The sequence below is a fragment of the Labeo rohita genome, chromosome 6, assembly GCF_022985175.1.
Source record: "Labeo rohita strain BAU-BD-2019 chromosome 6, IGBB_LRoh.1.0, whole genome shotgun sequence".
NCBI lineage: Eukaryota > Metazoa > Chordata > Actinopteri > Cypriniformes > Cyprinidae > Labeo > Labeo rohita.
Window position 1 is genome coordinate 5,805,679 of NC_066874.1, and position 144,179 is coordinate 5,949,857.

Consider the following 144,179-nt stretch of genomic DNA (forward strand, 5'->3'; position numbering starts at 1 on the left):
TCTATCATTTTGAAAATGTTACAAGAATGTTACATTTGAATGCTCTCTCAACATTAAAAACACACATTTATTTATATTTAAAGAATGCTTTTTCATGGTTATGTGAATGTTAGAGGAACATTTCATTCTAATTTTGAAAGCACTATAAAAACGTTCTGTTGTTATTACTGAACAATGTTATTCAACATAGTTCTGAACAAGTTCTGAAAAAGCACAAATAACATCATAAGGACATTCCAAGAACACTGTTGTAAAAATGCTTCCTCTCAACTAGAGGTTGCGCTAGACTTTTTTTAGACATTTTGACGGACAGGGTTGTAAAAATTCTGTCATAATCTATTAATATTTAATTTTCGTATTTTAATTAGAATAAAACATTTAATTGCTTTTATTTTTGTTCATATTTTTAATTTTTAATCATGAACCTACAGGACGACAGCGCAGTGTTTGAAAACAACAAAATACACTAGGGCTGGGTACAAAAAAAAAAACGATTTCTCGAATTTAATAGATTCTCATTTTAATGAACCAAAATCGATTCTTAAATCACAATCGATCTTTTGGTCTATGCTGTTTTCAGTTATGTAAACAGTATATAGTGCGTCTTCCTTCCAAACAATAGCAATAGGCTAGGCTTTGTGTTACTTTTCATATAAAACAAAGTCTCAGATTTCAAATTCCATTTCATTAGGAAATTCAAGCAATAAATACCATTTTGGCACTCTTTAATGTGGCGTGATAGATTGCTGTAGCTTCTGTGTACTCGCCTGTGCATAATCAAACACAGAGGAAAACATTCGTAACAGTTCCGTTTTTGTTCTGTATCCTGTGCTCTGCTGCCAGACTGGAGCGTACTCGGCACCAACTGGACAGGGGTGGGAATTACAGCTACTATTTTACAACAGATCACCCTCAGTGTAACCCTCTGCCTTCAGATTTTTCCGTCACTGATAAAAAAAATTCTGTCAGTGACGGAGAATTTTCGATTAACGTGACCTCTGCTCTAAACATTACAAAAACCACTTGCATGTCTCGAGGTATTCTGGTGAACATGCGTCAAAAACTGACCCGGAAGAGAAGAAATGGTTGAATAAAGTATTCTTGTTGCTTCATAACATGGTTTAACCACTGATGTTACGTTGACTATTTTATCAATGTTCTTACTACCTTTCTACGCCTTGGACATATCAGTTGTGTTGCTGTCTATGCAGGGTCAGAAAGCTCTTGGATTTCATCAAAAATATCTTAATTTGTGATCTGAACATGAGGGTGAGTAATTAATGACAGAATTTTCATTTTTGGATGAACTGTCCCTTTAATGTTCTAAGAGCATTCCTTAACATTATTTTAGAAATGTTTTGTTCTGACGTTTACATAACCTTTAAAACAAATGATGCGAACATTCCCTGACAGCTAGGATGATGGTGCGTAAATAAATGACACGCCTTTCATTGTTGAGTGAGCTGTTCCTTTAAGAGGTACTAGAGATTTTGAGAGAATCCAAAAACGCAACAGATATTCCACTGTATGTGGGTCATTTTTTGAAACTCTGGGCTTCTCTCCCATTCTTTGACAGCTTGAGAAGGATCATACACGGTTGCTGAGGAGGAGTGATGGAGCGCTGCCGCCGGTTCTACTGTCTGTGTCTCATCACAGGCTGTTTGCCCGTTCTGGTAATGCGCCATGATGCTCTCCGCTCTGCTGTGATTTTTATGGTGCTGTCAGCCAAGTGCAATGAGGAATGGTTCACCAAAGATCACTGAGTCAGCGTCTCTCGCCATTGCAGATATACAGCACTGAGAGGGCGGATTGAGATTCTGCAAAAAAATTCAATGGATCTGAAGCGCTGTCTTCCAGGGCTTGGAGGTGGACTGCATGAATATCTGCTACATGCTTCTGAAAACAATCCTCCACAATCATTAAAATTCAAAGTATTTTCTATTTGAAAATGTCATTTATTTCCATGATGCAAAGCTGAATTTTCAACACCATTACTCCAGTCTTCAGTGCCATATGATTCTTCAGAAATCATATATGTTGATTAGCTACTTGATAAACATTTCTTATTATTATCAATGCTGAAAATATTTGTGCTGCTTAATATTTATTTGAAATAAAAACTTTCTATACCAACGTACAATCACTTTTAATCAATTTAATGTATAATTAATATGACTACAAACTTTTTAACGTCATTGTATTTCCCTACTAATTATATTCTTCTTATTGTAAGCTTTAAAGGGATAGTTCACCCAAAAATGAAAATTTGATGTTTATCCGCTTACCCCAAAGGCATCCAAGATGTAGGTGACTTTGTTTCTTCAGTCATATAATGGCAGTTCTGGTCAGTTCCCCGGATGCGCGGCCATTGCGGCAATACTCGTATGTAAACAGAAGCATTAATTGCACGGTTAGTGTACCACTGAAGACGTTGTTCTACTAATTTATGCCGTCTAAACTACGGAAAATGTGTGGAAGCTGCTAAATCATATCGAGAAGGACTTATTAAGCAGGAACGGTCATTTTATTTTGACAATACAGGGCTAAACGCTAAGCAGCGACAGTGTTTCCTTGGTTACTGCTGCTTTATAATGCGTTATACAGATGCTAGATGAAAAGAAAAAGCCATGTAAACTTTTCTGAAAACAGACAGTTCCCCTCAGAGACACATTCATAAAAACTCCTACCCCCAATTCATTATTATGGGTTTCTTCCAATATTTCGAGCAGTATTAGTACAGTATTTTCTCCTTTTTATGTCTGTCTTCAGCTGTTAAGGGCCTTTTACAGACTAAATATAATAATAACGTAATATGTCCACACAAATGACATTTGAATGCAGTGCAGTGAATGTACGATTTGCACGGGCCACGGGGCAGTCCATATTGTCCAGCCCTGTAATAGGTGGTAAACATCCGTACGATCTGCCCCAGTTGTCGCGGAATGATGACCCGATAGTTCTTCATTCTATTTCTCATGCTGACCTAATGAATTACTTTCGTTTCATCGTTTTTTCGCCAAGCCTGTACACGAGTTCCATTCGGTTCAATGGCATCGTTTACACTCAATGTCGCCGCAATGGCCGATTTCCATATTGATGATGTAACGTGAAAACACTTTGAGAGTACACAAACAAAACCAAATTAAACCCTGCGACTCGTGACGATACGCTGATGTCCTAAGACACGAAACGATCGGTTTGTGTGTTTTTTTACTCTCAAAGATTTGGTAGCCATTGACTGCCATTATATGACTGACAGACTGCAACAGTTTGAGTTAAAAATCTTTGTTTGTGTTCTGCTGAAGAAACAAAGTCACCTACATCTTGGATGTCCTGGGGGTAAGCAGATAAACATCAATTTTTTTTATTTTTGGGTGAACTGTCCCTTTAAAATAGTATACAGGCAGATTATAAAACTCCAATCAATATTTTATGTCTACACCATTTTAGAATGTCTCATTTAATGTCTCGACTTTTTAAAAACACTTCAAATATACTTACAAATATACAGTTGTTTCAGTGAACAAATAGCTGTAATAACCTTCTGCACCAAGATTTCTATAGAAAAGTAAAAACCGTCTCACAAGACGTCTATAGAAAACTTACCATGTTATTAAAATCCTTGGCATTGGAACTATGTTGTTTTGTTGAAATAAAATTTCTTTATCGTTTTTACTTTATTCGTATGCTTGGATGGACAATGGTGCATTTTAGGTCATGCTGAAGTGGTGAAAAAGATCAGAAATACAATAAATACACACTGAACATGGTTGATTGAAACTGGACCAAGGTCTCCTGCAGAAGCGTTTTGCTGTGACAGAGACAGCTCTAATATGATGACTGATAGCTGTGTGTGAGCTTGACAAAGAGCTCTGCTGACTTCAGGTTTGTGCTGCACAGCCAATAACCTAACTTGTGTTGGCTAGACTTTTAGGGCTAGACTTGTAAAATGGTTTTCAGTGAAAACATTTTAAGAAAATAACCACAGATCCAAAAATGTGTCCAAAAATGTCCATAACTGTGACTTTTTTATCACACAATTCTGACTGTATTTCTCACAATTCTGAGAAAAAAGTCAGAATTGTAAAATATAAACAGAATTGTGAGATTTAAAATTGAAATTCTGAGAAAAAAAGACTCTTTTCTTTTCTCAAAGTCCAGTTTACATCAGATTTTGTATCTCACAATTCCTACTTTTCCCTCAGAATTCCAAGTTTACATTTTGCAACTTTTTTTTTCTGCTACAGAATAAAAAAAATGTGACATTTTATCTTAAAATTTTAACTCGTTTCTCACAGTCTAGAGTTAGTATCTCACAATTTAGTTTTGACATAATTATGACTTAACATCTTGAAATTATGACTTCTTTTTTTCCTAAATATTTTGATTCAAAAATATTATAAAAATATAAATGCAGGTAATTGCAACATTTTATTCCACAATTTGGACTTCTGTCCTCACAGTTTCTTGAAATTCAGACTTTCAGACTTTTTTTTCACACCATTATAACTTAACATCATAGTAACAACATAACAACAACTTAACAAATTAACAACAATCGAGTTTATATCTTGCAATTTAGACTTTTATTCACATAATTATGACTTTACATCTTGAAATTCTGACTTTTTTCTAAAAATTGTGAGTTTAAAAAAAAAAGTCTTTAAAAATATAAACGAAAAGTAAAAATTGTAACTGTGACTTTTTATTTCGCAATTTGGACTTCTGTCCCCACAGTTTTGGATTCATATCTTACAATCCAGACTTTTTTCATATAATTATGACTTAACACCTTGAATTTTTTTCTCTATAAATTGTGATTTTAAAAAATAAAAAAGGTCTTGAAAAGGTAAAGAAAAATTAAAAAGGTATCTGCAAAGTTTTATTTCACAATTTGTACTTATGTTTTCATATTTATATCTTACAATTCAGACCTTTTTCATATAATTATGACTTAACATCTTAAAAATTGTGAGTTTAAAAAAGGTCTTAAAAAAGGTAAAGAAATGAAAAAAAAATTACAAAACAAAAAATTACAATTCAGACCTTTTTCACATAATTATGTGTAATCCTGAAATTATGACTTTTTTCTAAAAATTGTGAGTTTAAAAAATAAAAAAGGTCTTAAAAAGGTAAAGATTTTTTTTAATTACAAAACAAAACAAAAAAATCCTTTTTCATATAATTATGACTTAACGTCTTGAAATTCCGACTTTTAAAAAATAAAGTGAGTTTAAAAAATTAAAAAAACAAAAAAACAAAAAGATAAAGATAAAGAAAAATAAAAAAGGTACTTGCAACTTTTTGTTTCACAATTTGGACTCTTATCCTCACATTTATATCTTACAATTCCCAACTTTTTCACATAATTATGACTTAACATCTTGACAAATTCTGACTTTTTTCTAAAAATTGTGAGTTTAAAAAATAAAGTTAAAAAAAAAGATAAAGAAAAAATTTAAAAAGGTAATTGTGACTTTTTATTTCATAATTTGGACTTCTATCCTCAGTTTCAAATTTACATCTAACAATTTAGACTTGTTAGATATACTTGTTAGATACATAATTATGACTTAACATCTTCAAAATCTGACTTTTTTCTAAAAAATGTGAGTTTATAAAAAATAAAAGTGTTAAAAAAAAAGGTAAAGAAAAATAAAAAAGGTAATTGTGACTTTTTATTTTACAATTCAGACTTTTTCCACCTAATTACGACTGAATATCTTGAAATTCAGATTTTTTTTTTTTCATTTTGAGTTTCCACAATACAAAAGTGAAAAAAAAGGTAAAGAAAAATAAAAAGTTAACTGTGACTTTTTATTTCGCAGTTTAAACTTCTGTCCTCAATTGTTTGAGTTTTTAACTTACATTTCAGACTTTTTTCACATAATTATGACTTAACATCTTGAAAGTCTGACTTTTTTCTAAAAATTGTTTTAAAAGAGGTTTAAAATAAACAGGTAATTGTGACTTTTTATTTCACAGTTTGGACTTCTGTCTTCACAGTTTCAAGTGTTGTATCTTACAATTCAGACGTTTCCTCTCAGAATTGTGAGTTAATAAAAAATATATATTTTCTTTCTTTTTTTTTTTTATTTTATAAAACAAGAAAAAAATATTCAAATTGTGAAGCAAAACGTCAAGAAAGCAGTTGCCTTTTTTATTTTTATATTCCATGGTGCAAACAGGCTTCCATAAAAACAGAGCTCACATTCTAGATATATATACATCTGAACATTTGGCTGAATTAAATCCTAAGCGCTACAGGCTAATTCTGAGTAGGATCTTGGCATGAGGCCCCTGTCGCATGGGTTTGTCCCTGGCTTTGCTCTGTTCTCTCTCAACCTTCTGTGCCACCCTCCAGTCTCGTAGAACTTAGCTTTCCGCCACCGCTGGCCTGGTTGTGTGCCAGCTCCATCCCCTCTAGAGGGCTTGGCATGGCATTAAAGCTCCCTCGCCCAGCATGCAGAACTGTGGTGGCACTGAGCCGGATCTCCGTCGGGCAAGAGTTCTGCGTCCGCCCTACTGGACGGCCTGGCCTGAACATAATCAACAGTGGCGTTACTAGGATGCAATCCTAGTAGTGGGCATTTGGATAAAACAACATGACAACAAATGCATTTCAACTACATTTTAAATGTATGAAACACATTAAAGAAACCTGAAAAAGTATCACAGGTTCCAAAAAATATGAAGTTCCGAAAAATCTGCATATTAGAATGATTTCTTAAGGATCCTTTGACACTGAATACTGGTGTGACGATGCTGAAAATTCAGCTTTGATCACAAAAATAAATTCTATTTTCAAGTATATTAAAATAGAAGACTGTTATTTTAAATTGTAATAATATTTCACAATTTTACAGTTTTTTCTATATTTTTGATCAAAGAACTGCAGCCTTGATGAGCAAAAGAGACTTCTTTAAAAAACATTAAAAAGCTTACTCATCCCAAACTTCAATTCTACTGAATTTCACCAATCCAGCTAGTCTATCCATCATCATTATGGTCTTAAGCATGACATATATGTTTGTAAGGCATCTGCAGTTTTGCAACCACATCTTGCTTTAAGCTCGGCTGCACACTGCATCATTATCATGGCTTTGGACTGAACAGGAAGCCACACACCATGAGCGCCAAGCCAGAGAGGATCAAGTCTTTAACAAATGACATGCCTTACACATGCTTGCGCTGTATCTGATGCAGTAAGATTGCTGGAGTGCAGAGCATAAGTGTCGTAAGTGCACTCTCTATCCTCTTGAGTCTATCTTAATAACACTGATGGCATTTCTGCCCTCCCCTTTGGATCTAAGGCAGACGGGTTGTTATGGGATTGCCTGCGAAAGACTTTTATGCTTGTGGGAAGCTTATTGGCATGAGGAGTTTCTGAAAAAACAATAAATTATCACACAACATCATAACAATCTCATAGTGCTTGAGAGATTATGCGTGCCAAATGTACAAAAAAGTTTGTGAAAAATTAGGAATATTGTGTAATTTATAGTTGTAGTCATAATAATACACTGTGATTCATCCAGGTTATTACATTTGTTACCAGTCAAAAGTTTTTAAACAGGAAGATTTTTAATGTTTTTTAAAGACATCTCTTCTGCTCACCAAGCCTGCATTTATTTGATCCAAAGTACAGGAAAAACATACAATTCTGAAATAGTTTTACTATTTAAATTAACTGTTGTCTGTTTGAATATATTTTAAAATGTGATTTATTCTTGTGATTTCAAAGCTGAATTTGTAGCATCAGTCACATGATCCTTCAGAAATCAGTCTAATATTTTGATTTGCTAAAAAAAAAAAAAAAAAAAAAAAAAAAAAAAAAGTTGAATTTTTCAGGGTTTTTTTGATGAATAGAAAGTTCAGAAGAACAGCATTTATCTGAAATGCTATTTATTTATAATTTATATATATATAAAAAATTACACTGACTATTGGTATAGTGTATAATGTTGTGAGTTAAAAAAAAAAATAAAGGTAAAGAATAAAAAGTAATTGTGACCTTTTTATTTCACAATTTGGACACTTTTGAGTTTCTATTTTACAGTTCAGACATTTTTTCACATAGTTACAACCTAATATCTTGAAATTCTGCCTTTAAAAAAAAAGTGAGTTTACAAAATAAAAAAATTTTGGAAAAAAAGTAAAGAAAAATAAAAAAGGTAATTGCGACTTTATTACACAATCTGGACTTCTGTCCCCACAGTTTCAAATTTATATCTTACAATTCACACTTTTTTCACATAATTATGACTTAACATCTTGAAATTCAGATTTTTTTCTCAGTTAATAATAATAATAATTAAATAATAATTATTAAAAAAAAAAAAAATAATAATTACGAAAATTAAATAAAGTCAAAAAAGCAATTACCTGCATTAACATTTGCTAGCTTTTGAATGGTATACTGTATAATGTTACAAAAGCTTTTTATTTCAGATAAATCCTGATTTTTTGAATCTTTCTATTCATCAAAGAATCCTAAAAAAAAAAAAACTACTCAAGAGTTTTAAATATTTATAATAATAATAATAAAACACGTTTCTTGAGCAGCAAATCAGCATATTAGAATGATTTCTCAAGAATCACTGAAGACTGGAGTAATGATGATGAAAATGTAGCTTTGATCACAGGAATAAATTACATTTTAAAATATATTCAAATAGGAAACAGTTATTTTAAATAGTAAAAATAATTCAAATTTTTACTGTTTTTGTTGTACTTTGAATTAAATAAATGCAGGCTTGGCAAGCAGAACAGACTTCTTAAAAAAAAAAAAACATTACAAATCTCACTGTTCAAAAACTTTTGACTTGTAGTGTATACTCTGTGAGCTGTGTTCAGAAGGAGCTTTGGAATTAATTTCCTTGTCACATGAAATATATATTTCTGTCTACTGTCATATTTCCTCAGAGAATCGCTACAAATTCCTTCAGAAATTCACTTTAGGTCCACAAATGCAAATATTATCTCTCCTAAATATATTTGATGCCTTTCAGAGCAAATTTGCACCATCTGAATAATCCTGTCCTCCAGTAAGCATCTGTTACGTATAAAAAAATTCCGTCAGCCCATTTATGTCACAGAAAGTCCTTTGCGGCTTGCATCACCGCTAAAGTATCATTAAAAAAACCTCAGTCTAACAGCATGTCAAGGCTGTATCATCACGCCTAAATTTGTGCACCGCTAAATAAAAGTAGACTGTCAAAACTCTGCTATGAGTCATTATTTTGTCTCATGAATGTTTATACGGGGACTTTTGAGTTTACAGGAGTTTTAGGAGATTACAAAGGCCACAGCAGACAAGGTGAGCTGCCAGGAGGTTGAGGATGAATCCCTATAAATCATTATCAGTGAGAAACACATTGGGGTTTCCTTTCCTGAGGGAGTTCTTCAAAGGGAAACCTTTTCACTGAGCACAGGCACACATTCATGAGGCACAGCGTGCTGGAGTGTATCTTTGAGAATGAAAAAGCTTGTTATGTCAACCTCGCCTCACTAACTTCAGCAGACAACCGTACATCAAAGACTGCAAATGCTCAATTACTGCGGAAACACTGAGAGTTACAACTTACAAGCACTAAATGCTTAAATTTCCCAGAAGGTTCTTTATGTGAACCATAAATATCTCTACAGCACGTAGGTGTGTAGATATAAAATAATATGCAACCAGAGGGTAGTATTGTGTAATGCTCCATTTGAGTTTGTGGGATTGATTCAAGATTGATTAGCACAGTCTGATCTCTAGCAGTGAATCTTTGCTCTTCATTCCAAGTGGAAGTGAAATATTTATTATATCCTACTGTGTGACAGTTTCTTTGCTCTGGAAACTGCTCTGTCAATAAAATATTCCCTTTGCACATACTTCAGAGTGCCCACGTTCTTGTGTGTTTCATGTTTGAGACAGAAACAGTTGTTTGCATTCGCTCAAATCAAACCTAGCACTAGCATTACAGAGGTACTACATGCCAGTGGTTTCTTCCAGAATCTAATACAAATGTTAACAATTACTGCACAAAAAAGATGTCAATGCATCACTTCTTATTGGTTTTAAACCACATTCCACCTTCAGGGTAAACCGCTATACTTTTGTCGACTCAGTTCTGCTGTGAACCAGTTCTGGATCGCTGACATGGAAAAGGCAAAAGTTACTTCTGGTCACTGAATTTGACACGACTGTTGTCTCCAGAGTGCTGATAGACAGTCCAGCTGCACTGAAACTTGCAAACAGTCTGTAAATGGTGATTTACTTGTTCTATAGGTTCAGTACACCAATAGATGGCCACAAATTGTCTTTCTGAGTGACGGAAATCACCCTTTTTTTCTATTAAATAGGGCACTATTTAAAAGGACAGCCATTTTTTGTGGTGCCTTAAACAATATTGGGACATCATCAAGTGCACTCATTTAATCCCCCAATCATCCATCCATTTTCCAAACCACTTGTCCAATGTGGGTATAGCATAATATATTGCCTTGCGAAAGTAATCACACCCTTTAAATTTTTCATGTTTTGTTGTTGCAGCCTTATGTTGAACTGCGTTAAATGACTTTTTTCCCCACGTCAATCTACACTCCATACACCATAATAATAAAGCACAAAACAGGTTTGTAACAACTCTGTTTAAAAACTTAAATTAGTAACTTAAAAGATCCCATTACGTAAGTATTCATACCCGTTTCTGGGTCACTTGAAATGTAGCTCAGAAGCATTCATATTGTTTGTAGATGTTACTACAGCTTGAGTGGAGTTAAACTGTAGTAAATTCATTTGAATGAGTAAGATTGGGAACCTCTAAATAAACGGTCTAACAGCTGAAAATGCATATGAGAGCAAAAACCACGCGAGGTCAAAAGAATTGCCTGTAGACACGATTATGTCAAGGCACAAATTTGGGAAAGAGTTCAGAAAAAATTATACTGCAGTGAAGGTGCACAGAAGCATGTAGCCTCCATTATCCATAATGGAAGATGTTTTGAACAACTAGGACTCGTCCGCTGGCCTCCTGGCCAAACTGAGCAATTGATGGAGAAGGGGCTTGTTAATACTGGTGACAACAAAAGCAGATGGTCACTCTAGTTGAGCTCCATGATTATATATGCAGATTTGAGGAACTTACAGAAGGACAAACATCATTGCAACACTCCACCAATCTGGGCTTTATGGCAGTGTGGCCAAACTCAATCCTCTCCTCAGTGAAGACACATAAAAATCCACTTTGAATTTACAACAAAGCATCTAAAGAACTCCCAGATTGTGAGAAACAAGATTCTCCGGTCTCAATTCCAAGCATCATGTATAGAGGAAACCAGGCACTGCTCATCTCCTGCAGAATAGCATCCCAAAAGTAAAAGTATGCTGGTAGCTGGTAGACTGAGGGACTCGTCAGAGTAGAAGGAAAGCTCAAAACAGTTAAATATAGAGATAGCCTTAATGAAAACCTGGTCCAGAGCATTCAGAACCTCAAACTGGGCAGTAGGTTCACCTTCCAACAGGACTACGACCCTAAGCACACAGCAAAAGTGTCTTATAGACAACCCTGTGAATGTAGTTGAGTGCTCCAGCCAGAGCCTGGGCTTGAACCCAATCAAACGTTTTTGGAGAAACCTGAAAATGTGCATCTGCCCCCATCCAAGCTGACAGAGCCTGAGAGTTGAAGAGGTGAGCAGAAGAATAACTTTTAAGCACATAACTTTTCGCATCATACCCAAAAAGACCTGAGGCTGTATGTGCTTTAACTAAGTACTGAGTTAAGGGTATGAATACTTATGCAATTTACTTATTTCACTGTTTTCTTTTTGTTTTGTTTTTTTGTTTTTGTTATTTAAATTGGCATAGTTGTTTTTTGCTTTGTCATTATGGTGCATGGAGTGTAGACTGATGTGGATAAAAAGTAATTTAAAGCATATGGAATAAAGGTATGAATACTTTTGCAAGGCACTGTATCATGTAGTTTAATTCATTTATATACATGCTAGTTTTCATGACAGATAAATCTTTTCACTACTGGAGCTGTTTTCTAATGGTTATTAAACAGCAAGCACTAAAGCGGCAATCCTTCTGGCAAGCTCAGTTTCTGAATGTGCTCTCTTGTTTTCATTCTCTCTTTAACTGGGCTATATTAGTGGACTAATGTAGGGGATAGTGAATTAGGGTATAGGGAGCGATTTCAAACAGAGCTACTGACAAATTCAAGAACAGAAGAAGTGATCTTTATAAGTGAGTCATTTGAATCATTCACTCAACAGATTCATTCAAAACACTGACTATAAGGCTACCTTCACACTGCAAGCCTTAGTGCTCAATTCCTGCTCAATTTTTTTTTTTTTTTTTTTTTGTATAGCTCTTCACATTTTTGTTTTAAATGTGGCCACAATACAAACAGGTTTGCCAGGTTTTGACAACAGAATCTGCCCAATTGCTTCTCAAAACTAGTCCAAAACTAGCCCAGTCATGTTCTGGTGGGTGAATATTGCATTAGTGCAGTCTCTTCAACCCACAGAGTTGAAAAACAACTTTTATATGAAAAACAAGCAATTATATGTGTATTTATCACATGATCTGCTGCAGAAGCCAGCAAAATTATGAACAGGCAATATGAAAAAGATAGGAATATGACAAAAGAGTCATAAGTTTTGAAACTTTTATGATACGAGCCCTCATTTTGCTTGTATATAGAGTTGTCACTGTAATTCTTAAGAGTTTTGATACATCACTGTACTTCCACTGACTAACATTCACAACTGTCTTGATAACTCTGGGTATGGAAAATCTTTGAAGTGACTCCCATGAGCACAGAATCATGATGAATGATGATCTAGAGTGATTTAAATTCACATAAATTTCGATATGATTGTTCACACTGCAGTCGCATTACAAAACATCTGATCTGCACTGTAAAAAACACAATTTGTTGAGTCAACTTAAAATAATGTGATATCCTGCTGCCTTAAAATTTTAAGTTCAGTCAGCTCAAATAAGTTTAGTCGTTTTGAAATGCTAAGTTGTACAAAGTCACAACTTAGATATTTGAGTTGACTAAACTAAAAATTTGGTTTGTTAAACTTAAAAGCTGGGCTTGTTATCCAGCAGCCTTAAAATTTTAAGTTGAATCAACTCAAATATATAAATTGTCATTTCAAGTTCACTAAACTTTTTTGAGTTTACTGAACTTAAAATTTTAAAGGCGGCCAGGTAACAAATTGTTTTAAGTTGACTTAACAAATTGTTTTTTACAGTGTGCATCGGATTTAGTACAACACATGGAAGTGGCACAAATCAGAGTTGAAAAGATCAGATTCCATGCGATTTCTACTGTTCACATTTGACTGCAGTGTGAATTTTGCACTTGACCACTACTACTTTATTTATTAAGTGTCACGAATCTGGTCGGTGTCCCGTTGTCCACTCACCACCAGATGTCACTCTCGCTTCACCTACACACTCTGACTGTTACTTTGCATCTCTGACTGCATCTCCCATCCTCCACCGCTCTGATTGCGTCAGCCCCCGTGACCAATCAGGCGTTCTATAAAAACCCCGGTCCTCCCCAGTGCACTTCATGGATTGTTGAATTATTGTATTGTTGTGATTGTTAGCGTTTCCTAGTTTCCTCGTTCCTAGTTCCTGGTTTTGTTCTCCCGCCTGGTTTTCTCGTTCTCTACTGTCTAGCCGCCTGCTTTTGGATTTTCGCTCTCGTTTATTGGACTATTCCCTTCTACTGCCTGTGATATACCTGTCTGCTCCTGCCTCAACCCTGCCTGTACGACTATGTCTTTGTCCCGCCCATCTAATAAAAGCTCGCGCATGGATCCGCTCGCCTCTCGTCTCTCACTCCTGGTAACAGAACAATCCATCACTACAGGATCCAGCAGCTTCACCCACGGACAATCAGCCGATATGGACACAGACAGAACTCGGATCAAGCAAGGACCAAACACACTCGAACAATATACCCGTGAGTTTCTGGCCATAGCCAACTATTCCACCCTCCCGGACAGTTTAATAATAGAGATAGTTTGTGATGGCGTAAATCAGCCTTTGAGGGCGAGGCTGAGACGCGAGGGTCCGCGTCCATCGCTCGCGGCATTTTTGAACTTTGCTTTGTTGTGTGTGGGTTCGCCGTGCACCGTAGAGGTCGCGGAGAGGGAACGCGACAACGCGGCAATGGCGACCGTGCGCCCCGCTCGCAGATGGACGGTCATGCCGGAGCACGATCCCACAAACACGTTTGCCGCCTGGATCGCTCGTGAAATGGCGGCCGTGTCGGAGCGCGCTCGAGTAATGGCGGCGACAGCGGTGCCCGTTCACAAAATGGCGGCGACTGCGGAGCCCGTTCACAAGATGGCGGCAGCGCCGGCATGCGCTCACAAGATGGCGACGACGGCGGAGTCCGTTCACAAGATGGCGGTGGAAACAGAGCTCCGTCACGTCACAGCTGCCATACCAGAGCTATATGGAGTTACAGCAGCATTTCCTGAGTCCAGTCAAGTTTCCAAGTCAAGTCAAGCTGCAGTTGTGTTTCCTGAGTCAAGTCAAGTTTCCAAGTCAAGTCAATGTACCGCTGCATTTCCAGAGTCAAGTCAAGTTTCCAAGTCAAGTCAAGCTACGGTCCTTGTTCCTGTGTCAAGTCAGCTCAAAGCTGTGTTTCCTGTGTCAAGCCAAGTCAGAGCTATCGCTCCTATCTCAAGCCAAGTAACAGCCATCTTTCCTGAGCCAGAGCCACTGCACAAGATGGCTGCCACGCCAGAGCCACTGCACAAGATGGCTGCCACGCCAGAGCCACTGCACAAGATGGCCCACGTGCTGGACCCACCTCTAGTGACGGTATGGACAGCTAAAATGGCGCTCCTTCATGCCGCGGCGGCTACCCCAGAGACAAGTCAAGACACAGAGTCAAGTCAAAACACAGCTGTCGTTCTCCACGAGTCAAGTCACGTTACGGCTGTGGTTCATGAGCCAAGTCAAATTGCTGCTGTTATTCCAGAGCCAAGCCAAGCTTCAGCCACTGCTCCAGAGTCAATTCAGGCCAAAGCTGTAGCTTCCAAGTCCGGTCAAGCTTCCAAGTCCGGTCAAGCTTCCAAGTCCAGTCACATCAAGGCCGTGGTTCCTGAGTCAAGCGAAGTCACAGTCGTGATCCCTGAGTCAAGTCAAACCAAAGCTGCTGTTCTTCATGAGTCAAGCCAAGATACAGCTGTTGTTCTCCACGAGTCAAGCCAAGTCACAACTGTTCCTCACGAGTCAAGTCACGTTACAGCTGTTGTCCCTGAGTCAAGTGATGTTGTTCCTGAGTCAAGTCATGTTACAGCTGATTTCCATGAACCAGGCCAAGTTACAGCTGGTCGTCACAAACCGAGTCAAGTTACTGCTGATCTTCATGAGCCAAGTCAATTCACTACTGATCTTCACGAAGCAGGTCAAGTCACAGCTGGTCACCACGAACCAAGTCACATCCTGCCCGACGGCTCAGAGCCCCATCACGCCTCGTCTGACCGCCCAGAGTCAAGTCACGCCTCGTCTGACCGCCCAGAGTCAAGTCACGCCTCGTCTGACCGCCCAGAGTCAAGTCACGCCTCGTCTGACCGCTCAGAGTCAAGTCACGCCTCGTCTGACCCTCCAGAGCCCCGTCACATCTCGTCTATCTGTCTAGAGCCTCACCATGTCTCGTCGGACCGCCCAGAGTCAAGCCACGTCCCGCCTGACGGCCCAGAGCCTCTCCATGTTTCATCAGACCTCCCAGTGCCTCGTCATGTCTCGTCTATTTGTCCAGAGCCAAGTCACGTCTCGTCTGACCTTCCAGAGCCGTGCCATGCCTCGTCTGATATCCCACGATCACGGCCTATCATGATAGCCAGTGTACTGGACCCACCACAACCTCCCGCTGCTGCTCTTCCTTTAATGGCGGTTGCCATCTGGTGTGTGTGGGCTGCACACTGTGCCCCTGAGGTCACGTCTGTTCACAAGTCAGCTCCTGAGGTCACGTCTGTTCACAAATCAACCCCTGAGGCCACGTCTGTTCACCAGTCTGCTCCAGAGCTCCCTCTGCCTCCGGCTCCGCCCTGGAGGGCTCTGGCGTCGCCTGTCCCGCCTCCGGTTCCGCCCTGGAGGGCTCTTGCGTTGCCTGCTCCGCCTCTGGCTCCGCCCTGGAGGGCCCCTGCTCTGCCTCCGCCCTGGAGGGCTCCTGCGCCTCCTGCTCCACCTCCGGCTCCGCCCTGGAAGGCTCCTGCTCCGCCTCCGCCCTGGAGGGCTCTTGCTCCGCCTCCGGCCCCGCCCTGGAGGGTACCTGCTCTGTCGGTCCTGCCTCAATCTCTGGGCTTCCCACATGGACCTGGTCCTCCAGCCCTCGCCCTGTCTCGCTCCCACCCCACCGCTCCCCTGGACTGTTGTTTCCTTCAAGCGTCGGGAAGCCGCTCCTTGGGGGGGGGCTATGTCACGAATCTGGTCGGTGTCCCGTTGTCCACTCACCACCAGATGTCACTCTCGCTTCACCTACACACTCTGACTGTTACTTTGCATCTCGGACTGCATCTCCCATCCTCCACCGCTCTGATTGCATCAGCCCCCGTGACCAATCAGGCGTTCTATAAAAACCCCGGTCCTCCCCAGTGCACTTCATGGATTGTTGAATTATTGTATTGTTGTGATTGTTAGCGTTTCCTAGTTTCCTCGTTCCTAGTTCCTGGTTTTGTTCTCCCGCCTGGTTTTCTCGTTCTCTACTGTCTAGCCGCCTGCCTTTGGATTTTCGCTCTCATTAATTGGACTATTCCCTTCTACTGCCTGTGATATACCTGTCTGCTCCTGCCTCGACCCTGCCTGTACGACTATGTCTTTGTCCCGCCCATCTAATAAAAGCTCGCGCATGGATCCGCTCACCTCTCATCTCTCACTCCTTGTAACATTAAGGGCACTGAGCTTTGTTTTGTTTTTTCAGATTTGGTATAATCTTGTGCACTTACTTCCTTTCCTGTCACATGCACATGCTCTGAAGTGGCCAAGACTGCAAGTGCGCATGAGTAAGTCGTTGAATAATTCGCCCAACCGACTGGCACAAAAACACTGATTCGTTCAAAAACAAAGCACAGCTACAGTGTTTTTCAGAAATATGCATGCTTAGTTCTGTTATGTCTTCATCTGGAGCAATACTATTTTGTAATACTATGTCTAAAATGTAAGTTGTTTAATAGTAACTTCTTGTTTAATGAGCTGATACTGCCCATCATCTCAGAGCAGCCAGAGATCATGGCTCATACTCAAGTAGGTACCAGAATTGCTCTTATCTTGATTCACATAAGGAAAATCCTGCTGAACAGATAAGGCAGATGAACAGACAGTTGACTTGGCAAAACGAGGGAATAACAGACTTCATTTATTATGCAAATCAAACTCCATCTAAAGACACCACTCAGGACGACTAATGCACTTATTATGTTGGTTGTGGTATTAATTACCTATTTCAGACATCATGTTGATGGATTTAGAGTCAAATGCAATTCTCTTTATTTATATTTCATCTTTTGCTCTTCATATCAAACTGATGCATCATAATGCCTCCAGCAGAAAAAGACAAAAATAAGACTAATTCTTCAGAGATTTTGAAAACACAAGTCAAAACATTGTTTCTCTCTTAAGTGTACATCAGTGCAATAAAACTGTTTATATCCCCTCAGTTTGTACTGGCAAGACTGATGTCTTATTAAATGTTATTGTGCCATGTCTCTACTTGAAGGTAAGACTGGACATGGATTGAGAAGGACAGACAGACCATTTCTCATTTCTGACAGCAGTAGAAGCACACTTCTCAGTGAGTTCAGGTCACTCGCCACACACATACAGAGAAAAGCCTTTCTCAAAGTCACAGAAATCTCAAAGTCATCATTTGTGTCCTGTGTGTGAGGACGTGTAAGTGAGTGTCAGCAGCAACGATATGATCTTGACTGATCTGGATAATATTTCTCTCCTCAGTGCTGTGAGGCAGAGCAGGTCATTCAGTGTCCGTCTGCACATCTTGTTTTATTTCATATACGCCCATGCGTCATGGGACATTTCTGGACCGTTGCTTGTGTTCATCTTAATGAAATATCGACTGCTGTTGTCACATGGATATTAAAAACTCCATCCGAATCATGACTCACTCTGAGAAGGATGAAAGTTGTACAGTGACACGTTTGAGAAGAGTTTAAAGGGGTCATCGGATGCAAAGTTCACTTTTACATATTGTTTGGGCATAAATGTGTGTTGCCAGTGTGTGTACACAAACACCCTATAATGATAAAATCCACCCAGTGCTTTTCATTTAATCTGTAAAAATAATTTCCCCTTTTTCAAATCAAGCCATTCTCAGCATCTTGTCTGTGTGACAGAGGCCGCTCCCACGATAGTTGATTGACACGGCCGTCTTACCTTAGACCCGCCTTGAATGAGCTGAACAGTCCAATCATCGTTTCGATGCAGGAACAGGGACTTAGACAAGAATGGCTCCTAAGCATTTGAGGTGTTGTTGGATGTAATAATGAACATAGTAGTCATCATTTACTCCCGACATCTGAGCCACTGAAGATGGCGGATTACGTTTGTTTGTGAAGGGAATGCGCCTCCCGGTCTAAACAAATGCTTCTATGTTCGCGCGATCATTCGTGATCCAGCTTCACTTACAGCAGAAGTGAGTGTAAGGGTTTTTTTTATGACTCTTTGCAATCAACTTTCTTAATAACATGCTAGTTAGCAAGTTTCGTGGCTAAACGCGGCTAAATGTGGCTAAAGTAAACTGGCTCATCACTCCACAGAGAGAAGAGAGGGGCGGGGCGAGCAGAGCTCATTAACATTTAAAGGAACAATCCATCAGAACAGGATGATTTTTACAGAGCTGATTTTGGCAAGGTAAAAAAGGTATTTTTTACACTACCAATGAGAAATTTTAACCAAAGCATGTTATAGACTTTTAATTAAGCCCCTAAAGAATCATATCAACTTGTGGAAAATGGGCATCCAATGACCCCTTTAGGTGCTGAGGAAAATAACAAGGTTTCTGTTAAACTAAAGACTAGATTGTATTTCTTCTTTTCCTGCTTGACAAGACCCTTAATAAGACACATGTTGTGTGTGTAGCTGTCAGAGCACACAGGTGAACTGCGATGTGGTTACTGAAGCGTTTCTTTCCTCCAAATGAAGCTTCTTCACTGCACTGCTTTTTTGCAAAGAAACAGTTTGATGTATATGTGTGCAACTGTGTGTTTAAGGGTCTCAGAAGCCTCATAATGGTATGAGAATGAAGTTTGCCTTTATCCCTGAGATGACCCATGAAAGAATGAACACAGATCAGACTTTATCTGTGGCTAATTATGGTTTCTTCACTGACTCCACCATCCTGATTCCTTCATTAAGTTTGTTTCATCCTGCCATCACAATGAACATTATAGACAATGCTTCTTTTCTACAAAATCTGCTTCAGAAAGAAGGTTTTCCGAGCCTTTAAAGAGGAAATGGCTTTAAATGTGGCCGAGGAGCAGCATGTGCTGTGAGTAAATGGTGCGTAAATGTCAGTGTAACGGGGGTTGGAGTGCTGGGGAGGAATATGGGCAGCTTCACATTGAGATTGATCATTTTAAAGCTGTATTTTATTAAATAAGGGCCAGATAATTGAGTATTCCAGGAAGGGAAAACGGGAAGAGCCGTTTGAGAAATGATGGTTGGCCGCTGATGTCTGTTTGGTTTTAATGGGAACACTTTAGCTGGCTGGAGCAGGTCCAACAGCAGTGCTCCTGATATTCTGCCAGGGTGAAATGTAAAATGCAGGGCTTCCACAATAGGAGATTGAGAGCAAACCTCCTCCTCATACCTCATGCGCTGACTTTAGGACCTCACCTGGATCTGTAAGAGGAGGTCAACAGATCTGGAGGTCCTTGGATGCTTTAATGCGGTTTTGTTTCCTGTTTAATGAACTGATTATTAACTCACATTAACTGTCACAGCACTTACCTCATGTTTTGGGCAGTGTTTAATGTGATATCCAGGCATCCCACAGCGAAAGCTGATGTAGTTTAAAAGCAGTCCAGTAAGCTTTCTTGTGTAACTTATGACCAGAGATTCCTGGCAGGATTGATATGTGAGCCATTTAAAATTCTGCCAGTATCTTAATCGTCATTACTTACTTGACAGGGTAGTAGCAAAGGCTGGACTGATACATGACTGCTTTTAGTTTGACCTCCTCTGATGTGTGTGTTTTTTTATAACATGCAGTAATGTTTTCTCTATTAAAATGAATGCTGGTATAAACAGAGACACTGAAACATTCCTGCGAGGAGAAGCTTCTCTCCTTAGTCATATCAATAGTTACAAAGAAATGAATGAGGAACTGCTACAAAAGTAGATTAAAGTATACTTTTTCTATTGGTGATTAACAAAATTATTTGTTAGATAAGTCACATAAGTCACATCTCAGGACACACACTGACTTAATTTCAATGTGTAAATTAGACTACATTATAATTTTTAACAATTATAAAGGATTTAAATAATACAGGTGTGCACACAAGTGCGAGACAACGTACTCACACACCACAAGAATGAGCAAGGATATTAGCAACACTAACACTGAGACATTTGCCTGGTGAGAATCACTTTTATTATCAGAAGCAAAAAGCGCCACCTGGCGGAATATATACGCATGCGTTCTGTCAGATAATCGGTTTATTTTCAACTGTACGAAAATGCATAATCGCGTATTTACAGTTCAAATAAATGTCATTTGTTTGTGCATGAAAAACTTGGCTGGTCTGTGTTCAGTGTCTTTTGTGTCTTGAATTGTCATTTCCAACATAAACAATATGACGCAAGTCATAATTATGAGATAAAAAGTCAAAATTATTACTTAAAATGTAAATTTTTTGTTGTAAATTTTTTTTTTTAAATCAAAATTATTACTTTTATCTTGTATTTCCATAATTTCGCGTTTTTATCTCATAATTATGACGTAGTATGACATAATTTCGTCTTATGTTTAAATTATGATTTACCAAAGTATGTTTTTAATGTTGTTGAGATGGACTTTTATATAATTTTGACTTTCTATCTCTTATTTATTACTTAATATCTCACAATTGTGACTTTTTATGGCATAATTATGGTTTATCAAAGCATGATTTTTTTTTTTTTTGCATTAAGAGCTTCTAATGTAATACAAAATTTTGATCTTATAATTATGATTTAGTATCTCATATTTTTAACTGTTTGTGTCATAATTTATGTCATGACTTTTTATCTGATGACTTTGACTTTTTATGTCATAATTTCACTTTTTTACCTCATAATTATGACTTAATATTTTTTAATTACCAAAACATGATTTTTTCCCTCATGTGTTAGAAATGTGCTTCCTTAGGGTTACAAAATTTGTAATGTGCACCATATATATTTGTACCACCTAACCAGTGTTGCCAAATCTACGGTAGCCAGAATTGGGCTACTTTAACACTGTTGCCACAGGATGTTTTTAATGTCTGCGGGTTGAAGCGACCCCAAAAGATGAAATTTCGCCCCTGGAATGCAGATTTTATAAGGGGAACCCTGCCAAAAAAAAACTTTTTACAACCTCCCACAATTGGGCAGGTTTTGTTGTGAAAACGTGGCAAACCTGCACCTGACCTCACATCAAAAACTGCATAAATTTTGCGTGGAGAATGAATACGTAATATTTTCAACTTACCAAGGATGGGGAGCAGAGGAAAACATATAATGCACACAATATATGTTTGCCCTGCCTGACCAGTGTTACCATGGAATTGGGCTATTTCACATTGTTGCTGCAGGTTGTTTTCCATGTCCGCAGGTAGAAGCGACCCCAATAAAATGATATTTAACCCCTGGAATGCGAATTTTACCAGTGGAATCCTGGCAAAAAAACACATTTTACCTCCCAAATGCAATGTTACCGTCACAACCCCTCCCGCACCCAACTGGGCAGGTTTTGATGTAAAAACCTGGCAACCCTGCAGCTGACCTCACATCAAAAACTGCATACATTTTGTGTGGGGAACGTCAGCCATAAGACCACTTAAAGGCTACTCAAAAAGCAATTAAAAATAAATGTATCCCTTAAACAAGTTAAGAGAAAAAGATCTTAAGGAAGATGTCACGCTCACACTGATGATCATGATGTATTAAACCTGAACACTCAGGTTTTGCCTTGCTGCACTGTATTTTCAACTGTGCTGCAGATTATATGAAAACAGTGGATCAGAATATGCTTTTTCAGATGTTGTAGTTGCATTATTTGCCATATAGCTAACTAACTAGGCCATGCTAAACAGCCAAACCTCGACCCCTTGATTCTAAGAAGTTGCTGCAGAGTTGAAGTGTTTACACTCCACAGGTGTTGCTTATCTGAAGAAGATCTAGACCAGTGTTAAGTTGACTCATCTTTTGTTGTTTATTTGACTCTTTATTTATTTATCTTGATTTTTTTCACATTTTATGCTGGTAGAACTGAAATAGCCGAATGCTGTTTAGACATAAACAGTCCACACATTTCATGTCACATGAACCTTTGTATGTTAGATCAGTATCTTAATTACTATGGACTCCCAGTATTCCCAGGACACCTCATACCCAATAGCCAGCTGATGTTCTGTCAGAGATTATATTTCAAAAACAAGACAACCTGTACAAACAAGATAATGACAACACACACAAGTACAAAGAGTAGTATATGCTTCAACAGAAACTGGGTCAAGAGGTCGTTATTTAACAGGTAAAAAAGGCATCAATCAGTGTTCTTATTGGTCAAATATTAAAATAGTTTTCGTTGTTTGAAATAAAGCTGAAATAAAATATAGTGTCAATTTTAACAATTTAAACAAAAATACCTGAAAATAAAGTTATAAATATGTGACCCTGGACCACAAAACCAGTCTTAAGTCGCTGGGGTATATTTGTAGCAATAGCCAAAAATACATTGCATGGGTCAAAATTATTGATTTTTATTTTATGCCAAAAATCATTAGGAAATTAAGTAAAGATCATGTTTCATGAATATATTTAGTAAAATGCCTACTGCAAATATATCAAAACTTATTTTTTGATTAGTAATATGCATTAGTTAGAGCTTCATTTGGACAACTTTAAAGGTAATTTTCTCAATATTATTTTGATTTTTTTGCACCCTCAGATTCCATTTATTCAAATAGTTGTATCTCAGCCAAATATTGGCCTATCCTAACAAACCATACATCAATGGAAAACTTGTTTATTCAGCTTTCAGATGATATATAAAGCTCAATTTCGAAAAATTGACTGTTATGACTGGTTTTGTGGTCCAGGGTCACATATAATAATGAAATAATAATTAAAATGTAACAAATATAAAAAAACTATTAAAAATGGAAAAATTGACTGAATAAAATGATTAAACAAAACTAAATTTAAAATGAAAACTGAAAATACATCTTATAATATATTATTGTAATATATAATAAAATCTAAAATATTAATGAATAATTACAAATAATACTAAAATAACACTTGCATTGCATTTGAGTGTTTATACAACATCCATTCTACATACCTTCTTTTGGTCAATTTAAACAAATAAAGACATATGCATCTGAAATATGAAATGAATTCACACTGTTTTCCATTTCATTTTCATCTGTTTTTAATTTCAAATTATCATTCATTTTGACTGAGAAACAGGCTGCGTTTTTATTTTATATTGGCTTAAATTTGTTCTTTCATTTCGCTTTAATTCGTTCAAGATCATTAGACATGATGTTATATTGAACTGGAAGTTTTTCATAACCATTTTCCTAGAAACACTTAGAATCTGGTAAAGCATGGGAATATATTCTGCGAATGAAAAACTGCTGATGAGGTAAAGCCATGTGGTTTTACCAGTTTCAAGCTGTAAACTGCAGAAGGAAGGTTCCCAAAACAGGAGGAGACAAACATCACAGTTAAATTTCATTTCCTTATTGACTTGAAGCCTCTCAACAGTACATTCCCAGCTCTTACCGCAGTTTTTTTTTTCCGACACACACACACACTTACTTTCTCTGCTCAACAAGCTGGCAGTATGAGGCAGCGAACAGTGGTGATGTACGTGGAGATCGGTTGCTTTGTGTCCTGTCTGTGCGGCTGGGTTTTGAATTGTTCCACTCTGGCCACTGAGTACTGGATCGTCTCAGAAAGTGCGTCTGTGGTTCTCGCCGCCGGTGATTACTATTCCAACCTCTGGATGGACTGTGTCGCAGACACCGCAGGAGTATCTGACTGTAAATATTACCCCTCCATGCTGGACCTGCCTGGTGAGGACAAAATCTGGCATTATTTCATGATTTGATGTTATTGTAGGATCATTAATGTATCTTTCTCTCTGGTTTGTTAGTTTTTCTCCATGTATGCAGGGCCCTGGCTGTCGTCTCTGTGATCTTTGGGTTCTGGGGGGCTGTTCTTGCCCTCATTGGGATGAAATGTACCAAAATCGGAGGCTCTGAGCTCGTCAATGCCAGAATTACATTCGCAGCAGCGTTGACATACATGGCATCTGGTACAAAGCTTTCTTCATGAGTTTTTTTGCATAAAGCATAAATTGAGTAACAAACTAATGTGTTCCTGTCTGTTTTGCAGGGTTCAGCGGTATGATAGTGTACTCCTGGTGGGGAGATAAAACACGCTCAGAATTTGTGGATCCATATTTCTTAGAATTAAAGTACGTAATCATTTTTGATGTGTAATAACCTCACAATATATCAAAATGCTTATAAGGCTTCCTCTATCAGCATTTAAAAGCAAATGTCTTCTTATTAAAGGGGTCATCAGATGCAAAGTTCACTTTTTCATGTTGTTTGAACATTAATGTGTGTTGGCAATGTATGTACACATCTACCCTATAATGATAAAAATCCATGCAGTGGTTTTTACTTAATCTGTAAAAATAATATCCCCTTTTTCAAATTGATAGTTGATTGATTACCTCAGATCAGCTGTCACAGTCAGACCTCCATTGTTTTGATGCCGGTGCAGGGATGTAATTTAGACAAGAATATCTCCGATTGAGCGATTGAGGTGTTGTGTTGCTGGATGTAATAATGAACATAGTGGTCGTCATTTACTCCCGACATCTGAGCCGCTGAAGATGCAGTGGATTACGTTTGTTTGTGAATGGGATGCGCCTCCCGATCTACATAAAAGCATCTATGTTCGTGCAAATCATTCGTGATCCAGCTTCACCTAGAGCAGAAGTGAGTATAAGGGGTTTTTTATGAATCTCTGCAATCACCTTTCCTAATGATGTGCTAGTTAGTAAGTTTAGCGGCTAAATGCGGCTAAAGTAAACAGGCTTGTCACTCCACAGAGAGAAGAGAGGGGCGGGGCGAGCAGAGCTCCTTAACATTTAAAGCAGCCTTGACCAGAACAGGATGGTTTTTGCAGAGCTGATTTTGTCAGGGTAAAAAGGGTGTTGTTTTACACAACCATTGAGAATTTTTAACCAAAGTATTTTATAGACTTTCCATTAAGATCCTAAAGATTCATGTCAACTTGTGGAAAATGGGCATCCGATGACCCCTTTAAAAATAGACATTATTCAGTCCAGAGCAGTGAGTGATTTTATATTTTTAGACAGCAGAAGACAGTATAGAAACGCTGATGTTACTTAATACATAGATCTAATGTAAACATGTGATTTCTTTCCCAGCTGTTCACCTTCACAGACAAAACCGACTCATGTGTGTTTTTAACATAAACTTGCATGTATTTGACAGTTTAAGCGCAATAAGACATGAAAGAGAACTTAGTATAATACTCACATGTCGTGTGACCTCTGTTTTCTGTGAGTATGTTTTGGATGAAATCCATATTTCAAAGGTTTAAACTGATTTGGCCTTAAAACACATGATTTCAACAAGATAGACATGATAATCAAAACCCAACAGATGTTTTTAGGCAGAGTATCTAAGCTACCAGCTGTAAAGCAGGCCTCGAAATTAACTTTTTTACTTGGTAGCACTGGTGCTTCCAAATTCAAAAAGTTAGGAGCACCAAATAAAATTTAGGAGCACCCAAAGAATATTAAGGAGCACCACAACTGCCAATTGAGAGGAACGGCCAGCAACATCCAGATGATTAATAGCTTTGCCAGTCGAACCTGATCCTGAATTCTTTACCACACACTTTTTTTTAGCAATGCACTGATCTTGATTCTTCATGGCCGATTCTGATTGCCGATGCTTTACAAACAAATGGGCTATTTTAATAATTATTTATTGCCTTAAGAAAGGGAAAGAAAAATGAAAATATGAGTACAAGAATAAAGTGTTTATTTTCTCTATTACAGGTCAAACTCACTGTAGCCATTTAAATTAGAGGTAACCACTGCATTTTTAAACTTAATCCACACAAAGATGCTGCATGCATGAGCCGTTTCTGATTTAAATTATAATTATAATTTCAGTATCTGAAGCAAAAACAGAATGGTCAGACAGACTTGAGCTTTGTGAAATTATGCTACATAAAACACCTGGATCAAACCACACATGAAAGATAACTTACTCCAGTAATCAGGTGCAGTTTGACAGGCTTTTTATTTATTTATTTATTTTTAATTTTTTTATTATAGTGTGCATGCTTCAAATGTAAGCGCATGTCAGAACAGCACACGAACGAACCGCAACTGATAGAATGTGCGTTGCAGCATGATATGCTTACTTTATTTCTTCAATAATAGCAGATTGTAGGGATATTTTAATTGTCAAGAATGAAAAATATTTATATTGCATACCCCTAATTGCAATGCAGTGCAAATCCGGAACAGAGATTTACTGTTCCGACTGAGTGCAATGTGATTGAGTGATTGATGGCTAATATCTAAAATCTGCATTAAAGCTAAGAATATAAAGATGAAGTTTAATTGGTTATGTAAGCTAATGTTGGATAGAACGGCTCACTGTATCAGCTCACAGCAGTCATATACTGTGCAGTACTTAGCGAAAGTTTTGAAAAGAAATGAAAATAAATCGCACCACAACAATTACTAGCACTCGCACAAATGCTCCCAAATATATTTTGCGGATTAAATTCCAGGAGCATATGCAACCTAAACGGTTGCAATTCCGAGCACTGTAAAGGCACAGCTCTATTCTTGACAAGGGGGTGGGGAGCAGCAGCTCATTTGCATTCAAAGAGACATGCATGAAAACAGACTGTTTCTGCTTCCACTCCTTTTTTTTTTAATTATATAATAAATGATCTGTGGGGCATTTTGAGCTGAAACTTCACAGACACATTTTGGGAACACTTGAGACTTATATTACATTTTGTAAAAAGGAGCATAATAGGTGGCCTTTAACACAGCATTTCAACATTGTGGAGCATATTGCATGAGATGCAGAAAGACAGTAAGATATTAAGCAACAAACAAACACATAAATCTGCATACCTTTATAGACCAAAAAATAAAAACATGGAGTTGCTTTAAAATAATAACTTTTGTTTCTCAGGTTTGAGCTCGGGGCAGCTCTTTTCATCGGTTGGGGAGGTTCGTGTCTGCTTATATGTGGGAGTGCAGTCTTGGGCTATTTCTCTGGGAGAGAGTCATTCCCCAAAAGGTCTGGTCCATTGCACTGCAAAAACTATAATAGTAAAAAAATATTTAAAATGTAATGAATATGTGGTTTTATTGATAACTCTTTTGTCCTCCACTCAGGTTTAATAAGCAACCCAGAAGACCTCCAACCTACATGACAGCTCGTACCAGACGGACATACATGTTGCCAGGCTCATCCAGACACACAACAGTCATTATTCCTGCTTCACACCAATCATACATTGAAAGCAGAGCAAGCAGAGTAAGTGGAGTGAGGAGAGGAACACAAGAAAGCCAGTCTTCAAGGTCTGTCAGACCCATCCTGCCCCCTATTGACTCAGCTGTGTAACCCAACGTTTAAAGAAACGGTATCACAACATAATGCAACAGGGCTCAATTTAGTAGCCCTGGTAGAATTTTATTTTACAGCATGTATTAATGCAGGTTAATTTTTAAAATATACTTTTCATTGTTAAATCATGTTCTTTCCTAATGCATTAACTGATGTTAATTTATATATCTTAAATGCTGTCTATCTTGCATGTTAAAATGTCAAATAAGCAGTCTTGTAAAATGGAATCTTGTGCATTTAATAAATAAATATTTTACACATTACAAAAATCCCTTTAATTATATGTGTTTTATTTTATTTTATTTTATTTAAGCAAGACATTTACTGTTGTATAGTAACCAAAAAATGAGGCAATCATTGGTACAATGAGCAACCTTAAGAGATTTCCAAATCATCACAAACACACACACACACACACACAAATGAGAGAGATCATAAAATACATCATGACCAAATGCCATCTAGAAATAACCTATCTGAAAATGCATTATATTTCCATGCACAGTATCAAGTAATACTCTCATTATTTCATGATTCAGGTCTATTAAGACTAAAAGCCTTTGGAGCTATATTGAAAATGTAGATGCTATTTGCACCCTGCTGAAAATAGTAACAGACACTCTTTGCATTAGGCTATTTACTATTCTATTCTAATTGCATTCTAATCTCTGCATTCCACTGTCAATACTACAATTTTATATAACAGCCTTCATCAGGCTACTATAGGGAGCACCAGGACATTAAACGTCAAAGGAAGCTCAATGAAATGACTGAGAATATTTGAGTGCTTGGGAAATGTTCTTCAAACATAAGCGAAAAGCACCGTCTAATAAATACCACTGGATGGCGTCATTCGCTAAGAAACACTCACTTCATAATGATGACGTTGGTGGAATTAGTAACGTTTTAAGATGATCTTCTGACAGTGTGAACACAGATTTTAAACAGGTAGAAAGTAGGATAGTAATCTATACTTTCGTATTTTACATTATATTAAATGAAATATTAAACTTACACATTTTATATTCTATGATTTGGTCTTGAAGTATTAGTTGCTTTGTCTCACTTTAAACGTTCTATTCTGTTTGATAGAACAGTATCAAACGAGGAATAAAGTATAATATTAAAGTTTTAAATTATTTAGTGCCGTCAAAGCGATTAATTGCGATTAATCGCATCCAAAATAAAAATTTGTGTTTACAAAAATATGTGTGTGTGCTGTGTATATGTAATACACAAACATACATGTGTATATTTAGGAAATATTTACATGTATATGTATTAATATTTCTATTTGATTTATATTATATATCAATCTAATGACCTAAATTCATTTCTTAATTATATACATTTGTGTACATACACTTATATACATATACATGTGTGTGTGTACACTTGTTTTTGCTACATTGTGGGGACCAAATGTCCCCACCGGCCTGCGGTCCCCACAATGTTAAAAAATGATTAAAAATAGTAAATGATGTTTATCTGAAAGTGTAACGATGCAAAAATGTTTTCTGTGAGGGCTAGGTTTAGGGTTAGGGGATAGACAATATCATTTGGTCAGTATAAAATCTATAGAAGTCTATGGAAAGTCCCCACAATTCACAAAAACAAACGTGTGTGTGTGTGTGTGTGCACATGCACATATGTCATAAGTGTGTGTGTGTGTGCACATGCACATATGTCATAAGAATTTTAGGCACTCTTCTGTGTAAGCGAACTCACTGCAGATATTTAGCATTTTTATTTCTTTATTGCCACATTTGGATTGCATAGTCACATTCCAAAAATTTCAAGTTTTTGGAATTAAAACATGTAACTAGATTAAAATTACATTTTGAAGTAATGAGTAATGAGACTACAGTTACTTTTTATTGATAACATTATTACATATTATTCATATTAAGATACATACATATGTACATTTTAAAGGAAATCCTTGAATAATTCATTTTGAGTTTGTATATTCAAATAATTTTTTAGTAAGTCTTTAATTTTGATTGACGTTATTTCAAAATTATTTATTTAAATGTTACTTTTTTTATGATTTGATTAGTTTTTCATTGAACTCATGCAGTACTGCATTTCCTTTATGAACCCCAGTTTGGGCAACCTTAATGCACTTCATGTTGTTAATGACAAAGAATAGAATATATTTTCTTACTCTGTATTTTTATATCAATATGATACAGGATTATAGGGTGAAGTCAGCTCAGGTAAAATGGGCCAAATAAGGTTGTAGGTTGGAGTTTTTTAAGGCAGGCAGGGCAGTGTTACATGAAGCTTGTCATAGAAATTTTAAGGTAAATGAGCCTGATATTATTGTGAAAGTGAAAGTGACGACGTATTGTCAAATATGGTGACCCATAGTCAAAATTGGTCCTCTACATTTAACTCATCACGAGTGCACACACACAGCAGTGAGAAGTGAACACACACGCACACTGTGAACACACACCCAGAGCAGTGGGTAGCCATTGCTCCAGCACCCAGGGAGCAATTGGGGGTTCAGCGCCTTGCTCAAGGGCACTTCAGTCATGGTATTGAAGGTGGAAAGAGCACTGTTTATTCACAATCTCCACCTTCAATTCCTGCTGGTGCGGGAATCGAACCAGCGACCTTACAAGCCTGACTCTCTGACCATTAGGCCATGACTGCCCCCAGCCATTGCTCCAGCACCTGGGGAGCAACTGGGGGTTTGGTGCCTTGCTTAGTCATGGTATTGAAGGTGGAAGGTGGAAGGTGGATTATACTTTTATTCATCACTAATAAGGGTACTAAAGCTATTATATGTAAGCTTATCAACAGAGCAAAGGTTTATGAACAATGTTTCGACATGCTCTTTCAAATAAAAAAGTTTAATTTAAAAAAGAAACTTTGATTGTTTTGGAAAAAGGTCATTTTAGGTAGAAATGGCTGGTTAAGCTAAAATGGGCTGCATACACACACACACACTTTTACAAATTAGGGGTAAAAATATAGGCCTAGATATGTATCCCTGCAAAATCTTAACAGTCTTTAAAAATATAAGCATATACTCATACATGCACACAAAAGATACCAATGCACAGAAACACACACCTATACAACATAATCAGTTCTTTTTTAATTGCATTGTTTAATGAAATATTCATTCAGCTTTCTCATTTATAGTGTTGTTGCTATAGCACACTAAGGACAGTCAATTTATTGTTAAAAATAAAATGATATCAGCTGAAATTACCTGTGTTGTTCTCTTTTAATATTGGCCTATTTTAACTGAATGTTGTGCCATGGCTCAAGAAGGTACCTGCTGATACTCTCATGATTTTAAAACAATTATACTCTTTCACAATTAAGAACACATAGGCCTATATATTTAAGAGACCCATGCTAATTTATAAAAAAATATATTGTTAGATCTCATGCATAGTTTATTTGTTGGTATTACAAGTGATTTACCAAAATGTGGCCCATTTTAGCTGACTTCACCCTATTTTAATCAATGTAATAAATGAGTAAGTATGATCAAATAGTAGTCTGTTTAGATGACCAATGTGTAATGTAATGGATTATGCTACTAACTACTTCTTTTTTTCTCATGGAATCAGTAACAGACTACAATTTGAAAGCAATCTACCCAGCTCAGTTTATTGCTTTTAGGTTCCACCCTGTCATGGATTTTGGTTTATTTCTATTCCTTAAGGCATAATTTTAGTTTATTCATTATTGTGTAAACAAACAGGTACTACTAAAGCTGAAGTGCCTGGGGATATTTCTAAATATCTGGTTTTAAACAAAAGAAAAGTCCAGTTGTCAATAAAAGTTCAGATTTTGGACTGCTGTCCGGGCCTGTGGATGTTCCCAACGGGACTCCTTCGAATTTTCGCCCGCCCTTCCCCCCTCTCCGAGCCCCAGAGATGAGACGAGGCTCACGCCAGGAATGCGCTGTGACGTCACGGCGCTCTGGATCTCACACTTTTGGGGGAATCATTTTGTCGGGCTTGTTTCTGCCTGCGTTAAAGTTTACCACAACCGTGTAGCGTTTCTTTGACTCGCGGCGCAGGGGTGAAGCGGATTTTCGGATGTCCACGTTTTGACGTACTTCTGCATGGATTGTTTGCCAAAAACTTCTTCGTCGAGAGGTAAGAGCCATTGCATCTGTCCTTCCCGTTACTCAGCGGCCCATTGGTGAGTCGCCAAAACTCTTTGGTTTGCTGTAAAAATGCCTGGAAATGAACTTCATGTTACATGTATCCATAATTTCGTTGTATTTAACTAAAACTGAGACTTTTCTCTTCTGGTTTAACTATGCTTTCTCTTACACGAGTCCCCCTTTTGTTCGTATCTGAGCTTGTCCCAACTTGAGATGTTTTGAAGGGGCAGTAATCTGAGAAGACGACTGTTGAAATGCTCAAGACTAGAGAAAGACGTTCGAGTCGGTGTAGCAGAAAATGGTTAAATCTTATGAAAATTAATCCAGGTCGCATTTACCTTTAAGATCAAACGAGAAAGAAAGAAAGAAATGCATTTTGTATTTTGCATAAAGGCAATGAAACCTCTTTAAGATAATTAAATACTTTTTTTTTTTTTTTTGCCATTGCTGCATTATTTTTCATTTAAACCTCCCGGGAAAAAATTGTAATGCGATAAATATATTATATAAATAGTAAAGCGGTAGTGTATGGCTCGTCGTTGTTTGTTTCTATGTAAATAATGATGTAATGATGTAAATAAAATATATTATATAAATAGTAAAGTGGTAGTGTATGGCACATGGTGTTTGTTTCTATGTAAATGATGATATAAATAAAAAATTGAAAATGCAGAAATGCGTTTTTGAATAAAAATGACGAATTAAGGCAAACATAGGCTAAATATATTCACGTTTTAAACGGTATTCAAACGTAGTCACACTTAAATATGCAACTTATATGTGACGTCATTATTTTGGTATAATACAACAAACTATATTCTGATTATTGATTAGTAATATATCGTTTCGAATAAGAAAATTGTTCAAGTTTAAATAATAATAAACCAGTACATTTTATTAAATAATACGTGTTAAAAACGATCTGTCTTGATAACAGGTAAAACGGAAAAGACATGCTATTTGTTTACAATAAAGCGTTGTTTTAAAAAGCACCTTTAACGTGCACGTGCTCTTCTTCCTCTCTGTTCTCGTGCAAACTGGGACGCCCGCTCTTGTTTCCATAGAAACGCAGAGGACGCGTTGATACTGCTGTGCCGCGAACCGCTCAGATCATTCATCAAGACTTCACAAAAACCGCAAGATGGTAAGGAGACCAGCGACACCTCGAATCAACAAAATAAGGTGGAATTTATCATATATCGACGATTAATCGTTTTATTCTCCTGTTTAACCTGTTTATTGAACGCTTCTAGTCATGTGGACCTGTGTTGTTGCTGTTAGCTGTTAACGATTAGCTTTGTGATGGTGGAATCAATCAGGATTGTTTTGATGTGTGACCTTGAGAAATAAGCTGGTTTGTGGCTGTAATATGGTTCTTTTTTCTTTAAGAATTCACCTAGCTCTTTGTTTCCCCCTGCAGCCATTTTATGACAACGTTTACTACCCCTACCCGTCAGATCCCCCGGGAACCCATTCCTCAGCAGGGATCCCGTCTCTGTTGAGCTCTCCTCAGAGTCAGCCCTCATCCGGCAGCCTGAGCAGACCGGCCGCATCCACCATGTCCGGACCGCTTACGTCCTCCGGAGTCGCCACCAGCACCGGCATCCCCCCGCCCTTCAAGTTCCGAGCCCGGCGTGAGAATGTGGACTGGCGTCGGATCAACGCCGTCGACGTAGACCGGGTGGCATCTGAAATGGACTTCCACACTCTACAGGAGCATATCACAGAGGTGACGTTTTGCAACGTGGAGGGCGAGCGCTGCCAGCGCTGTCAGAGCCCCGTGGACCCGGCCCTGATTAAGCTTTTCCGGCTGGCCCAGCTAACCGTGGAGTACCTGCTGCACTCCCAGGACTGCCTCAGCATCAGCCTGCAGGCGGCCGAGGAGAGGCTTCAGGCGGAGGCGAGGGACAGGGAACAGCTCTGCGTCCAGCTGCAGAAAAAGAGCCAGGATGCCAAGACGTTAAAGGAGGAGCTGAAGCAGAGGAAGAAGATCATAGCCTCTCAGCAAGCCATGTTTAACGCAGGGATCGGTGCCAATTACCATAAGGTCTGTACAGCCACGTGGTGGAGTGTGAATGTGTTTATTAGCATTTTCATTGTCGCTGCCACCTCCCCCCTCAAGGCCAGACTCTGTACCACCATCGTCTCACAGTTCATTGACCCCGGTGAATGTAACGTGTTCTTTTCTCACATTTGATGGAGTGAAGGAGCAACGTTAAGGCTGAATCACAGTACGCGCACACTGCTCTGATCAGTGTTAGTTATTGTTAAAAATGTTTTTTTTTTTTTTTTGAAAATCATTTTAAGCTGAAAAAGCTGAAATATCAATATTAAATGAGAAACATGAACTTAAAAAAATGAAATAAAAATTAGAAATGCCCTGGCAACTAACTTAAGTAAAATAATTTAAAAATACTAAAAATGAAATTAAATCTAAATAAAAATATGTTTTAAAAACTAATAAAGATGACAAAAGCACATAACAGAATATTAAAACTAAAAAAAGCTGAAACTAAAATTAGAAATAGCCTGGCAACTAACTGAAATAATTTTAAGTACTAAAATGACTAAAAATTCAATGAAATCTAAATAAAAATATTTTTAATAACTAATAAAAATGACAAAAGCACATAAAATTACTAACATTTAAACAAGCTGAAACGAAAATTAGAAATGGCCTGGCAACTAATTAAATAAAATAATTTTAAGTTATTTCATTTTTCAGTACTAAAATTACTAAAAATTCAATGTTTATTAGTTTATATATATATAAACTAATAAATATTTACAAGTTATTTCGTTTTTCAGTACTAAAATGACTAAAAATTAAAATTTGTCTAAAAATATATTAAAAAAAAAACTAATAAACATTTATAAAAGCACATAACAAAATTACTAAAAATTAAAAAACTGAAACGAAAATTAGAAATGCCCTGGCAACTAACTGAAATACAATCATTTTAAGTTAAGTCATTTTTAAGTACTAAAATGACTAAAAATTAAATGAAATCTAAATAAAAATATTTTTAATAACTAATAAAAATGACAAAAGCACATAACAAAATTACTAACATTTAAAAAAGCTGAAATGAAAATTAGAAATGGCCTGGCAACTAATTAAATAAAATAATTTTAAGTTATTTCATTTTTCAGTACTAAAATTACTAAAAATTCAGTACTAAAATGACTAAAAATTAAAATTTGTCTAAAAATATATATAAAAAAAAAACTAATAAACATTTATAAAAGCACATAACAAAATTACTAAAACTTAAAAAACCGAAAACCGAAAATTAGAAATGCCCTGGCAACTAACTGAAATAAAATAATTTTAAGTTAAGTCATTTTTTTGATTTAATGAAATCTAAATAAAAAATATTTTTAAAAAACTAATAAAAATTCCAAAAGCACATAACAAAATTACTAAAAATTAAACTAAAATTTTAATAAAAGTTGAAAAAATAAAAAATAATAAATTCAATAATAGTATATAAATAAAACTAAAACACCACAACATATTATACATTTTTAATGTGTACATTTGTTAAAATATTAATTTTTGCATATAGATGGCATTAAAGCTAACTGACGTGGACTAAAGGCAAGAAACTTACCAATTTAGATTTTTATGGTGTCTTTAAAAGTATGCGCTTTTCTTATCTAGCAAGTGTATGTGATTTAGTATTCATTTAAAGTGATGTCAACACTTTTAAGTCCATAATCAGGCCTTCAGGCCAGGACAGGATTAGCTAATCACCAGACGCTGTGTTTTTTGGACACGGTATTCAGGATTTGGCGAACAGAGCAGATGGTGTCAGCTGGTGACGATGACTTGTACTCCACTTATAAAAGAGCCTTAAGTGGAGAAAACAAATCAAAGCGCCCATCCCCCATCATGTCCCATCATCCCCTCCCACTCATCTCATCAATGAAATAAAACCGCACACTGCATTGCTTTTAGAAACATTTCCGTCTTTGCACCGTGGCTATATCTGCTGTTTACTCATTTGCAATCGTGGAACTGACGCTCCTGATTGCGGCCAGCTGTTGCCAAGGCAACACCTGGTGTTTCATGTGGTTGCTAGGAAAAGCACAGGCACCTGACAGCAGAATCGAAATGAAAGTGCTGCTCATGGTTTACTGTTTAATTCAGGATCAAGTGTTTTTAACTGTGAGCAGTGAAGTAGTCACTTAAATGTAGCTGGATCTGTAGAATTTTCCCCTAAAATCTGAAGAAAAAAGTTATATTTTGCATAAATACGAGGCCTATTTTTCATAACAATAAAATTATTTTCCATTGTGATGTTATAGTGACATTTCCACATTAGTTTACTGATATATAATTATATAATATATAAAGTTAAATGTATATGTGTGTATATCTATCTATATTATATATATATATATATATATATATATATGTATATGTGTGTGTGTGTGTGTATGTATATATATATATATATATATATAATTTTGTATTACAATAAAGTTAGATATTGAGAAAATTGAAGAGGATGTAAAAATTGAAAAAATGTTACTTAAGCAAAATAATATTTAGTATATAATTTATTATTTAAAATAATATACATTTGCAACAAAACTATAGATATATATTACATGTCTAATGATTATTTTGTATTACAGTAAAGAGAGTGAGATATGTGTTGGATATGAATTGGGAGAATTGAGTGGAAATATTTCTTGAAAATAATGTCAATTTGAAAAAATGTCATTTAAGCAAAATAAAATTGTAATATATAATTTATCATGTAAAATAATATAATAATATAAATTTGCAACAAAACATATATATATATATATATATATGTGCGTGTGTGTGTTTAATATATATAAAATGTCTTATGATTTATATATATATATATATATATATATATAATGCATTGGGAGAAATAATGTCAAAATTGGAAAACTGTTATTTAAGCAGTATAACATTATATAATTTATCAACAATATATAATTTATCATTTAAAATGAAATAAATTTGCAACAAGACTAGTTATTATTATTGTAATGCAGGTTAAGATTCTCTTCAGGCAAAATAGTTTTTCTTAAAAAAAATTTTTTTATTCAAATAAAATCAGTGTAAATACAAACCAGTACAACGAATAGTACCATCAAATAAACAGTTATGACATTTTTTTTTTCACATAATAGTATGTGATTGCAGGAAGGTGTTTTAAATGTGTATAAAAAATCTTGATCTTAAAATAACCTTAATTTTATCTTTAAACAATATATTTTTTCCTTTGACTTTGAGGTTAAATTAGGCCGAGAGTTTTTCTAGAGATTCCTCCAGTCTTTGTTCACCTGCTGAGGCTGCAGATTGACACCAGTGGATCCTAAACACATAATTGCATTTCACAGTTGATTTGGGAAGTTATGTTAGAGCAGCAATGCAATTAGGTCACACGGTGGGAGTTTTACAAAGACCGTCTTCCCTGTCTTGTTGCAGAAAAAAGGCAAATGCAGAGCGTGTGTTTGTGATGGGTATCAGTGGCAGTGTGGTTAAATTTGCATGAGAGTACCAGATGGGTGTTTTGGCTGCTAAATGTGGTGTATGATGTGCAGCGTTGTGGATTCTCTGCATATCCGTGAATTGGAGCGAGAGGCAGAGCGGGGAAAAGATGTAACATCAACCCTGCACCACCCGGTGTTTCCATGGCAACGTGCCCACATTGTCTCTTGGTATTATTGGTGAGTGGAATTTGAGTGACAGCTGCGTTGAGCTGCACCGACACCTGCTCGTCACCTGAGCGGGGTTTGTGTTCACTCTGACCTTCAGCAACGATTCTCCCAGGCATATTTGCTTTTTTAGATCATCGAAAAAGAAAGATTCTATCATCATTTACTCATTCTTATCACCCTTTTTCCCACTGAAATACTTAAGAAGCAAGTCACTTAAGAACAAATCATCTGTACTTATCTTCTCAGATTTGATGTCATTTAATTAATCAAGCCCCTAATTTGTGTTTCAGTGCCAACATTGTGAGAAAGCCTTCATGAATGCCTCTTTCCTGCAAAGTCACATGCAGCGCAGACATCCGACGGAGTTTGACATCAGTGAGTTTAAACTGTGTGCTGAATCACTTCACAATGTGTGTCTGCTTGCCCTTCTGAAAAAGAAGTACATTACCAGTAAAAAGTTTTTGAACAGTAAGTCTCTTTTGTTCACCAAGCCTGCATTTATTTATTAGATCCAAAGTACAGCAAAACAGTTTAATTTAGAATTATTTTTAATATTTAAAATAACTGTTTTCTATTTGAATATATTTTAAAATGTAATTTATTCAAAAGCTAAATTTTCATCATTAGCACTTCAGTCTTCAGTGTCACATGATCCTTTAGAAATCATTCTAATATGCTGATTTGCTGCTCAAGAAACTATTATTATTATTATTAGCAATATTTAAAACAGTTGAGTACTTTTTTTAAAGGATTTTTTTAATGAATAAAAAGATCCAAAGATCAGCATTTATCTGAAATAAAAAGCTTTTGTAACATTATACGCTGTACTATTCAAAAGCCTGAAGTCTGTATTATTTATTTATTTATTTATTTTTATTTAGGGGGGATTATAGAAATTAATAATTTTATTTTCCAAGGATGCTTTAAATTGAGCAAAAGTGATGATAAAGATTTATAACGTTACAAAAGAATTCTATTTCAGATAAATGCTGTTCTTCTGGACTTTCTGTTTGTCAAAGAAACCTGAAAAAAAGTCTACTCAGCTGTTTTCAACATAATAATAATAAATGTTGTTTTGTTTTTTTTTGAGCAGCAAATCAGAATATTAAAACGATTTCTGAAGGATCATGTGACTGGAGTAATGATGCTAGAAATTCAGCTTTGAAATCACAAGAATAAATTACGTTTTAAAATATATTCAAATAAAATACAGTTATTTTATAAGTAAAAATGTTTCAAAATTGTACTGTCTTTGCTGTTCTTTGGATCAAATAAATGCAGGTTTGGTGAGCAGTAAACACTTCTTTAAAAACATTAAAAATCAAAAATGTTTGACTGATAGTGTACACTTTAGCATGCTTTTAAATTGTACTTATGAAAATATATACTTTAAAAAGCATGTTTAAAAAAGTATTTATCATTGAATTATTTGTTCAGGAGATTCCAATAGTGAAACAAGTCTTTATTAATTGAGACACTGACTTAATTTTTTTGTTATTTGAATATATTTTTTAACGACTTGTAAGGATAAAGTCATTTAGTACATTTAAAAAATATGAACTTTAAATTTCAATTAAAAATAGAATATCACATTACAGTTTCGAGTCTACTACTTTACATGTGCTTTAGTATGTCAGTCAACACATCAAAATAAGTACTTCTATAAAGCATGAAAAAATGTTACTAGATGATATAAAAATTATTTGCTGTCAAATGATTAATCACAATTAATCGCTTACAAAATAAACGTTTTTATTTACATAATATGTGTGTGTGCTGTGTATATATATTATGTATATATAGATACACAGACATACAATATATATATTTTGAAAATATTTAAATGTATTTACATGGATATGTTTTTATTCATATAATTAATATTATATATAAATATATTCAGTATATAAACAACATTTTTCTTAAATATACACTACCGTTCAAAAGTTTGGGGTCAATAAGACTTGTAATAGTCTTTAAAGCAGTCTCTTATGCTCATCAAGGCTGCATTTATTTGATTAAAAATATAGAAAAAAAAACAGTAATATTGCAAAATGTTTTTACAATATAAAATAATGTTTTTTATTTTAACATACTTTAAAATAGAATTTATTCCTGTGATGAAAAGCTGAATTTTTATCAGCTGTTACTCCGGTCTTAAGTGTCACATGATCCTTCAGAAATCATTCTAATATGCGGATTTATTATTAGAATGATCAGTGTTGGATAATATCAACAGTTGTGCTGCCAAATATTTTTTGGAACCTGTAATTTTTTTTTTCAGGATTCTTTCATGAATAACAAGTTTAAAAAGTACAGTCTTTATTCAAAATATAAATATTTTATAACAATGTCAATTATTTATTATTAATTTTTAATAAACTTTTAATTATTAACTTAATACATCCTTGGTGAATAAAAGTATTAATTTCTTAAAAAAAAAAAAAGAAACAATAAAAATGTACGGACCCCAAACTTTTGAACGGTAGTGTGTATACATATATATATATATATATATATATATATATATATATATATATATATCCATGTGTGTGTATTTATATATACATAGTAAATATATAAAGTACACACACATATATTATGTAAACAAAAACGTTTATTTTGGATTTGATTAATTGCGATCAATTGTTTGACAGCACTCTTTAAAATGCAATTTAAAGCAATTTTTTTATTTTATTTTTTGTGTCATTACAAAGTGCACTTTTATGAAGTGTACTTAAGTGTGTTACAAAAGCCATGAAAATGTACTCTCTTTAAGTACACTTAAGTGGCCTTTTATTTAATTCATATGGTATTATCTGCAAGTACAGAAAAACGTACTTGTAAGATTTGAATTACACTTAAAGTGCACATTCAGTACAGTTAACCACACTTCTTTGTTATTCAACCATCTCATATTTTCCAGAGCTGATGACTGATAATCAGAAAAAAATTCAGACCATGAAGCTACAAGAGGAGATCAACAAACTACAAGAGCAACTGACCCTGGTCACATCCCAGATGGAGACACAGCAGAAAGACTACACTGCTAAACAGGTTAAAGAAGACACAAGAGACATCATGTTTTTAACTAAATGATTTGGTATTTAAAAATAAGTATTACATTTTCTATTTTTTTCCAGGAGAAAGACCTCATTCAAAGGCAGGAAGAGTTTAAAAGACAACTGGAAATATGGAAAGAAGAAGAGAAAATGCGGATGAACAGCAAAATAGATGAAGTCAAGCAAGCCTGTCAGCGGGACATGGACTCAATGCATCAAAAGAACAGAAACCTAGAAAATGTACGTTTTTATTTCAGACAAAGCACGTTGGTCATCATATGTTGTTCCAAATTAGTAATATAATATTACATATAATATGTGACCCTGGACAACAAAACCAGTCTTAAGTAGCACAGGTATATTTGTAGCAATAGCTAAAAATACATTGTATTGGTCAGAATTATCAATTTTTCTTTTATGCCAAAAATCATTAGGATATTAAGTAAAGATGTTTCATGAAGATATGTTGTCAATTTTGCTACCGTAAATATGGCAAAACTTTATTATAGTAATATGCATTGTTGAGAACTTCATTTCGACAACTTTAAAGGCAATTTTTTTAATATTTAGATTTTTTTGCACCCTCAGATTCCAGATTTTCAAATAGTTGTATCTCAGCCAAATATTGACCTATCCTAACAAACCATACATTGATGGAAAGCTTATTTATTCAGCTTGAATAAGAGTTAGAATTTACCCTTATGACTGGTTCTGTGATCCAGGGTTACATATAATATAATATAATATAATATAATATAATATAATTTATAATATGCTGAATTGCCCAACATTGCTTGATTTAAGTTAACATGTTACCAGGAATAAAATACATTGATCAAATAAGGCAAAACTAATAAAAATATTGATGTATTATGGGATCATGCAGAAATTGCTTAAATTTGGTACTTTTCTCTTCTTAGGAGCTGCTAAAATTACAGCAGAAAAACATGCAGGAAAGTGTGCAGCAAGTACAGACACCGCCCAATACATCAGCCAGCAATGAACACTGGCAGAAAGTTGTTAAACTTCAACAAAAACTCCACAAACAAGTAAGAGATGCAACATTCAGATGATTTGGACCAGTCCGGTACACCACACCTCAGAATGGAAGTTTAAAGCTGTTGTTTTTCTGTCCTCAGGAGGTGAAGTGGGCAGGAAAAATGCAAAAGATAAAGGAGGAACATGACAGTGAAAAAAGTCTGGTAGGTCTCAAAGGCGTCAAATAGCCGTTTAAATACGGGAATAGCTCATATATCCACATATTCATTATATCTGTTCCATCAGCTTCAGGAGGAGCTGTTCAAACTGCGCTCTGCCGTGTCAGAAGGGAGAGAGGAATCACGACGACAGGTGCAGGAACTGAGCCACAGGCTGCAGGAGCAGCAGCAGATTATTGCCTCCCAAAACAAGCAGGTCAGTACTGTATCCCAGCACAGGAAGAGGCTCGATTGTTCAGGATTTCCTGTATTAGCGCAGTGGCCCACAGCATAATCTTTAGGTTCAGGCTGATGGAGTGTACGGTTGGGAACATATCCGGACGTTTGAGTAATTATCATCACACTGTGATTATATGTTGTCAGCACGTCATTATGCAGGTTGTTCTTTCAGTGAGACTTTTAAATTTAAAGTGACGGCTCAGATAACGTGTTGCTGACTGAGGGGTTTTGTTGTAGGAAATAACACACAGTTTTGTTTATATGACAGATGAAACAGATCTCGTCAAAGCCACCAACAATAACAGTACAGCGTGAAGGTTTGTAGACTTGGACTTAATATAACTTTTTCATATATGAGAGATGAACTGTCTTCAGAATTTAAATTTTTGTTTTATATTTTGTTTCAGTGGTTGCTGCCCCGGCTCAAGAGACTAAAGCTAAAGTGGTGCTCAGTGGTAAGTCTCTTCATAATATAATGTTATATTGTCAAGATAATATTATTCTCTAAAAACTGTGGCCTAACTAGGCAGGTTATGATGAAGCTTCAAGAAATAAATAACATTTCTTCCAAGAAACTAGCTTCAACTATCAAGGGTTTTCCATGTTGTAATGTCAAACTTGTGGAGCAGAGGGTCTGTGTGTTGATATTATTACCAAAAAGCAGATCAGGACAATTGCAAAATGTGAAAATTTAGGGGTTTTTTTCCTTCATTTTGTCATGCTAGGTGACAAACATGCTGGGATTGCACTGGTCCAAAATTATGCTATATTTATTTTATCAAATATTTTATGATTTTTGTTATTTCATTTAGCAATTTACTATTAATGAGGACAGAAATAGTACTTGACAAGCTTGATGTGTAACAACTAGTTAAGACAAGGTGTCAGACCTAATACTGTTTTACCGTTCAAAAGTTTGAGGTCTGCAAAGTTTTTAAAATGTTTATGCCAGAAGTCTCCTCACCTAGGCTGCATTTTCATTTTATTAATTAAATGACAGTATTACAGTAAAAACAGTAATATTGTGAAATATTTTTACAATTTAAAATAACTGTTCTATTCGAATATACACTACCAGTCAAAAGTTTTTGAACAGGAAGATTTTAATGTTTTGGTTTTTTTTTAAAGATGTTATGTCTCTGCTCACCAAGCCTGCATTTATTTGATACAGTACAGCAAAAACAGTAAAATTTTGAAATATTTTTACTATTAAAAAAAAACTGCTTTCTATTTGAATGGATTTTAAAATATAATTTATTCCTGTGATCAAAACTAAATTGTCAGTGTCAGTTGATCGTCCAGAAATCATTCTAATATGCTGGTTTGCTGTTCCAATATGTATTATTATTATTATTATTACTATTATTATTATCAATATTTAAAACTAAAGTAAATTTTTTGAGGATTCTTTGATGATTAGAAAGATCCAAAGATCAGCATTTATCTGAAATAAAAAAGCTTTTGTAACGTAACACTATACCACTGGAAACATTGGAGTCAGTATCATTTTTTTAGCAGGAAAATAAATTATAGAAATTAATATTTTTATTTAGCGAGGATGCTTTAAATTGAATAAAAGTGATCATAAAAACATTTATAATAGATAAATGCTGTTCTTTTGAAATTTCTATTTATCAAAGAAACCTCAAAAAATTCTACTCAGCTGTTTTCAACATAATACTAATAATAAATGTTTTTTTGAGCAGCAAATCAGAATATTAGAATGATTTCTGAAGGATCATGTGACTGGAGTAATGATGCTTAAAAATTCAGCTTTGAAATCACAGAAATAAATTACATTTTAAAATATATTCAAATAGAAAGCAGTTATATAAAAAAAATACAAATATTTCAAAATTTTACTGTTTTTGCTATACTTTGGATCAAATAAATGCAGACTTGGTGACTTCTTTAAAAACATTAAAGATCTTACTGTTCAGGAACTTTTGACTGGTAGTGTATTTTAAAATGTAATTTATTCCAGTGATGCAAAGCTGAATTTTCAGCATCATTACTCCAGTCTTCAGTGTCACATGATCCTTCAGAAATCATTCTAACCTGCTGATTTTCAATGTTAAAAACAGTTGTGCTGTGTAATATGTTTTGTGGAAATAGTGATGCTTTTCAGAATTCTTTGAGGAACAGAAAGCATTTACTAGTAACATTCTTTTTTATTTTTTAACTTTGTTACCCCAAACTTTTGAAATGCAGTGTATGTTAACTGTATGTTAACTGTGTCTTGTTGGTGTACATTAACAAATAGATGGCTTCAGATCTAATTGTACATGCACTAACAGCCACAAAATATGATTTAACATGTATTTAATCAGCATGTGATCAGTGTGGGTAATACCATTGCAAACTGAGAAGTTTAGGCTAAGGGTTAGATCTGAATGTCCATCCGTAACCCCTGCACTCTTCTGACCTCTTTGCACTGTCCTATTAGAGCAGTCCAACTCAGTCCATAAACTGGATCCTATAGTGGAGCTGTCTGAGGAGGATAAAGGTAAAGCAGAAGAGCGATTGAGTGTAGTCGTCTGTGGCATGCTCGCATCCTGTCTGCATGGATCTGTGCTAAAGTGATGTGCTGAGCATGCCAAACTAAAGGCATGAGCTGGAAGATCTGTCTCCTCAGTAAACACAGACGTACAGCATGCATGTAATCATTGGACAGCTCAGAACATGAGAAAGGAAATTCTAGATAAAGTAACTAAGTATGTATTTCAAGTGTTTGGCATTGTTTATTGGTTTGAAAAATATGTCATTGTACAATTGCAGTGGCATTTCCAGATAATTTCTTCCTTTTTTCCGTTATATTTTTCATTATATTTATAGTTTCTTCCTTCCCATTTTTGCAAGGTCAGAATAAATAATTGTAAAAAATATTAGTAAAAAATTCGAAAGCCTTTGTTTACACCTGATGTTAAGATCTGAAGTGGTCAGGTGACAATTGTTTATTATTTAAATCGTTTAATTATAATTTTTTATGAAGAAATGAATATTTTTATCCTGCAAGGTCACATTAAATTTATCAAAAGTAAAAATAAAAACATTTCTAAATATTTCTGTCAAATAAATGCTGTTCTTTTAATGTTTCTGACCAACAAAAATCCTTAAAAAATGTTTTAGTTTCCACAATCATATTAAGCAGCATAAGAAATGTTTCTTGAGTAGCAAATCAGCATATTAGAATGATTGCTGAAGGTTCATGTGACACTCAAGACTAGAGTAATGATGCTGAAAATTCAGTGTTGCACCACAAGAATTAATTATATTTTAAAATGTATTTTAAAGAATACAGATATTTTAAATATCAGTTTTTATTATATTTTTGATTAATAAATACAACCTTGGTAAGCTTTTTCCATTAAAAAAAAAAAGTATTTATGTATTAATGTATTTATTTCTCTAAGATCATTTGTGCTTTAGTTAGAATCTTCTTAATTTAATTTTATTATTATTATTATTTTTTTTTTTTTTTTTTGAGTGGCAGCATCTTCCACTGCGATTGTAGAATGACAGAAAATGTATTTCAAAGCATGTGTCGTCCAACTTGCCAATTGCCAGTTACGATGATCATTCATCTTATATTTTCAGATTCCTCTAGCATCTCTGAGAGTCACACAGAGAACCGGTCGTGGCAGCAGGAAGTGCAGGAGCTGTTGAAGAACCCGGGTTTGAGAAGAGACATGCGTCTGGCAGCTCAGCAGAACCTTGAAGATCGATTGCAGAGCTTAGGCGTCAAGGTAGTGAGTCTCAGCCTGCATTATAAAATAAATTATGATGTAAAAAATATATAGATTATACAGTTGGACTGTAGTTGAGAAGCCCTGGCACTGTAAAACCTCAATATCTATCATGTTGTTCAGGGAGTCAGTGGTCTCTCTAAAGGAGCATATAAGAGCTCCATGACCCAGATTATCACTGATCGTCGGAAGAGACAGGAAGAGGACCCAGTGTATCGGAGGGCACTGAAAGAGATCAGCCATAAACTGGAGCAGAGGGTGAAGGAAAGGAACACGGAGCAGCCAGCCAAACCCAAACAACATGAGCAAGGTCAGGATAACGCTTCAGAGTTTCAAGGCAGAGAACAAGGCTTTAAATGTATTTTTCCCATGTTTATTGTAAAATTAAAACCATTAAAACATTTTTTGTTACTTAAACAATTGCTAAAATAAAATGATATACTTGAATTTTTTATAGTTAGTTGCCAAGGCGTCACTTCTAATGGTCATTTAACTTAAAGTACTAAAATAACTAAAACTGAAATAGAAATTAATAAAAACTATATAGACATATTAAAAAAATATAAAAATGACAAAATAAGAAAACTTAAAATGAAAAAAAACTAATTTAAAATATTAATAAAAACAATAATAATATTTAAATTATTTTAAAATACTGCTGATTCCCAACCTAAAGTGGCATACTGGTTAATGTCTTAAAATGAATATCTAACATGACGTTATGTTATTTAAAAATGCAGCATCGCATGTTGCCGTGGCATGCATGAGTTTCATTCGAGTCAGGATGCTGCTTTGATAGGCTTGTGTAGACAGTAGAGCTCATTTTTGTTTTATTCTCTTGCAGTGGTTCAGTCCAGACCCAGATCCAGCAGTTTTCCATCTACAGTAACTCGTGTGATGTCAGGCCCTGCTCCCAAACAGCAGCACACCCCACAACCAACTCCACGCAGCAGAACCAGCACTCTGCCCAAGACCTCCACACCGCTGCAGCATCACAGGTACAGCAACATTTACATTTATGGTCTTTATGAAAGGATAAGGGTTTTATCTTTAGATAGATGATTGAAAAATCTAAATGAAATTACAATAACAATAAATGAAATAGACTCTATTTATAATTTGCATATTCATTATGTACATTATGTATAAATATATATATATTTATTGTTTTTATCTTTAAATTGTTTTCTGCTGACTTATCCGAGTGCGAAAATATTATTTAATCGTGTCCAATAAACAGTGTTAGAGTAGTATTATTTGTATACTGTTTTTTATATATATATATATATATATATATATATATTGTTTAATTAATTTTAAATTTTTCTTTTAATTCGCTTTTGTTCTTTAAATGTCAGTTATTAGCTTTTATTAATTTATATTTCTGTTGTAGTTTTTATCATTTAAAGACTTTTAGTACTTCAGCTTAAACTTAAAAATGTTGCCTGATGTTAGAAACTATAAGAAAGAAAAACATTTTTTATATTTTATTTCAATTAATGTTTATTTTAGTTAACAAATGTTAATTATTTTTAGTTGTAACTTTTTTTTTTTTTTTTTTTTTTTTTATGATTACAACACAAAAAATCAAGTTTCAATCAAACATGTCACATTACAGAAGTATGGCACTACTATTATTGTTTTTTTTTTTTCAAAATTCCATTTAATTTTTTTCAAAATTCAGTTTTTCAGTTTTAATTTTTCTGGTTTATGTTTTATTTTTCTGTTTTAATGATTATATTACAAAATATTAATCAAAAATCATGTCTGATTAAATGAAATCATAAAACTTACACAATTTAACAACAGTTTATTAAAAGTTTAACATTACATTTTAAGGCCCTATGAAATACGTTTTATTATTTTTTTTCTCAGATTACCAAATTCTGTATTTTCCATTAATTTCCTGGATTCCATTTAATTTTAATAATCAAAAGCATTTGTTATTATTTTATTTTATTATTTTATTCATTCATTCTTTCATTCATTCATTCATTCTAGAAATAATGTGTTGTGTATTTAAGTTTTGGCTTAAATGATCACTGATTTTATTATGCTATCGCTCTTTATCAGTTTTTGATGCCTTTTTTTGTTGTATGAACATTTACATTGCATCACACCTGCAGAACTCCTCCATTCAGCTCTGATGAGGAATCATCTGAGGAAGAGGAATCATCTGAAGAAGAAACCCCTCAAACACAGAAGAAATCTGCCCAGGTCAACAGCACCACAGTCAAGGCCCAGCCTGCTAAAACACAACAGCGCTCGACCCCTTACGCTCCCGCTGTGCGCTCGGCTGCTCCCGTGATCAGCGCGGACAGAACGGACGTGACGGCTCTGAGCGAGAGCGACAGCGAGTGGACCGACGGCAGCGAGATGGAGGAGATCAACCTCTCACAGCTGCACAAACACACTGACCAGAATGGAAACGTGGAGAAGATTACTCACAGTAAGACTCACTTCTAATATTTTAGGAGGGTATGGAGTTGTTGTATTGCATTTAAAAACCAACATTTGTTGTATATTTATATTGTGTGTGTGTGTGTGTGTGTGTGTGTGTGTGTGTTTTCTGTAGGTAATGTCAAAGCTCTTGGCAAAAGCCTTGAAAAACAGCTGGAATCACGAGGCCCAAAGAAACCAGTAGGGGGCGTTAATACATTGCTTGAAAAGCCAACAGCTGTCAAAAATATAAAGCAAGATGCAAAGAAAGAGCTAAAGGTGAGACCTGCTTCTTAAAATAGATACAGACATTTACAATATGCAAAGTTATATAAATTTGACATTGAAATCTACCACAGAGAACATTTAGAACACAGTTCCGGCTTTTTTCAGTATTCTTTCAAGAATTTTTAACCTTATAAATGTCTTTATTATATTATTGTCGCTTTTGAAATTTTGTGTATAATTTTATTTTAGCTTTTATTGAAGTATGTTGGCATTTAACTACATCCTTATTGATTATTGATTGATTTACTATTAATAAAAATGACAGTAAATAATTATACACTCACGTAATACAGCCCATCAGCATAACTGTAGTAAATATTATAGATATATATGCTACCAGTACCAGTAGGATTTTTAATGTTTTGAAAGGTCTCTTTTGCACACCAAGCCTGCATTTATTTGTACAAAAGTACAGCAAAAACAGTACAATTTTGAAATATTTGTACTATTTAAAATAACTGCTTTTTATTTTAATATATTTTAAAATGTAATTTATAGAGATGCACGATATTGGATTTTTGCCGATATCCGATATGCCGATATTTTTTCATCTCATTTTGGCCGATACCGATATATATCATTTTATTTGGAAAGTTAGTTTTTAACAATAACTTATTCGTTAGGATTAAATAAATAGTAATGAGTGGTTTACATTCAATCCCTTCTTTTTCATCAGTAGACTAGCATTATTTATGATCTGAATTTTGTAAATTAAGTTCACTTTTGCTATGTTATAAGCCGAACTTCGGATGCTTTCACTTTCGAATTCGCAATCTGAATACAACATTTCAAAACGAAAACAGAAAAGTAGAACTAAACTGGGTGACTGTGAGGGTGCTTTGCGGGACATGAACAGGACATAATTCATTGCTACAATTTCTTAATTCGTTCCTATGATTTATTAATTTATTAATTTGTAAAATGAGGGAACGAATTAATATGTAGTATTAATGAATTGTTAATTTATTCCCACGAAATATTTTATTTCCCACCCGCAATTTATCACAGTAAGAGATACGAAAACATGGATTAAAAGTGAATGACAAGAAAATAAACCTAAGAAATTAAAGGGTGAGACGGTGAGGATTTGGGAAAATAAAAATATTAAGTTATGTGGCAATTCGTGACCAACTGGCAAAACAGTACACTTTTTTTGCACAAGAATACCAACATGTTTACCTTCTCTGGTTTAACAAGCGGTCTTTTACCCTACTCGAAAACCAAATCCTCCGTCCGCCATCGTTTCCAGAATAGTCGCGTCCTTTTTGCCGTCACCACCTGGCTCGTGCTGACACTACAAATACAAACCAGGCTCTACACCCGAAGCGCTCACAACGAAAACTACTCTTTGCGTGATCAGTGAAATCCTGAATATGCCACGGCTTTGTAACTCTGTAACCCGCGCTGTATGGAGCAGTGCGACCACGTCAAATTTTAACTTGCACATTTAAAAAAAAAAAAAAAAAAAAAAAAAAGTGACAGTTTTGATCATTCTAGAGCCCTGCAATACAAAGGCATTCAACATGGAAAGAAAGTAATAGAAATGTAGTCACTAAGTCATGTTTAATTATAATTTCTAATTATTTTATACGGTGCACTGCGCTCTGACAGGGCTGCGGGACACGAACATAATTATTTCCTACAACTTGTTAATTCGTTCCTACGTTTTATTAATTTATTAATTTGTAAAATAAGGGAACGAATTAAAAAGTCGTATTAACGAATTCTTAATTTATTGCCACGAAATCTTTTATTTCCCACACGCAGTTTACCCGCATAAATGATCCGACAACATGGATTAAAAGTAAATGACAAGAAAACAAACCTGCGAAATTAAAGGGTGAGACGGTGATGATTTGTGAAAAGAAACTATAAATATTATTAAGTTTGTGGCAATTCGTGACCAACCGGGAAAACAGGACACACAGCCGCTTATGGCTTTAAATGTATTGGCTCGAACTGCATGAATCCAAAAGTATGGTCGCTACTAACATTTGCCTGCTAACCAATTATTTAACTTATAAAGAATGCTTTGTACCTCACTTGTGTCATATTCACGAAAAATGTTTCATATGAGCAACAGTGTGTTTTGCCGTTGCGCTGCCGAAGAAAGAGAATTCACTGACCGCGCGCCGTAATTACTTTTTATTTTAAATGCAGATCATGTCATGTGCAAACACAGCCATTGGGTTTCAAAATACAACAAAGAGCACCATAAAACCATTTAAAATGTGCATTTAGCGATCTAGTGACTGGATATGAAACAGGCAACAGTAAATTATCCCAAATGGAACAACGGCGCGCTTTCTCCTATAGCCGCTGCTGCCACTGCACGTGCTATTGCTATGCATCATTCTGTATGTGTATTCTCAGTTTAAATGCAGCGATACAAAACAGTGAATCTACTCCTCATTCAGTCAAAACTTTGCTTCAAGAATGAGCCACACTGCTGACGTGATCTAATCCCTAGCGCACCCTTAGCACATGTGAGTTAACATATTCATCTTATCGGCAAAACATATCGGCATAATTTTTCATATCGGGCCGATGCCGATATTTACATTTGAAGTCATTATCGGCCGATTCCGATATCAGTCCGATAATATCGTGCATCCCTAGTAATTTATTCATGCGATTCTTAAAGCTGAATTTTTAGCATCATAACTTCAGTCACATGATCCTTCAGAAATCATTCTAATATTCTGATTTGCTGCTTAAAAAAAAAATTTATTAATAATTTTTATTATTATATTGAAAACAGCTGAGGTAGAATTTTTTCAGGTTTCTTTGGCGAATAGAAAGTTCAGAAGAACGGCATTTATTTAAAATGGCAATCTTTTGTAACATTATAAATGTCTTTACCATACTTTTTGATCAATTTAAGGCATCCTTGCTAAATAAAAGTATTATTTCTATAATTTCTTTCTCCAAAAATTATACCAACTCCAAGCTTTTGAATGGCATAGTGTATAATGTTACAACAGAAAAAAACGTTACTCACATGTTTTAAATATTGATAATAATAATAATGTTTCTTAAACACTGAATCAGCATATTAGAATGATTTCTGAAGGATCATGTGACACTGAAGACTGGAGTAATGATGCTGAAAATTCAGCTTTGATCATAGAAATAAATTACTTTTTAAAATAAATTACAACACAAAGCAGTTATTTTAAATTGTAAAAAATATTTCATAGTATGACTTGCTTTTGCTGTATTTTGGATCAAATAAATGCAGACTTTGTGAGCAGAAGAGAATTCTTTAAAAAACATTAAAATACATCACTGGTAGTGTACACTACTGTTCAAAAGTTTTTTATTTAAAGAAATTAATATTTTCATTCAGCAAGGATGTATTAAATTGATCGAAAGTGACAGTAAAACATTTAAAAAACATTCACAATTTTTTTTTTTTTTTTTTTTATTTTTTTTTTTTTTCAGGAAAAAGTGTATCATGATTTCCACAGCAATATTAAGGTTTTAATTTAATAATAATAAATAATGATTATTGAGCAGTAAATCAGCATATTAGAATGATTTCTGAAGGATCATGTGACACGAGAGACTGGAGTAATAAGGGTTATTATAGTTATTAAAAACCATTAAAAAAGAAAATGTTACTGAAATAAAATAAACTAACTGAAACAGTATTATTGTTAAAAATATTATATGTCAAAGCAACATTTCTATTTAGTTGAACTTAATTTACTAACTAAAACTAAAGCTGGAATACAGATTAATAAAAACTGTATAGACATATTGGAAAGAAAAAACGAAATGACAAAATGACTAAAACTTTAATTAAATTTAAAATTAAAATGTAAAAAATAAAAACAAATTAACTACTATTATTATAACAGGATCTCACTGATATTAAAATAACACTAGATAAATGGTTGCTAAAAATTCAGCTTTTCAATCACAGGAATAAATCACATTTTAAAATATATTCAAATATAAAAAGTATTTTTTACATTTTAGTAATATTTCACAATATTCCTTAATAGGTGATTTTGGTGAGCAAAAAGACTTATTTCAAAAAAGGTGTCCTAACCCCAAACTAAACCTGTTTGTGATCACATGTGGCTCATCTAATCGGATTGTTGAGCTGGAACTAAACCTCTAGTACACCATCCTTTATGTAAAAACCATATAAATAGGTCAACAGACTGGACGAACACTTGAATTTAGCATTTCTTACTACTGAAATTAGTTTTATCTCTATACTAGATTTGTAATGGGTTGTTGTTGTGCCCTGTTGCTTTCAGTACACAGATGAAGATGATGACGATGATGACTGGGATATCTCCTCTCTGGAGGATGTGCCCGCTGTAACCAAACCCAGCCAATGTCCCGTACCCGTCAGGAAGAGCCTGGACAAGAGTCTGGACACCAGTACCAGTGTGTGGGGCTCGTCGACGGGCAAAGGACAGAAGCCAGGTACAAAGAATTCACTAACTCAAAATAGTTTATAATTGAGAAATCATATACAAATATGATTCACATCTTAGAAACTTGGATTTTCTTGGATTCTTTTTAGGTAAATTTAGATATTACTTGTTATATTTTAATATAAAGACTGCCTGTGATAGTAATTTCTTTCTTTGTGTTTGTCAGGCCTCACAGACGCAGGAACCGGCAGCACTCTCAAGAGCAGTTTAGTGACCGTCAGTGACTGGGATGATTCAGATGAGATCTAATAAAATGCAGCAGAGCAATACCAAAATGTCCTCAAGTTAATATACCTTATAATTGTAATGTCTAGTATCTGTTGTAGCTCAGGCTTAGTGATCATTCAGGGACAGAAGTGCAAAAACTCTTTAATATTAACAGTGTTAAAGGTACTTTATATGAAATATAAAGGTACAAGTACACCTAGTACTAGGGAACAGCCAAGGGATGTTGCACTTTAAAATGATTTCCTCAGAACTTTTTGATAGTTGATGCATTAAGTGTCTTGCTACAATTATAAAAAAAGGTTTTTGTAATGTGTAAAATATTGATTTATTAAATTCACTTTTTTAAGCACTTCAAAGATTCTTCTTTGTTTTGTCATACAAGCACTTCTGCTATATCACAATGTTTCTAAATTATGTTTTTAAATGTTGGGTTACACGGCTGAGTCAATGAGGGGCCTGACCGTTCTTGAAAACTTGCTTTCTTGTGTTCCTCTCCTCCCTCCACTTGCTATTTTTACTCTGCTCACTCTGTATGATTGGTGTGAAGGAGGGATGATGACTGTTGTGGTTCTGGCCGAGCCTGGCAGCATGTACGTCTGTCTGGTACGTGCTGTCATGTAGGTTGGGGGTCGTCTGGATTTCATGGTATACCTGATAAAATACAAAAAATGCTGAAAGCATACTACACTACTGTTCTGAAGTTTTTTGTTGTTGTTGTTTTAAAGAAATTCACACTTTAATTCAGCAAGGATGCACTACATCGATAACAGTAAAGACATTTATAATTTTCTTAAAGCATTTTCATTTCAAATAAAGAATAGTTAAAGAAGTTCACTTCCAGAACAAAAATTTACAGATAATTTCCTCGCCCCTTTGTCATCCAGGATGTTCATTGTCAGTGTTGCCAAGTCCGCGGTTTTCCGCCACCTTGGGCTACTTTAACACTGTTGCTGCGGGTTGTTTTTCATGTCACGACTGCAATAACGTGATATTTAGCCGCTGGAATGCAAATTTTACAAGGGAAACCCTGTAAAAAAAAAAATGTGTATTTTACCCCTAGAATGTGATTTTTACCAGGGGAGCCCCTCCAAAACATGACTGGGCTAGTTTTGAGTAGCAATTGAATGGATTTTGTTGCGAAAGCCTGGCTAGTTCATGTCTTTCTTTCCTCACCGACATTTTTTGAGTAAAACATCAGTTTCCCTTCATATAATGGACTTCTATGGTGCCCCGGAGTTTGAACTTCGAAAATGCAGTTTAAATACAGCTCCAAAGAGCTGTAAACTATCCCAGCCGAGGAAGAAGGGTCTTACCTAGCAAAACAATCGGTTGCTTTCTGAAAAAATGTAGAGTTTATATACTTTTTAACCGCAAATGCCCGTCTTTAGTTTAGCTCTGATGAACTGTGTGCATTCCTGTTTATGACAGTTAGGGTATGTGGAAAAACTCCCATCTCATTATCTCCGTCAACTTCAAAATCGTCCTACATCGCTGCAGAAATACCCGACCCAGTGTTTACAAAGTGAACATCCAAAGAAGGTCAAACGGCCTTTACAAAAAAAAAAAAAAAAAAAAAATGAATGAATAAGTAAAACAGCGGTGTTGGATGATTTTGAAGTTGAGGAAAAAAAGGAGGTGGAAGTTTTTCCTGTAGCATGTACAACGCAGAACTAGACAAGACAAGCATTTGAGGTTAAAAAATATATAAATTGTAATTTTTTTATTTTTATAAAATAACTGATAATTTCGCTAGATAAAACCCTTCAACCTCGGCTGGAATCGAGTCCTTTGAAGCTGCATTTAAACTGCATTTTGGAAGGTCAAACTCGGGGACAAGTCGTAGAAGTCCACTATATGGAGAAAATTCCTGAAATGCTTTCCTCAAAAAAACATTATTTCTTTACGACTGAAGAAAGAAGGACACAAATATCTTGGATGACAAGTGAGTGAGTAAATTATCTGTATATTTTTTGTTCTGGAAGTGAACTAATCCTTTAAAACTTTTCAAATGTTTTCAACCTTATATTCATCAAAGAATACTTGAAAATATAAACGAGTTTCCACAAAAGTAGTAAGCGGTTGTTCAGTATAATAATACAGTAGGTTGGGTCAGACCTTCGTGGGAATGACTTTCTGACAGAGAAATAGCACATGACTGCACTTCCACATATAAGCAGACACGACCCTCCCCAGCCGATGAAGAGAGCTGCACCGAGCTCAAACCTGAGAAAAATAAAAACATTAAAGGTGAGGTTTTTAAGATTCAGAGATGAATTATTCTTTATCTACTTTAAGTATGCCATTCAAGGTGAGAGGGTGCTAGCTGCAGAGCCAAATGGGAGGAGCTGGTGCTCTAGCTCCCCCTCACTGGAGGTAATGGGTGGAGATAGACACCTAACCACACCCTAACCCTACCCCTTACCCTATCCTAAACATAACTCCACCCATTAGTTCACACAGAGGTGGAGCTGGACATCCAGAGAGGGGGTGCTGGAGGCCATTTGGCTCTACAGTGAGCAGTACTTGTTCAAGGTCCTTTATCTTCCGCTAAATAGTTAAGTCTCCCACTTCACTGAAGTCTAAAACGTCGGTCTGCTGTGATACGTCAATCTCTTATAGCTCAACTAATAGCGACAGTTTGGGGCGTGACCACTACAGCTGTTTGACAGGGTTGCCAAGTCCAGAGGATACTTTTAAACTTTTCCAGCAGGTGAATGGGTTGATGTATTGCATAATTACATTTGACTGAAATATTTGTACTTAAATATTTTATATTCTACCAATGATAAAACCATGGTAGATGTTACGATGTGTGCAGGAAGGCCACTGGTAAGGAAGGAGCCTTTGAGCTGTGTTTATGATCACTAGTGGTTTTTGATTTGCATAATAGTGACTGTGAATATGTACTTCAAGGTATGAAATTTTAATATTTTGAGTTTTGATATTTGCGATATGGCCACTGGGCTTCTTTTGAGCTCTTTTGATTGGCCATTGGGCAGTTTTGTTACACAGACCTGGCAACCCAGCTGCTACATACATATATATATATATATATATATATAATCTTAGAATGCAGATAGAACCTTATAATTCTAAAGCGACGATATATATATGTGACCCTGGATCACAAAACCAGTCATAGGGGTCAATTTTTCAAAACTGAGATTTATACATCATCTGAAAGCTGAATAAATAAGCTTTTCATTGATGGACAATATTTGGTTGAGATACAACTACTTAAAAATCTGGAATCTGAGGGTGCAAAAAAATCTAAATATTGAGAAAATTGCCTTTAAAGCTGTCCAAATAATATTCTTAATGTATATTACTAATCAAAAATTAAGTTTTCATACATTTGGAGTAGGTATTTTACAAAATATCTACATGGAACATGATCTTTACTTAATTTTCTAATGATTTTTGCCATAAAAGAAAAAACTATAGTTTTGACCCATACAATGTATTTTTGGCTATTGCAACAAATATACCCCAGCGACTTAAGACCAGTTTTGTGGTCCTGGGTCACATATATTGTAATACCTCTGGTGACACAAGTAGCGCAGAAACTGAATACCTCACCATTAAGCACTTTATTATTATTACTGTAATAATTATAAATGTGTGACTAATTTAAAATACATCATGGTTACATACTTTTGTTCCAAGTAATATGGATCCACATAGTCTGAGCGCACTTTATTTCCCCACCAGGAGTACACTATCATACCACAGAAGCCTACAAAAAACAGACAGCAACACATTAGTCTATGTTACTCAATTTATGCTTTATCCAAAAATGCTCGTAAGGAAAGGTTTGTACCGGATGCCATGTATGTCAACGCTGCTGCGAATGTAATTCTGGCATTGGTGAGCTCAGAGCCTCCGATTTTGGTACATTTCATCCCAATGAGGGCAAGAACAGCCCCCCAGAAGCCAAAGATCACAGAGACGACAGCCAGGGCCCTGCATACGTGGAGGAAAACTAACAAACCAGAGAGAGAGAAAAACATGAAAAGCATCTCCTATGAAAGCCCATTTAACCCAAAGAAATAAAAAAAATATATATTTTTCTCAATCAGGATATTTTGGAAGTTTGTTTCCTGTGAAAGCCCATTTCCGCCACTGAATAACAATTTTTAAACGAGGTTATTGTGACTTACCCCATAATCTTACAATTATGACTTTTCTTCACAGAATTTTGATATAATTCACAGCTAGCTCTGTCTTTATTTCTCTCAATTGTGAGTTTATATGATACAATTCTGAGAAAAGAATTCTGAGAGTTTATATTACGCATTTCAGAATTGTCAGATAAAATTGAGCAATTTTCTCAGTTTTGACTTTTTTTCTCAGAATTGCGTGATATAAACTCATTTAGAAGAAATAAAGTCAGAATTGAACTTTTTTTTCCCCACAATTCAGATTTTTTTGTTTCTCAGAATTGTGAGATATATACTCGCAACTGCGAGTTATGAAGTCCAATTTTGAGGGGGGAAAAAAAGACTTGCAAGTTTATATCTCACAATTCTAACTTAACAATTCGCAATTGCGTGTAACTCACAGTTCGGAGAAAAAAGCATAATTGCGAGATACAAACTCGCAATTCTGAAAAAAAAAAAAATACAATTGCGAGTTTGTACCGTGCAATTCTGAGAATAAAATTACAATTGCAAGATATAAACTCGCAATTCTGAGAAAAAAGTCACAATTGTGAGATAAATTTGCAATTCTGAGAGAAAAGCACAATTACGAGATATAAACTCGCAATTCTGAAAAAAAAGAGTCGCAATTGTGAGTTTATTTCAAGCAATTCTGAAGAAAAAAAGCGCAATTGCTAGGTATAAACTCGCAATTTTGAGAAAAAAAGTCATAATTGCAATATCTAAACTCACAATTCAGAGAAAAAAGTGAGAATTGCAAAGTTTGTATCACAATTATATAAAAAAAAACAGAACTGTGAAATGTAAACTTGCAATTGTGAGAGGAAAAGGTCGCAATTACATTTATTTCTAAGATTTTGTGGGGGACGTTTTTGCCTTGATTAGGATAGGACAGATCAGAACTGACAGGAAGTGAAGTGTGAGAGAGAGTTTGGGACAGGATCGGGAAAGAACCTCAAGTCGGGATTTCAAGATATAAACCTCTGAGAGAAAAAGTCAAAGATTGTAAGGGGAAAAAAAGAATTTGCATTTTATATCTCACAATTATGCCTTTTTCTGCTCACAGTTCTAAGTTTACATCTTGCAATTCTAAAGAATTTTGAGAAAAAAGTCTGAATGCGAGATAAAAAGTCACAATTGACTTTTTATTTATTTATTTATTTTTCTTTTGTGGTGGAAACAATCTTCCTGATTGAGAAACTACATTATATCAGTTATAATATAAATAGTATATTGATCACCTAGGCTGCATGATATTGTGAAATATTATTACAACCTTGAAAACTGTTTCTATTTTAATACTGTTTAAAAAATAATTCCAATTCTAATTTTTTCATAAATATGAACTTTCTGGATTTTAAAACAGTTTTGCACCTTGATACTTTTTTCAGAATTCCTTGAACAAAGTTCAATAGAACAGCATTTATATGAAACAGAAATCTTTTGCAACAATATGAATGTATTTTCTGTCACTTTTGGTTAACTAAATGCAGATTTGCTGAATAAAACTATTTATTTATTTAAAAAAGAGCAAAAAAAAGTATATATATATACTTTTTTTTGCTCTTTTTTAAATGAGCCATGAGCCTTTAATTAATTTTTTTTTTTTTTTCACCAAATCATGACACAATGTCTTAGTTTCAGCAGTGATTCCTTACCAGACAGGTCCATCATGGAGGGGTAGTATTTGCAGTCAGATACTCCTGTAGTGTCTGAGACACAGTCCATCCAAAGGTTGGAATAAAAATTACCAGTGGTCAGAACCACAGAGCCGACCTCTGAAAAGGTCCAGTACTCAGTGACCAGAGTGGAACAGATCAAAATCCAGCCACTTAAACACACCAAAAAGCAACCGATCTCCACATACATCACCACTGTTCCCTGCCTCATCCTGCCAGCTTCATACAACAGATGAACAGAAGCGAAGTTGAAAGATCTATGGAAAGAGATTTCCTGAACTGTTGTGAGGTTTCAAGCCAACATGGAATAAAATTACATGGTGGCGTGTGTCCTTGGAGGACAGCTACCTCCTGTCTTGGTATCTGCATCCACAGTGCTTTCTTCGGCATATTGCAGCTTCAAACTGGTAAAACTACATGGTTTCACCTCATAAGCAGTTTCACATTCCATGAGATTTGTCCGATCTCTGATCTCTGAATCTGACAACCAGAGTCACCAGGTTAAGTCTTCGAAAGGACATGACATGACCTTTCCCAGGACATCAGTCACGATAAAGAAACCAGCTAAAGGTGCATTCAGCAAGCTATGGATCAAAATAAAACAGTACGTGGAAAAGATGGGAGGTAATCACCTGATTTATCGCCTCCAGGCAAAAATCTTATATCTGATAATCCAGAAAAGTAAAAGATTTAAGGTTTCATTAATGGCCAGAGAAAAACTGCTGGATACAGAACTACTGGTGCAGGACTTGTGTTGTCTTTGAAATAACTTTTCTATTATGTATATTGTATTAAGATTGGCTATTACGTGTAATACTGTCATATGGTCAGGTGTGTTTTTTTAAATCAGATGTATGCAGGCTCATATGTCATATAAGGTGTAAGTTATACGTGATGATTGCAGTAGAGCGGCACGAACTGAAACTCATATTGTTTATGTATAAACAATATTCAGCAATGTTAGACTTGCAGAAATAAAGACACAGCAAGCGAAACTGCACAATTCAACTGTTAATTTATAATTGTTTATGTACAATTATAGTTTTGATATTTTAAAAATGTTTTTTTTATTTTATTTATATATTTTTGGTCATAATTTTGTAATGAGTTATTATCATGTTATATTTTTTTGTTCTTCTTTTAATATTACTATTTATATTTTGTATTTCTTTTTATTTATTTCCACTTAATAATTATTACAGTTAGTTGCCAAGGCTATTTTCTATTTTCACCTGCTTTTTCATTTAATAAGTACACAAAAAAAAAAAAACTGGAATATCTTTTCTAAACTCAAATTGCGGGTTCAGCTTGTTGGGTCATTTCACTGGGTTATATTTATTTTTATTTTTTTTTACCCAGGTGCTGTGTAGTTTTTCTGTGCTCTAAAAAATGCTGGGTTATTTTTTTAACATAAATGCTGGTTTCAGCTTGTTGGGTCATTTCAGTGGGGTTTTTTTTAACACACGTGCTGTGTAGTTTTTCTGTGCTTTAAAAATGCTGGGTTATATATATATCTATTTTTTTAAACCCAAATGCTGGGTTTTTTTACACTCTAAAAAATGCTAAGTTATTTTTTTAAAATCAAATGCTGGGATCAGCTTTTTGGGTCATTTCACTGGGTCATTTTTTTTTTTAAATTTACCCATTTGCTGGGTAGTTTTTCTGCACTCTAAAAAATGTTGAGTTTTTTTTTCTTAACTCAAATGCTGGGTTTAGCCTGTTGGGTCATTTCACTGGGTTATTTGTATTATTTTCTTTTTTACCCAGATGCTGGGTAGTTTTTCTGCACTCTAAAAATGCTGGGTTATTTATTTTCAACTCAAATGCTGGGTTTAGCCTGTTGGGTCATTTTTAACCCACATGCTGTGTAGTTTTTCTGCGCTCTAAAAATGCGTTTTTTTTTTTTTTACCCAAATGCTGGGTTCAGCCTTTTGGGTAATGTTATTGGGTTGTTTTTAATATTTTTACCCAGGTGCTGGGTAGTTTTTCTGCGCTCTAAAAAATGCTGGGTTATTTTTTTAACACAAATGCTGGGTTCAGCTTGTTGGGTCATTTCACTGGGTTTATTTTTTTAACCCATGTGCTGTGTAGTTTTTCTGAGCTCTAAAAATGCTAGGTTATGTTTTTTTAAATCAAATGCTGGGTTCAGCTTTTTGGGTAATTTCACTGGGTCATTTTTAAAAAAAATTTTTTTACCCAGATGCTGGGTAGTTTTTCTGCGCTCTAAAAAATGCTGGGTTATTTATTTTTAACTCAAATGCTGGATTTAGCCTGTTGGGTCATTTCACTGTTTTTTTTTTTTAAACCCACATGCCGTGTAGTTTTTCTAAAAATGCTGGGTTATTTTTTTTTTAACCCAAATGCTAGGGTTTTTTACACTCTAAAAAATGCTGGGTTAATTTTTTTTTAAATCAAATGCTGGGATCAGCTTTTTGGGTCATTTCATTGGATCATTTTAAAAAAACAAATTTACCCATGTGCTGGCTAGTTCTTCTGCACTCTAAAAAATGTTGAGTTATTTTCTTAACTCGAATGCTGGGTTTAGCTTTTTGGGTCATTTCACTGGGTTATTTTAATATTTTTTACCCAGATGCAGGGAAGTTTTTCTACCCAACCACTGGGTTGAGCCTGCTGGGTCATATGCTGGATAGTTTTTGTGTTACCCAGCCATTGACTTAGTGGCTGGGTCGATCTTACTGACAGCTGAAATATACACCTACCCCCTCCCTCCAACAAACAAGTTACAGTCAGAACACGGGCTTTTTGCTTCTTCTACAGGAGACAACAATTCTCAGCGCCACTGATTTGATGCAGTTCTTCAGTGAAATAAAGGTTTGTATACATTTGATTTCATTTATAACATTTTTACTGTGCTGTAAATTATATTATTTACACAACGCAACATTCAAGGACAAGATGTCAGTCAGAATCGTCAGCAGCGTCAGTGTATTCACCCAAATTCAGTTTGTCTTATATTTTCTTCTATGAGTGTTCTTGCTTAATAAATGTTCTTCTTTTGATTATTACTGTTGCCTCTAGCTGTCTGTGATTTTTTCATTTCCAGCCAATTTTAAGCCAACAATATAATATTTTTAAACAATACTTGACTTAAATAAAGCAACCCAGCATGTTGAGTAAAAACAGCTTGGTCAAAATAACCCTGCATGTGTTCTTTCCAATATTTATCCAGCACTGGGTTGGGTTGTTTTTTAACCCAGCACTTTTTAGAGTGAGCTTATTTCAGTTAGTTACCAAGGCATTTCTGTTTTTTTTTTTTTTTTTTTTTTTATCTTTTTAGCATATCTATTTTTTATTATTTTTTAATAGTTCTAGTTTTAGTTAACAATAAAGGCCCCATTATTTGAATTAGAAAATGGACAGCAATTGCTAAAAATTGTCACTATGGCCCTAATGATAATGATAAGACCCTTAGACCTCCCTATACTTGCACTGCACAAATATTAATGTATTGAGTTAATGTAGTTAGACTTTTACAACATAATTGTTTTTAATCTTCCAGGTCAGTGATTCACAACTTACTGTTTTTGAAGTGTTTAATTTTGTTTTGTTAAACTTATATTTACTTAATTTATTTTAATTTGTAATTAAATATTCTTTTAGGTCTCAAAACAGTTAGAAAGTAGAGAAAATTATGTTATTATGTGAAATAATGTTTTCTTAGAAAGCTTGATGTTTTTACTTTTTTTTCATATATACAACAACATTTTCAAATAACATTTAAAGCAATAGTTTAGCCAAAAATGAAAATTACACCATGATGTACTCACCCTTAAGCCATCCTAGGTGTATATGACTTTCATTTTTCAGACAAATACAATTGGAGATATATTAAAAATGTATGTCCTGAATCTTCCAAGTTTTATAATGGCAGTGAATGGCTGTTGATTTTTTAAAGTCCAATAAAGTGCATTCATCCATCATGAAAGTACTCCACATGGCTCCGAGAGGTTAAAAAAGGCCTTTTGTATTCTGTGTGGAGTACTTTTTATGATAGATGGAAGCAGTTTATTGGACTTCAAAAAATCAACAGCCATTCACTGCCATTATGAAGCTTGGAAGAGCCAGGACATTTTTTAATATAACCCCGATTGTATTTGTCTGAAAGAAGAATGTCATCTAGGATGGCTTCTTGGGGTAATTTTCATTTTTAGGTTAACTATCCCTTTAAGTGTCCACAAAAGTTTATAGAACATTACAAAACTCATGTTATTATCAAGTTCATGACACAGAAATGTACTGTTATGTTTAAAATGTCTTTAGGATGTCTTAAACTATTTTATTGTCATCTTGCATTGTTTTACTACATAATTTCCACTGAACACAAAATTAAATTGTAAAGAAAAATAGATCTGACAAAGAACAAACACGTTTCATATGCTCTCTATATCTATTACGCAAATACATTTGTCAAATAATGTATCCATCAATAAATAATAATTTGCAGTTTATATTTTTGCACAAAATGATTCCAGGCAGCTCAATCTCATTTAACAATTTTCAGTTCATGTTACAAAAATCCATTTCTTGAGTTCTGTCGTAACACTGTGTTCAGTGGTCCACTATGCGTGTTTTGATATAAGCTAATGACAGAATGATTGTCTAGAGAACTACACTGAATATCACAGTTTTTGTTTAGAAGTCATTTCCAGATCCAATGTGTTTTTCCATAACCAGATTTAATAATCCAAGCTCAGTGTTTTAGAGGTAAGAGTTCTTGATGAAGTGGTCTGTAGTGCCTCCTGATGGAGAGGATGCTTTCTTGTTGTTAAAGTGTAATCTGCTGATCCTCGAGGACCGTGAGGAGCTCACTGATCGTGACACGTCTGATTCGATAGAGCTTCTTTGTTGATCAGCGCGTCTGGATCTTGAGGGACGTCCTGTTTTTGAGACACGTGTGCTCTTTGATGGTGCATTTGACAGAGCTGTTGTTTCAGACTTGGAGGAGAGCTCAGATATGGCTGAGACTTTGGATTTTGTGGAGAGTTCAGATATGATGGAAATGTTTGTGTTGGAGGAACGTAAGGCATTGCTCTCCACAACAGGAACGCTGAGAACTGGTGCCCTGCGAACAAACATTATATGAATTAAGGTCTTATGAAGGTCATTATTAATGGAAGGTCCTCTCAAAGTGACATAAATGATGCAGTGACGCACAATTTTTTTAATCATCTGAGCATGATCGTGACTATAATATGACAGCAAATTTCGTTTCATGTGTACTTGGAATATAACACAAAAGCTATATGGACTTTTATGATATGGTTAAGGTGTTGTTCTCTGCTTTTGAATCTTGGGCTTGTTGAGTTAGAGCTGTGTGCAGTTTCTTCAAAATTGGGTAATAATGCATAATATTTTTAGCAGTGTTAATGTAAAAAGGCAAATAATATTTTCCTAATTAAACTTTAAATTGTTGCACCAGAAGGTTTCCATTACTCTGACATTAAACACTGACCTGCTGTATGTCTGAGCTCGGATCTTGCAGACTGAAACTAGGAAGAAAATCCCTCCAGTGATCTGAAAAGCACTTCCAGCCCATCCAAGGAACAAAGGAGTTCCCAAGTCAAATCTGAAACATTTTAAAAAACATGTTAAGATTAAATATGAAATACAGTTGAGGTCAAAAATGAATCTGCAAAATGTTCATTATTTTACCAAAATAAGAGGGATCATACAAAATGCATGTTATTTGTTATTTAGTACTGAGTTTATATACACTTGATTATTAATACTATGTTGTTACCTGAATGATCCACAGCTGTGTTTTTAATGATAGTTGTTCATGAGTCCCTTGTTTGTCCTGAACAGTTAAACTGCCCACTGTTCTTCAGAAAAATCCTTCAGGTTCCACAAATTCTTTAGTTTTTCAGCATTTTTGTGTATTTGAACCCTTTCCAACAATGACTGTATGATTCTGAGATCCATCTTTTCACACTGAGGACATCTGAGGGACTCATATGCAACTATTACAGAAGGTTCAAACACTCACTGATGCTCCAGAAGAAAACACAATGCATTAGGAGCCAGGGGTGAAAACCTTTGAACAGAATGATGACAGTTTTTCTTATTATGCCTATATATATTATATGTTTGTAATTTAGTACTGCCCTTCAGAAGACACAGAAGATACTTACATGTTTCCCAGAAGACAAAAGAAGTTAAATTTACCCTGATCTTCAAATTCAAAATGTTTTCACCCCCTGGCTCCTAATGCATTGTGTTTCTTTCTGAAGCATCAGTGAGGGACTAAAAACTACCACTAAAAACATTCAAGTAACAACACAGATTAAGAATCAAGTGAATGTAAACTTTTGAACCAGGTCATTTTTATAAATTCAACTATATTTTTTTCTTATGGACTACATGTAAACATCTTTTATATGAAATATCTTATTCAGGTCAGTACTAAATAAAAAATAACATGCATTTTGAATTATCCCTCTTATTTTGGTAAAATAATTAACATGACCTCAGCTGTATATTACAGACACAGTATATGAAATAGTGAAAAAACTGTTTTATTTGCACAGTTAATTCTACAGTTTTTTTCTGTGATGTACACAGGATCTACATTGTACAATGAAACAATGGAAGCCAATTTCCACCATGGAAAAAAAAGTAAAATTGTGCTTTTTATCTCACAATTAGGATTTTTATTCTTGCATTTCTGAGGAAAAAAGATGGAACTGTAAGAAAAATCCTAGAATCTTAGAATTCTCAGTTTACATTTCACTATTCTGACTTTTTCCTCACAAGTTTATATCTTGCTATTCTGTCTTTTGTTTCTCTGCATTGCAAGTCACATGTTACCTTTTTAATTTTTTATTCCATTGCCAAAGCAACCTTCCATAAAACAATCCTTTATAGACTTACCGCAATCCATCAAATCTGGGGTTGAAAAACTCTGCAGAAACATGCTGAGCATAAATTGCATAACCAGAGGCTGCCAGCATACCTTAGAGAACAGACACAGTAAAACACACGTGCAAACATAATTTACAATGGTTCTGCTGGATATTGTGAAGAAATTTACCACTTGTGATATGACAGATGCCTCCTGTGAACAGGGATCGGTTCTTCTCTTTGTCTTTTCCTCCAATGTAAGTGCATTCCATTCCCACAAGACTAAGGATAAAGGCCAGCACTCCAACACCCATCCCAGACATGAGCAGAGCCCTCACGATCTGAAGATAACCTAAACATCCAAGATCCAATTAATGCATTATATCTGTGTGTCTCTCCACAGAAAAAAAAACAAAACATTTTGGTTCCCCAAAGAACATTTCAGTGAACAGTTCTTAAAAGGACAATTATTTTCTTACTATAAAAAATTCTAAACTTAAATTCTTACTAAAAATAGTCACAGTTATACTGATACTTTTTGTATCTCGAAAATGACTGTATTGGAAATAAATGAGAAGTAGTTTTCCATTATTCTATTGTTGTTGTTTTTTTATATCAGCCACAAATTGTAAAAACAATTAGTTTAGATTTAGTAAAACATGTTTTGGAAAATATATATTACATATTAAATATGTTCATGCTTTGTAAATATAATTTACAATTTTGTAGCTTCACTTGAACTTTTTCCCTTCAGAAATAATCTGCAAATCTTAAAAACTTATGTGTGTGCTTCAAAGCATTTAAGATTTACAACAGTTTAATTTTTATTTCAGGTCTATGCTCAAAAAAGATGTAATAAGTGGATCATAACTATTCATAACTATATATATAATTTGGTATCAAACTAATATATAGTACATTAATTTCCTTAAAAGAAAAAAAACAATTTAGGCAATTTTTGACTGCCACCCAAGCAACACCAGAGGTCAAATAAATAAATAAATAAATAGGGATTCTTTTTGGAACCATAGATACAAAATAAAGAACTTTTACATTTTTAATCTACTTCAGGGTTTTGGGGTTTAAATTGTTTAACAAATGTAATTTATTTGGTCTATTTCTTTATTTATAGCAGTTAAAAGTATTGTACATGTACATTCAAAGACTTTTTCAATTTCCGTACCTTCCACAGACCACAGCACAGGGAAGTCGTAGCAGTTGGACGTGGAAGAGGAGTCCGTAAAGCAGGCCCTCCACAGACTGGACCAGTACCAGCCCACCTTTATGACGGCGCTCCCACCTTGCCCTCCAATAGAGGTGATCTTCCAGCCCTCCATGGCCATGGAGCAGGCAACAAAGATCCAGCCCAGTAGCGCTAACAGGAAACCCCAGATCTGCATTACACGAATCTTCATCTTTGCTCTTGTTAACTTGTTAAACCTTACCTAAACCACCTCTTTGTTATTATTTTGTCTGCCTTTTCTTGTCAAAACTTTGTCATTTCCAGCATCTCTTCTGCAGTATCAACATGTCAGTTCATGATCCGTTAAAGTGTTTCTTCCTCAGCCTGCTCTTCCAGAGACTGGCCACTAAACTCACTTCCTTTTTGTGCTGATGTGAATGTATGACTCTCCATGTTCCCAGGGCCTTGTTTTTAAGTTTATGGAAGACAGAGAGAATGCTTACCTCGGTTCTCAGCTCGTATTTCATACATACAAACATCCCAGTGAGGACATGCTACATGCAGGCCGGACGTTTCGTTTTAAACTCCTTATTCATCATTGTCTGCATTTATTTTTAACATAGCACAGCACAGCACAGGGCTTTGTGGAAAAAGTACACTTTAGCACACTTTTAAAAAAAAGTGTAGTTATGGAAATAATTTACTTTAAGAATATACTTGAGTGTGAAATGAATCTAATGTTTTCAGATGCTTAACTGCATGTAAATTGCCATTAAATCAACATGTATGATAGTTTAAAAGGTAACACTTTACAATAAGGTGTCGTTTGTTACCATTAGGTAATGTATTAACTAACATTAACGAACAGTGAACAATACATTTATTGCACTATTTATCTTTGTTAATGGTAGTTAATAAAACTGCAGTAGTCCATTGTACATGTTAGTTCACAGTGCATTAACTTATGTTAAACACAACCTGTAATTTTAATAATGCATTAGTAAATGCTGAAATTAACATTAACTAAAATTAATAAACGGTGTAACGTTAAAAGTATTATTCATTCTTAGTTCATGTTAACTAATGTAGTTAATTAATGTTAATTAATAAACCATATTGTAAAGTGTTACTGTTTAAATTTATAGTAAATACCATTTAGTGTGCTTATTTCACCTACTACAACACTACTACTACTACAGTTTTTACAGTTAGGGTGCGTCTAAAAACTCCTGTTCCATTTTATCCTCCAACTTCAAAATCATCCTACATCGCTGTTTTACTTTACTTTTTTTTTTTTTTTTTTTTTTCTTTGCATGTTTACTTTGCAAACTCTGAGCTCGTGCTTCTGCAGTGATGTACAACGATTTTAAAGTTAGAGGAGGAAATGAGATGGGAGTTTTTAGACGTACCCTAACTGTCATGACCGGAAAAAACACAAAGCTAGACTAGACAAGCGTTTGAGGTTAAAAGTATATAAATTGTAATAATTTTTTTGGTAAAAAACGATCGTTTTGCTAGATAAGATCATATTTCCTTGGCTGGGGTCATTTAGAGCCCTTTGAAGCTGCATTTAAACTGCATTTTGGATGTTCAAATTTGCGGGCATCGTAGAAGTCCATTACATGGAAAGAAATCCTTAAATGTTTTCCTCAAAAAAAAAAAAAAAAAATTCTTTACGACTGAAGAAAGAAAGACATGAACATCTTGGATGACAAGAAGGTGAGTACATTATTTGTAAACTGGAAAATTGGAATTTCATAATTATTTTTGTTTTTACAGCCAAAAGTAGTGACAGCATTTATGATAAACTAAAATATACTTTGATGTAATTTCTATTGAAACCTCTGTGACTTGTATTTGAATGTTTGTAATGATGAAGCTGCAGTTTAGTCATTTTGCTTTAGTATAGTTAACATCAAAATAAGTGTACTTCTTTAAAATACAAGAAAAGATTATTAAAACATGATTTTAAAAGTGTATTTAGAAGTAGAAAAAATTGATATTTTTATAAAGTGCCTAGTTTTTAAAAGCGTATTTGTGTTACATTCTCTGTAAGTACACTTTTGTTTATAGGTACAATCTGTAAATATACTTTTGAAGGACACAGTAAGAGCAAATTCAGTGCAGTTAAGCACTTCTTTTTCACTGGAGCGTGCATAGGTTGGATAATGTATTTATAGGTACCAATCAAGGCTGTTTTCAAAAGGCCCTTTATTTTTCCATTAAAAAGCCTCAGGGTTCATAACTTTATTAATTTCATACAAGTGTGTGTGTTTGAGTATGTGCATGTGTGTTCGATGGACTTAATTAAGACTGATATCAGGTGTGTGTGTGTGTGTGTGTGTGAGATAATACACTATGTCCCAGACCTGGTGTTTGATGTTGCTGCCGTTTGATGTTGAACTTGGTCAGGTTTAGAAGGTCTTGCTTGTTCAATCTTAGTGTAAAGACCTGAGAATATAAAGATTAATGCTATCTTCATGGTTTTACCTAATAAAGCAAGGATGGGAATCTGAATTACGCATTTGAATTACATTATCTTCAGTGGCAGGGATATTCAGAGATGTCTAAAACAAAACCATGATGCCCTCTGCTGGTCAATGTTGTGTTCAATGAGTCCTGAAGGAGGTTACTGGTCTGTCTGTACTTGGTAAATTTGAAATTTGAACAAATCTGCAAGCTCAAATATTTAGATTTTGTGCGCAATTTTTTTTCCACTCTTTGTAATACAGACGTGAACCACACCTAAAATGTTATTTGGCCTGTTAAGTGCGGATTGATGAGTTTCAGTTTTACTTTTCTATAAAATCAAAAAGAAAAACAGGTGAAAAATCTCATAGACTTGACTATGAGAAGTGACACAGCCATGTCGAGAGATCAGAATATAAAAGAACTTAGCAAACAACCATTCAGTAACGCCCTAAAAACCACATAGTAAATTGCTAACAGCAGCGTGTCAATGCCCTGGTATTGCAACCATCCAGAACTGCATTGTGGTGAAAAGATTTTTGTTACAAAACATGTGAAGAACATGTCCAAGTCACATTTAACTCCCAAATCAAAAGAATAAAAACAAAATCATATTAATTATATGGAACATAAAGGAAGCCTATTCTCAGGACCATTACCATCTGGTTAGCAGAGTAAGTAGTAACTAGTTACAGCTAACAGCGTTATGCAATTTAATGACAAATGTGGGGAAAATGTGTAAAATACAGTTACTTAAAAATGTTACAGAGAGATTACATCTGAATACTTCTTGTATGAATATTTACTATGTGTTGTTATGATATTAAATCTGTATTTAACATCAGAATGATCTTAAAGTAAAAAGGCGCTAAAGTCTGATTTTGTGGTTTCTGTGCTTTAAAATGAAAGTATTATCTTCTTAATTTAAGTAATGAAGGATATACTACTGTAAGGTTAACCCTGCCTGGTTTCAATGTTTGAAAATGATTAAAAGTTAAAAACATTTGTTAGAAATTTAGGAAAGTAATCAAAAAACAATCAAATGTAATCAGTTACATTAAAAATATTTTTCTTTAGCTGATTTATTTGATCAAAAATACAGTAAATTAGAATTTAAATTATTAGAATTTAAAATATCTCTTTTCTATTTTAATATACTTTAAAAATGTAATTTATTCATATGATGCAAAGCTGAATTTTTAGCATCATAACTCCAGTCTTCTGCGTCACATGATTCTTCAGAAATCATTCTAATATGCTGATTTGTGCAACTTACTATACTTTTGTGGAAAGTTTTAGTAATCTTTGATAAATAGAAAGTTCCAAGAACAGCATATTTATTTAAATGAAAAACATTTGTAACTTTATAAATGTCTACACTGTTAATTTCATGCTTGCCTAATAAGAGTATTAATTGTTTGTTTTTTTAGTTTTTTACACAACAAACTTTTGTAATGTATATGATGTTCAAAACAATAATTCCAGTATTTATGACAGTGTTCATTAGTGGGAGATCTCCAGTTTCATCCAAAAATCTATAATTTTGACTCAGTTTGAGTTAAAATAACAATAATGCTCTTTATTATGTCATAAAATACTTTAAAACCTTCTTAAAAAAAGCGCAGAGACACTCAACACTTGTTTCAGGAAGAATCTGACAGAATAAGAAGCTTCTGCCAGCTTGCAGCGGCCCACGGAAGCTCTAAAAACCGGGGTCAGAGTCTAGAGTTTCCACTGATCAGGAGGTGAAGAGAGACTCCAAGACCGGAGCATAATGCGAGTTCCGACTCAATTTCCGAATCAAGACAGCATGTTCCTGTGGTCAGTGGAGCGTAGCTGTTCTCTCTGTCATCAGTTCACCTGACTTCACTTAAAAGTCCCAAGTGAAGAAATCTGGCAATTCTTTCACATCGTCAGACCTGGAATGCTTGCTTGAGGTTTCTTAGGCAATATGTGTTTTCCTGACTGCAATATCGTGTTTATAGATATATCTCAAAATAAACCTCTGAAAAGGAAAAATCTCTGAATATATAAGATTTACTTCTGTGTTGTCTTCTTAATGCCTCAGATGATGAAAGCAGCCTTATGCAACATGATCTCTCGTTCTCCATTCAAGGATTTGTTTGATAGTTGAATTTACACAGTGTATACTTGCTGGCCTTCACTTGTTATTATTTTCAGCTTTACTGAGGAAGCTGAAGTCAAACATACGCGTTCCTGCCAAACTGCCTGCCAGAGAAGCTCTGGTCTGGAGGGACTTTGTGAGGAGTCTCAGGGTTTCTGTCCATCTTTGTGATCCTGGTTCGTGTTGTTATGAAGGATGTTGCGCCATTGTAGGAGTACTCCCTGTCAGAAAGGAGAATGATTTCAACATTACAACCAGTGATGGTATTGTTAACTTAACATTATTGGTATTTGAAATAAGGCTAAAATAAAATAGAAATATTAGATGAAAAACAAAGGAGAACTCCACTTCCAGAACAACAATTTACAAATAATTTACTCACTCCCTTGTCATCCAAGATGTTCATGTCTGTCTTCAGTTGTAAAGAAATTGTGGTTTTTAAGGAAAGCATTTCGGGATTTTTCTCCATATAATGGCCTTGATTGGTGCCCCGATCTTGAACTTTCAAAATGTAGTTTAAATGCAGCTTCAAAAGGCTCTAAATGATCCCAGCGAGGAAGAAGGGTCTTATCTAGCGAAGCGATCCCTCATTTTTTTTGGAAAATAAAAATTTGTATACTTTTTAATCATAAAAGCTTGTGTAGCACAGGATCTGGGATGCACATTCACGTACTATTGAATCATGTCGAAAGGTCACGCCGAACGTAGGCGAAACTACAGACCCAGTGTTTACAAAGCAAATGCGCAAAGACTTACAAAGTGCAATAAGTCAAACGCTGTTTACAAACAAAAAGGTACAACGATGTCGGACGATTCTGAAGTTCTAGGAGAAAATAAGATGGAGTTTTTCCTCCATACTCTACCTTTTTTAGCCGGAGTACACGGATGATGAACTTAGACATGATTCGTAGTAGTGATGGGAAGTTCGGATCATTTTACCGACTCGGACTTTTGAGTCTCGTTCAGCAAAGTGAACAAATCTCTTTTCGAGTCATTTCGTTCATTTTAGCAAAATATAATTAAAATGTTACGTGTTACTTCCCTAACACATCTACTGCTCACACAAACGTTGATCACACCACAAACAAGACAAAACTATAATGCTATAAGAAACAGAAAAGATAAATTCATTGTTTACCTGGGTCTTTAGTCTATGATTAGCTCACCTCACCTCTTATCTGACAAGTTTTCGGGTTTGAGTCGTTCGTTCATCACATGACAGCCCCATAAGATGAACGAACGACTCGAAAAACCCGAAGACGTGAAACAGGTGAACTAATTCCAGTACAGAACCTAATAGGATGTTGCGCATGCGCGACTGAACGAATCACTCCCCGAGATGACTCTTCCTTCAAGAACGATCCATCACTAATTCGTAGCATCGTGAACGCGCATCTCAGAGCCTGTGCTACACGAGCTTTTGTGCTTAAAAAGAATACAATTTTTTCTTTTCCGAAAAAAATGACCGATCTTTTCACTAGATAAGACCCTTCTTCCTCAGCTGGAATCATTTAGAGCCCTTTGAAGCTGCATTTAAACTACATTTTGGAAGTTCAAAATCGGGGCACAAATCAAGTCCATTATATGGAGAAAAATCCTGAAATTCTTTCCTCAAAAATCATAATTTCTTTACGACTGAAGACAGAAAGACATGAACATCTTGGATGACAAGGGGGTGAGTGAATTATTTGTGAATTGTTGTTCTGGAAGTGGACTTCTCCTTTAAAATTCAAAATGTTGCCTGGGCAACTAACTAAAGAAATAAGTTGGAGTAGTACTAAAATTACTAAAACTAACAATAAAAGCAAATCAAAAGTTACATAGAAATATATTTTTGAAGACTAAAAAAGACAAACACTGAATAGAACATCTTTAAAAGGCCATACATGTTTAATATTTCGACAAATACAGACAAATAACTATTATAGTTCACCAAAAAATGAAATATATTTGATCGTTTTTTAAATATCTTCTTTGTATATAGATTAAACAAATTCCAACAGTCTTGCTGTTGTGCCTTTAAGAAAGCGTTTGACGTTTGTAAGTCTAGTTAGTTCTTCTGTAAGTTATTTACCTTACACTTTTACCCTTATTTACAGTTTCTTTTAATACCATAAACGGCTTCGGTTTATTTCCCTCACTCCCGCCAAAACGTCTGTTTTAAAGTATGCAAGTTCAGTGAGCGGGTACGACATTCGGCGAAAAAGGGCGGATCACTTTACGGCTTTAAATGCACATTGATATCAGCTGTACTTACGATAGTAAATGCAAGAGTCAAGGCATTGTTGACATGTAAACATGGGCATTCATTTGTTAATTTCTTAGGTTGCTGACAGGAAATGTTCAAATTAAATGACCTTAAAAAATTACTCCTTTAAAACAGGTGACACAGTATTCAAGTGGATAATCTAAGATTCTGACCTGATGCTGAATCCTTCTGACATGGAAAAGCAAAAGAGAAATCCTCCAAGAATGCTGAGAACAGATCCTGCCCAGCCAATGAACAGAGCCGCACCAAGTTCAAATCTAAAAGCAGACAGGCAAAAGGCTAGCGTGTGTAATAAACGGGATGCGTACTAGCACTTGCAGGGAAGTTACAACACTTACTTCTGTTTCACAAATAAGGGGTCAAAGAACTCTGATGTTATCCGGTGTGCATAGAGAGAGCAGGCGGTCATAGAGCAGATTCCTGCAGAGAGGACAGGTGTATAATTACAGGACACTGTCATTCACAGAAATAGGAAATGCAAATGCTTTAAAAAATAAGAAACCATGACCTAGGTCAGGACACATTTACCACTGAGGATGAAGTGTAGTCCACATAGACAGGTGATCCGGGCTTTGGTGGTCTCTGATCCCCCTATTTTAGTGCACTTCATGCCCACTAGTGCCAGAATAGCTCCAAAAAATCCCAAACACACAGCTGAGATCATCAGTCCTCGACACACCTGGATGTAAGCTGCAGAAACAGGAAAGCAGAAGAAGCGATATATCATAATATATATACATACATATTCTTTGATGAATAGAAAGATCCAAAGATCAGCATTTATCTGGAATAAAAAGCTTTAAATATAAATACCATTCAAAAGCTTGGAGACAGCATTTTTTAATTCATACTTTTATTTAGCGAGGATGCATTAAATTGATCAAAAGTAATAACAGACATTTAGACAAATGTTTTCAACATAATAATGGTAATAAATGTTTTTGAGCAGCAAATCAGAATATTAGAATGATTTCTGAAAGGTTTGTGTGACTGGAGTAATGATGCTATAAATTCAGCTTTGAAATCACAGGAATAAATGTATATATTTTTTTTTATAAATCATCAAATATTTAATAAAATGTAAAAAAATAAAATACAATAAAAAAGCTGGAAGTTATACAGTTACTATAATTACACAGTTAACACTCATAATAATGAAGTATAATTATATATTTTTATATATAATATTTATAAATAATATATTTTTAATCCTTTTTAAGGTACTTTGTCTTGTCAGATGTGACATATATATATAATATTTATATTTTTTATATTTATATTTTTATGAATCATCAAATATAAAAAAAAATACAACAGAAATCTGGAAGTTATACAGTTACTATAATTACATATTTAATAGTCATAATAATGAAGTATAATTATATATTTTTATGTATAATAAATTATGTATAAATTATATATACATTTTATATATATATATATATGTGTGTGTGTGTGTGTGTGTGTGTATTTCTATACATCATCAAATATTTAAAACTAAATAAATAAATAAAATACAATAAAAATCTGGAAGTTATACAATTACTATACAATTTCAGTAACGTCTTATATATTATATATATATATATTATAATGTTACTTTTAAGTGGCAAAAGATGCAATGCATTGTGCAAATAAATCCCATAGATTCACATTCACACACCTGAACCACAAAGAATAACAACATGCTAATCACCTTGATGCTGTTACTGGTGCATAAATCACAAACCTGTTTTCTTGCCTTGAGATACACAATCCTATAAGTTGTAACTGGGATAATATCTCAGGGAAACAGAGTTTGAGACAAGCTGAATCATTTTGCATCACTAAAATAAAGACTTACTTCTTTATTGCATTCTTAAACTGGTGTCAGCATGCATTAAGCGCAACCTTAGCACAATAAACTCCCTGTTTTAATGGTCAAGTGATCGGTTTGGCTTCGGTGTGTTTGTGTTGTGGAAGCTTCTGCCAAAATAGCATTAGGGCAATCCAACACCATGCTACTCTTTTCCGAACAATTAGACATCTGCAATCTCTGGAGGAAGGAAAAGGGGCCGACAAACGATCAGCAGTTCTCATGAACACACACAAACACACATTTAGAACATTTACTCAGACAAGAAATGTTTGAAGAAAGCAGTAAAATACCATCCAGTGCAAGCATAGAAGGAAAGTCCTTGCAGTTGGAGACTCCGGTTGAATCCGTGACGCACGTCTTCCAGAGATTGGACCAAAAGGTTGCTGTTGTGATGACCGTCCCATCTACTGATGACACTTTCCAGTAGTCAGTCGGGAGCGTGGAGGAGATTAGTATCCATCCGGATATGGTGAGAAGGAAGGCAACTATCTCTGTTGCCATATTACCCATTTTAGCACGTTCTGTTATTGTGAAACGCAACACAACGTCCCGTTTAAGGCAGAATGAGTAATTTGGTAAGGGGTGCTCAGTCTGGTCTGTTGATGGGTCTCCCCCCAAAGTTGCTTTATATTCAGTAGGGAGGGCTCTGGCTACTAACCTTTTCAACAGCTGACCAATAGCCTTTTGTTTTCACACCACACACACTCGCATACACACACACCCACCCAAACATCACTCCGCAAGAATCATTTTGAGTGAGTCGGCAGAGATGCTGGAGGTCAGGAGGTGAGCACATTATAGATGGCTGTTATTGGAAGGGCCTGAAAAGTCAACGCCTCCAGCGGATATTGGCGAAAGGTGTTCAGATAAGAGTCCGATGTGAGAGATGTCATTTTGCATATAGGATTCATTTGGACCAGTGATCATACTATTTTAGTTTTTATTTTATATTTAATGTATTAATTTAATTTTAAAGTTTTAGTCATTTTGTGTGTGTGTGTATTTCTAATCACTAAGTATTTACTTATTTATTTATTTTTTACATGTGGGATTCAGTTGTGCAAGTGTTTTATTATTATTATATAGTTATTATCTATTATCTATTATTATATAGTTTTTATCAATGTTTTTGGCGAGCGTTTCTCAACAGTTTTATTACTTTGAGGGTTTGTTTGGTTATGAATAATAATAATAATAATAAAGATAATATTTTTTACATGTAGGATTCATTTGGACCAGTGTTAGATTTTAGTATCCCTGATATATTGTTTTTTTTATCAATAATTTGAATTACTTTTCTTTTTTATATTTTACATTTTAATTTTAAGTTTAGTCAAAGTTTTAGCTTTGTGTGTGTGTGTGTGTATGAGACATACACTTTATCTTGGACATAAAATTAATATTGCAGGAGAATGGAAAGAGCAAGTTAACATCATCTTGTCAGAGTTCACATCCAGTCTGGACTTGACTGACTATGAAGCTGGAGGCTATTAGACAGGTGGCACTGTCTAAAGTACAAGATCTGTTCTCTAACGTTCATATCCAACAGAAAGTGCTCAGCGAAATGAACAATAAAACGGTGAGCTTAGTGCAAAAGTGGTGTGGACTTAATACACACAGCACTTGTGATATTATTTTTCACCCCCAAAGGGAAGGAGGGTTGGGGGTACCAAATATGACATGGATTTATACCAGCATGCAGATTTCTCACCTTCTGAACATGCTGAATAATGATGACAAAGATGTTAGAGAGCTGGCTCGATCCTCCATGTTTCTGGATCAAAGTAGACGCAAGGTGCCATTGGCCCGGGATGACCTCTGTGTTGAAACTGGAGTATCACTTGAGTGTGTACGGTCGGACTCTGAGAGTGTGAGAGATTCAGAGGACATTATCATTGACCCCCTGACTAAGGTCAGGGCAACGGCCACATATGGTGGTTACAGTTACCCGCTAACATCAGTAAGTGCTTGGCGAACTCTCTTAAAATTACACCAAAATCATAAAAAGCAACATTGGACTGGACTGAAACTTCAGGGAAAACTTGCATGTCTTTCTTCTGCTGATCATTCCATGTCACATTCATTCCTTAAGAACACTGCACTCAGTGAGAATATTGTTATTTTCACAGTAAAAACCAGATTACAATTTCTACCCATTAGATTAAATCTTTCTGGTTTCCCACAACTCAGGGTTCCTCATTGTTTGCATCACACTACAGAGCAGATTACTGAAACATTGCCACATATCTTCAATGGCTACCATGCTTACATGACAATGTACATAGCGTGGCACAATAGAATAGTGGAGCTTATAGTGAAAGACATATCAAAGCATCTACCACCTTTAGTAAGAATATACAAACATTCTTGTGCAAAGGCATCTATGTTTCAATGTGTTAACAGTAACTCTGAAACCTTTTCTGATTTGTCTGCTAATACACCAGATATTGTTGTGATTAATGAGGAGTGCAGAGAAGTGTTTATTCTGGAGGCTGCATGCACCTTTCACTCTAGTATAGAGGAAGCTTTTATGACCAAAGTCATTAATTATCAACCACTCCTAAATACAATTACGGAGATAGGTTATCGGGGTCGTTTGTTTTATTTTTTTATATTTGGCAGCTTAGGACACACACATAGGCTGGTTGTAAGAGTTAGCAAAGTATTGTGCTTTGTCTGCTATTATAGCCAGCCATTTTTATTATTTCTAGTTTTTTTGTGATTTAGCATATAGGATTTATTTATTGTTGTTTTAGTATCATTGGGATGCTATTATAGTTTTTATTAATATTTTGAATTAGTTTTTATGTTTTTATTTTAATTTTAGTAAAACATTTAGTAATTTGCATAATTAAGTAATTGATATTTTTATTAGTTGTAAGTTTTTTAAAACATGTCTAAATGTATTATATATTATATTTATATATTATAATTTTATTAATTTATATTTCAGTTTTAAATTTAGTTATTTCTACATATCAAGTTAAACTAAATAAAAAAAATCTGAAATTATAGCTTGACATAAAATATGTTGTAAAACGTCATATTTTACTTTATTGCATTTTATTCAGCATTTATTATTTAATTATTTTTTTGTTTTGGTTTGGTTTTAGTTAACAATAATAACCCTCAATTGGATGAGATCGAGGTTTTAAAGGTGTATGAGACATGTAATATGTCTCAGGTGTCCCCAGAATGTGACTGTGAAGTTTTTTGTGCTATGTCTTTTGTTGATTTTGATTGCTTTGATTGCTCTTTTGTAAGTCGCTTTGGATAAAACCGTAGGCTAAATGTCTAAATGTAATGTAAATGTAAATGATAAACAGTTGTCTGAGCGCACATATCCGAAGCACGCTCAAAGAAAAATACTAAACTACGTTCTCCTTCATGTCTTAATGCGCTTAAACTGTCAAATACACACAAGTCAGTTATGCCTGTGAAGGTAAACAGCTGGGAAAGAAACTGCATATTTATATCGCAGATGTTAATGATATGTCCATCTAGAGGTAAGAATTTACATAGACTGTGGCTCCTTTTCCATAAGATGATTCTTTAACCATCAAAAAAGTATGTAATAATATATAAGCATCAGGGTTTTGACTTACACTTACATTCATGCTAGTGCATTTGTCCTAACAAATTTATGTTTTATAATATCGTTTGCACATAGTGTAAGTGTAAGAGTGCCTCAAGAACTGGAGAGTGTGAGAGTGCATGTAAAATATCCACACTGTCTAGAATTTCAGACATGCTTCCTGTGTGCTCACTTCACCTTGAGCTTAAAATAACAGATCTCCACTTGAGTAAAATGTCACTGCTGTTTTACTGCTGCTTGATAAAAAAATACATATTTGTCAAGAATCTTTAAACATGTTTGTATGAATTCGAGTGCATGTTTGTGTAAGCAGGAGGCACCGGTTAGCAGAGGTCAGATGGGTCTTCCTGCCTGTTCTCAGTCTCAGATCCTGTTAATGGTTTCCCTCCGTCCCCCCAGAGGGAGTTACAAAACATAACCTGACCTGACCAAAACATGAGGCTTCTTCAGTCAACAGCTGCTCGCCTCAGCCAAGAACACATAAATTACAATTATGTAATGTTTCAGGTAGTATCAGTTACACTGATAATTTCATTTAATAACTTATTATAGGTCAATATAACAACAATGTCATATCAGGGCCATAATAAAAACTATACAGAATGAATAAGCTACAGAAATAACCAAACTAGATTTTTTACATGTTCTAAAGAAACTGTGAATGGTGCAAAAATCAGTAACATGGTGTTAGGGATTGTTGGAATATTTCTATGTAGATTAGATTTTTTTAAGTACATAAAATTACATTAAAGTAGGTAAAGTTTATTTTTATTTAATTTTTTTGAAAGGAGGTATATTATGCCCCTTTTTACAATATGTAATATAAGTCTCATGTATCCCCAGAATGTGTCTGTGAAGTTTCCGCTCAAAATACCCCACAGATCACTTATTATATCATTTTGAAAATGCCCATTTTGAGTGGAAGTCTCTTTAAATGCAAATGATCTGCTGCTCCCCACCCCTTTTTCCAGAATAGAGTTATGCCTTACAGCCCCTACCCCAGATACTCTGCCAAAAACATGTATTTTGTTTTGATTATCACACATTGAGCGCAAACATTCAAAGCACACGTATAGAAAGCGGCTGTCACATGGTATGTGAGTACTAAACCAACGGCATGTGAGTACTCTCTTTCATGTCTTATTGCGCTTAAACTGTCAAATAACCACACACATTTACATTAAAAACACAGAATTACAAAAACAGTCGGTTATGTCTGTGAAGGTAAACAGCTGATCTGTATGGCAGCAGCGTAAGATACAGTAAGTAAATCCACAAATAAATCCACTGCTCTCTTGTCTCCTCTGAGGCTGGGATGCTAAATAGTGTTCTGTGCTTATCTGTGCAGCCAACAACAGAACAGTTAGCATGCGTTGCTCGAACATTTGCCATGGCGTTAGAACTGGTACACCGTTGCCGCTTGCGAAAACTAAATGATGACGCAGTGGGTGGAAATGTGCAGATTAAGGGGCGGTAATATTATAATAAGATCTCATGTCTATTCCTGGCTTACCAAAACAAAGTTACTGGGTTGTCTTTTTTCATGTTGTCTGGGTTGGTAGATGCACTGGGGACCCGAATATAGCACTTAAACACGGAAACATAATATGCCATCTTTTAATAAATAGTTTTATATCAAAACGTATGATTTCAGTAAACAAGGCTTTATTACGGTCTGTGCAACCAAAAGCAAATTTAATTATTAGCATGAGTAAGCAGCAGTATGCAAGGTTTTTATTCAACCAAATAACGCGTGTTTGCGGCAATCGCATCACTCTGCATGAATAATTAAATTCACTTTTGGTGTGCAAAACCATATGTTTTACGAGCTGCGATTTTGAATCAGTTTGTACAATGTGACTAATACGGGAACATATTTTTTTTTGGTCCCTACCCTAAACCTAATCATCAGTGGGTCGTAAACAGATTGTACAAACTGTCCAAATGAGATTGCATTAAATAATTCAAAATTAACTGGCAAGTTACATATTGCCGTGAGAGTGTGTTGACCCTGCGAAACCATCAGATTCATCCACATAAAAATAGTGTCGAACTGAAGCACAAAGCACGTAAAACAACTTTTTTCTTATGGTTTGTTGCATTAATATATGGTTGCTATTAGTGCTGTCAAAATTAGGGCATCAACGCAGGTGATTGATTTTTCCAGTTTAATGACATTAAAAATATATAATGCAGTTAACGCAGCGGTGGAGCTAGGGTTGGCCACCCTACTCACAAATGCTGCTTCTGTCTTTTTTTGTTCCTGACATGAAGTGCGTTTATTTAGTCGCAGAACGTCTTTATGACCACATCAAATGGAAGACTTTTCGAACGCGCACTCCAACTTAACTTCAGCGACAGGTGCTAGTCAAACGAGTGCGGAAAAGCTTAAACTGAACAACGGTGCACTGTGGTCAGATGAGATGTTGTCAGGTTATATTTCAGTAAAAACGAATTTACCTGTCCTGTCGGCTGTTACACTGTGCTCATAGCATGTGCTCTTTATTTGCACACACAAATGAGACAGCGTGCGCTGTAGCCTCTATCATTTCGTATTAAAGCGTGAATGAAACTACAAGCAAGCGTGCCAGATCCACATCACATTCAGCAGTGGCAGCTCTTAAAGTAATAGCAGCCAAATAACCTAATAACTCAGCTGCTGTGGTCTATTAATCAAAGAACAGAAAAAAAAAAAGAAATTAATAACACTTGTAGCTGAATGAATCTATATTTAATTTAGTATTTAGTGTTAGATAACTTAATTCAGTTTCTGCATATTTACTACCTGCTGAACGGCACAGGTAAATAATGGGTTTACATGAAGATAGATTTAAGTTTGCTTAAATTAGAAGTTGTTTTTTTTTAAGTCTAATTAATGTTCAAATTGATAACTCTCAATTATACTGTAATTTGAATGTCTATAGTCTTTGATTAAATATTAGGAAAGAAAGAACAATTTCCTAGAGACATCAGTAGTTCTGGTATCGGTGATACTTGCTTTTAGTCATAAAAATATTTAACAAATATACTGTTTTATGTTGTTTCTACATTTGAATTTGAAGATTGAATGTAAATTATTGCAGTATAACAGTGTATTTAAATCTTTAATGTTAGGTTGGATTAATTGCGATTCATTTCAGAAACATGTGTAATTTTTTAATCGATTGATAGCACTGGTTGCTATTTGTGGCTATAATTATCAAAAACAAAAAATGCTTGTTATTGGGTTAAAAGACTTGGATCCCTTTTTAATGTAAATCGATGACACTGATCTATATATTATAGATCATTGGTCTGTAACAACGAAAAACAACTAAATAAAACACATTTCTGTTCCACTAAACATGTTATAGAGACATTCCCTCTTATACCTGTGGGTACGGACGACTCAAAACAGCCTGTAATTGTTTTGCAGGTGAGCTGTTGCTGAGTGATACAAGGTCAGCAAGAACATCAAACAAAATATCTGCCACCATAGCAACCTCATAGATTCCCTCGAGGAGATCCCTGTTCGGAGGCGAATTAAACACATGTATCACCTCCAGCGTGCAATTATGTTGTTGCATATTACATTTGTGAAATTAATCTTGCTGCATGACAGTGAGAAAGTGGCAGCTTTATGATTGCAGGATAATTCAGATAGGGCAGATTGAAGCATGCTGACTGAGGTATGCAGTTATTCATCCTCAGGAAGCGTAAAGGTCACAAAGCCTCACGTCACCATGACGTTAAGACTTTGACTTCTTAGATAAATATGAAAGACTTACATTAGTCACACAAAGCTAGTTCATATTTGCATACCTGATACCTCTGAGGTTAACTAAGGTTGAAAGATTTACCTGTTTATAACAGAATGCTTGATCAGAATAACTGGGAACTGGGAACATTCCTGGGAAATTTGACTAAAAAAATGAACGTGACTGTACATGTGCAACGCACCACACAAATTTGAGTTTAATAACTTGGGATGATCTGTCAAGGGGAATAGTTCACCCAAAAATGAAAATTAGCTGAAAATGTACTCACCCTTAGGCCATCCAAGATGTAAATGTAGAGTTTTTCTTTATCAGAACAGATTTGTTGAAATTTAGCATTATAGCAGTGAATGGGTGCCGTCAGAATGAGAGTCCAAACAGCTTAAAAAACATCACAACAATCCACAAGTAATCCACACCACTCCAGTGCATCAATTAACATCTTGTGAAATTAAAAGCTGAGTGTTAATAAACAAATCCATCAAATAATCTCCACACTTCCGCCCGTGAAAAAGTCCAAATCTGATTTGTCACCACACTGACTTTGATTTGAAGGGTAAAAATTTTAAAAAATAATTCTATTAAAAAAAGTCTTTTGGACTGTTTTCACTTTTGATCTGTATATATTTCTCTCCTGATTCAGAAAAGATGACTTTTCCGCTGGAGAAATGACTCATTATTAGAGAGAACTCACATTTTCGCAACAGTTTGAAGTTAAAACGTCTTAATTATGGATTTGTTTATTACAAACACGCAGCTTTTCGCTTCACAAATTGTTAACCGTTGGATTGGAGTGGTGTGGATTACTTGTGGATTACTGTGATGTTTTTATCAACTGTTTGGACTCTCATTCTGACGGCACCCATTCACTACAGAGGTGAACGAGTGATTTAAAGCTAAATTTCTCCAAATCTGTTCTACAAACTGCATTATGGATGGCCTGAGGTTGTCAGGAAATTTTCATTTTTGGGTGAACTGTGCCTTTAAAAGTTGGCTTCTTTCAGTGTCACACGAAATGGATAAAATGACAAAAATATGACTCTAAATTGACCTAGAATAGAACATTTGAGACCAGAAAGTAATTCATAAGCTTGCTGTGTTTTTAAACACTGGAATGAACATTTGGTTTCCAACCAGCCACAAATTCCCAGATAATCACCAGATTCTATTATAACCAAAATGCGGCTGATCCATGTTTTATTGCTTTTTTTTTTCTGAGTCAGTTTTCCAGCAGAAATATGTAATCCCTTACTGGAGCTTGGCCTCTAGTGTAAAGTTCACCTTTAAGACATTTAGTAACAATGACTTGGCAGTCATGCTTTTCTTTGCAATGGCACAGAAGTCAATTATTCCTGAAATACAGTTGTAACTCCTCCTTGCAGATGACGTTTGAATGGAGGCTACAGACAAGGGCCTCCCTTTTCACGTGTGTGTATGTGTGTGTGGGTCTGTGTCTGTCAGCATTACCTTTATCAGTGTAAAGGCCACCTGCTCTGTCTCATTGTGGGTCTCTCATCTTCTGTTCTTTCAGTGCTTTATCTGTATCAGAAATCCAAGAGAGACAGATAGAGGAAGGAAGAGAGTCGATGAACCTACAGTGCATATTGCAGTATGTTTCTCTCAGAGGAATGAGATTATAATGTGATTGGGTTAAAACGTAATTCTGTCAGGACATTTAAAATGTAGTCGAAAATCAAATTATTATAGTGAATAAATCATTCTTTTTAAGTCTTTAATGAGTTTCTTGATAGTTTTATGATGCCCACACTCTCCATTTATTGCACTTGTATGACATCAGCCAACATTATTCATAATGTATCCTTTTTTTATTTAGCAGAGCATATATAGAACATATAAAAATAAGGAATTCAATTTTTTCAACATTATCTGCATCTAAAACGAAAGATTTGTTTTCTGTTACTTTTTGTTTTTCTCTTTTTAGACACTCTAATTAAAGATGATTGCTTCCAGCACACTGCATGAGTGGGTTGTGTATGTAGAGCTAATAAAGAACAGATGGTAGACAAGAAGCCTCCTCACCCAGAAGTACCTGCGATGCACAATTACACAATCAAAGCTACAAATGTACATCTCTTTCTCTCATGTGACAGAATAGTCGCATGAATTGTATTTACTTCAAAGAAAGATAAACATAAAGTTTCATCCTTCACCTCTACAGCAATTCCACCTTCCAGCAAATCTGCTGTTTCATCCTTAGTTTGTTTACTGTAGCTCACAAGCATATCCTACTACGGTGAAGGTTTGTGACGTTCGCCCAATAGCGGGCTGTCAATCTATGAACTCCTGAATATTAATTAGCCCACTTGACTCTACACTCAAAGAGAGTTACCAAGCAACGTAAACATGTTCAAATGAATATTCATAAGATAGTGCGTCACCATAGTAGGATTCGTAATCTTGTTGGCTTGCTCTTATGTGTGTATAAATGATGTAAACGTCTTGCTGATTAGCCCCCGCAGAGCCAATCACGTGTAAGTTAAGGATTGTCCAGCCAATGGGTGGTCGGTTAGGGGCGGGGCTTACTCTCTTGCTTTCACAGTAGGAAATGAAGGATTTACCTCAGGCTGTAGTTACCGACATGTGCTAAAGTTATGCAACAGTTTATAAGGTAAATGTCTCGCATTGATCGCAGGTTATGCGTGGGGTACCAGTGTTTAGCTGAACTGCAGGGAGGATAGCGATCGATATGGAGCCAATACAGAAAGATGCGAAGAGCAACCCGTCCGCCACGGCTAATTTCTTCTCACAGATATTTTTTTGGTAAGTTTTTGTGCCTCCGTACAGGAGAAAAGTGAGAAGGGGGACAGCTACATGGTCATCTTCTGGGCTATTTGGTGTGTTTTCCCTTTTATCAAAAATGTAAGCTTTGTTTCCTTATGTGTACATTGACAAGTACATTATTAGTTTATGTATTGAGAGGTTTTTAGGTGTCTATCCATCATTTGTGTATCTGATCCTGTGCTTTGTTACACCGGACATTTCTTTTCCCTCAGAAGAGTTTCTACAGAAAATACCACCCTGGAGTTTTACAGTAATTTTTCCCGATTTTCACTCTACTAGCTTTCATGTACCGGCATTGACATGTGGGTTGATGACGAAAGAGGCTCTGACATGATTAAAACGTTCTTTTCTTTGTGTTCATGTAGATTTGTATGTATAATAATATTTAATAATAATAATTTCATTTAATAAATATTTCATTCAGATACGATTGCATAAAGAGCCATTCTCTTGTGTATATATATATATATATATATATATATATATATATATATATATATAATTACGTTAAAAACAACTGAGTAAAATTTTCAGGTTTCTTTGATGAATAGAAATTTCAAGGCTATTTATTTATTTATTTATTTACTTACTTACTTATTTATGTATGAATGTTTTTTTAGGGGATTAATCTTTGACCTAAACAAACCATGGATTTTCATAAAGTACAAAAATTCTATATTTTTTGAAAATTTAATGTCATTATTTTCTTGTCACAGAACCAAAATGAGCTCTTGCTTTTTGGTTACACCACATTGACTTTGATTTGAAGGGTAAAAATTTTAGAAAATAATTATATATTTAAAAAAAAAAAAAAAAAAAAAACTATTTTTGCAAAAAGAGAATGGCTCTTTATGCAATCATATTTTAGTTAAATATTAATTTAATATTTTTTTTTTTAAAGAATTAAGTTTAATCTTTATTTTTCAAGGCTATGTGTTTATTTATTTACTTACTTATTTATATATAATGGAAGGGGATTAATCTTTTAAACAAACCATGGGTTTTCATTACAAATATCCAATATTTAAAAAAAAAATTGATGTCATTATTTTCTTGTCACAGAACCAAAATGACCTCTTGCTTTTTGGTTACACTACACTTACTTTGATTTGAAGGGTAAAAAATTTAGAAAATAATTATATTTAAAAAAAAACTATTTTTGCAAAAAGAGAATGGCTCTTTATGCAATCATATTTTAATTAAATATTTATTTATTTATTTATTTTTAAAGAATTAAGTTTAATCTTTATTTTTCAAGGCTATGTGTTTATTTAATTATTTACTTACTTATTTATATATAATGGATTTTTTAGGGGATTAATCTTTGACCTAAACAAACCATGGGTTTTCATAAAGTACAAATATCCAATATTTTAAAAAAAAAAAATTGACGTCATTATTTTCTTGTCACAGAACCAAAATGACCTCTTGCTTTTTGGTTACACTACACTTACTTTGATTTGAAGGGTAAAAACTTTAGAAAATAATTGTATTTAAAAAAATATATTTTTTTCTATGCCAAACAAGCTTTTTTCCAAGAAAATAGAACATTAGGATTAGGATTAGGATAATATTAGGAATAGAATATTAGAATGTTTTTCTTACGATCTCTGAACAGCACCTACAGTAGGCATATTTGACATCAATCACAAAATTTAGGAAACATGTTTGACACAGAATTAATTTTATTATTTGTTATTTCTTATTATTTTATATTATTAGTACATATTATAGACCTATATGCAAATCCAGCCATTTGGCTTTAATGTCAGAGGAGTTTTTAGGATTTGTTTTCTAACCCTTGAGTCTCAGAAACACTCTGTGCAACGTTGATAGAGAACATCTGTTACTGTCATTGTAAAGAGATTGCCTACCTGTCTGTCTGTATGTATGGTTGTTTGTTTGTTTTAATTACTGTTTTAACTGTCATGAAACCTGTGGTTCGTACACTTAAAATGGCTGTCATTACTCATCAATAATTCAGCATCCTTTGGCATCCACATTTAAAGAGTTCTATTGACTAAATCCTGTTTTCTCTTCTCGTTTGACATCAGCTGGCTGAATCCACTTTTCCGTATCGGATCCAAGAGAAGACTTGAAGAAGATGACATGTATAATGTGCTTCCGGAGGATGGGTCTAAGAGACTTGGAGAGGAACTGCAGAGGTGAGTGAACCATTGGGAATAAATCAGCTAAACAACAACTTCTCAAACAAACCCTCAGGGTGTTTATAGTGAAATAAGAGAATGCGGACCAGTATGGTTCCCAGTAGGTGATGGGAAGGTGACAACTCACACCAGTTTGTGCATTAATTGCATTATGCAGTGTTTTTGTGAACATCTCTGTAATCATTCATACGTTAACATTATATGCAAACTGAAATGGTGGCATGAGGCTGGTTTACTATTTCTAGAAGGAGCACATGGGACCCGAGACCGTTGATCCTGCTGGTGTGGATTAAAATCAGGCCTGGTAACCCAGGAAACTGTATGTTTAAAATCCACAAGGGCTGTCTTATGAACTACCACAACTCTGCCTTAAACAGATTTCCCCAGAAGGATTGTCCTTGTAGGAACAATATTCTGTAAATTGGTTCGGATAATCAAAAAGTCAGATCACTTAAAAAAGCAATAAAACTTTTCCTCACACACATGATTTGATAACCATTCTTGTTTGTAGCACAAAAGGTGTGAGACAAGTTAAACATCAGAATTTAATATTTAGGTTGTTTTTTTTTTTGCATTGATAATGTATTGAGCCAGAACAGAAGGGCGGATAATTTGGAAGTATGTACTGTTGCTATTACAGGAGCAGAAGTTTTGGCAGAGGGTACAGAGAGCAGGGCGTGAGGGAGTTCGAGGTTAACGGTCCGTCTGGTTTTCCTGCTCACTTTCATTTTGTAGTGCACAGGAAGCTACACTAAAGTGACGGACTAATCATTATGTAAAGAAAACAAGCTCTATTGAAGTTAAACTACTCTTTTGAAAAAGTAGTTACAAGCAGCTAATTAAAAGTAATACTGTGTGTGTGTGTGTGTGTGTGTGTGTGTGTGTGTGTATTAATATTAATGAACTGTATTAATATTGTTACTACTTTAAAAAGTATATTCTATTGTGAAATATTGATATACTCTACCAGTCAAAAGTTTTTGAACAGTAAGAATTTTAATGTTTTTTTTTTTTTAAAGAAGTTTCTTCTGCTCACCAAGCCTGCGTTTGTTTGATCCAAAGTACAGCAAAAACAGTCAAATTTGGAAATATTTTTACTATTTGAAATAACTGTTTTATATTTGCATATATTTTTAAAATGTAATTTATTCCTGTGATCAAAGCTAAAATTTCAGCATCATTACTCCAGTCTTCAGTGTCACATTATCCTTCAGAAATCATTCTAATATGCTGATTTGCTGCTCAAAAAAAACATTATTATTATTATTATTATTATCAATATTTAAAACAGCTGAGACATTTTTTCAGGATTCTATGCTTAATAGAAAGGTTCAAAGATCAGCATTTATCTGAAATAAAAAGATTATGTAACATTATACACTATGCCATTCAAAAGCTTGGATTCAGTATCGTTTTTTGGGGGGGGAATGATACTTTTATTTAGTATCATTCTAAATACTTTTATTTAGTTGATAATGTTGATAAAGACATTTATAATGTTGCAAAAGATTTCTGTTTCAGATAAATGCTGTTCTTCTGAACTTTCCATTCATCAAAGAAACCTGAAAAATTTTACTCAGTTGTTTTTAACATAATTATAATCTGAATATTAGAATGATTTCTGAAGGATCATGTGACTGGAGTAATGATGCAAAAATAGAATAGTTATTTTAAATAGTAAAAATACTTCACAGTTTTACTGTTTTTACTGTATATACATATTTTAAAATGACATTAAGTGTATTTTTAAGTATTTATCTGGCACAAGAACAAAGAAATGCAAAACTATGAATATATCAAATGTAAAAATAATAATGTAAAACAGTGTTTGACTAAATATTATATTATTTTGTAAAATAATTTATATATTTTTTTTATACATTTAATTTTAATTTAGATATTACTGCAAAAAAGTGAAAATCAAACTAATACTAAAATCTAATACTGACTTAATGCCCCTAAATAATTTAATGAGTTAACTGTTCATTTTTTCAGCTATGTTTGTTTGTAGCTGAACCTTGAAATCAATATGAAATCAAATTAAGTTTATATTAACTTTATTGCAGCCATCCTTGTCTTATCGCAAGCAGTTTATTCAGTATTTGACACATCTTTCCTTTTTGGCTTCTAGGCAGTGCAGCCTTTTGGATAGTTTTGGTGTTTGGATAAACACCAAACACGGTTTAAGCATTGTTTAGGTTACTTTGTTTAGGCTAAATGGTTTCTTAAGTATTTCTCTTCATTTATTTATTGTTAATAAATTATTGTTTATCTGCCCACTAATTATGATGTAATAAAGCATTAAATAAAGAAAGAAAAGCCTCCTCAAACGGGAATTTCCTCACGTCTAATAACATTGCATTTATGCATTTTTATAAAGCAACTTGCATGGTGTAATCAATATGTCATCTTTGAGAAATATAATGGGTTGCGTAAAATGGGTTGCTTCAGTGTTCATGAATATTTCTTACTGTGCAATCCAAGATTTCATGGTTGTTATTTGTTTTTATAGTCTTAGCCTTATAGATAGTCTTAGTCTTAGTCTTAGTCTTATAGATTAGCTTATCATGTTCACAGCTTTTTTTTTTCTTCACCTTGAAGTTTTATTACATAGGAACAGATAAGCAGATAAATATTCGCTGACCCCTTGTGCACCGGAGAAAACCACTGATAATCAGTAGCCTCCTGCAAAGTTTTTATCTCCAGTCGTGAAAGCATGGAAATGAGTGACAGTGAGCACAATCTTGTTATTCATTAAAAAGCACCTCCACACACAGCGTTTCTTCAGCCTGTAATCATGCACTTTAAAATGGATCAGTGCTGGTTCATTTAGCACAGAGCTCTGGGATATGACACTAATTAGTGAAGCTTTTATTGCGATCAGCAGCATGGAGCGCAGTGGGGCCGAGGCGTAAACACAAATGTTCTGCCTTGAAGTAAACTGTTATTTGCAGATGTAGAATTTACTGCCGGACGTTACTGCTGGAAAGCATGGACTGTTTTGAAAGAGCGCCTTAGTAGTTTTCCTTTGGCTAAAATGCTTTTGCTTCTGCTTAGGATTGTGCTTTGAATGCTTTTCATGTGGCCTACATACAAATGTTCTTGTTACCCATTCACCGGTTGGCCCTTGTCATCCAGGGCTGGACCTAATTTGATCTGCATTTTTTCATCCTATTAAACTGTGTGATAAATAATTAAGATCTATTCAGCACAAAATGTCTTCATAGAGAAATCTTTTGCAGACTAAGACCTTGAGGTCATCATACTATGTTTTTATGCGAGATGACGCAATGTGGGTAATAAAGCAGAATTATAATTGTTTTATGATATCCTGTTTCTCTCTGTGTCAGCATTTCTAATTTATTAAGCCTTAATCATCATTTTGTTTTTCCCACACTTATAGCTACTGGAACCAAGAAGTGGAAAAAGCAACCAAAGAACTCAGGACACCCAAACTTACCAAAGCCATTATCAGGTGCTATTGGAGATCGTATGCAGTACTGGGGGTATTCACTCTTATAGAGGTACGTTCTGTACGTTTTGTATGTGGTACACAAAGAGAAGGCACTGAATCTCCCCTCTAGTTAACTATAAGTCCGATGTGATTTCACACTGTTATTTTAATCTTTAACTGAAACCACTTGCAGCTGAATGACAAAGCACTTTTTGTAAGTTTTGTTAATGATTCACTATCTTAATGTGAATCACCTGAAGTGTTGTTTAAACAAAAGTATCACACCACACTCAATTTTAATTGTGCTTATAGAAGATTTTATTAGGATTTAGTTAAAACACATCTAACAAGATCCAAGAGAAAGGGTGGTCAGGTGGTTTAGAAACCTATTGGAAATTTGTGTGAAGGCTAATAGTTCACCCAAATATGGAAAAAATGTCTTTTGCTGTTGTTCTTCTAAACTAATGCCGGCTGCTGTCTTTTATTAGATTGTCTGATGGAAGTGGGCTGCCAGGACATTCTGCTAAATATCGCCTTTTGTTTTTTTACAGAATTACATGAGGGAGACAATTTTCTCTTCTTCTTTTTTTGTTGAACTTTTTCTGTTATTAGGCAATGCACACGAAAATGTGTTATGCACTATGCACTATGCGCAATGCACTGTTCACCTGACTTAAATGCAAAATTTTAGTCGCACTTTATTTTACAGTACCAAACATAAGTTTGGTTCAGCTTGAAGAAGTTATTACAGAATTACACTGCCAGTCAAACTTTTTTAAACAGGAAGATTTTTAATGTTTTTAACAAAGTCTCTTCTGCTCACCAAGTCTGTATTTATTTGATCCAAAATACGGCAAAAGCAGTAATGTTGTGAAATATTTTTATGATTTAAAATAACTGCTTTCTATCTGAATATATTTTAAAATCGAATTTATTCCTGTGGTCAAAACTACATTTTTAGCATCATTACTTCAGTCTTCAGTGTCACATGATCCTTCAGAAATCATTCTAAATGATGATAAAGACATTTATAATGTTACAAAAGATTTATATTTCAGAGAAATGCTGTTCCTCTGAGCTTTGTATTCATCAAAGTAACCTGAAAAAATTCTACTCGGCTGTTTCTAATTTAATAATAATAATAATAAATGTTTTTGAGCAGCAAATGAGAATATTAGAATGATTTCTGAAGGATCTAAAATGCAGCTTTGAAATTACAGGAATAAATTACTTTTTAAAATATATTCAAATAGAAAACAGCTATTTTAAATAGTAAAAATAAATTTGCTGTACTATGGATCAAATAAATGCAGGCTTGGAGAGCAGAAGAGACTTCTTTAAAAAACATCAAAGTCAAGAACATGTCAAAAACATTTGACTGATAGTGTATATCACAGTAGAATTTACTTTTTAAAGTAATATTAATAGTAATACAGTTCATTAAAACATTATTTAATATGGAATTTCAAATTCAAAGAATTAAAGGAATTATCCACACTTCAAATATTCAAATCGCATTTTAGAGTTTAAATAAGGATTTAATTTAGATGTTATGCATTCATTTAATAACCATAATTTTTAATAAATATAAATTTGTATTAAAAAGACAGTTTACCCCAAAATTTAAATTGTCATCATTTACTCACCCTCCACTTCCAAAGAAGTGTGAGGTTTTTTTCTGTAGAACACAAAAGAAGATATTTTGAAGAATGTTTTGAAGAACAGCTGGCGATAGCCATTGGCTTCTATAGTACTTTTTTCCATACAATGGAATTCAGTAGCTACCATCAACATAATTTATTAAACTGTTAATAAATTACAAAATGTTTAACGTTTTATACATTCAGTTAAGTAGACATCCTTGTTTGATGATCTATTGATTTATTTAAACCATTAAAAACTGATTCCAGAAAAATTAAAACATGGATATGAGGGGGGGAGAGGGGGTGGGGGTGGGGGGTGTAAAACTGAATTTGTGGTTCTGGTTGCATACATGAAGAACAGTATTGTTAAAAACATTATTGCAATTCCCTCATGTAATAAAGACAAGGGTGTGGAGGTCTTTAGGAATGTGAACATCTAATCTATTCAGCCACATATTGTCCTTAAAGGCACAAATGTTGTAAATGTGTTGTTTTCTAATATTTCTTTTTCTCCCCATTATAGGAAGTGATTAAGGTGATTCAACCGGTGTTTTTGGGAAAACTCATTCAGTATTTCGAGGGAAATGAGCCCGAAAACCCAACAGCGTTGTACAAAGCGTATGGATATGCAGCAGGCGTCTCTCTCTCCACCTTGGGTCTGGCGTTACTCCACCACCTCTACTTTTACCACGTCCAAAGATCTGGAATGAAAATCCGCATTGCAATGTGTCACATGATCTACAGGAAGGTTAGAGCTACTTAAAAAAACAAACCTCCTTTTTTTCAGGAAAAAAACACCCATCTGAATTACAGTAATAGGGGCAGATTGTAGTACCAGGATTTTGAATAACCAAGTTGCCCTATTTGTATAACATGATGTTTACATGACAATTTGAGGTTTTTCAAAGAATAGTCCAAAAATAGTTCACCCTCTGTACCATATCTTTCCTGCTTCTGTAGATATAAGCAATAGGAATTTTTTTAAATTCATTTTTTGGGGGCTGGGCTGAGGGTAGTTCCTTATCACCTTATCTGCCACAAACCTTTTGATTTGTTTCTTCTTTTAGGCGCTGTGCCTTAGTGCCTCAGCTATGGGCCAGACAACCACCGGGCAGATTGTTAACCTTTTGTCGAATGACGTCAACAAGTTCGATGAGGTAGGAAATTTCCATAACTTCTTTGTCTTCCTCTTAAGTGTTGTAGTTGTCCATTTCCTGTTTTTGAAGCAGTTCACTCACACATTTTTTAAAAAATGGAATTAAACATGGCACTTGTTTGGTCAGGGAATTGTTTTATATAATTCATGTTCCAGTTCAAACAGCCAAAGGCAGCACGAGTGATTTGCCGTAAAGGGCTTGTGTTACTGTGTAACACATTGGCCAGCGTTCAGAGTGCCAGGAGAGGTCGCAAATAGATCATCTTAACCTTTTGTGCATTGCAGTCTGGCTTCGGATTATTGGGAAATCGAAATGATTAGTTAAACATTTTAAACGGTTTTTATGTGATGTGGTGTTGTGGCTAACATGCATTATATCTCAGCCATTAATCAGCCCAGTGGAGTCACCAGCAGCGGAGTTATGGGTAGTTATGTAAAGTGTTGGCTGTGTGCCTTGTAACATTACTTTACAATTTAATGTAGCTCAGTAAACATATGACATAATTTTAAAGCATGTTGAGCAGGCTAAGAAGTTATTCTGTGTATTAGGAATGTCATTGTTCTAGATCTGTCATTTGAGGCGTTTCTCCTGCATTTACCAGCATACATCAAGGGGTTCTGTAAAGAATTACAGGAAGTTCAGTTTTTGTTCAGACCAAGTTACCCGAAATTAGAACTTTGAAGTTTAAGCTCCCTTCTTGTATATTCTAAAAATAATATCCTGAGCAGTTTGTAATGTGATATTACAAAAGCAGGACACTGTGTCCCGAGTTCTACGCTAAATTATTGTCTAATACTACAACATGCTGCGTCATGGTTTTGTGCCACTATTAAGAGCTTATTAAACGAAAGCTGATGATGGATTTCAAAACTGATACTATATTCACTATCATTAAAAGATTTTTATTGTTTCTTAAAGAAGTCTCTTCTGCTCACCAAACCTGCATTTATTTGATCCAAAGTACAGCAAAAACAGTAAAATTTTAAAATATTTTTACTATTTAAAATAACTGTTTTTTATTTGAATATATTTTTAAAATGTTATTTATTCCTGTGATATAAAAGCTGAATTTTTAGCATAATTAGTCCAGTCACATGATCCTTCAGTAATCATTCTAATATTCTGATTTGCTGCTCAAAAACATTTATTATTATTATTATTATTATTATTATTATTATGTTGAAAACAGCTGAATATTTTAGTATTTTTTCAGGTTTCTTTGATGAACAGAAAGTTCAGAAGAACAGTGTTTATCTGAAATAGAAATCTTTTGTCACAATATAAATGTCTTTATCATCACTTTTGATAATTTGAAGCATCCTTGCTAAATAAAAGTATTGATATCTATAATTTATTTCCAAAAAAAAATATATATATATACTGACTCCAAACTTTTGAATGGTATAGTGTATAATGTTACAAAAGCTTTTTATTTCAGATAAATGCTGATCTTTGGATCTTTCTATTCATCAAACAATCCTGAAAAAAATGTACTCCACTGTTTTAAATATTGATGATAATAATAATAAATGTTTTTTTAAACAGCAAATCAGTTTATCCAAATGATTTCTGAAGGATCACGTGACACTGAAGACTGGAGTAATGATGCTAAAAATTTAGTTTGATCACAAGAATAGATTACATTTTAAAATATATTCAAATAGAAAGCAGGTATTTTAAATAGCAAAAATATTTCACAATATTACTGCCTTTGCTCTATTTTGGATCAAATAAATGCAGGCTTGGTGAGCAGAAGAGACTTTTAAAAAAATAAAAAAACATGAAAAGTTTTTACTGTTCAAAAACTTTTGACTGATAGTTTAAATGTAGCATTGGTGAGCAGTAAAGACGTTAAAAAACTTTCAAAAAATTGTTGACCCCAAACCTTCGAATGAGTGTGTTGTACATAAAAGGTTTCACTATAATGCCACATTCAATTACCATGGTAATTACATGGTTTTTGTCTCATTTTTTTGGTTAGTGAAGTAGTATGATGTAACTATTTTGTTCACATCTCTTTTTCTAGGTGACAATTTTTCTGCACTTCCTGTGGGTGGGGCCTCTGCAAGCCGCTGCTGTGATTGGTCTGCTTTGGCAAGAGATCGGACCATCGTGCCTCGCGGGCATGGCCGTTTTAATCTTTCTAATGCCACTTCAGACCATGTTTGGAAAACTGTTTTCAAAGTACAGGTACAATCTCAGGATAACTCTGACAGGGAATTTTTCCAATTGGATCAGGGAAAAGGAATCATGAGAAGCTAAAAAGCTTAATCACAATCACAAGATGCTCTTCAGGTCATGGCGAATAGTGTCAAGTAGACTTAAGTAGTACACTTTTAGTAATTCCAGAGAGCTTTGTATTTCAAATGACAGTTTTGGTTAAATTGCACATGCACAGATTTACGTAATGTAGAAATTATTAATAGCTCAAGAGAACAGTTCAAGAGATTGATGGTGTATTTTTCAGTCATGTGACCTAGGACCACAAAACCAGTCATAAGGGTTGTTACAACCCCTGGCTCAGAGGGAAGCAACAAAAGAGACACACACACGACTATGACTGAGCTCAAAAGGAAAAGACTTTATTAATCAACAATTAATTTCAAAAATAGGAGAATAATAAAACAAAACAATGTTTTGGTAAGCGTCAGCTTACCGAAGCATCGAGCAACCAGTCACCACACTCCCAAAATGAGCGTGCAGGGATCGTCGCAGGGTCAAATTTTTGAAAAGTATTAATAATAAATAAGCTTTCTATTGATGTATGGTTTGTTAAGATACAACTATTTGAAAGTCTTGAATCTGAGGGTGCAAAAACTCAAAATATTGAGAAAATCGCCTTTAAAGTTGTCCAAAATAAGTTCTTAGCAATGCATATTACTTATCAAAAATTAAGTTTTGATATATTTATGGTAAGAGATTTATAAAATATCTTCATGGAATATGATCTTTACTTAATATTCTAAGGATTTTTGGCATAAAAGAAAAATTGATCATTTTGACCCACATAATATATTTTTGGCTGTTGCTACAAATATAGTCGTGCAACTTACGACTGGTTTTGTGGTCCAGGGTCACTTATAGTATGCTGTCCATAATGAGATGTTAATCATCTCCAAACAATTAGTTTATAAGAGTTTATTGTGGCGATCAGTCACAGTGCTCAAACACATTCAATCATAATCACGTTTAACCATATGCTCTTTCCTTCTGGGTTTCTGCACTCTTACTGTGCAGAGTCTGAGATGAGGTTTCAGATGAGGTTCAGGGCCAGCCTAATTATGATTCATCAATTATACACTTTTGTCACGTAATTTTGTCAAATGAAAAAAATGCATACAAAAAATCAGGCTACTTTAAAGGAAAAATAATATATGCATAATTATTTTAAATTTAAATCCTCTGAAGGTGAAATATATATGAAAATATTATTTGTGTTTGAAGATCAAAAATGTAGTTTTAGGTGTCATTGCCTAATGATTTAATTTAGTATATATAATAATAATAATAATAATTTACAAGTTAAGTGGCTACTAGATAAATTGTGTAAGCAAGTCTAAAGCTTATCTAACTTCATGCATGTATGTATTTATTTATTTATTTTAAGGAAGAAAATGTTATAACCAACATATTATATTATTATATATTATTATGTACATATTGTATACATATTTTTGCAGTATGACTTTAAAGAAGAACTCCACTTCCAGAAAAACAATTTACAAATAATTTACTCACCCCCTTGTCATCCAACATGTTCATGTTATTCTTCAGTCATAAAGAAATTGTGTTTTTTGAGGAAAACATTGCAGCATTTTTCTCCATTTAATAGACTGATATGGTGCCCCGATTTTGAACTTCCAAAATGCAGTTTAAATGCGGCTTCAAACGATCCCAAATGTGGTTTTAAACGATCCCAGCCGAGAAAGAAGGGTCTTATCTAGCGAAACGTTCGGTTAATTTAACAAAAATAATACAGTTTTTTTCTGGTTCATGACAGTTAGAGTCGAAAAACTCCCATCTCATGTTCTCCCTCATCTTCAGAATCGCCCTATATCGCTGTTTTACCTTTTTTGTTAAGGGTGTTTGATCTTCTTTGCATGTTCACTTTGCAAAGACTGGGTCGGTGCTTCTGCAGAGATGTAGGATGATTTTGAAATGATTTTTGAAGTTGAGGGAGAAAATACGGTTGTTTTTCAACATACCCTAACTGTCTTGAGCCAGAATACACAGAGTTCAGAGAGAGAAAGGCAAGACGAGCGTTTGAGGTTTTGCTAGATAAGACCCTTCTTTCTCAGCTGGGATTGTGTACAACTGCATTTGGGATCATTTGAAGCTGCTTTTAAACTGCATTTTGGAGGTTCAAAATCAAGGCACCATATCAGTCCATTATATGGAGAAAAATGCAGAAATGTTTTCTTTAAAAAACATAATTTCTTTACGACTGAAGAAGGACATGAACATCTTGGATGACAAGGGGCTTGAGTACATTATAAGTGAATCTTTGTTTTGGAAGTGGTCTTGTCCTTTAATGTTTTAAAATACAGCTCAGAAAATGTTCTCTCTCTGTGTTTCTCTTACAGGAGTAAGACGGCAGCCTTTACTGACAGTAGGATACGCACAATGAATGAGGTGGTGTCTGGTATACGTATAATCAAGATGTATGCCTGGGAAAAGCCATTCGCAGCGTTGGTTAATGATGTACGAAGGTAAATAAATGATATAGACTAGATTTAGTCTGTTTACACTGCTGTAGTTCAGATATAGGTCAGCAGAATCTTCAGCAGAAGATTTTATGGCCGTTACCTATTTTGACCTCATTGCCTGAATTGACTTCATTTTAAAGATCTGTAAAATCTTAAGTCAATCAAGGACGTGATAGAAAATGCATGTGCCATTAAACTGTATGTGTTGTTATTCAGGTAGCTATTTATAAACCATTTCAGCAGTTTAACTGACTTGCTCAGTGAGAGTTTTCCAAAACTGTTGCTCTGTCATGAGTAGTTGACTTAAGAGTAAACACTGACTGTAGGAGACGAATAAAGCATCACTTGAGGCAATGCTGAAAATGCACTGCATGCCATAAACTTGCATGACTAGAACCAGTTATGTTCACCTACTTTTTTTTTTTTACTGTGGTTCAGGACTAAAACATAATGTTTTTAGTGTTCATCACAATTTGAAACCATGAAATTGCAGTTTTATCCTTGCAATGCCACAAACAATGCTGCTTTTAATCTTATCTGTCATTCGTTGCTCAAGGCAACCTTGTAAAGTACTATGCAAGGCCATTTATCTCGAAGACATAATAATCTTTATGTTTCTTGGGCATAAATAGCTAATATCTATTTTTTTGTGTGTTTCTTATAGAAAGGAGATCTCAAAAATCATGAGCAGTTCTTACCTCCGTGGGCTGAACATGGCTGCATTCTTTACGGCGAATAAAATCATCCTGTTTGTGACGTTCACTATGTACGTTCTGGTGGGCAACAAAATGTCTGCCAGCCGTGTGTTTGTGACCGTGTCGCTGTACAGCGCCGTCCGCCTCACCGTTACTCTGTTTTTCCCTGCTGCTATTGAGAAAGTGTCCGAGGCTGCCGTCAGCATCCGGAGGATCAAGGTACGACCGTCATCATTAGGCTGAAATTACACTATAACTGACTATATCAGATGACCATCAGATCGATGACCAGCTAAACTTGCATTTACAATATACTCTTGGCAAAATAACCTAAAGTAGATGACCCAGTACAAACTAGTACTGACCCCTGGAAAGGAAGTAAAAAAGGTGCAGTTTGCAATGGATGTTGATAAAATGATAATACAAGCATTTGCCTGCTCAGAGTCATAAAAGACATTAAACTTCAGCATGACTCCACTGGATGAGCCATCATAATGTTTTTTAAAGAACTCTTTTCTGCTCATCAAGACTGCATTTATTTGATTAAAAATACAGAAAGAAACAGTAATACTGTGAAATATTTTTGAAATTTAAAATAGTGATTTTCTATTTTTATATACTTTAAAACATAATTTATTCCTGTGATGCAATACTGAATCTTCAACATCATTACCCCTGTCTTCAGTGTCACGTGATCCCTCAGAAATTATTCTGATATGCTGATTTATTATTATCAGTGTTGGAAACAGTTGTGCTGCTTAAAATTTTATTTTATTTTTATTTATTTATTTTTTGGAACCTGTGATACTTTTTTCAGTATTTTTGATGACTAAAACATTAAAAAGAACATCATGTATTTAAAATATATATTTTTTTAACAATATACACTACCGTTCAAAGTTTGGGGCATTAATTTTTTTTTCTTTTTTCTTTCTTTGAAAGAAATTAATACTTTTATTCAGCAAGGATGTGTTCAATTGATAAAAAGTGATAGTAAAGACTTACATATTTTTAAAAGATTTCTATTTTAAATAAATGCTGTTCTTTTTAACTTTTTATTGATCAAAGAATCCTGAAAGCATCACGGGTTTAAAAAAAAAAATTATTACGTTTGCAACATTGCAACATTGGTTTCCAACATAATAACTCAGCATATTAGATATTTTTTGAAGGATCATGTGACACTGAAGACTGGAGTAATGATGTTGATGAAAATTCAGCTCTGCATCACTGAAATAAATTTTAGTTTGAAGTATATTAAAATGTACTTGTAAGACAGTGTAAGACTGTTATTTTAAATTGCAATAATATTTCATATTACCTTTTTCTGTATTTTTGATCAAATAAATGGAACTTTGAACATAAGAAACGTCTGTAAAAAAACCTTACTGATCCCAAACTTTTGAACAGCAGTGTATGATTCTTATTGACAGGGAAAAATCCGATCTGTCTACTTAAATGGCAGATGCAAATGCACATATGCAATTTATTTTAGATTTGATTCCACATAGGAATGACGTTTAAATCGATCTGAGAATCCATGCACTTTTTTTTCTGTTTACACGTTTGTGGGTCCATATCCAATCTGTGCCATGTGGGAGGAATTGGGTCACTCAAACTGTAATATAAATGCTGCCTTAAAAACTGGCTTGAAACCAAGAGAAAACAAACTAGTGCATATTGCATGGAATACTATATCCCACAATGTGTTTAACATTTATTTTTGACTTCTTATTATTTGATCAGACTGCTAAAAACATAAGCAATTTTTACATAAAATTGAATTAAAATTCAAAATGATCATTTTAATTTTCAAGTTGATAACTGGATGCCACTAACATGCAACATGAAGGGGACCAGCCCTCTTCCAGTTTTCTTTTCATAATGTGTGTTTGCTATGAATATTTTTTTTTATCATTCCAAAATGTATCAGTACGCAAAAAAATGAGGCAAAAGAAGAGCAAGTTGATGCTCTCAACTCCAAAAACAAATACACAACTTTCAATACATATAAGTGAAATGAAAGATGTTTTGCCAGGACTAATAACTTGATTAAATCTCTGGCTTCTCTGGTTGTGTTGAAGTGCTGCAGGTGTCATTTTCAGGGTTAATTTTAGATCTACTTCAAAGTTCCCACTGACACAGCTAATGTTACGCAAGTCATGAACCTGCAGATTTTGTAATCATGGAGTGTCTGTCTAGAGAAGGGAGCCTTTATATAAAAGCAGATGATTCATTTTCCGATTTGACCTCACATTGAACCCACTTCTTCTGCTTAAATCCTAATTTGTGTTAACCAAAGAAACTCCAGAGTAGTGTGGCTACACTGTCAGAGTGTTATTACAGCAGTTTTTTTGAGCATGATGGTCTTGTGTTCATGCATCATAAGTGTCTATGGTCTTTTTCCCTCGTGCAGAAGTTCCTCTTACTAGATGAGCTTGTGAAATCCCACGTTCCTCTTACTCAGGAGGATAAGAAAGAGGCGTCCGTGGAGATACAGGATCTCATATGCTACTGGGACAAGGTGAGTTCAGTGTAAAAAAGGCCCTTGCAAGTACACACACCTTTCCCCAAAGTTATACTTTTGGAAATGCAGAACTACAAGCTTCTATAGGGCCCATCAAGCAAGCGGAAGTTTTCTCGTAATTTCCTTAGTAAAAAAAGGAAGTGTAGTCTGGATGACTGGTTATTATCCCAAAAACATGTTAGCTCAGGTATAGTGTGTATTTTTTTTTTTTTTTTTTTTTTTTTTTTTATTATTATTATTATTATTTTTATTTTTTTTTTTTAATCTACTTTTTTTGTGTGTTTACCTCAGTATTGTAATACATTATAAAACAGCATGCAATAATGTTTTTTTTTTCGTGAATTTTGCAATCCAAATTTTATTTCGTGTCTGATTTTGTGGTTGGAATTTTAAATTTTTTTGAATAATTATGATAGCACATTTCCCAGATTGTATTATGTTAGATTCACAATAGTTTTACATGACATAAGGAACAAACAAAATGTATGACATTTGTTTATTTTGCTTTAAAAACAAATAACAAATGACAACAGGACAAGCAAGTACAATATAAGGTAGATAAAAACTGTTATTTTTGCTGCTCCTGCTACTGTTGTTTAATGAATTTTAAGAAACCACAGTAAGCTGACAGTAATGCGCGGTTCCAGTGGTGGCATAGCCAGAATTGTATTTTTGGGCGGGCCTGGGCAAAAGTGAGCGGGCGTTAGGCTAACTATATAGAAGTATAAATCAGCTTTAACGGGCCGAGTCCAGTGGTGTAGTGCAAATGCGCGGCCCACAACCACGAACTCAAGTGGCGCTGGCTGGTTACGTCGCAATATTGTAAATATTTGTTTTAAACCAGGAAGGCGAGCCAATGGATATCACGCAACATGCAAACTTTGCGCGAGAGGTATGCCGGTAAACCTCTTAATCTCAGTCGATTCAAAAAGTGAAAGTAAATACTAACAGTGCTTTCGGCATCTGAGGCTGCATTAATTGAATTGCAAAAACTGCAGGGTCTGATTTTTATTAAAATTATTCCTTGTTGCACCTACCCTAACCCTAACCGATAAACACCCATGAGGCACTTTATTTTCCACTTGTTGATTATTTTCAGAATTTCATTGAAAATCAATGCCTTTCCGATCTAAAATGTGATGCAAAAAGGGAAAAGTACGAGTTTGACAAAAGGCGGATTCTAACTCGGGTCAATCCCGTAAAAAAGCCACTGCTACGCGCTTTACCACTTAAGCCACTGGAGCTATTGTTTATTGCAGGTGTCTTTTTTAATGTTGTCTAGTCCAACCACTCATTGGTGGGCGGAGTTCATATAAATAGCCACTGCCAACAAGCCAGGCTATTTGCACTTAGTATAAATAGACACTCCAAAAAATAAATATATTAAATAAATATATAAATAAATAAATTCTCTCCTCTCTACTTCACAGACTCTGGATGCACCAACATTACAAAATGTGTCTTTTACTTTGAAGCCTGGTCAACTTCTGGCTGTTATTGGTCCTGTGGGAGCTGGAAAGGTCAGTCACAATATTTCCATTCTCTGATTTCAGTATATCCAGGTTTGCTATTTAAAATAGAAGCGATCATGGCAGCTATGATTGTTATTTACTAATCTTCTCCTCTGTCCTGCAGTCTTCTCTCCTCAGCACTGTTCTAGGGGAGCTTCCAGCAGAAAAGGGTGTGGTAAAGGTCAAAGGTGAGCTGACGTATGCCTCCCAGCAGCCTTGGGTTTTTCCAGGGACCATTCGGAGCAACATACTGTTTGGAAAGGAGCTGCAGCCCCAGCGATACGAGCGTGTCCTAAGAGCCTGTGCACTCAAAAGGGTGAGACAAATATTAGTTTAAGGTTACCCAAAAAATAAAATTCTGTCATTAATTACTCGCACTCATCCTTCCAAACCAGTAAGACCTTTGTTCATCTTCAGAATGCAAATTAAGGTCTTTCTGACCCTGCACAGCAACGCAACTGATACATTCAAGGCCCAGAAAGGTAGTAAGGACATCGTTAAGATAGTCCATGTGACATCAGTGGTTCAACGGTAATGTTACAAAGCTGCGAGAATACTTAAAGTGTCCAAAAGTCAACAATTTCTTCTTTTCTGTGTCAGTCACAACCCATAAATGTGATGCTGCTGACGCGGGGAGAAGTCGTTCTGATGTAGAATCCTGATGCACTGTGCACATGTCTGAAGATTTCAACAGAGAGGATGACTCAGCTGTACTTATTTGAACCAGAATATACAGATGATGAAAAGACGCTCCTGTGAGCAGCACCACATGCATGTGTCATGGTGTCATTCTTGTGAAAGTGCATCTAAGGTTGACACGTAAGAGAAGATATTGTTCAATAAAGTCGTTATTGTTGTTTTTGGACTGATTTAACAATGTCCTTACTACCTTCCTGGGCCTTGAATGTGTTAGTTGTGTTGCTGTCTTGGCAACACATTTAAAATTTTGTAATATATTTTATAATGTAATTTATTTCTGTGATGACAAAGCTGAATTTTCAGCATCATTACTCCAGTCTTCAGTGTCACATGATCTTTCAGAAATCATTCTCATATAGCTGATTTGCTGCTTAAAGGAGAACTTCACTTCCAGAACAAAAAATTACAAATAATTTACTCACCCCCTTGTCATGATGTTCATTTCTTTCTTTCTTCAGTCGTAAAAAAATTGTGTTTTGAGGAAAACATTTTACGATTTCTCTCCATATAGTGGACTTATATGGTGCCCTGCGAGTTTGAACTTCCAAAATGCAGTTTAAATGCAACGTTAAAGGGCTCTAAATGATCCCAGCTGAGGAACAAGGGTCTTACCTAGCAAAATGATCAGTTATTTTCTAAAAAAAAAAAAAAAATAAAGATTATATTTATATATATATATATATATATATATATATATAATATATTTCTTTTAGAAAATAACCGATCGTTTCACTAGATAAGACCCTTTTTACTCTGCTTTGAAGCTGCATTTAACTGCATGTTTGAAGTTCAAACCTTTGGGCACCATAGAAGTCCACTATATGGTGAGAAATCCTGAAATATTTTCCTCAAAAGACTGATGAAAGAAAGAAATGAACATCTTGGATGACAAGGGGGTAAATTATCTGATTTTTGTTCTGGAGCTGAACTTCTCCTTTAAGAAACATTTTTTGCTTCCAAATCTCTTTTTATCAGTTGTGCTGCTTTGTATTTTTGTCAAAACCGTGATATGTTTTTTAGGATTCTTTGAATATAAAGTTAAATAAATTGCATTTTTTAAAAAAAGAAATATTTTGTAACATATATGCATTTACTGTCACTTTTGATCAGTTTAATGCAGCCTTGCTAGTTTTAGTATTTGGTTTTTGCAAAGCTCAGGTTATTGTAAGCTATAGTATACAAATATTGTCATTTTTCTGTGTTGTATAGGACATGGAGCTGCTTCCTGATGGGGATTTGACTGTGATTGGAGACAGAGGAGCAACACTCAGTGGAGGACAGAAAGCTAGAGTCAACCTGGCCAGGTATCCCAACCTGTTAACCTTTGAAAAATCAGGGGGTTTTCACCTTTATTATGCAGATTTGGTAATGTAATAAAACCATTTCCTTTCCTTAATTGATATATTATTCTGAACAAAAAAAGAGGTTAAAAATTATATAATGCATATAAAGCATAATGTATATAAAGCTTTCAGAAGACTGCATCATGGACATGCAGAGGATTTATTTATTATAAGCAGTGACATTTTCTAATGTGTTATATATAAAATGTAAAAGATAAATAATTCCTAAATAAGCAAACTAGCATATATTTGCTGTTAGGAAGGAATATTTAAGAGCTTTTCAATTGGTTTTTCCTACATACCTGTTACTGTCTGTGGGTTTTAGGGCTGTGTATCAGGATGCTGATATTTACCTGTTGGATGATCCATTGAGTGCAGTGGATGCAGAAGTGGGCAGGCACCTGTTTGAACAGTAAGTCCACAGTCTTAATTGATCGTGTTATGTTTTACTGTTGCTTTTCACAATGTTCTTTTCCATTCATTGAATGCTTTTATTGTTTAGAAACAGTCAAGCTCCAAAACTGGCAAATGACACATTAAGTTAATCAAAAGTAACAGTTAATTGTCAAGAGATGACTTTTTCAAATAAATGCACACCTGTTGTTAACATTGATGATAATCAGAATTGTTTTTTAAACATCAAATCAGCATATTATAATGATTTCTGAAGGATCATGTGACGCTGAAGACTGGAGTAATGATGCTGAAAATTCAGCTTTGCATCACAGGAATAAATTCCATTTCAAATATAGAAATGAATATAGAAAACAGTTATTTTTAAATTGTAATAAGATTTCATATTATTACTGTTTTTTCTGTATTTATTATCAAATAAATGATCCTTCAGAAACCTTTTTTTTTTAAAGAAATGAATACTTTAATTCAGCAAGGATGTGTTGATAAAAAGTGATAGTAAAGACTTATATTGTTAGAAAAAATTTCTATTTTGAATAAATGCTGTTCTTTTTAACTTTTTATTCATCATTCAAACATTAATAATAAATCAGCATAGTAGAATGATTTCTGAAGGATCATGTGACACTGAAGACTTGATTAATGATGCTTAAAGTCCAGCTTCGCATCATAGGAATAAATTATATTTAAAGTATATTAATATAGAAAAACATTATTTTAAATTGTAATAATATTTCACAATATTGCTGGGGGTTTTTTTCAGAATTTTTGACCAAATAAATGCAGCTTTGATGAACCTAAGGGACTTGTTTCAAAATTTCAAAAATCTTTTAAAAAGATTTTTAAAATCTTCCCAAACCCAGACTTTTGCAGTTTCTTTGCAGTAAGGGCGGCCGTACACGGTGCGAATTCGGACAGTCGGAAGACCGTATGGCCACGCACACGTCACGAGTGACTTTGTTTACGGACGCAGTGGTACACTGCACGATTTTAAAACCTGCCGATTTCCGAGACAATCACATTCACGAAGTTCCGCGCCAAAAACATGGACTCAGAGGAAGAGATCCTTTTCTTTGTGGCAGCAATGGCTTGCGAAAAAACAAAAAAGAAAAGAAAACGAAGGTCATGGCAAAGAGTTTGGCTGAAGGGCAGAGAACAACATCTCGGACGACCCTGTCATGATAAATGCTGCTCGATATATCATACAGCGCTCGCTGTTCTTGCCAGAGTTCAGCGTGTTTGTCCTCTTTCTCGACAGTCCAAATTCTCAGTGGCGCTGCCGTGTTTATCTTTTTTCTTCTGTGGTTTTCTTTTCTTAGCTTCTGATTGGTCATTTCCAGTTTGCTCAACAAATCGGCTCGTTCAACAGCACACACGTCACGCTTTCAATCCGACAGCTCCCGAGGTTTTTTGACATGTTTAAAAATGATCGTGAGGTCGGAAAGTGCTCGTAAGGCACTCTGCTCGTCTCGTAATTTCTCACACACCATACGAGCCCCGACCATACGAGAAGAGACGATTTCCTCCGATAACCAAAAAAATCGCATGCGAGCTCGTACGACCTCAAAAACCGCACCGTGTACGCCCGCCTTAAGTATTAAGAGAACTAATTGTCCTTCCAGGTGTATTTGTGGTATTCTCAAGGACAAGCCCAGGATCTTGGTTACTCACCAGCACCAGTACCTGAAGGCTGCAAATCAGATCCTGGTCTTGAAGGAGGTAACCGCACACACCGGTCAATCTGCATTCCACCTGTGAATAATAAAGCCAAAATTAACTCATATTGACTCTCTCAGGGGCACATGGTGGCACGTGGCACATACTCGGAGCTGCTGCGATCGGGAGTGGATTTCACCTCTTTGCTGAAGAAGGATGAGGAAGAGGAGGGTGAAAAAGGAGAGGCTCCTCGCTCCCCCCGCAGCCGCACACTCTCCCAAAACTCTGTCCGTTCGCACTCTTCATCTATTCTGTCTGTTAAAGATGACTCCGATCAGCTGCCGGTAGGTGTGAGGCTGAATTCCCTACCACACGGTGGTATTGTAAGGAATAGTATAAAATGACTTGCCCTCTTGTGAACTCCAGTCATGTTTACAGTACAGATAGGTCAGTAGCTCCATCTAGTGGAAGGATGGGATGTTACTTACTGTCTGATCATAAAGAGACATTAGTGAAAGAATCAAATAGTTTTTTTCTCATGGGCAGGCGGAGCCTGTGCAGACCGTGGCCGAAGAGACGCGTTTAGAGGGGACCATCGGCCTTCGCATGTATTGGAAATACTTTAAAGCTGGAGCCAACATCATTATGCTGATTTTACTTGTTCTCCTCAACTTGCTGGCACAGGTATACAACACAGGAGTGTTATACACTAAAAGACCTCTTTCTAGTAGTCAGAGATTCATGCTAATGCTGTTTTCTGCTCTGTAGATTTTTTATATTCTTCAGGACTGGTGGCTTTCATACTGGTGAGTGATCTCTAATATTAATATCTGTGCAGCTAAGCTTTTATTTTTAAGTACATGGAATGACTGTAAATGTATTTTCTTCTTTTTTTTTAACTTATATTTATGGGATTTGTATACCTTTATTGTGAGAGGATAGTGGAGAGCTGACAGGAAAGTACTGAGAGGAGATAGGGTAGTAGGATCGGCAAAGGTCCTCGAGGCGGGATTCGAACTCGGGTCGCCGTGATATATTTTCTCAATATATGTAATACAGATTGGGATCAGGGCGAATTTTTTTTTTTTTTTTTTTTTTTTTTAATAAATTAATACAAGGATGTATTAAATAGATCAAAAGCAACAGTGAAGTCAGCACCGATAGCCTTGTGGACAGTGCCCAAGATCGCATCCTTCCTCGTGGACCTTTCCCGATCTCTCCCCCTCTCTCTCTCCCAATTACTTCTTGTCGTAAGTCCACTGCTTTTTTTTAATAAATCCAAAGATTTCTGTTTTAAATTTTATTTATTTATTTTTTTATTTTTTTACTTTCTATTCATCAGATCATCCAGGAAAAAGTATCACAGTTTCTTGAGCAGCAAATCAGCATATTAGAATGATTTCTGAAGGATCACGTGACACTGAAAACTGGAGTAATGATGCTCAAAATTCAGCTTTTCGTCACAGGAATAAATTACATTTTAAAATATATTCAAATTGAAAAAAAAAAAAATTTTTAAATTGGAATAATATTTCAGAATATACTGTATTTTGGATTAAATAAATGCAACCTTAGTGAGCATACACTGACGTTCAAAAGTCTGGGATCAGTAAGATTTTTAATGTTTTTTTAAAATAGTTTCTTATGCTCATTACAGCTGCATTTATTTGATCAAAATTACAGAAAATAATAAGTAATATTGTAAAATAAATGTTTTCTATTTTTTAATATACATTAAAATATAATTTATTCCTGTGATCAAAGCTGCTTTTTCAGCATTAATACTCCAGTCTTCAGTGTCACATGATCCTTCAGAAATCATTCTAATATGCTGATTTATTATCCGTGTTGGGAACATTTTTTTTGGAACCTGTGATACATTTTTTAGGATTCTTCGATGAATGAAAAGTTAGAAAGAACAGTGTTTATTTAAAATAAAAATCTTGAGTAAGAATATAAACTACCGTTTAAAAATCTGGGGTCAGTAAATTTATTTATTTATTTTTATTTATTTATTTTTTAAACAAATTAATACTTTAATTCAACAAGTGTTTAATTGATAAAAAACGTGATCGCAAAGACTTACACTGTTAGAAAAGATTTCTATTTTGAATGAATGCTGTTTATCTTTTTATTCATCATTCAAACATTGATAATAATAAATCAGCATATTAGAATGATTTATGAAGGATCATGTGACATCGTTGCATCACAGGAATAAATTATATTTTAAAGTATTTTAATATAGAAAACCATAATTTTAATTTGTAATAATATTTTACAATATAATGCCTTTTTTTTTAGCATTATTTACCAAATAAATGCAGCTTTGATGAGCCTAAGAGACTTGTTTAAATGTATAATTTATGAATTAAGTTATATATATTTTCTTTTTTTCATTGTTTCAATTTAAAGTCTTGTTTTATGTCTTGTTCTTTTTAAAATGCTTAAATATATCTATAAACTTAAATGGAACAATTAAAATGAATGAAGCAAAAATTGAAAATTACAGTGAGTACTATAAAACACAAAGTACAGTAAGTGCGTCTCATTTGATCAACCTAAATAGTGCTTAAATGGGCAGTACAGGATGTATATGGTGTTCTGGTGTTTACCAGCTACCGCAATGTCATTATGTCATGATCAACAGGGCCACAGAGCAGGAGAAGCTGGACTTTCCTTCCTTTAACTTCAATTCAACCAACGACACAAATGGCAATAACAGCATTAACGCGACTCAAGAGCTCAACCTGCACTTCTATCTTGGCATCTATGCAGGTATGCTCGTTCTCGAAAGTCAGTAAAAGTTAAAATGCTGACATGTTGCATGTGTCTGCCAGTGGTAATGGAGATTTGTGTATCTGTGTTCATCAGGCTTAACAGGCGCCACCATCATCTTCGGCTTCATGCGTTGTCTGATGATGTTTAATGCTCTGGTGAGCTCAGCGGAGACGTTACACAACCGCATGTTCAACAGCATCCTGAGAACCCCGGTCCGCTTCTTTGACATCAACCCCATTGGTGAGTACAAAAATAGAAATGACTGCTCCTGTATTTGTTTATCCAGCTAGTTTGGAAGGCAGTGTTGGAACTGACCAACAGAGGGCAGCATATTCTGTGAAATATTTTGATGGCGATTTTTCTATCCTGTAAAACCTCAGCTGATGTGCACTTACTACCAGAGGAGAGGAAGGTCCTTGCTGTATTTGTCAATAAACAGAATCCCTCATACACAAACTCTTTAAAGTATGTCTGTCAATATTGGGCTCTTGCAAATGCTGTAATAAACTGACAGGAGGGCCATGGTGCTTTGAAGTTTGGAGTCGTATCTGTATTTTCAGTCTTTGTAAACTAAATTTGTACACAACATAGTATTTACTATGTTGCTGAAAGCACCATGGTACATGTCCAAACAAAGCATGTTATTTCCATGGTACGTTTTGCTTCCTATTTGTCAGTGTCTTGTGTTTTCCCTTCATAAGGATTGCTGTTATTAAACGTCATTGACCTTTTATATACACTGTCCAAATATTTCCTTAATTTAGTTAATAACTGTTGTTACTGGATAACGTCAACTTTGACTGTTTTAAAGTGATTTCCAGACGTCCTCAGTGGAGGAGCTCATAGTAAAGGAAAGTGGACTGGTGTGTTTCAATGATGTTTACCCTAGATTTCAGTGTTTACTCTGGAGTGTTGAGTAAACGGCAGCGTTTGAGGCCTTCGCTCATGCAGGGATGTATATTGGCTGTGTTGTGAGCGTGAAGTGTTTGGATTGAAGTGCAGGTGTGTGTAAAAGTCCAAGCTGTTTTGTCTTCCGTGTTCCGCTTGTGTTTATCTCTGGAAAATGATGCTCTAGATTGATAAGTCATGAAGCATTATTAGGACAATCTGAGCTGTAGCTTTATATAATGTTGTTGTTGTTGTTATTTATTTTATTTTTTATTTTTATATTTATATTTTTGTTTATTTATGTTTATTTATTTTATATATATTTTTTTGTTGTTATGTGACCTATATAGATTCTATCAAAACTTTGGACACATAGTTTGTTTGTTTGTTTTACAGCGGAACAAGTCTAAACTTTTGATGGTATCTTCAGAGTATATCTCTAAAAAAATAATAATATTCATTCATTCATTCATTCATTCATTCATTCATTTATTTATGTAAATATATGTAAAATAGAAAATAAAAACAATAATTATTCCATATTGCATTGTATAATTTAAAAAAGTTATTATTTGGAGATGCCATCAAAACTTTGTTTAAATTTAGTTATTTTTAAATTAAATGTTTAATTAATTTTTTCTTTTATTTTATTTCCCCAGTGGAGAAAGCCCAGAGTTTTTGTAGTATTATCAAATAATATCTCCAAACAATAACAACAATAATAATAATAATAATAATTTAATAAATATTTTATATCTGTTTATATAAATATAAATATATATAAATTTTCCAAAGATTTATTATACAGTATAATAAATGAAAAGGTTATTAGTTGGAGATGCTATCAAATTTTATTTATTTTATTTTATTTTCCCCCTGTGGAGAAAGTCCAGAATTTTGGTGGTATCTTCAAACAATCTCTCCAAATAATAATAATTATAATTTAATAATTTTATTTATATAAATAAATATAAAATAAAAATATACATTTTCCAGAGTTTTATTATATAATATAATTAATGAAAATGTTATTATTTGGAGATACCATCAAATTTAATTTAATTTAATTTAATTAAGTTTTATTTTATTTTACTTTACTTTTTTTATTTTCCTCCTGTGGAGAAAGTCCAGAGTTTTGCTAGTATCTTCAAATAATCTCTCCAAATAGTAATAATTATAATTTAATAATTATATTTATATAAATAGATATAAAAAAAAAAAAAAAATTATATATATATATATATATATACATATATATAAATTTTCCAAAATTTTATGACGTAATTATTGAAAAGGTTATTTGGAAATACCATTAAAACTTTTTTTTTTCCTGAAGAAAGTCCAGATTTTAGTGGTATCTTCAATAATAATAATAAATTATTATTATTATTATTATTATTATTATTATTATTATTATTATTATTATTATTAAAATTATTATTATATTTATATAAATAGATATTAAAAAATAAAAATATAATTTTTTCAAAGTTTTGTATAATTAATGACAAGGTTATTATTAGCAGATACCATCAAATGTTTATTTTATTTTGCCCCTGGAGAAAGTCTAGATTTTGGTGGTATCTTCAAACAGTGTCTCCAAATAATAATAATAATAATAAATAAAATATTTTATTTATTTTGTTTTATTATATAATTAATTAAAAGGTTATTAGGAGATATCATCAAAATATTATATTATATCATATTATATTATATTATATTATATTATATTATATTATATTATAGGCCTGATAATGGTGGTCATTATTTGAACGTGCAGGACAAAGTCAGCTGATATGACCAGTATAATAGTTTCTTCTCACCTCCTAAAGTGCAAACATTGAGCTGGATTCTGTGTCACAGAGGGCTGCTTATCGGGGTGTTACTATTGATAAGATGAGCAAAAGAGCATTTACAAGTCTCAAAAGTCTAATAGATAGTTTTATGGCTGCTGAAGAGTCAGTTGGAGCTCTTTTTCACGATACTGTTATCAGCAGCGCACACACTAGAAACAATTACAGCAGGAGGCACTCAGAGAAATCACATACTTTGTGGAAACTTTTATGGCTGGAATAAGCTTGTGATGTGGATTAGTTGACACGACTACTGTATCCTGTGTCTCTGCGCTCTAGCCTTTTTCATTGGTAATCTGTGGTCTCCAGTAATAAAGCATAGTTAACAGTAGTGGGTATTTATAATGTCTGCCAGTCCTTTGGGACTTGTAATCTTGATTAGCCATAAACATTTCTGACAAATGACAAGCAGATATCCAGCATGGTGCTGTTGTTGATTGAGTTCTCCTTTGTTTGCATTATTTGTGTTTAATCTGCCATTTATTATCCTCCTAGTCACTCAAATAATGGGTTAAAGGCCTTTATGGCCAGAATTTATCATAACCAGTTAGATAAGAAGTAAATGGTAATAAAGGGTTGTTATTGATAAAATAATGCAACAGAAAATTTTGCAAATCATGTCACTGTCAGCATATCAAGCTTGTTGTTTTATTAGCGATGCTTTCCTCATTACTACTAAATAAGAGTGTCCAATATAAATAAAAGGAGAGATATTACAACAAATTTGGTGTCTAGTTAAAATGTACACTTTCTGCATGTTGTGTTTTTTTGTTGTTGTTGTTGTTGTTGTTTGTTTGTTTGTTTTTTGTTTTGTTTTGTTTTTTGTTTTTTTGTGATATTTAATTTTAATTTTATTTTATTTATTTCCCAGTAGAACAAGTTCACATTTTTGGTGGTATCTTCAAATAATATCTCCTAGAAATAATAATTTATAATAATAATTTAATATATTTATATAAGTATATATAAAATTACAAATAAATATTTGAATTATGCAAAGCAGTATTACATAATTAATGAAAGCTGAGCTTTTTAATAAATATTGTGTTTAAAAAGATCAGTTTATTTTTCAGAGACTTGTTGGCTTTAATTTATTTATTTGTTTATTATATGTATTATTTATTTATATTTATGTATTATTTATTTATTTTAATTCATTAATTTGCATTAGTGTAATAACTATTTTAAAAAATTGTTAAATTTTCACAAATGTGATATTTTTTTATTATTTTATTTTATTTTATTTTATTTTTTTTTATTTTACCCACCCCAAAGTGGAGCAAGTCCAGAGATTTGGTGGTGTCTTCCAATATTTGCCTCAAAATAATTATAATAATAATTTCATAATTATATTTATATAAATATATCTAAAATAAAAAATGTAAATATAAATTATCCAAAGTTTTATTTTATAATTAATGACAAGCTCATAATTTTATTAAACATCATGATTGAAAAGGTCAGTTTATTTTTTAGAGACGTGTTGACTTTTATTAATTAATTAATTAATTAATTAGCTTTTTTATTTACTTACTTATATATTTAAGTATTTTTATTATATATATATACATATAGATAGATAGATAGATAGATAATTTATTATATTTTATTTTATTTTTTCGCATGTTGGTTGCACCACATGCTTTGATTTTTCAAAGGCTTTTTAAATATTAACTTATTATTATTAACTTACTAATTATCAGTAAAGCGTTTTTTTGTCATTTTCTTCGCACTGTCCTGTCTAGTTAAATTTAGTTCAATTGTTTAAGAAGCATTCTCTATATTTTGTTCTCTGAATGGCTTCTCCCTTGTCATTTCAGGAAGAATCCTCAACCGGTTCTCCAAAGACATCGGGCAGCTTGATTCCTTACTTCCGTGGACGTTTGTGGATTTTATCCAGGTACGCTTTGTGGCACAGTGTCTGTTAAACACCACATAATGTGCACATGCTGACGTGACTGTATTAAAACACCCATCACTTGTGGCCACATGCATTATTCGCTCTGGTAAACCAAGTGTTGCAGACCAACAACATATTGTGGCTTTTTCCCTGGCAAATGACAATGTGGTCAATACGTGGGTGACAGGCGTCACTTTATGTGCTCAGAGCGCTATTGTCTGAAACTTGACAGACTGAGTTGAAGTACAATAGTCTTTCATTTAAGGAGCTTTTCATTGTGTGGGGCAGCAGAATCCTCCTTCTTCTCTCTTAGGATGAGAAAACACTGCAGTCACTTTGCGTTTCCCACAGTCCTCTCTCACTATTGGTTCCCTTTAGTGTGGCAGCAAAATCAGCATGCATTGTTGAATACTTCCTAAACAATAGCATACTACTATTCTGCTTGTACTGTTTCTCCAGTATTACTGCCTTCAAGTCAAAACAATTGTACTTACGAGATGTAACGCCAGTATGTAATTTAAGGAATCGTGGAGGAAGTTAATATCATTTGCGCTTCATTTTCTCACACTAGTGCCACTTGTGTTTGTGTGTTTAGTGAAAGTTGAGATGCAGGAAACATTGCCCAATGTGTTCATTTTTATTTTGAGGAAAATCACTTAAACACGTCACGTCACATTGTGATTACAGCTTCTGAACCTGCAAATAGGCAGTATTGCAGAAAAGATATGTTGTGTGCAGGATTATGACTTGCTACCTGTACATTTGCCAAGTGTGCAGTTTACGCCAGTAGCTTCTTGACTTGATGTACAGTAGAAGTCAAAAGTTTACATCCCCCTTTCAGAATCTTTAAAAATGTGCATTATTTTACCAGAGTGATCATACAAAATAATAAGATATTTCACATAAAAGACGTTTACACAAGAGAAAATAATAGTTGAATTTATAAAAGTAACCCTGTTCAAAAGTTTACATACACTTGATTTTTAATACTGTGTTGTTACCTGAATGATCCACAGCTGTTTTTGTTTGTTTAGTGATAGTTGTTCATGAGTCCCTTGTTTGTCCTGAACAGTTAAACTGCCTGCTGTTCTCCAAAAATATCCTTCAGGTCCCATAAATTCTTTGGTTTTCAAGCATTTGTGTGTATATAAACCCTGTCCAACGGTGACTGTATGATTTTTAGATGCATCTTTTCACACTGTAGACAACTGAGGGACTCATATGCAACTATTACAGAAGGTTCAAAGATTTTTCTTATTTTTCCTATATATTTTATATAATTTTTTTTCACTTAGTACTGCTCTTCAGAGTCTACATAAGATAGTTACATGTTTCCCAGAAGACAAAATAAGTTACATTTACCCTGATCTTCAAATTCAAAAAGTTTTCACCCCCCAGCTCTTAATGCATTGTGTTTCCAGAATCAGAATCTGAATCAGCAAGAGTTTTATTGCCAATGCTTGCGCATACAAAGAATTTGTTTTAGTGTCATTAGCTTCCAGTACACAGAGAACGCAACAACGTACAGACAATAAAAATAAGATGAGAATAAAATACACATATGTAAATACAAATAGACAAAAATTAGAAAAATAAATTGGGATATAAATAAATAAGTGGTATGTACAGTTGTGCTATAGATGATAGAATAGAATAGAATAGATTAGAAAGAGGTAGAGATGCAGGGGTGTGCTAGGATGGGGGTGGTAACTAATAAATAAAATGTTGTTGCACATTTTTATTGCACAATGGGGGGAACATTTAACTGTTCATAAGGTGGATTGCCTGGGGGAAAAAACTGTTCTTGTGCCTGGTTATCCTGGTGTTTGGGGCTCTGTAGCGCCGGCCAAATGGTAAAAGTTCAAAGAGATGATGACTTGGCTACGAGGGATCCAGAGTGATTTTCTGAACTCTTTCTGAAGCATCAGTAGGGTTGGGTATAGAAAATCGATTCCGATTCCAGAATCGGATACTTAAGGTCAGGAATCAGATACTTCTTGTGAAATTAAAATTTCGATTCCGCCTATCGATTCCTATATGCGGTTTGTTTTTGTTTTTTTTGTTTTTTTTCATCTGTGAGGACCCAACCTAGCAATCTGCCAAGACCTTGTTTGCTAATGCGAACTAACTTGCGATCAGAAGTCGAAAAAGCAAAGTAGGCTATAATATTTGTGATAAGCTATGTTGCAATAGATGTGTCACCACCAATATGACAAAGCATTTTAATTGAACAGATCGTTAAAGATCAAAAACACGATTCAAATACCAGCAGGGTCATTTTTATAAATTCAACTATTATTTTCTATTGTGGACTATATGTGGACTATAACATCTTTTATGTGAAATATCTTATTCAGGTCGGTACTAAATAAACAATAACATGCATTTTGCATGATCCCTCTTATTTTGTATAATTATTATTTTGCAGATTCTGAAAGTGGGACATAAACTTTTGACCTCAACTGTAGTGTGTATATATAGGTCTATAGTTTTATTTCCAAAATGATGACTGGATGCTGCTATAAATTAAAAATGCAGCATATGTATCCATTCTGCCATGCTGATGAAGTGACCAAAGCAGTTTCTTGAAAAGAAGTTTTCAGGAAAGAGATCCCACTCTGATGTTACTGAGGTTCTTCTACATATCGAGTCCCAAAATCACAAGCATAGTAACGCTATTGTCAGTTTCTGTTTGCCATAGTCTGTGGTCATTCCAACACTAAACTTAAGTTGTTAACACAGCTAAGGATAAGAGTAGAGGATTATGGGTAATTTGAATGAGATCTTGCTCTGAAAGTGTCAAGTCATGCTGTCACTGCAGACTGACTGTTTTTCTTCCGTTTTCTTTGATAAATGTTTGTGGTTAAAAAATGAGCAACCAAAACCACAAAGTGCTTTAATGACCCTGTAGTCAACCGCTTTGACGCAGTGTTTCTACATCTCACTTCTCACCTAAAATGCAGTTAGAGCTGCAAAACGATTAGTCGTGATTATTGATTCGAAATAAATTTATGCTTACATACTATATGTGTGTACTGTTTATTTATTATGTGTATATATAAATACACACACGTACGTGTATATATTAAAGACAAATATGTTAGTTTTATATGTAAAATATTTGTATTTATATATAATATAAATTATATACAAGTGTTTACATACAAATATTTTTTAAATATATACGTATGTGTGTGTATTTATATATACATAATAAATTTACACAGTACACACACATATTACCGTATGTAAGCATAAACTTTTATTTTAAATCAGTTAATCACGACTAATTGTTTTGCAGCTTTAAAGGAGAAGTCCACTTCCAGAACAACAACTTACAAACAATTTACTCACCCCCTTGTCATCCAAGATGTTCATGTCTTTCTATTTTCAGTCGTAAAGAAATTATGGTTTTTGAGGAAAACATTTCAGGATTTTTCTCCATATAATGGACTCATTGGTGCCCTGATTTTGAACTTCAGCTTCAAAGGGCTCTAAATGATCCCAGCCGAGGAAGAAGAGTCTTATCTAGCGAAATGATCGGCCATTTTTTTTTTTTTTTGAAAAATTAAAATTTGTATACCTTTTAAGCACAAAAGCTTGTGTAGCACAGGCTCTGGGATGCACGTCCACGATGCTACGAATCACGTGTAAGTTCATCGTCTGTGTACTCTGGCTCAAAAAGGTAGAGTATGGCGAAAAACTCCATCTCATTTTCTCCTACAACTTCAGAATTGTCCAACATCGTTGTACCTTTTTGTTTGTAAACAGCGTTTGACTTACTTGCACTTCCTTAGTCTTTGCGCATTTGCTTTGTAAACACTGGGTCTGTGGTTCTGCCTACGTTCGGCGTGACCTTTCAATAGTACGTAGTGTCGTGGACACACATCCCAGAGCCTGTGCTACAAGAGCTTTTGTGCTTAAAGTATACAAATTTTTATTTTCCCAAAAAAATGACCAATCGTTTCACTAGATAAGACCCTTCTTTCTCGGCTGGTATCGTTTAGAGCCTTTTGAAGCTGCATTTAAACTACATTTTGAAAGTTCAAAATCGGGGCTCAAATCAAGTCCATTATATGAAAAAAAATCCTGAAATGTTTTCCTCAAAAACTATCATTTCTTTATGACTGAAGACAGAAAGACATGAACATCTTGGAAGACAAGGGAGTAAATTATTTGTAAATTGTTGTTCTGGAAGTGGACTTCTCCTTTAAATGAATTACATGGATGAATTACATGCTTTCGTTCACTTACAGGTGTTTCTACAAATTATTGGAGTCATTGGTGTGGCGGCCTCCGTCATCCCTTGGATTCTGATTCCTGTGCTTCCTCTGTTGATCGCCTTCCTGTTTCTACGCCGCTACTTCCTGCGGACATCACGAGACGTCAAGCGCATTGAATCCACTAGTCAGTGTCTCCGATTTTCTCCTGTCAAATCTGAGAATAATATCGTCTGTAGTAATGTTTCTTCAGAGCTTTATTGTTGTGTTGTGTGTTTGCGTTCTTACAGCTCGAAGTCCTGTATTCTCCCATCTGTCTTCTTCACTCCAAGGCCTCTGGACCATTCGTGCCTTTAAAGCTGAGGAAAGGTTTCAGCAAGCATTTGATGCACATCAGGATCTGCATTCAGGTCAGTAATGGACTCGGTCATTTACAGGATTCAGATTAGCTGTTAATTTTAATAATGTGTTGTTTAAAATATTATGTTTGCTCCTACAGAGGCCTGGTTCCTGTTCTTGACCACTTCACGTTGGTTTGCAGTGCGCTTGGATGGAATGTGTTCGGTGTTTGTGACCATCACAGCCTTCGGATGTCTTCTTCTTAAAGACAGTGAGATATCCATAGTGTACACTACTAACCAAAACACAATGCTTAAGGACCGTTTATAGTGACTGTGCTGAATCCTGAGTACTGGGACAACGCAGGCTGAACAGCGAGAGAAATGTTATAAATATTATACATTCCAAACAAGCTTATTCATTACAAATAAGCTGTTAAATCATATATGTTTTTAAAAATTATTCTAAATAATTCAAAAACACATGTGTACCGAAGTTTGCGATCAGAATATTTTTAAAGAAGTCTCTTATGCTCATCAAGCCTGCATTTATTTGATCAAAAATACAGAAAAAAAACAGTAATATTGTGAAATGTTATGATAATATAAAATAGTGTTTTTTATTTTAATATACTCACTTTACACCTGTGATGCAAAGCTGAATTTTCATCAGCCATTATTCCAGTCTTAAGTGTCACATGATCCTTCAGAAATCATTCTGTGCTGATTTTTTTAAATTAGAACTATATATATATATATATATAATTTATTTTTATTTTTTTTGAAACCTGTAATTCTTTTTTTTTTTTGATGAATAAAAAATAAAAAAGAACAGCATTTATTCAAAATAGAAATTATATTATAATATAAATAATATAAATATAATAATATAAATATAAATATAATAATAATAATTCTAAAAATATAAATATATTTTCTAACAATATAAGTCTTTGCTATGACTTTTTGTTAATTTAACACATCCTTGCTGAATAAAAGTATTAATTTACTAATTAGTAATAAAAAAATTACTGACCCTCAAATTTTTAAACAGTAGTGTATATTGTAGATTTAAAAAACTAGGTATGTAATTTTTGTATTTTTGTTCATACTTTTATTCAACACACATACATTAAATTGATCAGAAAAGTAATGAAAAAACATGCTGAAATGTTACAAAAGACTTATATTTTAAATAAATACCATTATTATTTTGTTTTATTTTCATCTCAAAATCCTAACTTTTAAACTGTAGTGTATGCATAGGTTCATACATTGTTTTATTTTTGTTAAGTGGAGTGTAATTGCTTCTACATGAAGCATGAACTGATAATGTCATACTTTTGAAACAATTTAAAAAGAAAATAAAATGACATGATACATTTGGGTTTTGTAAATATATCTGACTGTATGAAAGTGAAAATTTTGATGGTGTAATGTGGGACGTTCCATGTCTCAACAAATAATTGTCTTTGATTGCCACTTAGTCAACTTCGAAAACTGAAAATCCCTGTTTCAAATCCACTAGGATCAGTGGGACCATCCTTACAGGAGCTTTAGATCATCTTTGTTTCAAATCCATATATTCATGCCAGTTAAGTCTCTCTTTTTTTTTGAGAACATTGATTATGTCTGGTTCTCACAGGTATGAATGCGGGAGATGTGGGATTGGCCTTGTCTTATGCAGTCACTCTAATGGGAATGTTCCAGTGGGGCGTTAGACAGAGTGCTGAGGTGGAGAACATGGTAAGAACCTAATATTCAAAAAATATTATGCAATTTGAAATAACTGCCAAAAGTTTACACCCCCTTTCAGAATCTGCAAAATGTTAATTATTTAAACAAAATGAAAGGGATCATACAAAATGCATGTTATTGTTTATTTAGTACTGATCTGAAAAAGAAACTTCACATAAAAGATGTTTACATATAGTCCACAAGAGAAAATAATAGCTGAATTTATGAAAATGACACCGTTCAAAAGTTTACATACACTAGATTCTTAATACAGTGTTGTTACCTGAATGATCCACAGCTGTGTTTTATTGTTTACTGATGTGACTGAACAGTTAAACTGCCTGTTGTTCTTCAGAAAAGTCCTTCAGGTCCCACAAATTCTTTGGTTTTTCAGCATTTTTGTGTATTTAAACCCCTTTCCAACAATAACTGCATGATTTTGAGATCCACCTTTTCACACTGAGGACAACTGAGGGACTCATATGCAACTATTACAGAAGGTTCAAACACTCACTGATGCTCCAGAAGCAAAATCCTTGCATTAAGAGCTGAGGAATTTGAAGATCAGGGTAAATTTAGCTTGTTTTGTCTTCTGGGAAACATGTAAGCATCATCTGTAGCCTCTGAAGGGCAGTACTAAATGAAAAAATATGATATTTAGGCAAAATAAGAAAAGCGTATATATCTCCATTTTGTTCAAAAGTTTTTACGCCCGGTTCGTAATGCATTGTTTTTCCTTCTGAAGCATCAGTGAGCATTTGAACCTTCTGTAATAGTTGGATATGAGTCCCTCAGTTGTCCTCGGTGTGAAAAGGTAGATCTTAAAATCATACGGTCACATACAGTCATTGTTGGAAAGGGTTCAGAAAGAACAGTGGGCAGTTTAACTGTTCAGGACAAACAAGGGACTCATAAACAACTATCACTAAACAAAAAAACACAGCTGTGGATTCAGGTAACAACATGTTATTAAGAATCAAGTGTATGTAAACTTTTAAACCGGGTCATTTTTATAAATTCAACTATTATTTTCTCTTGTGGACTATATGTCTTTTGTGTGAAATATCTGGTCATTATATATCAACATTCAGGTCAGTACTAAATAAACAATAACATGCATTTTGTATGATCCCTCTTATTTTGGTAAAATAATGAACATTTTGCAGATTCTGAAAGGGGGATGTAAACTTTTGACCTCAACTGTAGATTCTTAAATTTTTTAATTGATTTGCTTCTAGATGACATCAGTGGAGAGAGTTGTCGAATACACAGAGCTCGAAAGCGAAGCGCCTTGGGAAACCGAGAAACGCCCCCCTCCCGACTGGCCAAATCGGGGCCTGATAACCTTCGACAGAGTCAACTTCTCCTACAGTTCTGATGGACCCGTCATCCTCAAGAACATCTCGCCCATGTTCAGACCCCGAGAGAAGGTGAGTCCAGCGTCACAGCTCCAGAGCATCATGTGTGTCTGTCAGGACATGTGCAATGATGTTTTCTGCTTTGCATTGATCAGGTTGGGATCGTTGGGCGGACCGGTGCAGGGAAAAGCTCCCTGATTTCAGCTCTGTTCCGCCTGACGGAGCCAGAGGGTAAAATCTTAGTGGACGGAGTGTTGACCTCAGAGATCGGCCTGCACGATCTCCGGCAGAAGATGTCCATCATCCCGCAGGATCCAGTGCTTTTTACAGGAACCATGAGGAAGAATCTGGACCCCTTCAGCCAGCATTCAGAGCATGACTTATGGAACGCTCTGGAAGAGGTGAACACACACTCACACACTGTAATAGAGGGCCAAAACCCAGAAATGAGCATTTTACTACTGTCAGTTCCATCATCCTGAAGTCAATAGGTGTTGGTTAAATGTCTGAAATGAGGTCTGTGGTTAACACATGCTCAATGCATTTCATGTTTTATTCTACGTTATAAAATACATTAGTAAATTTAAGCTTTTACATGTCTTGATTGTTGCTAAATGGGTCTACAGAAGTTGTCTGGGATTTTAAACATCATCACAAGTATTGTGACTTTCAGATCTTGTTTAAACATGTTCATGAATCTATTTTCTGATGTGAACTTTCCCCCAGTGGATTGATGTTATGATTATAGACGTAATACATTAAGCGATCTCAAAGTCCAGCTCTTTGAGTGAATCTGTGCTTTGTTTGCACAAAGGTCCAGCTGAAGGCTGCTGTGGAGGAGTTGCCTGGTAAACTCGAGACTGAACTGGCTGAGTCTGGATCAAACTTCAGTGTGGGTCAGAGGCAACTTGTCTGTCTAGCTCGGGCCATTCTGAGGAAGAACCGGATTCTCATCATTGATGAGGCCACCGCCAATGTGGACCCTCGGTGAGTGCTTTATCTGTTTACCCTTGACCTGAGAATATTGAAGGGCCTACATACATGAATATAGCCACTCAACAGAAATGATTGTGTTCCACAGGACGGACGAGCTGATCCAGAAAACCATCCGTGAAAAGTTTAAGGAATGCACTGTCCTCACCATCGCACACAGACTCAACACCATCATAGACAGTGACCGTATCCTGGTGAGTGCAGAGATGGAGAGCTCTTTATCATCATGCATTCAGGTCCACTTTGACCTGGAAGAGATGTGCACTTTAGTACAGAAACCAATCTTTGCAAATTAGCTAAGGCTATCAAAATACACATCTTTTAAATTTTTTTTTAGATTTTTTTCATCTTTTGTGTTTGGGTCCATTTTAACCTGAGCCTCAATGAAAGCCCTATCCAGTCAGCACTAGTTTTCTAAAGTATGTTTGAGTTTCGATTCTTATCACCCGACGTGTGCAATTTTCATGTACCAATTTGGACAGGACTAACATCTCTGTGTTTGTGGGAGGGTCTGTTTTGTACAACTTGCATTGTAAATATTGTCAGCAATCACAGACCTTCGCATTCGGACGGGATTAGTTTACTCTGAGGATTACTGAGTTTGCCAAAAAACAGTATGTAATTTGCTCTGGAATTATCACAGAGATTGTGTGAGGGAAAAACACAGACACGGACGGAATTAAAATCGCAAAGTACGCCTGTGAAACACAAATTTCTCTAATGACCCCATGTAAAACTAGTCCTGTCCAAATAGGGTTTTAGATTTTTTTTTTTTTTTTTTTTTTCATATAATTTAAATTGGTCTCAAAATTATATGGAAGCCCATTTCCGCCACTGAAAAAAAAAAAAAAAAAAAAAAAAAAAGGTTATTGCGAATTTTTATCTCACAGTTCTGACCTTTTATTCTCAGAATTGCATGATATAAATATGCATTTGTGAGAAAAAAAAGTCAGAATTTGGAATTTATCTTGTGCAATTCAGATCATTTTATTTTGAGTTATTTTATTCATTCAGACACATTTGCGAGAAAAAAGTCAATTGCGAGTTTATATCATGTAATTCAGATTATTTTAATTCAGACTTTTTCTTTCTCTGAGCTGTTAGATATAAAGTCAAAATTGCAAGTTACAATTTTGAGGGTGAAAAAGAGTCCATATCTCAATTCTGACTTGATAATTCACAATTGCATGTTATAAAATCAGAATTGCGAGATATAAACTCGGTTCTGAGAAAAAAAAGAATGAAGAAAAGAAAAGAAAAATAAAATAATAAAAGAAAGAGTTTATATCTCGCAATTCTTCATTTCTCAAGTCACAAACTTGCAGTTGCAATTGCAAGTTTGTATTGCACAATTCTGAGGTGAAAAAAAGGCAGATTTGTGAGTTTATATCTCGCAGTTCAGATTTCCGCAACTGCAAATTTATATCCCGAAATTCTGACATAATTTTTTAGAATTCCAAGTTTATATCTCAGTTCTGAGAAAAACAAATTCAGATTTGTGAGATAAAAAGTCGCAATTACCTTTTTTTAAAAAAAAAAATTCATTCAGTGGTGGAAACGGTCTTTCATAAAATTACTTTTATAAGCATGTTTAGATTTTTTCCATTTTTTTACTCACCTTTGGAACTGAATTTGAAGCAACAAGGTTTTTTTTTTTTTTTTTTTTTTTTTTGAGCAGTCTTGAGCTAAAAGTTAAAAGAAATTAAATGAAATCCATTGATTTCAATAGTGTTAATACTGGTAATTCTGATATAATATGTTTTTATACATTTCAGATGATGTTTTCAAATAACGTTTCTCTTGAATATTGGGGTTTTTCTGTAATTCGTGTAAAGTTTTAATTTTCAAAGAATTTCTACATTTTTTCATTTAAAATGAAAAAGGGTTAAATGTACCAATAACATGGTTCATGTAATACCAGCATTCAAAACTGAACTCGTGCATTCATTCATTAATCAGATATTAATCAGCTATTAATCAGATACAGTATGTTTTTAATAATCACATGCATATTTTGAATGCACTATGAGGATTTAAGAAATTAAGTAATTAACGTTTTTTTTTTCTCAATCTCATCTCATTCCAAAATGGTTTTTCAATGAATTTTAAAAGATACTGTTTTGAAATTTGAGTTCCTGCATCATTCTGTGTTTTACCATACAACAAAACTATATATTAGGACCTAGCAGGAGCCATCAAGCTATTACTTTTATGGTACTTTTTTACATATATTTTACACAAGATTTAAATCTCACAAATTTAAATGCACATATCACTGTAGCAGTTTGTTCATTTTGAATTGACCATGTTGAAAGTAATCAGCAGTTTGGTGAGTAAGTCACAACAAGTACGACTGATTCATTCATTCATTCAGTGAGTGAGTTATTAGACTATCAGAATGCTAACTCATGAGTCTTTTTGTTTAATTCATTTAAAAGAAACAGTTCAAACGAGTCATTCATTCATGAATTTGCTGCAGTTATCAGCTCCAAATCTCACAAATAGTTTTGGTTTATAAAACCAGTTCTGCAAAAAGAACCACATTTCTAAGCATCAAAATCACGTTTGTTTTTCTTGCAGGTTCTGGATGCAGGTCGAATCCACGAGTACGACGCCCCCCACATTCTCCTACAGAACCAAAGTGGCATCTTCTACAAGATGGTTCAGCAGACAGGAAAGGCAGAAGCGGCCTCTCTGCTGCAGACCGCCAAACAGGTGAGCACAGGAGCGCAGGTTAATATCGAAGCGAAGCCTCCCGTCCGTGTCGCCCTGTCCGATCGCCAAATATGTGCCACATGTACCTGTGCCAGAAACCCACAATACAGTGCGTTTGAAAGAGCCCAGGCCTTTGTGCTGTCAGTCAGTATTAGATTCCCCCTCCTCAGCGGCATGTTGTTCTCCCTTCGGATCGGGTTCCTCTCCGCCTCCTTCAACCGGTGAGCTCATTCTCCGCGCCGGCCCCTCTGGAGCTGACCGCCGGGGCTTTCAAGCGCACATCTACCTGATATTAGACCACTCCGCCATTGTGCCGTCTGAATGCCGGCTCAATTGAGAGTATATCTGATAGTGTGGCCAACTGTTTGTCGGCCATGCTTTGTGTTGTTGGGACTTTTCTCCGTGTATCTGCGGGGGGTGGGGGTGGGGGGGGGGCTGAACACCAGGTGCTTTTTCTTCTTTTTGTCTTTACGCTCATTGTTAGCCATGGGTGCTTTTAAATACAATGAGCGGTTTTGATTACTGCATAATAATGATATTAAATAAGAGGGGATTTTTACATCCATTCAGCCGGCTATGTTCCATCCCCTGTGTTTAGAAAAGCATTGTCGGGGAAGGTTTGGGAACAGAGTGATGCCTTTCATCCATTTCCAGGTCTCATTAAAGGGTCACATACGCTAGTGGTCAAAAAGTGTGGAATTTTTAATGTCTTTTTAAAATTAAGGTTATTCTCACCAAGGCTGTATTTATTTGTTAAAAATCCAGTAATGTTATTACAATTTAATGGAATTGTTTTCTATTTTAATATGTTTTAAAATCTAATTTATTTCTGTGATGTAAAGCTGAATTTTCAGCATCATTACTCCAGTCTTAAGTCACATGATTCAACAGAAACCATTCGAATGTGCTGTTTTACTGCTCAAGAAAAATTTATTATTAGTGCTGCATAATATTTTTGTGTGATGCACTACTATTCAAAAGATTTAAATGATTAAAAAAACCATTTATAATTGGCAGTGAATTAGCATATTAGAATGATTTCTGAAGGATCATGTGACACTGAAGACTGGAGTAATGATGCTGAAAATTCAGCTTTGCATCACAGGAATAAATTACATTTTAAAATATAATCAATTAGAAAATGGTTATTTGAAATTGTAATATTATTTTATTAATATTACAGTTTTTATTGTATTTTTAATCAAATAAATGCAGCTTTCGTGAGCATAAGAGACTTACCAGTCAAAAGTTTTTAATGTTTTTTTTAAAGAAGTCTCTTCTGCTCAAGCTTGCATTTATTTGATCCAAAGTACAGCAAAAACAGTAAAAATATATATATATTTTTACTATTTAAAATGACTGTTTTCTGTTTGAATGTATTTTAAAATGTAATTTATTCCTGTGATATCAAAACTGAATTTTTAGCATCATTACTCCAGTCACATGATCCTTCAGAAATCCTTCTAATATTCTAATTTGCTGCTCAAAAAACATTTATTATTATTATGATGTTGAAAACAGCTGAGTAGATTTTTTTTCAGGTTTCTTTGATGAATAAAAAGTTCGGAAGAACAGCATTTATCTGAAATGGAAATCATTTGTAACATTATAAATGTCTTTATCATCATTTATAACATCATTTTTTTATCAATTTTAAGCATCCCTGCTAAATAACGGTATTAATTTCTATAATTTCTTACCACCAACCCAAAGAAAAAAAAAATTATACTGACTCCAAGATTTGAATGGTATAGTGTATAATGTTATAAAAGCTTTCAGATAAATGCTGCTTTTTGAATCTTTGTTTATCAAAGAACCCTAAAAAAATGTACTCAACTGTTTTAAATATTGATATTAAATAATAATAATTAAATGTTTCTTAAACAGCAAATCAGCATATTAGAATGATTTCTGAAGGATCATGTAACACTGAAGACTGGAGTAGTGATGCTGAAAATTTATCTTTGATCACAGGAATAAATTACATTTCAAAATATATTCAAATAGAAAGCAGTTATTTTAAATAGTAAAAATATTTCAGAATTTTTACTGCTTTTGTTGTATTTTGGGTCAAATAAATGCAGGCTTGGTGAGCAAAATAAACTTCTTTAAGAACTGTTCAAAAACTTTTGACTGGTAGTGTATTTTAAACAAAAATTAAAAATGAATTATTCCAAACTTCCTTTCTTTCATTGACAGGCGTACATGAACCGCAGTCCGGCCCACCAGCTCAACGGCTTCGCCACCACAGGAGATGGCAGTTTGGTAATCTTCGAGACTGCTCTATAACAGCCCGTGAAGTGCCTGATGTACACAGCGCACAGCTACGCCCAGCATCCTCCTCCTGCGGAGGGCAGCGGGCACAAGTTCTGCCTCCTCGCCCGAAACACCAGGCTGAGCGGAGCCGGAGACGTGTGTATGCTGCGCTCACACTGAGCGACTCCAGAGAGGACTTCATACACCAGCGTTCTGATCTCTCTAGTATGATAGGCTAGAGATTGTACACCACTGTATATTACGATTATTAATATGTGCCTTAATGTGTATGTGTAGTACCAGGACTGCTAGGGGCCAAAGACATAGCTTGCCTTTGCTCAAATGAAACACTATGCTATGAGCTAGACTAATTTAGTTTTCCCGGTGCCTTTATACTACATCGATCATAATGGCTGCTGATTCTGACACCAACAATACAGCTTGTAAACATTAAGACAACACTGTATCGAAAGGGCTCTAAACAAGTAGTCAAAAACCGCATCTATTTTTGTGTATTTATTATTTGTGATTCTGACACTCTATCTGCCTTAATCAAAAAATAATCACTTTTCAGAGCCAGCTTACAGACACACACACAAAGAAATTGCTGGATAACAATCATTCTGCAGTGCTGCATTGTTTCTTGGGCAAAGAAATTTTGTGCAAAAGTTCTTGTGCAGTACAAACAAGCCTGAACTTTACTTTTGTGTTTAATGTGCCCATTAAATGTAATGCTGTCCCTGATTTCCTTGAACTTTTAGAAAAAAATAATTTTATTTTTATAATTAGTTTTGTGAATCAGTGAGAATGAAAGGGAAGTTGAGTGACTGCACACAGCGCACAGATACCAGTGTAACACTGGCAGCTTTTCTCTGCTGCTCCTTTTTTTTAATGTTTCTTCTTTTTTATGGCTTCATTTTTGTTTTATGGAGAGGTAAAGGAAGAGAAAGTTGCAGTACCAGCCGCTAAAGATTTTTGTGAAATGCAGTTTAGCCCAGCAGATTTATTTAAATTAAATCACTGAATTCAGTGTTTTTTAACTTCTTGGTTATATGTTTGAGAAATAAGTTAAATGTTTGTTGTCATGTCCCATCTGGGTTTGTGTTCTGTTTGAATTGACAACATGGTTTCTGCTGGTTGGAAGAATCAGTGTTTGCTGTTCAAAAGTCAAAAGTACATGTTTGTATTATTGGCATTTATGCTAAAATGTGTATTTGTTTATGTCAGACTCTTGAATTTGGATTAAACCACTTGAAATCACTCAAATGTCTCTTTTTTTATGAATTAATTTATTGATTTACTTACAGTTTACCATTTACAGTTTACATACACCTTGCAAAATCTCCAAAATGTTAATTATTTTACCAAAATAAGAGGGATCATCTTTTTTTTTTTAGTACTGACCTTAATAAAATATTTTACATGAAGCATGTTTACATATAGTCCACAAAAGAAAATAAGTATTTCTTCTGTAATAATTGCATACGAGTCTCTCGGTTGTCCTGAGTGTGAAAAGATGGATCTCAAAATCATACAGTCATTGTTGGAAAGGGATCAAATGCACAAAAATGCTAAAAGAAATTAAAGACTTTGTGGGACCTGAAGGATTTTTCTGAAGAACAGCAGGCAGTTTAACTGTTCAGGACAAACAAGGGACTCGTGAACAACTATCACTAAACAAAAACAACAAAAAAGAAAGCACGGCTGTGGATCATTCAGGTAACAACACAGTTTTAAGAATCAAGTGTATGTAAACTTTCAGACAGGGTCATTTTTATACATTCAACTACTATTTTTTTCTTGTGGGCTATATGTAAATGTCTTTCATGTGAAATATCTTATTCAGGTCAGTACTAAATAAAAAATAACATGAATTTTGTACGATCCCTCTTATTTTGGTAAAATAATTAACATTTTGCAGATTCTGAAAGGTGTATGTAAACTGACACTGACAGTATCCCTTAATTTTACGCAATTTTTCGTTGATTCTAAAACAAACTGGTAAAACACCTGTTTTTTAGAGTGTATATAAGCATTTCTCATATTTTGCATTAGAAGTAGTCTAAACTTTAAAAGTCATCTCTTATTTTTCAGTCATTTGAGTTCTGTTTAGTTGTTCAATTCACAAATGTGTGCACAGTTAATCACAAGTAGCTTTTCCACAAGCCGAGGTGAATACTTATTCGTCTGTGTACTCAAGTCCAAAAGGAAGGGTAGGATGGGTAACTCCATCTCATTTTCCTCTACAACTTTAAAATCATTCGACAACGTTGTTTTACTTTTTGTTAATTTTGTTGTTGTTGTTGTAAAGGGCTTTAGACTCAGGGTTGCCAGGTTTTCGCAAAACAAAACCCGCCCAATTGCTATCCAAAACTAGCCCAAAAGTAGCCCGATTGCGTTTTGAGCGGGGTTCTCTTAAACATCGCCTTCCGGGGGGTAAAATACAAGGGTTTTTTTTGGCGAGGTTGGTAAAATGGTAAGATTAGCAATCAAGAGACTAAATTTTACGTTACTGAGGTAGCTTCAACCGTGTTAAAGTAGCCCAATTCCGCGGGAAAATCACAGACTTGGCAACACTAGTTAGACTCTCTATGGAAGTTCGCTTTGTTTTTTTTGTTTGTTTTTTTGGAAGTTCGCTTTGTAAACACTGGGTCAGTACTTCCGCCTACGTCACGCGTGACCTTTCTTATGAAGTATGAGCATTTGTAGTTAAAAATATATTAATGTTTTTTTTTTTTTTTTTTAAATGATAAGATAGATAAGACCCTTATTCCTCGGCTGGGATTGTGTAGAGCCCTTTGAAGTTGCATTGAAACTGCAGTTGGACCTTCAACCCGATGGCTCCAACTGAAGTCCACTATATGGAGAAAAATCCTGGAATGTTTTCCTGAAAAACCTTCATTTCTTTTCAACTGAATAAAGAAAGACATGAATGTCTTGGATGACATGGGGGTGAGTAAATTATAAGGAAATGTTTATTCTGGAAGTAAATTAATCCTTTAAACATCTATCATAAAATGATGAAATATTTTGTATATGATGCATGTAAAAAATGTACATATACTTAAAGTCCACAGCTACTTAAGAATGAACTCTTTTTTGAGAACCACACTAAAAAGAAAAACAGAAATTGCTAGTGAATTTATAAATAATAATAAAAAAAAAGGCAATGAACATTTAATTAAATGTGAATTTTTTAAACTTAAACTGACAAACCTAATCATGTCACAGGGCATAGTTATGTTATCCTAACCTTGATTTCCATATGGGTTGATTACAGCTGGGAAACCCCCTGTATTCCAATAACCAGGAGAAGAAAAAAAGTTGTCACTTTACATCCCGCACCATAATGGCTTTAAGATTTGGTGCCGGAGGTGACAGCAGGTATTTGTTTACAGTCTGTCATCCTTGTCCCATGGTGTTTTGAGACTATGTTATGTTAGTGCATAAAGGAATTAACCTGAAGGCAAAGTCCTGGATTGACTGAGAACAAGAGGCAATGTGTTAGGCAAGCAGGCATCGAATCACAGCCTCTTGTCCTCAACATTTGTGGCTTTGTCTGTAATCGTAACCATCATCTCTGGAGTGTAAGCGATACTGTAGGCTTTTCTCCTCCTGGATGGACAAACAAAAGTGTGAGATCTTTGCAGTAGACGATCCTATTGTGCTCAGTTCAAAGGTGTGCACGAGAAGGAATGCTTGCCTTTACTTCTTCATTGAAAAAGCACTTTCAATACACTCTGGTAATGCGTAAAAATTGAGAGAAGATATGAAAGGATAGCCAGATCCATTATAATGGGAGATATGTGGTATGCTTCCCTTACAGCGATGATCTCATGGCAAAGCTGAACACACACACACTGTCTCTCAAGCATGTGAATTAGGCCAGAGTTACTTTAATTCTGTGCAGCATCTTGTGATTTAGATGCCCTGTCCTTATCATCTGAAGCGGAATATCTTAATAATATTATTACATTTGTTTGACAGTGGTACCTAAAAGTATCTGCACTCTTAAAAATGTTTGAATGTCATTACAGTAGATATCAAATAATTATAACAAGTGCCATTTACTTTAAGGAAAGAAAGCATAGATACTGTTAGTATTACCATTAACTGATACTAATACTTCTGCTATTAATATTACGGTTAAATGTTAAAATGTTCAATCAAAGAACTTTTCCAGTTCAAAACCAGTTCTACTGACAGCATCTGTGATTTTCTGTTGTTTAAAAACTACAAATTTGACTCATTCTTCAAATCAGTAGAATGGTATTCACAGAAGTGCAAACCCTATGGATCTCTATTTCCGCCATTGAATAAAAAGGTAAATGCAACTTTTATCTCACAAATCTGACTTTTTGTCTCAGAATTATGAGATACAAACTCAGAATTTCGATATAAACATTCAATTCTAAGACGAAAAGTCAGAATTATGAGATATATACTCGCAATTGTGAGTTGTGAGATATCGCAATGACCATTTTTTTATTATTAAAAAAAACTAGTGCAAGAGGTAAACTTAGAATTCTGAGAGAAAAAGTCAGATTTTGTTAGACTTTACATTTTTTGAGATAACTACAGTATGCACAGTGGCGTCAAAAGTATTTGCACACTTAAGCCACACTTTACAATGTTTGTCATTGCATTGCATCAATTAATTAGAATAACTGACATTTATTTTAAGGAACGAAAGCATAGATACTGGTAATATTAATATTAACTAATACTTTTACTATTGCTTTTCCTATTAAAATTATGGTTAAATGTTAATATGTTCAAACAAAGAATATTCCCTGTTCAAAACAAGTTCTACTGACAGCATCTGTGATTTTCTGTTATTTACAAACTAAAATTAGAAGCATTCATTACGTTTGTAAAATTGCATTTGTGCAGTAATGCTAACCCTCTGGAAGTCTGCTTCCATCATGGAATAAAAAAGGTAATTGTGACTTTAAATTCCTCAGATCTCAATCACAATTATGACTGTTTTTCTCTTATAGTTGTGAGATACAAAGTCAGCATTGCAACATATATACTTGCAATTGCAAGAAAAAAGTGTGAGACAAAAGGTTGTAGTTAGCTTTTTTATATTTTTTATTCTGTGAAAAAAAATTGTGAGGGGAAAAAAAACTTCAGAGAATGACATAAATAATATGTACAATGGCACCAAAAGTATTTGCACACTTAAGCCTCACTTAAAAATGTTTTAGTGTTATTGCACTAAATAATCAAATGATTAGAACAGGTACATAGTTATGATAGTTAACGTTACAAACCTGTATGACTTTCTTCTGCGGAACACGAAAGATATATTAAGAATGTTTGGATCTAAACAACATTGGACCACATTGACTTTTAGTATAAACACATTGAAAATATTGTTTTTGTGTTCCACAGAAAAACAACATAGATTCTGTCTAAATGATGACAGAAGTTTCTTTAATTCGAAGATCTACACCTGTGGTTACTCTGTTTGGATAGCTGTGTGAAACAGGTGAAGTGATTGTATGCATCCACTAAAAATCACCTCAGCATCAGTTAAGTGAGTAAGTGAGCTCAGAAAAGTTTGTTCTTGCAGACGATGCTTGATTTTGGTATTTGTGTTTTAATGTGATGACATTCAGACACTGTAGGTGTTGCCTAAGTTTCCCAGTAGGAGTTGTGTCGTTTTATATGTGTCATTTCCTTACGATTTTCTGTCAGAACACAACAAAAGAACTAAAGTGAAGTCTTCTAAACAAAACACCTTCTGACAGAAATTGCTTTTCTGCATCAAATTGCTTAAAGGAACAGGGAGAGAAGCATTTGTCATGCTACCACCCCCATTCTCTGTTTTATGGCACGGTCTTAATATCAGTTGCAAAGCTGCACAATGTCCTGATGAAGGTGACCGTGCCTTTAGAAATCAGTGTGACATAGAAAGCAGCTGTTTGCTTCTCCTTTGGGCCTCTGTAGTCTGCGCTGACAATGTAGACTGATAACTGATTGCACGCTTAAAGAATGTTCCCAGTTCGAAACAAGTTCTACTGAGAGCATCTGTGATTTTAGTTTAGTTTAGACTCATTCTTCAACTTCATAAAATTGCATTTGTGGTAGTGCCAACCCTATGGACATCTGTTTCCACCATGGAATTAAAAAAAAAGGTAATTAAAACTTTTTATCTCACAATTTGGACTTTTCTCTCAGAATTGTGGGATATAAAGTCAGATTTGCAAGATATGACTTGGAATTATGAGAAAAAAAGTCAGAATTCTATATGTATATCATAATGCTGATTTATTTATTTATTTATTAAGTTTTAATTTATATCTCACAAAAAACTTCCGAGAGTTGTCATGGAAGAAATACTGTTTTGTGGCTCTTTAATGTGTCGTGACAGATCACTGTAGCACCTCATTTCAAGTGGCACAAGAATCAATCATCTCCTCCTTATTACTAGTTATAGCATGAAATAAACATGAAAGAACATCAGAAGACATCTTGTTTCAACCACAGAAAGACGTCAATAGCTATGTTTCCATCCAAAGATGCAAAATAAACATATGCGCAAAACTGGAATATTGCACACTTAGGCTCACTTAGCTGGAACCACTTCATGAGTCAAAATGCCGTGGCGTCAAACCCCCTCACGAAAGAAGAAAGCCGTCGTGTTTACAACTATGACAACAAGCACTTATCAGGATCAACTAAACGCTGGATTTTCAAAAGTATGCAAAAAATGTTAAACTCTTTAAAATATGTCAGAGAGTTTTACACACCGCTCTGGTATTGTGTCGACATATCCACGCCCCAAAACGAAATGTGGGGCGGTCCTTGGCCATTCAAAGCAGCTAAAGTTCCCAGACCTTCTGTCGTCAGTCTGAAGATCTGGCTACACAAGACTAAGAGCGAGCAGAAGAAACGCAATTAATGTGATCATTGCTTTCAGAAGTGGATACCTGCTGTTTGGGAATACGGTCGTGTAAGACAATTGTACAGAAATACTTTAAAGACAGACTTTGCTCTAGCATTTCAGAATGACCATAACAACATTTTACATGCTGTGCAACGAGATCGGTCTGCTGGTTAGTCGAGTTATCCGTCCCATCGTACAAAGTCACGAAGGGATTGAAGGAATTTATTCGGTAAATGTGATTCTATCGTAGTTTATGCACATTTTTTCTTATCGGATAAAAAGTTTGTCCTACTCAGTTGTGTGCATAAGTCTTTTATGCACATTTTTAGAATTTTTGCGCATCTTGGCATTTCCATCCAGCGATTTTATTCTTTTTAATGCAATATTCCAAAATGCACATAAAAATAGGTGGATGGAAACATAGCTAAAAACACATTATTTTTCAAATCCGCCGACATTAATCTACTCTTCTGTCTGGTTTGTTGGATAAAAATGGTAGATTTGGCATTACGATTGGTCAGATCGTAAAGAAAAGAGTTTTTATCCCACAGTTCTGAGAGAAAAAGTCAGAATTGCAAGAAAAAAAATCAGAATTATGAGTTAATATCTCGTAATTCTATTTAGATCTCAAAATTATGGATTTTTTCTCAGAATTCTTAGTTTTCATCTCTCAATTTGGATTTTTTTTAATTGCAAAAAACAAATTCTGAATTGTAAGATTATATATATTTTTTATTATTATGTGGTGGAAATTGGCTTCCATACAAACACAATCACATAGAAAAAAACATAGCTATTCTATGAGATTTTGTTTTGGTATGAATTTGTGTATTGTGAACTGTACAAAAATGTATGAGTTTTAGAAAAAAGTAAGGATGAAGGGCTGACCCAACCCTACCCCCTAAACATAACAAAAAATGAACCACTTCACCAAAACATAAAATAGCACGAATTGCCTTGAAAGTGTGTCTTACAATGGACGTAAACAGGGCAGGGCATTACAACATTAAAACATTAAAATATGAAATGTTAAAGTAAAATATAGTACATGTTGCATTAGATTAGTGGGATATACACGTAAGTGCTTGTGAATTTTGTCTACAAGTTGAGTTTTTCAGCTCATGAGCATGTAAACCTGCTAAACCCAAGAACTTTTTCATGATAAGCACAGAAACAAAAACACAAACACAGAAATGTCAGTAATGTGTAACCTGACATTTACTCACCTAAAGCCATTAAAAACAGATTTAGACAACTATAGTATGCATTTTTGTGCTAAAACAATTAATATTAGTGCTTTTGCAAAAAATTAATTGCTCTGAAACGCCGTGAAATGTGCTGACCTCATAGATTTTTTCACATAGCTTAAAAATTGGAAGTTTTTTTTATTTTATTATTTGATATATAATTTCTAAAAAGCTACCACAATTCAAACTCATTTTTATGAGTACGTATTATAAGAAAATGCTATTTTAATCTTTCTACTTCTAAATTTGTTTAATTCAATTTTTTTCTTGCCATTTCTTTCAATAAATGTGGAATTTCTGAGTGAAATTTGTGTCTAAACCATTTTTTTTCAGTGTGTTTACAAAGCAAATTATAAAACAGTTTGTCATCAATTGTATAAACTTAACCTCCAAAAAAAATTTCAAAGTTTCATAGTCTCGTTAACAAAGAACTTCGACAACAATTGAAGCCGTTCTCATGCACGTGACGGTCGAGCATGTCTGATGACTTTTTGAGAGAATAAACGTTGGCTTTTCTCTCCAATCCTCTCCATTCATCGCGTGTTTTCTTTGGACCCAAATCCCTGTCTTAAAGTCCGGCTGTCATGGTGATAGATGGGGATTCTTCCCCTTTCTGTCCTTTTGTTCACGGGCCCAAACTCTCAGCAGTTTCTCTTTCGAACAAAACCTTCAAATGACTCTGAGTGAATGTGATTAGGTTGAAGGACCTCAGACAAATTGAGTGGACAAAAACACTGGTCATTGTCCTGCCATTTGCTCCCATTGTTCCCATTCTCCTCAGTGAAAGCCTTCAGAACATTAGCCACACAGTGTGACCATCCTTCACTCTCACTGGAGCTGTCCTTTTATCTCCTTTCACATTCACTGGATTCATTACGGCCTACAAAGGACAGCCAACAAAACAGCTTGTGATGTCAGCTGGATTCTGGGTTCCTCATGGGAGGCCTGTGTGCCCGACGCTGCAGCGGGTGAAAAGACTCGGGACCCCTGTAATGGCGGGACGAAAGCACGTCAAGCGCTGGGTGGCCGTACGTTGTGGTAGATACTGCATGTCATCCGTTTTGAAGGACACTGGATGTTTGAGACATTTCAAGTGGAATTCTCTAGACTTACTTCATTGGCAGAGTAATCAGATTTCAGAATTCCAATTCTATTCTTGACAGGATGCACACAAGCAGTTTGAATTTAAATGGAAAGAATTAAAAATACTTTAAAATAATCTGCCTTTTTTGAAAGTTTTGAAGATTTACAGGCCTAATGGACAGGGATAATGATTTTCCCATGAATGCATTAAAAACATTCTTTTTAATGCAATATTCCAAAATGCACATAAAAATAGGTGGATGGAAACATAGCTAAAAACACATTATTTTTCAAATCCGCCGACATTAATCTACTCTTCTGTCTGGTTTGTTGGATAAAAATGGTAGATTTGGCATTACGATTGGTCAGATCGTAAAGAAAAGAGTTTTTATCCCACAGTTCTGAGAGAAAAAGTCAGAATTGCAAGAAAAAAAAATCAGAATTATGAGTTAATATCTCGTAATTCTATTTAGATCTCAAAATTCTGGATTTTTTCTCAGAATTCTTAGTTTTCATCTCTCAATTTGGATTTTTTTAATCGCAAAAAACAAATTCTGAATTGTAAGAATTTCTTCAGATTTCTTCAGATTACTATTTAGTAAATTCCTCTTCCTGTATTATTATTTCATATTAACATTCAGTTTCCTGTGGATTGTGGCCAGTTTGGTTATACAGAAATAAGGAGTTTATCAATATTGTGACAATACTAGATAAATGGCTTTTGCATGTCAAAAAAAGGTTGGCATAGGTTGACCCCAGCCTTAGTCCACTCCTTGTGAAGTTCACCCAAATTCTTGAATCGATTTGGCTTGACAAGCCTCTCAAGGCTGCGGTTCTCTTGGTTGGTTGTGCATCTTTTTCTTCTTCTGTTAACATGCTTGGATACAGCACTCTGTGAACAGCCAGCTTCTATGGCAATGTATGTTTGTGGCTTACCCTTCTTGTGAAGGGTGTCATTGATTGTCTTCTGGACAACTGTCAGTTTAGCAGTCTTCCCCATGATTGTAAACCAAACTGAGAGACTATTTTGAAGGCTCAGGAAACCTTTGCAGGTGTTTTGAGTTGATTGGCTGATTGGCATGTCACTATATTCTAATTTGTTGAGATAGTGAATTGGTGGGTTTTTGTTAAATGTGAGCCAAAATCATCACAATTAAAAGAACCAAACACTTAAACTACTTCAGTCGGTGTGCACTGAATTTATTTAATACACGAGTTTCACAATTTTAGTTGAATTACTGAAATAAATGAACTTTTCCACGACATTCTAATTTATTGAGATGCAGCTGTACATGTCTTATGTAGCTTCTAAAGTGCAGTACTAAATGAAAAAAAACATGATCTTTAAAACAAAAAAAAAAAAGTGCAAATCATCATTCTGTTCAAAAGTTTTCACCCCCAGCTCTTAAAGGGAAAGTTCACCCAAAAAACTGTCATCATTTGTGACCCTAGAACACAAAACTAGGCATAAGGGTACATTTTTGGAAACTACGATTTATACATAATCTAAAAAAACTGAATAAATAAGCTTTCCATTGCTGTATGGTTTGTTAGGACAATATTTTGTCGAGATACAATTATTTAAATATTTGGAATCTAAGTGTACAAAAAAAAAAATCTAAATATTGAGAAAATCGCCTTTAAAGTTGTGCAAATGAAGTTCTTAGCAATGCATATTACTAATCAAAAATTACGTTTCAATATATTTATGGTAAGAAATTTAGAAAATGTCTTCATGGAACATGATCATTACTAAATATCCTAATGATTTTTGGCATTAAGGAAAAATCGATAATTTTGACCCATACAATGTATTGTTGTCTATTGCTACAAATATACCCGTCATATTATTTCAAATTAACATTCAGTTTCTGAACTTAAGACTTTTTTTGGGTTTTGTGGTCCAAGGTCACATTTGCTCACCTTTAAAATGTTTCAAACCTGCATAAGTTTCCTTAAGCTGTTGAACAGTTGATGGTAGCCATTGACTTACATAATATGGAAGAAAGTACTATGGAAGTCAGTGGCTACCATCAACTGTTTGGTTATCAACATTCTACAAAATATCTTCTTTTGTGTTCAGCAGAAGAAAGAAACTCATACAGGTTTGGATTGACATGAGGTGTGTAAATGATACCAGAATTTTCATTTTTGAGCATACTCAGTTGTCCTCAGTGTTGGAAAGTGTTCAAATATGCAGAAGATGCTAGAAAACCAAAGAATGTGCAGGACTGTTTATAACTGATTCTTTCTACGCACATTTGTTCTTTAGAACACAAATGTTAAAAGCACTAAAAGCTTTGGTGGTTGTGTCAAAGCGCAGAGGAGATAAAGTACTGAAGGCAGGGCAAAGCTGGACGTACAATGGCCCTTCTTCCAGCTGAAAATTAAAGGATTTCTCCTTTTAACGCATTGTTCTTTTCTTCCGCTCTCTCCAAAGGACTTTCTTTTCCTTTCTGCTAAATAAGCTTCTCTTTGAGAGATAACCGAGAGCACTCATGCAAATCCAAGATGCGTCCCGAGATGTTTTCAGGGGAAGAAAGGCAGGCTAAACATAGAGCTGGTTTTAAGAGTCATTTGTTCCTATAATTACTCCGGAGCATATTGTTCTGGTGTGGTCCTGACTCATGACTGACACCTCCTAGTTCTCAGGGTGTGACCGCTCCATATGAACAATTACAAAAGGATCTGATCACTTCCTGTGGATGAAAACGTGTTGAATTCTTCTTCATTTGTGTATGCAAAACACATTGGCTAGTTTATTGCACTTAAGTGAAGAAAGACATTGCATGGCTATGTTTGTAATGAATACTAGTTTATGGAATACTATACGTCTACAGTAAACAGTGGTATTCTAAACTTGTGTCACATGACCTCATGACATTGCTTGTAAATGCCATGCAGGTAGTATTTTGTACATAAAAACATGCATTATAAAATATATTTACTTAATTTTTGTGTACACACTTTAGGCCCAATGATCTAATTATAAAAAAAAAAAGTGTAAGAAACAAATCTGTTAGAAATGTTTTTTTTTTTTTTATCATTTCCAGTACGTTTTCCGTATTTACAAACATTTCCTCAAACACAACACAATGGATTGTGTAATTCCAAATGCAGGTAAAACAACAGAGAAAAAAACAATAAGGAATACTGTTTTTGGACTTGGTTATAGTTTATATTACAAGGATGTGAGCCTGATTGGCTAAAGCAGATAAATTGTCTGCAAATAGTACATCCATGGTTACAGGATTATGGAGATTTGAGTTTATACAAAGAGACACCATTAAAAGAAACAAAAGAGTGTAGGATTTCCACTCACTTGTCTTAATAATAAGCACTTCCTTTCTCTAGCAACCCTCTAATATTGAAATCCATTCAAAAGACTGCATTATAATCACATAGAGACAGAGAAACACATATGAAGCAGGTTATGGACACAATGTTAAGTCATCTTGTCAGGGTGTCTTTTAATGACACAGTATCTGTGGGGAAATGTAATGGAAGCAGCCTGTTGGTTAAGCACTGAGTTACCATAACAAAAGTGACAAATTATTTTCTGTTGGGTATTTATTTATTAGAAGTCAAAAGTTTACATACACCTTGCAGAATGTGCAAAATGTTTATTATTTTACCAAATAAGAGGGATCATACAAAATGCATGTTATTTGTTATTTAGCACTGACCTGAATAAGATATTTCACATAAAAGATGTTTACATATAGTCTACAAGAGAAAATGATAGTCGAATTTATAAAAATTACCCTGTTCAAAAGTTTACATACACTTAATTCTTAATACTGCGTTGTTACCTGAATGATCCACAACTGTGTGTGTGTGGTTTTTTTTTTTTTTTTTGTTTTTTTTTTTGCTTGTTTAGTGATAATTATTCATGAGACCCTTGTTTGTCCTAAACAGTTAAACTGCTTGCTGTTCTTCAGAAAAATCCTTCAGGTCCCACAAATTCTTTGGTTTTTCCATTTGAATCCTTTCCAACAATGACTGTATGACTTTGAGATCCATCTTTACACACTAAGGATAACTGAAGAACTCATATGCAACTATTACAGGTTCAAACACTCACTGATGCTCCAGAAGGAAACACAATTTTAAATTTTAAATTTTAAATTTTAATTTTTAAATTTAAATTTTAAATTATTTTGTCTTCTGGGAAACATGTATCTTTTGTAGCTTCTGAAGGGCAGTACTAAATGAAAAAAATATATATTTAGGCAAAATAAGAAAAAAGTACACATCTTCAAAAGTTTTCACCCCCATCTCCTAATGCATTGTTTTTCCTTCTAAAGCATCAGTGAGCATTTGAACCTTCTGGATGGATCTCAAAATCATACAGCCATTGTTGGAAAGGGTTCAATACAAAAATGCTGAAAAACCAAAGAATTTGTGGGACCTGAAAGATTTTTCTGAAGAACAGTGGGCAGTTTAACTGTTCAGGAAAACAAGGGACTCATAAACAACTATCACTAAACAAAAAAATTAAATAAAATAAAATAATAAAAAAAACACCGCTGTGGATCCTTCGGGTATTAAGAATCAAGCATGTGTAAACTTTTGAACGGGGTAATTTTTATCAATTCCACTATTATTTTCTCTTGTGGATTATATGTAAATGTCTTATGTGAAATATCTTATTCAGGTCGATAAATAAAAAACATGCATGTTGTATGATCCTTCTTATTTTGGTAAAATAATTAACATTTTGCAGATTCTGCAAGGTGTATGTACATTTTTGACTTCACCTGTAGACAGATTACATTACAACACATTTAAACCATGATACTTTCATCCATCAGAATAATCACTGAACAAATAAAGCTGGTTGAACCCAGCATTTGCAGAGCTGGAATCTAGACAAAGTGTTGGAAAAGTTAAAATACAAGACAGTTTGGATTTGTATAACATTGTGATGACTATTATTATTACAGTAATAATTAACAATGAGTAGGCATCTCTAACTTTTCAGCGATTTAGAGGTTTTAATACCATATTCAACAATGTGAATTTACATTTAATTATCTGTTAAAGATTTAATACTGTCATTGAACTGCTACCAGTGAAAGAAATGCCCCACAGTGCAGCTGTTTATAGTGTTACTATATTTCTCAGGACACACCCACTTACGTCATCAGTCTTAGGACGAAGGGAAACGCCCACTTCATTCATAACTAGTCGCAGGCGGCACAAATCTAAGCAGTGATGAGCATTTAAAACCCAGATTACTTCAGAGACTGCCATACACACAGTGCGTCCATGGATAACAACTCCAACTACGGGGACTTGTCTGAAGAGAAAAATATCTGATTTTTGCAAGTCACTTAAATTTGACAAATAGTCAAAACTTATTTCTACGCCTAGATTTTCAGATTTTGGTGCCATGTTACAAAGGTAACACAGCCAGGTCTGACTGAACTGTACGTCGAAGGAACTTTTCAGTGCTGCTTCCCGTGGACTGAACTGAAAAAGGAGCAGAAGTGGAAACAGCTTCAGAAATGGCAAAGCCTATGGACCATGTTAAACGTCCCATGAACGCTTTTATGGTGTGGTCGAGAGCCCAGAGACGGAAAATGGCACTGGACAACCCGAAGATGCACAACTCTGAGATCAGCAAACGCCTTGGCGGTGAATGGAAACTCCTGTCGGACTCTGAAAAAAGACCTTTTATTGACGAGGCCAAACGCCTTAGAGCCGTTCACATGAAAGAACACCCGGATTACAAATACAGACCG

At 34.6% G+C, this 144,179-nt stretch overlaps 7 protein-coding genes across 8 annotated transcripts in view; 4 read left to right on the forward strand and 3 right to left on the reverse strand.

The window, feature by feature from the left end:
* The first annotated feature begins 23,995 nt into the window (after positions 1-23,995).
* On the forward strand, positions 23,996-28,160 carry cldn10d (claudin 10d). Its single transcript, XM_051113068.1, has 5 exons — positions 23,996-24,309; positions 24,390-24,551; positions 24,632-24,713; positions 27,502-27,609; positions 27,708-28,160. The coding sequence occupies exons 1-5, from the start codon at positions 24,078-24,080 to the stop codon at positions 27,934-27,936; spliced, it is 813 nt and encodes a 270-aa protein (XP_050969025.1). The 5' UTR covers positions 23,996-24,077; the 3' UTR covers positions 27,937-28,160.
* A 3,705-nt stretch (positions 28,161-31,865) lies between these two features.
* On the forward strand, positions 31,866-53,738 carry dzip1 (DAZ interacting zinc finger protein 1). 2 transcript variants are annotated; one of them, XM_051113134.1, is made up of 19 exons: positions 31,866-32,066; positions 33,142-33,221; positions 33,498-34,124; positions 38,074-38,158; positions 40,710-40,840; positions 40,927-41,085; positions 41,766-41,894; positions 41,985-42,047; positions 42,130-42,258; positions 42,550-42,598; positions 42,689-42,736; positions 44,728-44,787; positions 45,879-46,027; positions 46,151-46,337; positions 46,872-47,025; positions 48,154-48,476; positions 48,603-48,745; positions 53,026-53,197; positions 53,375-53,738. In XM_051113134.1, the coding sequence occupies exons 2-19, from the start codon at positions 33,219-33,221 to the stop codon at positions 53,455-53,457; spliced, it is 2,694 nt and encodes an 897-aa protein (XP_050969091.1). In that variant the 5' UTR covers positions 31,866-32,066; positions 33,142-33,218; the 3' UTR covers positions 53,458-53,738. The 2 variants fall into 2 exon arrangements, with proteins under 2 accessions (XP_050969091.1, XP_050969092.1); XM_051113135.1 differs by lacking the exon at positions 44,728-44,787 and having other exon boundaries at positions 53,375-53,736.
* A 120-nt stretch (positions 53,739-53,858) lies between these two features.
* On the reverse strand, positions 53,859-59,512 carry LOC127167230 (claudin-10-like). The gene is made up of 5 exons (XM_051113136.1): positions 59,255-59,512; positions 57,257-57,418; positions 57,091-57,172; positions 55,552-55,659; positions 53,859-54,087 (listed from the first exon to the last, which is right to left on the reverse strand). Exons 1-5 carry the CDS (start codon positions 59,484-59,486, stop codon positions 53,868-53,870), a joined length of 804 nt encoding a protein of 267 aa, XP_050969093.1. The 5' UTR covers positions 59,487-59,512; the 3' UTR covers positions 53,859-53,867.
* Positions 59,513-63,592: 4,080 nt separating this feature from the next.
* On the reverse strand, positions 63,593-67,709 carry cldn10e (claudin 10e). The gene is made up of 5 exons (XM_051113282.1): positions 67,320-67,709; positions 66,327-66,488; positions 66,167-66,248; positions 64,749-64,862; positions 63,593-64,358 (listed from the first exon to the last, which is right to left on the reverse strand). Exons 1-5 carry the CDS (start codon positions 67,549-67,551, stop codon positions 63,995-63,997), a joined length of 954 nt encoding a protein of 317 aa, XP_050969239.1. The 5' UTR covers positions 67,552-67,709; the 3' UTR covers positions 63,593-63,994.
* A 3,399-nt stretch (positions 67,710-71,108) lies between these two features.
* On the reverse strand, positions 71,109-76,617 carry cldn10a (claudin 10a). Its single transcript, XM_051112774.1, has 5 exons — positions 76,331-76,617; positions 74,711-74,872; positions 74,521-74,602; positions 74,335-74,439; positions 71,109-72,134 (listed from the first exon to the last, which is right to left on the reverse strand). Exons 1-5 carry the CDS (start codon positions 76,548-76,550, stop codon positions 71,990-71,992), a joined length of 714 nt encoding a protein of 237 aa, XP_050968731.1. The 5' UTR covers positions 76,551-76,617; the 3' UTR covers positions 71,109-71,989.
* Positions 76,618-85,958: 9,341 nt separating this feature from the next.
* Positions 85,959-130,467, forward strand: abcc4 (ATP-binding cassette, sub-family C (CFTR/MRP), member 4). Its single transcript, XM_051112381.1, has 30 exons — positions 85,959-86,171; positions 88,247-88,357; positions 91,764-91,884; positions 93,981-94,205; positions 94,525-94,614; positions 96,641-96,804; positions 99,198-99,323; positions 99,985-100,234; positions 102,432-102,539; positions 103,973-104,062; positions 104,178-104,369; positions 105,962-106,056; positions 106,421-106,507; positions 108,132-108,228; positions 108,306-108,509; positions 108,712-108,849; positions 108,934-108,971; positions 110,816-110,943; positions 111,040-111,186; positions 115,511-115,590; positions 119,847-119,997; positions 120,101-120,220; positions 120,310-120,420; positions 121,794-121,894; positions 123,124-123,315; positions 123,399-123,644; positions 124,058-124,230; positions 124,325-124,430; positions 126,817-126,951; positions 129,151-130,467. The coding sequence occupies exons 1-30, from the start codon at positions 86,098-86,100 to the stop codon at positions 129,238-129,240; spliced, it is 3,990 nt and encodes a 1,329-aa protein (XP_050968338.1). The 5' UTR covers positions 85,959-86,097; the 3' UTR covers positions 129,241-130,467.
* A 13,171-nt stretch (positions 130,468-143,638) lies between these two features.
* sox21a (SRY-box transcription factor 21a) overlaps positions 143,639-144,179 on the forward strand; it is a 1,122-nt gene continuing 581 nt past the window's right edge. Inside the window, exon 1 of the mRNA XM_051112775.1 lies at positions 143,639-144,179. This exon is cut by the window's right edge and continues 581 nt beyond it. Coding sequence (XP_050968732.1) covers positions 143,943-144,179 — 237 coding nt within the window. The 5' untranslated portion in view covers positions 143,639-143,942.

Coding starts and splice junctions, on each gene's coding strand:
- cldn10e (XM_051113282.1), bottom strand. CDS start 67,551: ATGAAGATTCGTGTAATGCAGATCTGGGGTTTCCTGTTAGCGCTACTG. Junction 66,249..66,326: donor CATCTGTCATATCACAAGTG/GTAAATTTCTTC, acceptor CTGTTCTCTAAG/GTATGCTGGCAGCCTCTGGT. Junction 64,359..64,748: donor CGAGCTCAGACATACAGCAG/GTCAGTGTTTAA, acceptor GTTTGTTCGCAG/GGCACCAGTTCTCAGCGTTC.
- dzip1 (XM_051113134.1), top strand. Junction 42,048..42,129: donor ATGACAGTGAAAAAAGTCTG/GTAGGTCTCAAA, acceptor CTGTTCCATCAG/CTTCAGGAGGAGCTGTTCAA. Junction 44,788..45,878: donor GCTGTCTGAGGAGGATAAAG/GTAAAGCAGAAG, acceptor TTATATTTTCAG/ATTCCTCTAGCATCTCTGAG.
- LOC127167230 (XM_051113136.1), bottom strand. CDS start 59,486: ATGAGGCAGGGAACAGTGGTGATGTATGTGGAGATCGGTTGCTTTTTG. Junction 57,419..59,254: donor CTCCATGATGGACCTGTCTG/GTAAGGAATCAC, acceptor CTGGTTTGTTAG/TTTTCCTCCACGTATGCAGG. Junction 57,173..57,256: donor GTTGACATACATGGCATCCG/GTACAAACCTTT, acceptor TGTTTTTTGTAG/GCTTCTGTGGTATGATAGTG.
- cldn10d (XM_051113068.1), top strand. CDS start 24,078: ATGAGGCAGCGAACAGTGGTGATGTACGTGGAGATCGGTTGCTTTGTG. Junction 24,552..24,631: donor GTTGACATACATGGCATCTG/GTACAAAGCTTT, acceptor TCTGTTTTGCAG/GGTTCAGCGGTATGATAGTG. Junction 27,610..27,707: donor AGAGAGTCATTCCCCAAAAG/GTCTGGTCCATT, acceptor TCCTCCACTCAG/GTTTAATAAGCAACCCAGAA.
- cldn10a (XM_051112774.1), bottom strand. CDS start 76,550: ATGGGTAATATGGCAACAGAGATAGTTGCCTTCCTTCTCACCATATCC. Junction 74,873..76,330: donor TTCTATGCTTGCACTGGATG/GTATTTTACTGC, acceptor CTGTTTCTGCAG/CTTACATCCAGGTGTGTCGA. Junction 74,603..74,710: donor ACTACACTTCATCCTCAGTG/GTAAATGTGTCC, acceptor TCCTCTCTGCAG/GAATCTGCTCTATGACCGCC.
- abcc4 (XM_051112381.1), top strand. CDS start 86,098: ATGGAGCCAATACAGAAAGATGCGAAGAGCAACCCGTCCGCCACGGCT. Junction 104,370..105,961: donor GAGCCTGTGCACTCAAAAGG/GTGAGACAAATA, acceptor TGTGTTGTATAG/GACATGGAGCTGCTTCCTGA. Junction 123,645..124,057: donor TATGGAACGCTCTGGAAGAG/GTGAACACACAC, acceptor GTTTGCACAAAG/GTCCAGCTGAAGGCTGCTGT.